General features: G+C 50.3%; 5 protein-coding genes and 4 long non-coding RNA genes across 12 annotated transcripts; 4 read left to right on the top strand and 5 right to left on the bottom strand.

The window, feature by feature from the left end:
• Positions 1-12,440: 12,440 nt before the first annotated feature.
• On the bottom strand, positions 12,441-22,441 carry CYGB (cytoglobin). The gene is made up of 4 exons (XM_079131915.1): positions 21,345-22,441; positions 16,534-16,765; positions 16,048-16,211; positions 12,441-13,673 (listed from the first exon to the last, which is right to left on the bottom strand). The coding sequence occupies exons 1-4, from the start codon at positions 21,485-21,487 to the stop codon at positions 13,640-13,642; spliced, it is 573 nt and encodes a 190-aa protein (XP_078988041.1). The 5' UTR covers positions 21,488-22,441; the 3' UTR covers positions 12,441-13,639.
• A 1,821-nt stretch (positions 22,442-24,262) lies between these two features.
• On the top strand, positions 24,263-28,696 carry LOC306656584 (uncharacterized protein). The gene is made up of 5 exons (XM_079131916.1): positions 24,263-24,280; positions 24,369-24,437; positions 26,364-26,440; positions 26,840-26,930; positions 27,865-28,696. The coding sequence occupies exons 4-5, from the start codon at positions 26,907-26,909 to the stop codon at positions 28,174-28,176; spliced, it is 336 nt and encodes a 111-aa protein (XP_078988042.1). The 5' UTR covers positions 24,263-24,280; positions 24,369-24,437; positions 26,364-26,440; positions 26,840-26,906; the 3' UTR covers positions 28,177-28,696.
• A 4,709-nt stretch (positions 28,697-33,405) lies between these two features.
• On the bottom strand, positions 33,406-37,424 carry LOC306656586. Its single transcript, XR_013762571.1, has 3 exons — positions 36,697-37,424; positions 36,244-36,310; positions 33,406-34,570 (listed from the first exon to the last, which is right to left on the bottom strand). It is a non-coding gene; the product is annotated as an uncharacterized lncRNA (long non-coding RNA).
• A 631-nt stretch (positions 37,425-38,055) lies between these two features.
• LOC306656585 lies at positions 38,056-41,106 on the top strand. Of its 3 annotated transcripts, none has more exons than XR_013762569.1 (4): positions 38,056-38,205; positions 38,831-39,022; positions 39,386-39,484; positions 40,931-41,095. It is a non-coding gene; the product is annotated as an uncharacterized lncRNA (long non-coding RNA). The 3 variants fall into 3 exon arrangements; XR_013762570.1 differs by having other exon boundaries at positions 38,831-39,035; XR_013762568.1 differs by having other exon boundaries at positions 38,831-39,484; positions 40,931-41,106.
• Positions 41,107-41,182: 76 nt separating this feature from the next.
• Positions 41,183-42,573, top strand: LOC306655622. The gene is made up of 2 exons (XR_013762305.1): positions 41,183-41,936; positions 42,378-42,573. It is a non-coding gene; the product is annotated as an uncharacterized lncRNA (long non-coding RNA).
• Positions 42,574-43,973: 1,400 nt separating this feature from the next.
• Positions 43,974-59,315, bottom strand: ST6GALNAC2 (ST6 N-acetylgalactosaminide alpha-2,6-sialyltransferase 2). The gene is made up of 9 exons (XM_079130241.1): positions 59,048-59,315; positions 55,541-55,601; positions 51,792-51,966; positions 51,003-51,171; positions 50,530-50,668; positions 48,819-48,922; positions 46,965-47,048; positions 45,569-45,668; positions 43,974-44,754 (listed from the first exon to the last, which is right to left on the bottom strand). The coding sequence occupies exons 1-9, from the start codon at positions 59,170-59,172 to the stop codon at positions 44,587-44,589; spliced, it is 1,125 nt and encodes a 374-aa protein (XP_078986367.1). The 5' UTR covers positions 59,173-59,315; the 3' UTR covers positions 43,974-44,586.
• Positions 47,049-48,810, bottom strand: LOC306655621 (testis-specific serine/proline-rich protein; the record flags this gene model as incomplete). The annotated part of the gene is made up of 1 exon (XM_079130242.1): positions 47,049-48,810. Exon 1 carries the CDS (start codon positions 47,901-47,903, stop codon positions 47,049-47,051), a length of 855 nt encoding a protein of 284 aa, XP_078986368.1. The 5' UTR covers positions 47,904-48,810.
• A 417-nt stretch (positions 59,316-59,732) lies between the features above and the next one.
• Positions 59,733-88,570, top strand: LOC306658194. 2 transcript variants are annotated; one of them, XR_013762984.1, is made up of 4 exons: positions 59,733-59,896; positions 63,730-63,819; positions 86,345-86,517; positions 87,880-88,570. It is a non-coding gene; the product is annotated as an uncharacterized lncRNA (long non-coding RNA). The 2 variants fall into 2 exon arrangements; XR_013762985.1 differs by lacking the exon at positions 87,880-88,570 and having other exon boundaries at positions 86,345-86,724.
• A 2,844-nt stretch (positions 88,571-91,414) lies between these two features.
• Positions 91,415-121,724, bottom strand: ST6GALNAC1 (ST6 N-acetylgalactosaminide alpha-2,6-sialyltransferase 1). The gene is made up of 9 exons (XM_079134919.1): positions 120,811-121,724; positions 95,023-95,725; positions 94,243-94,411; positions 93,971-94,142; positions 93,583-93,721; positions 93,229-93,332; positions 92,945-93,034; positions 92,749-92,848; positions 91,415-92,526 (listed from the first exon to the last, which is right to left on the bottom strand). Exons 1-9 carry the CDS (start codon positions 120,939-120,941, stop codon positions 92,341-92,343), a joined length of 1,794 nt encoding a protein of 597 aa, XP_078991045.1. The 5' UTR covers positions 120,942-121,724; the 3' UTR covers positions 91,415-92,340.
• Positions 121,725-125,409: the final 3,685 nt, after the last annotated feature.

Here is a 125,409-nt window from a genome sequence, read left to right as displayed (position 1 = left end):
GGCAGCAATCCCCAGAGGGCAGTGTGGCCTGGGGGAAAGGGCACTGGCTTTGGGGCGCACTCAGATGCTCAGGTATACCCAGCTCGCCATTAACTAGCTCAAGATATTAGGCAAGTTACCTAATCTTGGAGTGCCCAGGCCTCCCCAGAAAGACATGCCACCCAGAAACCACAGAGCAAAAGATCCACAGATGTGTGGGAATTGGTGGTACATGCCTGTAATCCCAGCAGCTTGGGAGGCTGAGGCAGGAGGATTGCAAGTTTGAGGCTAGCCTCAACAACTGAGCAAGGTCCTAAGCAACTCAGAGAGACTCTGTCTCTAAAATAAAAATTTAAAAGGGCTGGGGATGTGGCTCAGTGGTTAAGTGCCCCTGGGTTCAATCCCTGGTACAAAAACATAAATATAAAATAAAATAATAAAATAAATATCGACAGATGTGACAATGTAAAAACTACATACCTCTGTGCTACAAAAGGCATGCTAAACCAAGTTAAAAGCCAAGCAAGCGGGGCATGTAATCCCAGTGACTCGGGAGACTGAGGCAGGCAGATGTGAGTCCAGCCTAACAAAATCTCTCCTATAAACAAACAAACAAACAAACAAACAAACAAACAAACAAGGCAGCTGGGATGTACCTCAGTGGTAGAATGTCCTTGGTTTCAAACCCCAGTTTCAAAAAAAAAAAAAAAAAAAGAGCTGCCAATCCAGGGTGAGAGAGAAACTGAGGCCAATATCCAGAAACCAAAAGAGGTTCCACCATTAAAAAATTACAAAGTAAGCGGGTGCAGTGCTGCACACTTGTAATCCCAGTGGCTCCGGAGGCTCTGGAGGCTGAGGCAGCCAGCCTCAGCAAAAAGCAAGGCACTAAGCAACTCCGTGAGACCCTGTCTCTAAATAAAATACAAAAAAAGGGCTGGGGATGTGGCTCCATGGTCAAGTGCGCCTGAGTTCAATCCCTGGTACAAAAAATTTTAAAAATTACAAAGTAAGCTAAGTGCAGTGGTGCATGCCTTTAATCACAGCTACTTGGGGGGAAGGGGCTAAAAAAAGTGCCAAGTAATCTAGTAGAAATTTCTAGAAAGGATAAAAAGGTCAATGGACATATGAGAAGATGCCCCACCTCCCTGGTCATGAGAAAATGCAAATTAGATCCACGAGGACCCCTTGCATCCAAATGTAAATCTCTGTGTCCGAATAGCAGGGTCCCCCAGGAACTAGGACTCCGTGGCCCGGGCACCGCCCACACGGGGAACCTGGGTCTGCTGGCTTGTGGCAGAAAGCAAGGAGGTGTCAAAGATGAATGGGGCCAGGCCACAAGGACACGGGGATTAGCTGGAAGGAGCTCCCCCGCCGACTGGCAACAATTGCACATTAAAAAGAAAATTGATGGTAGGTGACTGAGATGCATTGGATCGTTGACAATTCGTGTGTATATTCCTGAGAAACCCAAACCGGAGAAATCCAGAGAGATTCTTGGGACCTCACTGAGGTGTTTTTAAAGCCAGAGTTTAATTTTATTCCCATTTTCCATGTCGTTCTCGTTTGTTTCTTATTTCTAGTTGACACACAATGATTGTACGTATTAGGCATTTATTAACTCAAGGTCATCCTTTGAGAATTGATGACTAGAGGAAAGAGTGAAGCATGTATCCTGCCTTTCTGTGGGAACTGTACTTCCACGTAACCAGATGGCCCCAGCTGATGAAGGAGAGCCTTTCAGAAGGGTGTCCCGCTGGATGACATTTTTACAGCCACATAACAAATCCCCAAAACTGAGTTGTTTAAAATAACACAGTTATTACCTCACATCTCTGGGTGTCCTGTGGCTCAGGGCCTCTCATGGGCTGTAACGGAAGTGTGAGCCCATCTCCAGGCTCTGCTGGGGACAGTCCACCTCCAGGTGCCTGCTGGCTGTTGTCCAGAGCCAGGCCCTGCTTCCTGGGCCCATCACCTGGGCAGCAGCACAGGGCCCTGTGCTTGGAAGGGCTCTACGCCTGGGTCAGTTCTCTGCTGTCACTGGCTTGAGATTCTTGAGAATCTCATCTTTGAAGTCGTGTTTGTAAATGACATCCAGCAGGACAGTGGAGTACAGGGTGAAAACCGAGACGCGTGCCTAGTGTCCCTGTCATTCCTGGCCACCCGTTCTCAGCAAGCCTTCAAGATGGCAGGAGGGCAATAGTTTGGCAGACCCACATCACATAGGGCTCAGGCAGGATTCAAGCCCTGTCCCAGGTGGGTGCGTTAAGGAAGCCAGAAGGTTGTAGAATCAAGAGGTGAAACAGGCCCAGCACAGTGCACCTGTGATCCCAGCTACCAGGAGGCAAAGGCAGGAGGATCCCAAGTCCACGGCCAGCCTGTGCAACTTATCGAGACCCTCAGCAACTTAGCAAGACCCTGTCTCAAAAAAAAAATTTTTTTTTTAAAGGACTGGGGATATAATTCAGTTGTAATGTACCTTTGGGTTCAATCCCCAGTACCAAAAATACTAAATTAGATTTGAAAAAGTGTTGGGGATATAGTTCAGCCTAGCATGCATGAAGACCTGGGTTCCATTCCCTGGGCTAAAAATAAATAAGTAAATAAAGTGAAATAACACCAGTTGAGTTGGTTTTGTGTAGTGAGTGTTTCCTTGTTCCATGAGTGTGGTGTGTGTGTGTGTGAGTGTGGTGTGTGTGTGTGTGTGTGTGTGTGTGTTTTGCAGTACTGGGGATTGAACCCAGGGGTGCTTACCACTGACTCACATCCCAGGCCCTTTTCACTTTTTATTTTGAGACAGAGTCTTGCTAAGTTGCTGAGGTTGGCCTGGAACTTGCCTTCCTCCTGCCTCAGCTGCCTGAGGTACTGGGATTACAGGTGTGCACCACCACACCTGCCTGGTAAGAACAGGACCCATTACAGATGTATGTGCAAGCCACAAAATACGTGCTGTGTAATTTTGCCGGTTCTGCATGTGAGTGCTTACATTTGTTTGGCAACACTGGCTTTGTACAACATAATCATGCTAATAATTTAATTCTCCTGTGTGTGATGCTGGGGATAAGGGCCTCACACATGCTAGGCGAGCACTCTACCATCCAACTACTTCCCCAGTTTGAGCATTTAACATTTTATTTGAAAATGACACTAATAGATAACATTAAGTAGGAAGTAGAAAACATCGTAAGTCAAGTGAGATCAAGAAATAAAGGAAAGGTGTGGGTTTCTACTTTAGGGCCTCTGCTGACATGGGTTCCCCTGGTTTTGAACCAGGGACGCCATGTTTTCCCTTGGACTGCTACCTGGAAACAGCAATCCCGGCAGATGCCCCCCTCAGCTCCCTGAGGCCTTTCCACGGGGGATTCACAGCGCAGCAGCCCCCCTTGGGGGAGAGCAAGGGAGGCCTGGCAGGGTGGAAGCCAGACTTGGTAACTCTCCTTTGCCCTGTTGCATGTGGGTACATGCGCTGGGTGGAAGAAGCCAGGCAGGAAGGCCACATCTGGCACGATCCCCTTGATGAGATGTCCAGAAGAGGCAGGTGCCCAGAGACAGAGTAGACTAGTGGTTTTCAGGGGCCGGAGGGGTCCGAGGGGATGGCACTGCCTAACTGGTATGGGGTTTCCCTTTGAGGCGATGAAGGTGCTCTGGGCTAGACCCCAGGGCCTTTTGCACGTTAGACAAGTGCTCTAAACTTCCTTCCAGATTAAAAAAAATACTAGTCCAGGATTCACCAGTGGAGTCCCAAGCCTGGTGGCAGGCAGAGAGGCAGATGCACAGGGATGTCATCCATCAGAAACACAGCCTTTTCCTTTCTTTTGTGGTCTCGTTTGACTTATGGTGTTTTCTACTTCCTACCTAATATCATTTATACATATCATTTATTTTCAAATAAAATGTCAAATCATCAGGCTGGGGAGGTAGGTCGTCCCGGGCTAGAGCACTGGCTGAGCCCGCGCCAGGCCCTGGGCTGGGCTCTGGGTTCTGGGCTGCGCACCACCGCGAGGGTACCAGGCGTCACTGAATCGTTTAAGATGGCTAATGTTATGTTGTGTCCGTTTAACGCATTCGAAGAAAAATCACCAGGTTCGTGTATGGGTTGAATCATGTCCCCCAAAGTCATACGCTGAAGTCCTGACTCGGGAACGACAAATGAGATTTTGTCTGGAGATAGGGTTGTTGCAGATATCATCAGTTAAGGAGAGGTCATTCTGGAGTAGAGTGGCCCCCCATCCAGTGACGATGTCCTGGGAAAATTTGGAGGCAGAGACGGAGGCACGCGGGAAGGCCACCAGGTAAAGATAGGGGTTCTGCTGCCACAAGCCAAGGCATGACCAGACTCTGGGAGAGGCCTGGGGCAGAGCCCTCTTGGGTGCCTCCAGAGGGACACAGCCCAGAGGCACTGACCCGAGGACTGTGGCCTCCAGACTGGGGCCAGGAATTTCTGAAGTCACCTGGTTTGCGGTACTTGGCGGCAGTAGCCCTAGCCAAGTAATACAGGCATGGATTCCAGGAGGCAGGCATCACTGGGGCCACCTTACCAGCTGTTGTGGCACCAATCAATACCTGTAGGAGGAGTGATAAACAGAGAGTCGTCACTTTGCATCACCGAGTCAGGCCATGAGCGTCATATGCGTCAAGATCATCACGTGGCCTGGGAAGTAGATGTACATTTGATGACAAAGCAAAGCCAGAAAGATGCCTTTCTGGGTCTGTGAGGGAGGATCAGACTGTCATCAGCCTGTTCCAGGGATCAACCTGGGTATTACTCATGGTGGGACACCAGGTCCTTTGTGTCCCCCATGGGTGGCCCTGGAAGGCATGTGGCTTCCCTTGTGCTGACTTCTGGTCACGGTTGTTTGAATGGACTCAGACTTTAGTTCTAGCCTCCAGTTTACAGCAGACTCCAGGGGTAAAGGAATAAGACAGGGGACCCTGACCAAGCAAGCAAGCAGACCCCAGCACTGGGAGTCCAGCCACACATGGGTGGGATGGAAGAGGACTGAACCTCCTGCAAGGAGACTGTGGCGACCTGCAGTCCTGGACTGCATCCTGGCTTAGATAAACTGGCTATAAAAACATTTTGAGGCAATTAGGGAAATGTTAATATGGATATGTGGTGATACCAAGGGATGCTGTTTACTTTTATTTTTTTGTTTTTTACAGACTGCATTTTGATTCATTGTACACAAATGGGGTACATCATTTCGTTTCTATGGTTGTGCACGAGGTAGATTCACACCATTTGTGTAATCATGCATGTACATGGGGTCATGACGGCTGTCTCATTCCACCATTTTTCATACCCCCCATTTCCCTCTATGTAATCTAAAGTTTACTATTTATTTTAATAACTGTGAAAATGTTATTTGAGCCATAGAGAAAAATAATTTCATCTTTTAAAAGATCTGTACACTAAAATTATTAAAAATTACGATAAACCTTCAATAGGTGAATGGATACACAAACTCTGGTCTATCCAGACAATGAAATAATTTTTTAGCAATAAAGAGAAAGGAGTTAGCAAGCCATGAAAAGATGAAGAGGAAATTTAAATGCATATTACTAGTGAAAGAAGACGGTCTGAAAAGGCTACTTTCTATATGATTCCAACGATGACATTCTGGAAAAGGCAAGATTATGTAGACAGTAAAAAGATCAGTGTTTGCCAGGGTGTGGAGAGACAGGGGGAGGGATGAATAGATGGCAGGCAGGTAATTTGGGGGACTGTAAAACTCTGTATACAGTACAGAGACATACAGCATACAGACATACAGCATTCAGCATTTATCAAATACATAGAGGAAAAAAAAAAAAAAAAAAAAAACCCATAGGAGCCAAGCATGGTGGTGCACATCTGTAATGCCAGCTATTCAGGAGGCTGAGGCAGGAGGATCACAAATTCAAGGCCAGCCTCAGCAATCTAGGGAGACCCCTATTGCAAGATAAAAAATAAAAAAGAACTAAGGATGTGGCTCGATGGTAGAGCACCCCTGAGTTCCATCCCCAGCACCACAGCAAAACAAAGCAGAGCCAGGGAGAGGTATGACAGACAGTGAACTCTGAGAGGAGCTTGAGGTTAACGATGATCCATGAGTCTTGTATCACAAATGGTGACAGATACGTGTGCTACTGCAAGACATTAGCAGGAGGGAAACCGGGGAATCAGAAGTCATTCACATGTATTTTATAAATCCAACACGGTCCTTAAAAGTCCCTTAAATGTTGTTTCTTGTTTGTTTTTTGGTACCAGGGATTGAGCCCAGGAGCACTCAATCACTGAGCCGCATTCCCAGCCCTTTTATATTTTACTTTGAGACAGGGCCTCACTAAGTTGCTAAGGCTGGCTTGGAACTCTCCATCCTCCTTCGTCAGCCTCCCAGGCTGCTGGGATCATATGCATGTGCCATTGTGCCTGGCTCCTTAATTGTTTGTGACGGATATCACAGGATGAATATCCTATGATGTCAAATTATACACTGTATCATTAACCACAGGTGGGTGATATTCCGTGTCATCAAGGACGTGGGTAAATAGACACTTTCCTGCACTATCGTGAGAGTGAGCAGCTAAGGTTGCCTTCAAGACATCTGTGCACTTTCTGTCAAAACCGAAAATGTCCTTGTGTTTCAGCTAAACAATCCACTTCTAGGACTTAGGGACACTAAAATGCTTATCACCACATTCTTAAAGAGTGAAAAATCTGCAACGTAAATGTCCATTGACAGGAACGTTTTAAGTAGAAACAGTCCTGTGCATAGGGCAGAGTACCAAACTACCAGGTAATGAAAGATGTGGCAAGCCAGGTGTGGGGACAGTACCTGTCGTCCCAGCTACTCTGGGAGCGGAGCAGGATTGGGCTGGGGGACAGCGTGGCAGACCCACACTCTCTGACTTGGAAAGCTCTCCAGCACATATGTGAAGTGAGACCTTGCGCCTGGAATGTGGTCCATTTAAATAAGAGAAGCATGCTGTGTGTTTGTGTGAGTAGACTCCGAACAGAGAAGGGACTGGGAAGACACACGCATTGGGGTGCTGGAACCCAGGGCCTTGTGGTTACTCTGTAAGGGCTCTGCCCCTGAGCACCACCCCAGCCCTTGTTATTCTGAGATGGTCTCACTAAGTTACCCTGGCTGGCCTTGAACTTGCGATCCTCCCTCAGCCTTCTGAGTAGCTGGGATTACTGGTGCACACCACTGCACCTGGCTAGGAAAAAGAAAAGAAAAGGTTAGTTGTTTTATATAACCAGATCGTAACTCCATGGGGCGGGCGCTGGGTCCAGCTCAGGCTCTCCACCACAGAAGAACATCCCCAGCCCCACGATTTTTGCTTTAAACAATGAACGATGAAAGTTCTGTCTTTGGACTTGAACAAGGTCAAGGCTACACACATACACCCTGGAGAGCATCTCCCTTCCACCCAACAGTCTGCTCCTCTCTTCTGGGCAGAAAGGGAGAGGAGGCAGGGCAGGGGGATGAGTTCTCGGGTCCCTGGCTGGGATTTGGGTCTATTTTTCCTGAGAATATGGTAAAACAGCAGCTGTGGTGGCTGGCGTTGCAGCTCAGGGCAGAGCGGCTTGCCGGGCATGTCTGAGGCCCCTGGGTTCCATCCCCAGTACCACGGGTTGCTCAGACCTGCTCACTGTGAGGGCTGTGAGCTGGGGTCCCATCACAGGACGCCCTGGCCCTCAGAAACTCAACGCTGCCCAAGAGGAAAGTGCTCAGGATTGGCTGCTCGCGCCTCAAGGCCATGGACGCCTCTTGGTGGTCATCGGTGCCCTGGATGGTCTGCCGCTTACCATAGTGAATTCGTTTTCTCCCCCAATTTCCTAGCCAGCCCACACCCGTGTCTGCTCAGGAAGCGAGCTGGATGCTCACGTCATGGAGGAGCATTGGCCAAGACTCCCGTGGGCCCTCCAGCCTGGATGGAGCCCAGCTCCCCCTTCCCAGGCACGCCCTGCTATGGTGAGATCGCTCGTCCCACCCCAAATCCACGTGCCTCGTCTCAGCCCAAGGTCCTGGTGTCAGGAGGTGCGGCCCTATGAATGGGATCCGTGTCCTTATAAAAGACTTCAGAGAGACCCCCCCACTTGCAGACCAGTTGGGGACACAGCAAGAAGGTGCGTCTCCCAACCAGGAAGCAGGCCCTCCAGACAGGGATCTGAGACTCCCCGTCTCCGCAACTGTGAGAAATGAGTTTCACTGTTCCTTAAGTCACAGCCTTTGGCAAATCCTTCCAGCTGCCCCGATGGATGGAGACCCTCCTCTGTGGTCTTGAGGGTCCCCCGTGGCCCCACACTCACCACTGCCCCCTGTGTCTCTCCCTCTGCCGGCGCAGGCTGGCGCCTCTCTCCTGGCCCTGTGCTGCATCGGCCTCACCCGGTCTCCACCCACCCTCCTGCGGCCTCCTCAGGTCCCCAGGCACTGCCTTGCCATCTGTCCTGGAGGCTCTGGATCGGCACTGCCACAGCTGGCCACGGCCAGCTTCCTGGCCCCCTCCTTCTCCCTCCCGCCCCTCCCTCCCCCCCACCTCAGGCCCTGGGGCCTCTTCCCTTCCCACACTTTCCCTTCCCACACTCTCTCCTCGGTGATCTCATCCAATCCCAAATTTAAATCCCAGCCCTGGACTCTGCCCTGCTCCCGGCGGGAGCATCCCTCTGCCTCCCGGACACCCTGTGTGTCCTGTGCCAGGGGCAGATCTTCCTACACCTGTTCTTGCAGGGTGTTTCCCTCAGACAGGGTGACTCTGTGCCACATCCCCAACCCCTGGAGCCCTCCTGCCTCCCACCCCCCACGTCCCATCCAACAGTGGATCATACTGGACCGACCTCAAGACTCGGTCTGAAACTGACTGCCTCCCAGCCTCTCGTGCTTCCAGGGTCCCCGCCGCGCCTCTGCCCTTTCCCTGCCTCTCTGTCCTCTGGCCACGAGCCCCAACATGGCCCAGTCAGATGGAGTTTCTCCTCTCAGACCTCCTGGAGGGGCAGAGGCCACATGGGCAGGACACCACACTTCTGGGGAGGTACTCATAGCATCTGAGGAGGGCACATGCCCAGAAAGGTTCGGAGAAGGTTCTAGCAAGGAGAGGCACCATTGCCATGTGTGGAGAGACCAGGGGAGGAGGGCTGCTGGAGGTGAGAAAGACCCAGAGCCCAGAGCTGGACAAAACCAAACGTGCGGAGGAGAGTGGCCGAGAGTCGGCTGTGTCAGCTCGGACCAGGGAAGGATGCTGGTGCCAGGCTGTGGGGCTTCTATAGCTGAGGTGCTCGGACTGTGTCACTGTGGCAGCCTGGAGCCACTGGAGACTCTTGAACAGGAACAGTGTCGGATGCAGCTGGCAGCTGGGTGGAGGAAGGCAGGGAGGCTATGCTGGGGTTAGGCCTGAAATAGCAAAGGCAACTGAGGGGAAGGGAAGGCAGTGGGCAGAGAACACCTGTGACCAAGAAGTTAAAACCAACAGGAAGCCATCTGGGATGGCGTCTCTGTCCTTTGCCAGGAAATATTGAAAGGAACCCTTGGTGCTGGGACTGTAGCAGTAGCCAGCTTATGCAGCACACGGTTGGAGCTGAGCTTGGTCCACCCGCAGATAACAAGAAAGGTCATATCAACAGCACCTTTCTGCTGAGGAGACAGAGCTGGTTTCTCAAAGGTGGAAGGAAAGGGAAGGCCAGGAGCCTACCTGGGAGGGGTGGAGACTCAGAGACTTCAGGTTATATGGGGTCAGCTGAGGGTCCAGAGCTTCTCTTCTAGTCTTGTTTGGTTTCCTGGGAAGCTGCTGGGGTTCTTCTTTCCAGCAAGTTTGAATCATGTGGTTTTTCCTGAGCCTCAGAAACCTGATTCCCTTTTTTCCAAGTCTGTCCTTGAAGGACGCCCCCTCACTTTGAGAGTCTGAAGAGGCCTCTGTTCCAGCTGCAAACAGCTCCTGCTCAGTGTATCCAGCCCTAACGAATTGCCAGAGCCCGAACTCTTACCCTGCTGTGATATATGCTTTCAGCAAAGGTATCCAGTGAAAATCTGAGAACTGTCGCCCTGTGGGGACAGAGGGGAGGCCCGCTTGAGGTGAAAATGGGGTGCTCTTCATCCCGGCTCCCTCAAACAGAACACACTAAGACGGCCCAGGAAATGGGACCCAACATTTAAGGGGGATAGTAGTCCAGAAAAACAATATTTGCATACACTATTTTTTAAAAAAATTGATATTAAACCAAACATATCCACGAGGAAGAAAAACTCACAATTTTAAACAAAGACAGGCTTTTGTTGTTGTTTTGAGGTGGGGTCCCTGTGCTGCCCAGGTTGGTCCTGGGCTCCAGAGCTCAGTCCTCCTGCCTTGGACTCTGGAGGAGCTGGGATTTCAGGTAAGCACCTCCACACACCTGTAATCTCAGTGGCTCTGGAGGCTGAGGCAGGAGGATGGCAAGTTCAAAGCCAGCCTCAGCAACTTAGTGAGGCCCTAAGAACTTAGTGAGAACCTGTTTCAAAATGAAAAATTGAAAGGTCTGGGGACATGGCTCCGCAGCTAAGCACCCTTGGGTTCAGTCCCTGGTACCAATAAATAAAGAAGCAACGTTTACTAACTTTTCCCACTTGGCTCAAACCGTGGAGTATGTTTCCGCAGGTGTGCGTGGGCTGGGCATTTTTCCTTCTGTGTCAGGCTCCTAGGGGGCTGTGGCCCCTTTGAAGTGAACAAGTGGGACCCCCAGAATGGGAAGTCGCTTCCTCGGTGAAGTTCCCTCTGCTGCCGGCAGGGGTCACTGTGGAGTTGTGCCGCCAGGGCCTCTGTTTCCGAGGCGCCGCACCCCGGGTCCTGACACCCCACGGCTGGCGGCTCACCACCGGGAGCTGATACAGTGGCTCAGCTCTTCGTCAGGAAGGCCAACTCTGAGGTAGATAACAGAACCACCCCCGTGTGGCCCCCTGCCTAGCTGGCAGCCCCCAGGTCACCTGGCCCAGGGTCCTCTTGCGAGGTGGAGAGAGGGAGACCCTTTCGCAAGGGCTGCATCCCAGGATGATGACCCGCTTCCCGCAGGTTTAGCCAACTGAAGTGAAAGGGGAAGGGTCTTCTCCCCAGAACCCCACCCACCTCTCAAATGCCTCCTCTCCTATGGTTGCATGGCCACCCGTGGCTCAGGCTCTGGCTTGGGCTGAGCACCCCAGGGGCCCCAAGGCTGGGGACTTGGAGGGTCTCGGGTGCTGCTTCTGCCTCTCTTCTGGGCCCTCAACCTCTTGATGTTGCCCTGGTCTGTCCACCTCTTTCCTCCCTTTCATCTCTGCCCCTCCTCTCAGGATCCCTGTCAGGGCCTAGTCCAACTGCCCTCTTCCCTCTGTTCTAGGCTTCTGGTTGGGCTGATGTCACCTTCCCTCCCAATCCCCTGACCCCAGCCTATGTGAAGTATTGTGTGTATCCTGCTCTCTTCCTGGTCCCTGCTTCACAAGGCAGGCTACTTGTTCTCTCCTCTTTTAAATCAGAGGTGACAGCGGCTCAGAAAGGTTGAGGCATTGTTTCACGTCACGCAGCACTAAGAGACTGAGTCTGAACCTGGAGCTCTGCCCCATCTTGCATGCTGCCTTCTGGAAAGGCCTGGCCCGGCTCGCCCTCCCGGCACCCTGCACCCTCTTTCGGTTCACATAGCTCACTCTTGGCCCATGTGCTAGTCTTGCTTTCTAAGAGTGATCTTTATTTATTCTTTGGATTTCCGTGCAGTACTCCTCTGTGCCAGGCCTGGGAGATGAAGTTCGTAGTCTGGGAGACAAGAGTTTTCCTGTGTGTCAGCTGAGTCCTCCCAGACAGCCCCAAGCCTTCCCAAGGGGCAGAAGCTGTTTCCTGCTTCTCCTGCAGCTCCCCCACCACCCGTGTGGTGACCTCTTCCTCCCTCTGGGGGAGTCGCTGCTGCTGACTGTGGTCTCCTTTGGGAGTGGGGGCTGGGCAGGCCTGATGCAGCAGGGTCTGGAGCTGAGAGCTGGGGAAGGGGGTTCCGGCTGATTCCAGCAGACTTCCTTTCTCAGACACCCAAGGGCTGATCCAGCCCAAGTCACAGGAGCAGGAGGGCCCTGCACTGAGCTCTCTGTGTGAAGCTGGGTTTGGTCTAGGTCAGGGTTCAATCCTTGCCTCTATTCCTGGAGCACTCAGACTAGCCGGGCCCTTCTGCTGGACATCTCTTCCATGCTTACCCCTTGGTCATCCTAACCCTTGCCAGATTTCCAGAACAAAATCTTAAGAGCCCCCTGATTTTTTGATCAGGACAGCCACCCTCCTGGCTCCCATGAGGCCCAGCTTCTAGTTTCCAGCCTCATGTTCCTGACTAAACAGATGAGAGGACCACAGCAGTCTTAAGTCCCCACTTGGAGAGGGTCACTCGGGCAGCTGAGGTTGAGCACAGGTGGGGGCATCCCAGCTCCTGGACCTGGAACGAGGGAGGGGAGACAGAGGCACAGGCAGGTGGCGGGACAGACGCGCGGATGCATGGGCACAGGAAGAACGGGTCCGTTTAATGTCACAGCTGGGTCTGCTTACAAACATCAGAAACTACAAAAGGAGGACAGGCAGTTACAGGATGACCGCATGAGGAGGGGGCGGGAGGGGACGCAGGCACAGTAGCCACAGCAGCAAAACATCTTCAGGACGCTATACGAGACTAAGGGGCACACATGGGGGGCCCCAGCCAGGCTGACGCGGATGGGGGATGGGACTGACTGGCAGCCATGAGCGGGGTGGGGACGGGGAGGGCCCTCAGCCCACAGAGCCCAAGGGGTAGACTGAGGTGCCCGTCCTGCTGCCCAGCAGCCTGGATGCCCAGGGCTGCCTCAGTGGCCAGCAGATGGGGCTGGCACGCCAGGTTTTTCACCGAGGTCCTCCCCTCGCCGTCATCCTGTCTGGGGCCCTGGTCTGCCCTTGCCCTAGTCCATTCTAGGGCACATGGGTGAACCCAATCCTCTGTGGAGGAGCGGGAGGGAGCCAGCTCCTTTTTGCCTGGAAGTGGGAAGCAGGAATCTGGGGAGCTGGTCAGAGAGTGGGTGGGGCTTTGCCACCAAGCCAGGTCACCCCAGCCCTGCCCATCCAGGCCCCATCCTCTGAGCTGCTGTGGGACACTTGTGCCAGGACACTCTGCTGTCTGCCCAGGGCCCTGTGCCACCAGAACCCTGCTGGTCCCACACACTGCGGGCAGAACCGAGGTTTCTGGGCCCGCGGGTACACGATAGATATGTGGGTGTGTGTATAGATATTTATATAGACTGTATATAGAATATATCTGTGTATACGGTGGACGTGTGCGCGATGCTTTAGATGGTGAGGTGGAGACCTGCATGCTGGTTGGCAGAACCAAACAGGGCTGCTTCATTCTCGGGGACTCACACCTGTCCCGCTTCCCGCCAGCTGCTCCGCTAGGTCCCTCTAATGGTGAGTAGAAAAGCTAGGAAGAGTGGGCCCCATCTGCAAGGCGGAGGGGTCCCGCCCGCTGCTGCCACTGCGCCAGGGTCAGCATCCAGGCAGCCAGCGCTGCCTCCTGGCAGCTCGGGGGACTGCGGCCACGGTGGAGGCCTCCTTCGGGAAGACAGTCGGGGTTCCTCCAGCTTCCTTGGCACCCAGAAATGGAGGGTCAAGGAGGGTCTTCAGAACTCGGCCTTCTGCTCAAGGTGCTGCCAGGGAGGGGGAGCTGGGAGGGGTCCTACGGCCCCGAGGAGGGCAGCGTGGTGGGTGGGCTGTGGACGAGATAGGAGATGGAGGTAAGAGGTTACAAGGGTCGGGGAGGGAGGCAGGGAACCCCAGGGGCTGGCTGGGGCGGCAAGGCTGGGTACTTCCTGTTGATAGGCACGACGCAGTGCAGTTGGAAGCAATCATCAGACCCAGGTGCTAGTCCCCCTTCTGCCATGATCTTGCTGGGTGACCTCGGAGACATCCAGCACCCCAAGGGCAGCCCAGGTCTTCTCTGAAATGTGACTGTCTGCCTTACTTGCTGACACGGGAATCGGGTGACAGCAACTGTGTAAAACGGTGTTTTACAAACTGCAAAGCACCACACATGAGCTCTTTTTCTGTTCCTTGTGAGATGTGGTGCCTTCTCTCCAGCCTGCCTCAGACCTCCCTTAGCCAGCCAGCCCTGTCCCCTGCACACACAGTCCTGCGCATCACCGGCTGCCACGTCCCCCACCCCACCGCCCCTCCGCCCACACGGAGGCACACACGCCCTGAAGCAGAGACAGTTCGATAAACAGTGGCGTCTGGCCCACCACTGCTGCCCTGATAAGAGAAGTTGGGCAGGGGCCTTCTAGAAGTCGGCTCTCACTCCATCCCACCCTCTGCATCCAGCTGGACCCTGGCAGTAGGTCGGGTCTACAGACTGGGGACCAGGATGACATGTCTTCTTGGGGGCCCACACCCATGCACCCAGGAGACGGGGGTGGGGGTTGAGGCTGGAAAGGGATGTGGGGACAACCCTGTGACGTGACAGCTGATGAGAACCCGAATGTGGGCGCCTCCGCCCAGGTGGGAGGCGGCTGGGCCCTGGCCAGTCCCCAGGGTGACCCGTCTCCACTCCGTCTGCAGCGAGCAGAAAGCGGGCAGATGAGGCAACTGTGGTGGTTTCTGAATGTTTGGGGTTTGGCGAGATCTGAGTCTCCGGGGTCCATCTGGGGCAGGGGAAGCAGGGCGCAGGCCATGTGTTTCTAATTCACTGGGACTCAACTGCCAGCTCTCTCTGCAGTCCCTCCAGGCCCCTGTAAAAAAGTGCTTTTCTCGAAAAGCAGGAAGTCTTGTCTCCTGGCTGTAAACAAACTCATCTTGGGCGGCAGAGCCTGCCTGGGGACACAAGTGGGAGGGAGAGTGTGCCCCTCCCTTGCCTCCTGTCCCACTGGCTCCTCCCTGGCCCCTGGGGGTGACATTCAGTGGAAAGGGAGGGAACCCAGCTCTTTGAGTGCCCTGCTCTGGCAGGTAAAAGTCTCCTGCTGCTTCTGGTCCACTGCAGGGTCTGGGGCAGGCCAGGGCCCAGCTGTGGACATCTGGAGTTGGCCTGGCTGCAGCTCACAGTTCCTGAGAGCTCCCTTCTCCTGGGGTGCTGCTGACCGGGGAGGGTTGAGGGGGGGAGCCGCACAAGCTCAGCCTGTTGGTCAGCAGCAGGAAGGGCAGCGGGCCTGGCCTCCCCACTGCCCTCAGGGGACGTCCCTCATGGAGCTAGCACAGGAGGACTGTGAGCAAGAGGTCCGGCAGGCTTGGGGGCTGCACAGAGCTGGGGAGGGGACACTGGCTTTTCCATGGGAAACTGCTGGGAATGTTTCTCCACAACGCGTGTCCTGAGCCGCTGGCTGACCCCTGCTTCCCATTCCCGCCTCCGCGCCTCTCTTTCCTTGCTACTCCAGCCCTGCCTCCGCCCTCCCATTCAGCTCCCAGAGTCAGCCACCCCTCAGGGGCCCAGGGAGGCCAGAGTGTTCCCAGCCGTCACATGGGGGCGAGCCCTCCCCTCTTGCTCCCAGTCAGCTGGAGTCACTGAGGCCGGCCACCCTCCTAGAGCCTAGAACTGGGAGCCGGCCTCTGGGTCAGCCTGGTTGTAAACATCCCCGGGTAGCGTGCGTGCAAGCGGCACCCGTAGGTCCCGCGTGGGCCTGGGCATGTGTGCGTGCACACCCGTCCTCGTGATCCTCCTGGCCCTGGCCCCGGTTGAGACAGAGGGCGGATGGGAACCTTGGTCAGCGTTAGATGAAAAAGCAGGCCCATGTGATTGGTACCCAGGGAGGACGTGGCCAGAGCTGGCCGGGCTGCCTCTGAGCCTGAGGAGCCGACCACCCCACTGGGGGGACTTTGGCGTCTCTTGGCTGGGGGAGCCGTGGCCTTGGGTGCTCCAAGGGCTCACTGGCTCTGGGGAAGAGGAAGGCTCTGCCCAGGGAGAATTCCCAGGCCTGGGTAGGTGCCGGCCTGCAGTCAGAGGGGCCCTGTCTTGAGGACCCTCTTCCACTGCGCCTATTCTTAAGTGAGCCGGCCTGCCCTGTGGTCAGCCCCAGGCCCCAGGAGAGGTGGGAGACCTAGGGGACAGAAGAGGACAGAGTAGGGAGCCTGCCCAGCCCACCCTCACCCCCTCCTCACGTGGTGGCGTTGGGGACCTGCTGTACCCAGCCCACTTCCTTGTAGGTAGCGGTCACGTGGCTGTAGATGAGGCCACGCAGCTTGGCCCAGGCTCTCTGCGTCTCAGGTGGGAAGTCATTGGCAAACTCCTCGGCGATGACCTCCAGAATGACCCCAGAGAGGATCTGGGGGCAAAGGGAGGAAGGGGAGTGAACACCTGGTGCCCGCCCTCCCGCACAACCCCTTCTGTCCCACGTTGGCCACGCGGATAGTTCCTGAACCCAAGGCCTGCCAGCTGTGGGAACTGGTCCCTCTCAAGACCAGGGCTGCCAGACTCTGCCCTCCACGCCACAGCTGCTCCAGGGGACCGGGCTGGGCCGCCCAGTGGTCATCTCCACTGCCCAGGGGAGCCCTCCCAGAGCCTGTGGGCTGCGGGTGGCTGTGGTCATGGGCTCGGCGGCTCTGGAGCAGAGCAGGTAGGCGGGGGCAGCACCGTCCAGGGCGTACCTTGAAGTACATGGGCTCCACCTTGTGCTTGAGGGCATGGGCTTTGCCCACGAGGGCCAGCACCGAGGACACCTTGTCGGGGTCGTGCAGGTTCTCCACCACAGTGTTGAGGGCCCCCATGACCCTGCAGGCGTGCTTCCGCAGCTGTGGGCTCCGCTCCATTTCCAGGGGCTCCTCCATATGTTTGAACTGGCTGAAGTACTGCTTGGCCGAGGGGAAGTTCACGAAGAACCTGGCAGGTGGGAGGACACGGGGCTGGAGCAGGGGCTGCCTCCCGCCCAGGACCCCCAGGTGGAGGCTGGGAGGCAGGCGCTGCTCGGCCCAGCAGTGCTCCTGCGGCAGGTCCAGCAGGCGCAGCTCTGCCCTGCTCTGGCAGCTTCCTCTCCCAGCCTCCACCTTCCTGGCTCCAACCCCACCCTCTCTTCAGGGCCTGCTCTGGTCCGGCCCAGAGGACGAAAATTCGGGTTCTGGAATCGCGGTCAGTTGTTCAACTTTTTTTTCAGATGGGGGTCTCACCATATTGCCCAGGCTGGCCTCCAACTCCAGCTTCAAGTGATCCTCCTGCCTCAACCTCCCGAGTAGCTGGGAACCCCCCAGCTTTAGCCTCTATACCCGGCTTGTTGTTCAGCCACCCTGAGCCTCAGATTCTTCATCCGTAAAATGGGCATTATTGTTCTACCTCGAGGCTTAAGGATGAAATGAGAAATGGCACGTCTTCGCCATGTCAGGGACAGGGGGCTCAGTAAACACTGGCCTTTGTTATGGCAAAGGTAGAGCTCTCTTATGAACCAAGTGAGGCCTGAAGGCCACTCAGCCAGCGAAGAGAAGACACACGGAGGCTCAGACCTCTCCTCCCAGCTCAGCCTCTTCCTTTCTTGCTACCTGCCTCCCTCCTCGGCCTGCAGGATTAACTGGCTATTGATTTTACCCACCTGATGTGGTTCTGAACTTACTTCCTGTCTGTGAATCTTAGCTCTCCAACGAGCCTGTGAACCTCATGGAGCAGACCCCAGGCCGTGCAAGCTCCAGCCCTTTCCCTCTCCAGTTTATCTGCAGTTGTCTAATCCCCCAACATAGTGCTTACAGGACTTTCACTAAGTCCTCTCCTGCTCAGAAACATTGAATGGCTCCCTTTTGCCTCCCAGACAAAGTTGGGACTCCTTCACTGGACACTTGAGGCTTCCTACAAACTGTCCCACTACCCTTCTCCAAACCTCTCTGTCCAGTCCGGCAGCCTTATTCGCCGTGGGTAAGGCAGTCCTCAGGTGACCAGCCTCCCTTTCCAGAGTGGAAGGCCTCCTCAACTCGCAGCCTCTCCCTGAGCTCCCCGGCCGGCCATGGCCACCACTTTCTCCTCACAGCCATTAGCGCCACTCAGGTGGCTTCCCTTGCCGCTGTCTCAGTCAGGCAGAAGTTGGGTCTCACACACCCTCTGATCCGTCGCCCAGGGCCAGGGTCCTGCAGCATGCAGAAGGACCATGACATTGGTACCACCTCTCCCGACAGGGGCTGGGCATCCTGTGAGACACATGCTGGGACCCAGGCAGAACTTGCCTGACTTAACAAACCCTCAGAAGGTGTGCAGGGTGTCCTGGACCTGTTTGGTCAGGTGTTTGTCCCTTGGTGTGCCCCCTTCGTGGCCAGGGAGAGCTAATACTTTGCCAGGCCAGCTGTCTGGTTAGGGGTCAAGTCTCAGATGAGAGCTGGGTCAGAGGCAGAGCAAGCATCTGCTTTTGGTGGGGGTGGTTCAGGTAGTGACCAGGACATGGCCCATGTAGAGACCAGGAGGGCCCCACTCCAGGCTGAACGTGACTTGGGAAAACCAACTCTGCAGAAGTTCTGAAGCGGTCCTGCTTGCTCCTTCACAGATAACATGGGGAGGCAAATGAGCAGAAGGGTCTGCAAATACATGTGTAAAGCCAGTCTGAACTTCAGTGAGCGTCTCAGACTGCAGGACCTCTGCACTGCAATAAAAATAATGATGTTTTTATTTGCCTGTCATTAGGATTTGCAAGGTATGTCCATCGACCATACTGTATTTAACTGCCACAACCAAGCAGGTGTTCCGTTCATTTCACTCTTGAGATAATAACAGGGAACATTTATTGAGCACTTACTGTATGAACTCAAAATCCTTGCGGTTCCCTCCTGAGGTCGGCAGTATTTTTATCCCTGTCTGATGGGGTAAGGATCGATGCCCAAGGTTGCTCAGTAAGATGGGCAGTGGCACCAGGAAGAAACCAGGTTTTTTGGGCTTCTGCAGAGTGCCCAGGGAGACTGCTGGGCAGGGGGCTCATGGCCTGGGACCAGGAGAATTTCCTGTGGAACATCAATTCTGTGTTGTGGTTTTGAGGAACAATGGTCCCCCAGAAGCAGGGCTATGGACCAGGAGAGTCTGGGGGCCACCAACTCTGCTCCTGCTTCCTGGCTTTACTTCCCAGCCTCTGCGTTTCCTCCTGACACTCCCCACCAGACTGGCCTGTGCTGCCAGGGAGAAGCCTCACAGCCAGCCTTGGGGAGTTTCTCAGCTACAGAGGCATCTGGGCTTCCAAGAGCCTGAAATAGGCTCCTCTGAGTGTGAGGGGGAAGGTGTCAGCGTTACAACCAGGAGGGAGGGTGGGTGTTCCCTCTGGTCTCCTCCCTGGCAGGGAGTGGAAGTGTGGTCTGCCTCAGGCCTTAGGTCAGCTCCTCCTCCACCACCAACTCTCCAGCTACCTCCTCAAGGAGGGGTGTGGAAGTGCCCTTCCTCTCCCTAAGCTGATGGGGCAGTGGGGCGCAGGTGGGGAGGTGAGAGTGCTGGCCAGAGGGTCAGCATCAGAGGCCTAACCGGGGCCTAGTCCTGTGGATTTGCGTGTTGTGTGTGGGAAGGTGGTCACGGGCCTGGGATCTGAGCAGGGGCCCCGGAGCCCTGAGAAGCAAATGGATCTTGTTCTTACCCGCTTTCTGCTCCTCCCCACTGGCCAGACCCTGGGGTGATGGCAACAGGAGGAAGACAAGGGCAGGAAGGCTGACAGGACTTGGAGCTGGTCAGGCGCAGCTTCAGTCAACACAGGGTGGGGTCAGGGAAAGTGTGGCTGGGGTATCAGCAGGTCAGATCTCACTGTCACCTCAGGCCTTCTCAGATTAATGGGGGCATCTGTCTGGGTCTTGAACATATTGGTAAACACCTCCCCCAGCTGGGCCTGTCCCCTGAGTGTGAGGAATGGACAACCAGAGGGAGCACAAAGAGAGATAAAACCATGCCAGGGCTCACAGGATCCAGAGCAAGGGCCTCTGGGCTCAGTTCCTCTTTCTGCCTGCCCCTCACTCCTGGGGAGTTCCCTCGCTGGTAAATGGCAGCAGCTGGAACAGAAAACCTCCATGGTCCTGTGGGCCCTGCCTGGTTTCCTCCTGGTGACCCATGTGAGCATCCAGATGCATCGGAGGCCCAGAGGGCTGTGTGTGCCAACACATGGCTGAGAGCAGCCCGCTGGCGATGCAGTCTGGCGCATCTGCGACTCGGCTCCCCACTGTGTGCTTGTGTGGGTGCTCGCACATGCCAATCTGCATCTCCGAGCGTCTGAGGCTTGGGGATCCCAAACCCCTCTTTAGGTTCCTGGGCCTGGGAGCAGCTGGAATAGCCCATTCCTCAGGAATCTCCCTTTAACTTCTCTGAAGTGCTTCTTGCTCTTTTCCTCCAAAATCTGTTCCTAAGTTGGAATCAGGGCGTATCAATGTGGAGCTGGGTAGCTCCCGGGCTTGAGGGAGGCAGAAGGGAGAGAAAGAAGGGGAGAAGGGGAGCCAGAGGCAGGGCCAGGACTGGGAGAGAGACGTGCAGCAGAGCTCTCCTTGCAGAGCGAGGTTTGGCCCCATCTTCACGTAACAAGGCTGTCCTGTTCTGTCCTAGATTTGACAGCTTCCCTCTGCCAAGGACAGGGGGCTGAGGACAAGAGTGGTCTGGGCCTCTCCGCCTGTACCCCAGGGACCCGCACGTGTGGGAAGAGTCTAGATTTGATCTGTAGCTATCATCAGTTTTTAGCTTGTGGGGCTAGGGGACATCAACTCTGTAGGAATGGTGTGTATGGACCCACGTGTGGGTGTGAGAATATAACGCCAGGCTGGGAGTGTGAGGGTCCTTCAGGGGCACTGGTGCCTGAATGAATTAACCCTGAGCCCCCAAACACTCCACGTCCTCCCTAGCTGTGGGGTTCCAGGGCGGGGCCCTGTCTCCTTCAGCTTCTCTCTTTCTGTACCAAACTCAGCAGGGGCTGTACTCTAGGGGACTGGTGGCTTCTCCACTCACCTGCGCCTCACCTGGAGCTCCCTGCTGGCCCTTCCCCTTGGGACAGGAAGCAGGCAGCTGGGAAAACTGAACCTCAGTCGCGGACTCCTGACCTCTACTCTCCAGCCCTGGGTGCTGTTCCTCCAAGGGCTGGGCTGCAGAGAGGGGTCTGCTCCTCTCTGAACCGCACTTGGCTGCGTCTCAGTTGCCCCGCTGTCCCTCTGAGGGGCTGGTAAATGCGTGTGCATACAGTTTCTGGGTGGCTGGGGTCGCCGGGGAGGAAGAGCGGTGGAGCCGGGAGTGTCGAGGCCAGGGAGAGGAGGGGGACTGATGTGCCCTCCGGCGTCTGGTTCCTAATTGCCGGAAGATCCCTGCCCGGGCTTGGATCGCCCCAGGGCGCCCCACGCTTCCCGCCCCCCACCGGCCCCAGCCCGGCCCCCATCGCAGCTGGGGAGGTGGCGCCGGAGCTCGGACCCAGTCGAGCCCGCCTCTGCCGGCGCCGCTGCCGCCCTCCCTGCCCTGGGCCCGGCCGGGCCGGGGCGACACCTACCTCACCAGGATGGCCACCCCCACGTCCTCACAGTTGGCATACAGCCGGGCCCACGTAGCCTGCACCGCCTTCCTTTCCGCCTCGGACAGCTCCTCGCTGCGCTCCCTGCGCTCAATCTCCATCTCGCCGGGCACTTTCTCCATGAGCAGCTCCCAGCCCAGCCCGGCTTCGCTCGGCGGCTGCAGGGCGCGGGGCGCCGGGCTCGGGAGCCGGGGCCGGCTGCGTGCGCGGCGGGCGGGCGAGCGAGGGGCAGAGCGCCGGAGGGAGGGAGCGTGTGTGCTGTGTGCGCCGGGTGTGTGTGTGCGCGCGTGTGTGCAGGGTATATGTGCGGGGGGCGGGGGCCGCGAGCGGGGGGCGGGGATGTGGTCTGCTGGAAAATGTTTAAAAAGACAAACCCGCCTCAAAGCCCCAGTCCTGTGTCGGTGAGCCAATTCTGGCAAGGTGAAGGCTGGGCGGGGTGCGGGCGACGCGGCTGGCGCCTGGCCGCCCACCCACCCGCAAGGCCACGGCGGTCCCCGCCGGTCCCCGCCGGGCGGGGCAAGAAGTAGGTGTGGCCGATGTGCTGAGGGGTCTCGGGAGGATGCGGCGGTCACGCGGCGCTGGGCGGCGCGGGCCGCCAGGGAGTGCGCCCCGGCGGTGCGGGACCGGGAACATCGTGCTCCGCTCCCACAGCGCGCGATGCCGGGACCTGTGCGTGTGGGCACTCTTCACGTGGCGGGGAACTGTCTCAAAGTCACACACTCGCAGGGACTTGCGGCGTGGCTGCCGGTCACGGGTCCGAGGGGGCGAACGCGAGCCCCATCGCCGGCACACGGGTTCAACTGGCTCCGCTGGCTCCTGAGTCGCCACTCGCTGAGTTTGGGACCCCTAGGCTCTGGCAGGTTTAGAACGGGGTCGTCTCCCCACCGACCTGCCGCCTCGGGGAACTTGAGCACATCTCCAGTCTTGGGTCCCAAAGGCCTGTGCCCCTCTTTCTTCTGGCTGACACCCCCTCTCCCTTGGTGCACGCACGTGGCTGAAAGAAGTCGGCCATCGGCTGATTAACGACACTGGCAGGCAAGAACCAGGCGCTGCCTTGAAATCTAGCTCTGGCGGTGTCGGAGTGAAGTCTGAGGAGGAGGCAGCCAGGTGTGGCAGAGAGGACCTGGGCTCGAAAAGTCTGGAGAAAGCCCAGGCCACCGAAGACATCGCAGGCATCACCAAGGTCCAGTTCTGAAGGCTGAGGAGACAAACCCTTCACCCTGTTGGACTGCTCAGGGAGATGTGAGATTGGGCCAGAGGTGGGGACTGTGCTCCTGAGACCCAGAATCCCTGTCCAGCGGTTGGCCAGTCTCCAGGTAGAACTGGAAGGCTGAGGCCACAGCCGGCTTGCAGCGTCTGCAGATGTCACAGTACATATGGAGTATCTCTGGTTCTCCTTAAGACTCCCTGCTTACCCTTACTCTGTTCAAATATTGGGTGTCCCACTGCCCAAGCACGGCCAGGGGATGGCTCTCCTCTTTAACGTTGATTCATGGCTTAATTTTTTAAAATCCAATTTCAAGATCCAGAACTAAGGCAAGCAGTGAGAACCTGGGGCCAGCCTGAGTCCTTCCTGGAGCCCAGGGTTCAGGTGCCTGATGGGACCTCTTTGCAGGAGTATGCTGACACTGCCCCCACCTCACCTCAGTCAAGGGAAGGAAAAGCCAATGCTTGGCGTGGTCTTGGAGGAGGAGAAGGAGAGGGGCGCGGAGGTCCTCACATCACTCAACTCATGTCCCAGCCCTGCCATGACTTGCTCCATGATGCACACACACCAAACTCCCCTGACAGTTCCCACAGCTAGTGTGGAGACTTTCCCAAGCAGCTGCCCAAAAGGGCCCCCTGGGATGAGGACAGAAGTTAAGAGGAGTCTTATTGATTTTCATCTCATCCTTCACAAATTCTATATCTGTCTTAAGGTGGAGGAATGTATTTGTACAGTAGCGTGTAATTTATAAGTTTATAATTTTTATCTAAATTATATAAGGTAGTTATATAAGATAGAATTTATAATTTATATCTTACATTCTGCCTTTTTCTGAGGAGGGTGTGTAATCAGAAAAGTTTGGAGAAGGTTATCTGGAAGGTGGAGCTGAGCCAGACCTTCCTTCTCTGCTCTGCCAGGTCTTTCTGGCTTCATTTGAATATTCTTCCCCTCTTTTCCTCTTCTCCTGGTGCCTCCTCTGTGCCCCACTTCAGCTCCTGCTGCGTTCGTGTGAGCAGGTGTGAGCAGCCGGGGCAGAGTCTTCTTAGTCCTTCCTTGAGCACCTGTGACTTCAGATTCCTCAGCTCCTCTCTAAAGCTTTCCCTGGTGCCTGCAATTCCCAGAGTGCTCCGTAGATACCTTTCATCTGCCTAAGTCACTGTGTTGCAGCCAGCTGCTTAACTGGACAGCATATCTGTCTAGACCATTAGCCCCTCGAGGGCAAGGCTCAGGTATATCAAATCTCCCTTCTGGATTGGTGTTCAGTGCCACTGCACACACCTTCCAGGAGGTGGACTTACCCTGTCATTGGAGGGGAGATCTTGGGTCCAGTGAGGTTAATCAGTCTTCACAAGGTCGGGGCTGCTGACCCCACTAATCAGCTTGATCCTCCTAATCCATCCCCAGCAGGAGCCTCAGGACAGGCGGCAGTGGCTTGTGAGAGCTGGCCAGGGCCTCTGTGGTCCCTCGCCTGTGGCCTTCTTCTGCAGCCTCCATCTGGGGGGATGGGGCAGCTGAACCATGTGCACCACCCTCTTCCTGCTCAGCACCTTGGCTATGCTCTGGCGCCGCCGATTTGCCAACCGAGTCCAACCGTGAGAAACCGATTGGGCTATGGGTTGGGGTGTGCATCGGGGTGGTGGGGGGTGGTTACTGGACTGGGCCACAGGCAAGCTGAAGGTGGGCAGGGGCTGAAGGTGACCTCCATCAGGTTGGGGAGGGGATCTGAGAGTCTCACACTCAGAGCAGGGGGCTGGGCACTGCATACAGCTCTTCCTGTCTGCTCTTCCCTCCCACAGAGACCCCAGCGGAGTGGATGGGACAGTTACGGGCAGCAGCAGGGACACAGACCTCCAGTCCTCGGGCAGGTGAAGCAGAAGGGAGTCAAGGGTGGAGGAAGGAGGGTGCTGCCCAAGGAGCTTTTGCTGTGTGTGCTGGGGCTGTGAGTGTGTGCGTGTGGGAGTCCCACTGTAATTCTGGCCTTGGCCCTGGTCACCCTGTTCCCTATTTCACCAGGTAGCAGTGGGAGCCCCAGCCCCCTCCTCTGGACCAAACTGCGGCTTTGCTTCTCTGAGTGCTAGTGCTAGTGGGGCAGTCCCCAGGAGCACCTTCCGTGGAAGGTGCGGGGAACCGGGGAGAGGGAGGAGGCAGAAGCAGCTCTGTGTAGCTTTGCAGCCGGGCCTTGCCCTTCCTCCCCCTCTGTCTCCCTCTGCCCCCACCCACCGGCCTCAGCAGCTCCACTGCCTGAACCTCCAGCAGGATTCGCTGTCCAGTCCCCAATAGAAGATGCAGGAGGAGCATGACATCATCAGCACTGAGTGCCATTGGTTGGGCAGCCCCTGCGGGCAGGACGCTGTCTCCAGTGGCCAGAAAGTTAACTCTTCCCTGGACTGAATCCATGTGACCTTTAGGGGGCCAGGTTGTGGGCACTTCTAGACTTTTCCTTCCCTGGATGACTAGTGTCTTTAGATGATAGGGGCTCCTGTGCTCAAGAAAACACTAAAAAAAAGGTCAACTATTATCTTACTTAATTTATCTATGTGTAAGAGATTCTTTATGTGTTTATGAACCCCCCTAGCATGGGAGACCACTCTGAAGAGTGACTTTCTTATTCTAGTAAAACTAAGGGGAAAAAAGATCCTAACAAGTGCTTGGGCTCCAGAGCCCACTGGTAGAGGGCGTCTTCACCCAGAGTATATCAGGCGACCTGCCAGGGGTCTTCCAGGTCTCTCTTTGGGCAGGGAACCTGTTGTCTCCTGTCATCTCAGTCATGGGATTCTCCCATATCTGGATAGTCAGAGGGCCCATGCGAGGCCCTGGGCACATATGGGAAATACAGCCATTTCCGTGACACCCTTCCGGGCTCCACAGCTAGCTGAGATCATAATAGTGTCTGGTCAATATTGCTAATTAAGTGGGCTGATATACATAGAGTAACCTGGCCTCACCTGAAGTAGGCACTTGGATGCTGACTGACCCTCTTACTGAGTTGGGGTGTGGAGTTGTCGGGCAGCCAGACTGTAAGTCCTGGTCCCCCTCTCACTACCTGAGAGACTTTGAATAAGTTATATAATCACTTCATTTCTTGAAAACTAGGGTTAGTACAGGGGCTGTGAAGTTCTTGGGAAGGCAGACTAACCACTCAATGAATGCTAGCTATTCTCTTGTTATTTTACACCCGATCAATGCTTTATTATTCCCTGGAGGTTTCTCACAGTCCCTCATTTAGAAGTCTCCATAATCCCTGAGGGTTGGCAGGACATTAAAAAAAAAAAAAAAAAAATCTCTTTAATGGTTGAGGAAAGTGAGGAACAGCAAAATTTGAATGACTTGCTCAAGATTGTCTATCTAATTTATAGCTGATTTGGACCATCAGGCCCCTGACTTCCAGGCAGTCTGTCTCTTCCACATGAAATGGGCCTGGACCTCCTGGCAGGCTAGGAAAGGCCAAATCTGGGGACCATCTGGCCAGGCTAGCCTGGAGTGTGTGTGACTCAGGCAGAAGGAAGCAGTTGCCTATTAACTCCTTGGGACCTAGTTACCTGGCAAAATCCGTCCGACATAAAAGAACTACCTGCCTATGATGGCTGCCACAGAGGGCTGGCCAGGGTTGGCACAGGGGTGAAGTCTCCCGTCTTCTAATTCCTTCTAATTCCACAGTCTTAACCCCCAAGTTGTTTTTTAGGTGCTGCTGTTCCTCAACGCTGGCCATGGGGGCAGGAGGAAAAGGGGAGCCAGGAACATAGGAAGTTCATCCCCTTCAATCCTCTGACTCAGTGCTTTCCTCTGTTCAGGGAGAAAGAACATCTGAAGTAAGCCCTCCCATCTTCAGGTGGGACTCTGCTCCAGGAACTGGGATCCTCTGGCCCAGGCAGGTAGGGAAGAGCAGGAAGCCCTGGAGGGCAGAGGGTAGGGCTGGGGACAAGGAAGAAGAAATATGTAAGGCTGGGCTGTGCTGCACAGCAGTCTGTTTCCGGCTCTCTGGTCCCCCAGGCAGGCTGAGCAGGAGGGTGGCTCCTTCATTCAGCTCCTGTCTGGAACCTGTTCCCTTCCAGGTCACGGGGCAGAGGTTGGTTTGAAGAGAACTGGCCATGGTTCTGACTTATTTTCTAGGGCTGGGGATGAGGTGGGAGTGGTGCTGGGAATTTAGGGCAGTGCTGGAGGGTTTCTAAGGGAGAGACAGTGCTCTGGGATGGCCATTCTGAAGTAATACAAGTCCTGTCTCTGAGCATCGCAGAAAGTGTAGATTGGTCTTGACTTTCTGTTTCAGCTCAAGTCCTGGTTTGGCCCCTAGCCGGGAAGGATGCTGTGGGGGCAGAAGCCGCTGCAAGCGGGAGATGGCAGAAACAGAGGTGGAGAAGGTAGGCTCGTCCCTTGGAGCCCCTGGGTGGGGCCTAGCTGTGGGCCTCCTGAGCAAGACCTGGCTGGGGTTGGCAGGAAGAATAGAGATGTCCTTGCTCTTGGCTTCCCTTCCCGCTGATTCCTGAGCCTCCTCTGAGAACTGTGGAGTCTGAAGAGCCTCAGAGAGAGGGGCTTGCTGGGGTCTACCAGGTTAATTCTAGGGCAGTCCATCAGCCCAGGCAAGAGGCAGGGACAAATGGAGATCCACTTTAGAATCAAGGGATGTCTGGTAGCTTGCATTCACACATCAAGGGCTTCTATTCATTTTCTAATTCAATCCTCACCTTAACCCATAGAGACTGTTTAATTTCTATCCATAAATGAGGAAACACACAGAGAGGTTTGCCTAACATTGCCTGGCTATTAAGCAGGGGACGTGACTCACCTCAAGGCTACAGAACCTAACCCAGTTTGCAGCTGCTTAGCCAAAGGTGGGTCCTGTTGGCCTGGCTGGCTGCTTCTGTTAGCTCTGGAGCTATTCTGCTCAACAGGCTTGTGGGCCAGGGCTCTGCTGGTGTCAGTCTGTCATGGTGGCACTTACTTCCCATGGCATTGTCCTCTTCCCCATCCCCAGAGCTTACCCTGTCATGGGCTGCTCTGCTGAAATGATCAATTAGCAAGGCTGGTTGGCTCCGTGGCATGTCTGCCTACAGCTGGATAGGAGCAGCCACAGCTTGTCCTCCGAGTGTGTCTTCTGTGTGTGCGCACACGTGTGTCCCAAACGGGCAGTAGCATGTGGGAAGGCAGAAAGCCTGGCACTTGTTTTCGTGGATGTGCTGACTGCTCAGTAATGTGCAGCCCCCTTTGCCCCCAGCTGCTCTGCCATTTCTGCCTCTTTACAGCCCTGCCTGATCCTGAGCAGAGATAAAAGCAGATTTCCGCTTCTGCTCCCAGATCCAGGCACAGTCCCTGCAGGCAGCTGCTCCCAACTGTTTCACAGCCGTTAATCTTCAAAAGCCCCCCGCCCCCCAAGCCCCATGCATGTGTCTCCTCCCCAGCCAGCCCCCCACAGCAGGCCCAGAAGCCAGGCCTGGCTGGCCCCTGCCCTTAACTTTCAGGAAGAGGAGGAGGAGCGGCGGCACCCCAGCCTCTGCTCCACATCTGAGGCAAAGGAAGAAGGGCAAGAGAGGTCGCGGCCCAGAGGGCAGCCACTCTGAGGTGCTGGAGGAGGAGGCCACAGCCTGCTGGGGGGCCTGGCTGGGGTGAGTGCGCAGAGGTTCCGTGGGAGCCTCTCAAAGTAGGGCAGGCAGGAGGCAGAGGAAGGTCACACCAGGGGAAGGAGCCTGCCAGAGCCAGAGTGCCTGTCTGACCGGGCCTTGAGCTCTGGGCCACCTGTCTCAGCTCCTGTCAGCCTGTCTTTCTCCTGGGAGGCATGAGTCTTCCTGGTGGCAGGACTGCCAGGCTGAGGGCCAGAGGGCGCCGCTCCCAGGGCCCCGTCTGTGTTCCGTGATCTCGTCTTCGCAGTCGTTCTCCAGTCTGTCTGCCATGTTCCTGTCACCTCGTTCCTTCCCTCTGCTCCCTGCCGTTTCCATGTTGCTTGCCTCTTTCCAGTGGTCTGAGGAATTGTCAGGCCAAGGTCACGGAGTAGCACCCGGCGGGCTCCAGGCCCAGACACACACCCACAGGGTGGCACCCCTTTGCAGCACCATCTATGAGCCTGTGCAGGAGATGGTGGCTCCCCCGAGGATCCATTCCAGATGAAGGGTGGGAAAGAGGAAGGGGCTGCTGGCAGCATGGGGAGGCGGCTGCCTGGGCTGGGGGGTTGCCTGGGCCCTGGCAGCTGGGGTGCCATGTGGGCTGGGAGGGAGGGGCTCTCTCCCCCAGGGAGCAGGCTGGCTTTGGTGGGAGCAGATTGTGTTTACACCTTCCCCGCACACCCAGCCCACGCTCGCCTCTTATTCCCGGGGCCTCTCCCGCCCCTGGCTGTCTGCACAATCTGCACGTTTGCAGCTCCTGCTGCAGAAAGTTGCCTCCCTCAGCCTAGAACTCCTGTACGGGAGACTCCCGGGACCCAGGCCCCACTCCTCAGGCCACTGGCTCTCATCATAGGGTGGGTGTAAAGTCTGGGTTGAGGCTGGACTTTTTAAATCCTGACCATGATGCTGTCCCCAAAGAGGCTGAGTCCCATTGCCTTGAAAAGAGCCTCTGCTTCCAAGTGGGAGTAGGAATGTTCAGGGATTGGTGGAGAGGGAACTCAGAGCAACTAGAGACAGCTGAGGTGGAGAGCCAAGGTGCTGGCCCTGACCAAGTGACAATAAAAGATCTAGGAGCAAGAAGTTCAGAGTCTGAGCCCCTGGGTTTGAGCCTTGACCCCATGGCTCCTCTGTAGCCTCGGGAAGGTTACAGCAAGACCCTGTGCCTCAGTTTCCTCATCTGTAAGATAGAGATAGTAGTACCTGCTTCTCAGAGTTGTTGTGAGGATTAATAAGACAATGTGTGTAAAGTGCTTAGCACACTTTCCCATGTGCGTGAGCTAGTGCGGTTATCTGTGAACTGTAAATCACTACATAATGGTAGATTCAGAGCCTCTGGGGTCCTCCCCTCCTCACCCCATGGTTCTCCTTCCCTGCCTCTCCACAGATGCAGTACTGGGCAATGGGCAAGTCTGAAACAAATTAGAGGAGGGGAGAGGGTGGGACTCTTGGGGTGGGCAGAGCACCCAGTAAGCCTGGACCAGAGAGGACCACTATGGCCTCTCTGTGCATCCAGAACTGTCTCAGTCTCTCTGGGGGCTCGGCCTGGATACCTCCCCCGACCTAGCTCTGCTTTCTGAATGAATCTCGGCTTCAGAGGAAGACAGGCGCTGGTCACCCTGATGCTTTTCCTTGCTCATCTGAATGCTAATCTCTCTGCTGGTGAGAGACTGAGTGACAGGGAAAAGGCTGCTCTGAGCTGCAGGGTGGCCAAGGGCAGCAGCCAGAGCAGGAGCAGGGAGGTGCTGCTGTCTGTGACTTCTGCGGCTGACACTCGGAGTTGCTGCAGGTCTCTCCTGGAGACTGGAACATGACCAGAGAACTAATGAGCTGTGTGGAGGAGCAAGGAAGTGGGCAGGGCAGTTGCAGCAGCTGCTGCTATCCCGTGTCACCCTGGGGTACAGATGTGGCTTTGGAGGCGTACCCACCTGTCCCAAATGTGTGATGTATGTCTGCGTGTGCGGAACAGCCCTGAGAAGGGCATGCAGCAGGGATCCTGGCCCAGGGCCAGATGGGCAAGGTTGGCGCCCGATTTGCCACAGGCATAGTGGTACAAGAGCAGGGGACCCCACTGGTCCCACAGGGACCCAGGGCCCTTCTGTAGGGCCTCACTGTTAGGAAAAAGCCCTAACCCCTGAGTTAGAGGAAAGTAACGCCTCTTTGTGAGCCACAAAACAGGGAGAATGGCAAAGTGGCTTACACTAAGGTTTACATTAAATAATGATAATGACACTAATGATACTATTAATAATGGCTAACATGTATCGAACACTTATCATGTACTAGGCACTGTGCCGAGTGCTTTTTTTACAAGCACCATCTCATTTATGAGGCAGGAACTGCTGTTATCCTCATTTTCCCAAAATGGAAAATGAAGTTCACAGAACTTGCTCAAGGTCACTTAGAGCTTGCAGTGAAGCCCGGACCTGTGCCTGGGAAATCTGATGCCACAGCCTGGGGCAGGGAGGACCCGAGTCTGGAGTTGGGCCGTGAGGAGATTCCTGTGTGACCTACCTTCAAGGGCAGGAGGGCTGGAGCCTGGACCTTCCTGGCCACGTCTTGGCAAGTGTGCTGGTGCTGCAGATTATTCCCACTGCTTTCTCTTGAGGGGTACAGCAGTCGCGGGCACACCAGACTCTGGGCCCTGCAAGGCGGGCCCCTGCCTGCCAGCTGAGAGGAGTGAAGAGAGCTGGCTGCAGGAGGAGGCAGTGGCCCCTGGCAGTGACTTAGGCCATCATTGACAGTGACTGCCGCTCTCTTGCCTCCTTCAGCCAGCAGCCAGGCTGGAGAGAAGGGAGCTTGAGGGAAAGTTGTTTTGATTTGTTTGTGTCTGTGGCAGGAGGGTGTGAGGCACAGAGATCAAGGAGGTGGCTTCACCAGAGACAAGCTGGAAACAAGTCTTTGTGCCAAGGACCTCAGACCCTCTCTGAGATACATGTGCCCCCTAGTGGGAATTAAGACAAGAGGGTGGATAAGAAAACAGCAACAAAACAAAACAAAAAAGATTTCCTGAGTCTCTTGAGCCTATGAGCCTGGTAGGAGGTGCCACGCCTACCCCGTGACCACATACACGGTATCATATCCAGAGGCAGGAACTCCTGAACTAAGCATTAAATGAAATGTATCCATTTACAAACTTGTTTACAAGCATGGATTGTGAGCCTACATTGCACAGTGTGTCAGGTATTGGGAGTGACACAGGAATGAAAGAGGCAGTCCCTGTCATGCCACCTAGACCAGAGGAAGATCCTAGCCTGGGAAGCCTAGCTCTGCCAGTTCAGCCCTCCTTCTCATGTGACGTGTTGACCCAGGTGGGCTGGTGCTGAAAGGCTGAGGACCGATGACCACCTCAGGAAGAGAACCATGTAGCGACATGAAGGGGATCGGACAGTTGATGGGGGCCCACAGATTTTCTCCATCCAGAGCAATAATAATGGACCACGTGCGGAGGTGCAGACTTGTCCATGTGACCAACAAATATGGAGTGCCTGTGTGCCAGGAACTTTGGATACGAGAACGAATCAAGACCTCCTGCCGCAAACAGCCCAGAAACTGGGCAAAATATAAGACACAGACACGCGAAAACAGGCAGCACCAAACAGTGAACCCATGACCACCTCAGCCCCTGCTCAAAGACAGCTCCCTGACTACGGCTCAGGGAGGGGAAACTCAAGTAGGGGAGGAGACCGCATCAGAGGTCAAGACGTGTGATATCCATGAGGACATGCACAGATCAATGGACCCCCCAAACAGAAGGACTGCATAGATCAATGGCACCCCAAAACACAAGAAACAACAGTGATTCAATGGAGACAGAAAGGTCTTCTCAATAGGATATAGAAAGCACTGCCCATAAAAGAAAAACCAATTAACTGGACTTTATCAATATTAAACTTCTGCTTAATTTAATTAAACTTAAAGACTGTGAGAAAATATTTGCCAAATATTTGCAAACACACTTGTATCCTGAATATATAAAGAACTTTTACAATTGATAATAGTAAGATGGCACAAATTTTTTAAATGGCAGAGGGAAGGTTTTAGTAGCCACTATATGAAAAAAATTTGGCCAATAAACACATTGAAAGATGCTCAGCATCATAAATCATTAAGAGAATGCAAATCAAAAACACAGTGGAGGCTGAACACAGGCCAGGATGTGGAGCAACTGTAATCCCATAATATCCTGGGGAATTAGTATGGTGGTTTCTTATACAGTAACCCAAGAGGAATGAAAACTCACATCCACCAACAGATCTTACAAAAACTTTCACAGCAGGGTTATTTATAGTAGCTAAAGAGTGGAAACAACCCAAATACCCCCCAACACGGAATGGATAAATTGAGGTATGTTAATAGAATGGAATAATACTCAGCAATAATGAGGAAATGAATGACGGATGTAAGCAACACGGGTAAATTGAGAAGCCAGACACAGAAGAGTACCTCTCATATGATTGTATTTATGGAATTCTAGGACAGGCAGAACTAATTGATAGTGACAGAAGGCAGAGCAGTGGCTGACTGGGGCCAGAGCTGTAAAAGGGTGGCAAATACGCTCTGCATCTTGATCGGGACTGTGGTTGCATGGATGCATGCTTCCTGGACTCTAACATACACGTTGAACAGATGCATTTCATTATGTGTACTTTATGCCTCGACAAAGATGACTTAGCTAAACACAAAACAAGAATGAAGAATTGATCCTTGTCTTGCCTACGGTCTACTAGAAATGCCAGACGTGAAAACAAATAACCATAAACAGCCAGGTCAGTGCTGGAGGAAGTACATCCCAATGGGAACTGCCCTGTGTTCAGTGCCAGCCTTGTGCAGGCCTGTGCTGGTGCTCTGGATGCACAGCCCTAAGGTTCGGATGATCATCCCCCTCACGCTACCCGTGAGAAAAGAGACTCAGACAGGTGAAGTCATGTGTCCGAGGTCACGCAGCTAGAATCAGCGAGCTGGCACTTTCCTCCAGGTTGGCCTGATTGCAGAACCTGTGCTCAACCACCTGCCATAAGAAAGGTATCACAAGGAAGCAGCTTGGGGATTGCTGCAGCATCACAGCCAAGACTACACAGAGGAGGAATTTAAGGATGGATGTACCAAGCAGAGAAGAGGATTAGGGGAAGGGAATTGCAAGGCAAAGGGAGCAAACATCCCCAGCAGCAAAGGTTATGCAACAGTTGTGAGAAGGCAGGGGTTTCCGGGAATGCAGAGACATCTCCAGAGAACAGCCGACGAGATCCAGAGTATTACATGCTCTTCCATTTTATTTTCACTTTTTAAAAATCAGTTTTTCAAGTAACAATTTTATTAGAGGCAGAGCAGACAAGTGAAATGAACACTACTTTTGAGCACAAAGAAATAATCCACAAATCCAAGTTTGTCTATTCTCAATAAATGGGGTACATGTTGTTATATTTCTCTTCCTCCAGAAAGTTAAAGCTACATTCAGGGATCCACAGTTTTTGCTGAGCAGGATTTGTGGCAATATTTCATGGTTCTCAGGGAAACAAATATCCTCCATGTTTTCATCATAGGCTTTCTAAGTGGATGAATTGAAATCACTGCAGTTAGGCAAAAATATTCCATTGTCATAGCATGATTTTTTTTTTTTTTTTTTAGGAAAAACAGCATGGTGGTTGTTAGCTTTCCATTACTATAACAAAATACCTGAGATAGTTAACTTATAAAGAGAAAAGTGACTGGGGATTAGTGCAGTGGCAGGACACTGACCTTGCATTTGCAAGGCCCTGGGGTCACTCCCCAGGCAACACACACACACACAATTTTATTTTGGTTCATGGTTCTGGAAGGTCCAGTCCAAGATCAGGGGCACCTTTGCTTTGGAATTCTAGGACAGGCAAAACATATTGATGAGGCAGTGCATTATGGAGGGAGTGCAAGGTGAAGCAACTGTGTGAGCAGGAAGCAAAGAGCAAGGGGGAAGAGGCTGGGGTTCCACAATTGCTTTCATGAGCAGGCCCCCAATGACTTAAGGACCTCCCACTAGGTCCTACATCCTAAGGTCCCACCACCTTCCAACAGAGCCGCCTCAGGACCCAGCCTTAACATATGGACCTTTGGAGGACGTTCAGCATCCAAGCCATAGCAGTGGTTGAGACCATCAGCTTTTGATTGGATTGTCTGTATTCAGATTGCAATGCTTTCACTTAAAAATTCCTTTAACTGTTTTGCACTTTGGCTTCCTCAGCTGCAAAACAGTGCAGGGGGTCGGTAACGACAAGCTGTACTAGACTCAAATAAGACAGCATATGAAAGGTGTTACTGCAGGCCTGGCAGAGTAAACGCCTCGTGTACATGAGCTGCTGCTGCTTCAGGAAGCCAGCTTGCACACGTCACATCGTTTTCTGTATTTTGTCATGATCCACTCTTCCTGGGAACTATTATATACATAAAGAAGATATGGGAAATCTCAGTAGCATTTAGGATGATTTTGACTCTAACAGACATCAAAACTTAAAATGACTTAAATAAGGAGATTTCTTTTTAAAATCTCACATTCAGCACTTCACCAAAACTAAGATTTAATTGCTCAGAAGACATAACCCAGAAGTATTAAAATGTAAAAATGTGTATCTGAATCAAAACAAGAGGTCTGAAGGTCAGGGCTCAGGGACTGTCTGTTTCAGCAGTTCAATGGCATCTTTCCCCTCTGCCTTCACAGGCCTTTGACTCTTGCTTTGAAGAAACCTCTGGATGCAAGGTGGCTGCGGCCATCTACAAACATCACACCTTCATTATGTCCCAAAGCCAGAAGAGAAACTATTGTTTTTAAAAGCAGTACTTTCCCAAACTTGGCCAGAATTGCACTGCAGACAAGATGGAGGAGGAACAGCTCCCAGAATGGCCTGTGACAGTGCCTGCATCCAGGTGCACTTCCTATGAAATTGCTGGTGCAACCGCTCCAAGTGTAAGCAGCCATCTGTTTGGGATTCCACCTACACTCTGTGTTCTTATTAATAAAATTAAAGATCCCTTTCCTGATTAAGAAGTCAACCTCGATGTGGCAAAGACTGTTTTCTACTATTGTGGGTTTCAGATACCACATCTTAAATCCCATCACAGCACAGCAGGCCAGCTGACTAGAATTTCCCTTTGCACTCAAGAGCCTCAGCAGCACTGGGGACTCCTGCTCTGTTCAGTTTGTGATCCTTTTCTGTCATTTGTCACTAAACTCTCTCTTTCCATGCCAATAAATATAGATCTGCACTAGTCTTGTATAATGGCTATATAACAATTCCACTGACTAAAACTCAAATGTACCAGATCTCACCAGCAGAGTGCAAATGAGATCACAGTAGCATTAACACTCCAGGCCCAGCAGCTCTGCCTTGGCTGCTCATTCAGGGATTCGGATGCTGTCTTTGAAGTTTCTCCAGTAATTTCTGCACTGCCTATGCAGTTGCGCCTCACACATGCTCAGGCACCAGGGCTCTTGTATTTTGCTCCAGCCTCTAAGCTACTGCCTGTGCCGCCCCCACTGGTTTTGAGCCTGCCGCTGTTCCACTAAGCACAACCGTGCTCCGCAGGAGAAGCTGTGCCCTCAGGTGTGAAAGCTACACACTGACCTTTGGCAGAGTGGAGCACTTTCAAGACCTTGCTGCACACTGGGTGGCAACTAGCCTGGGGACAAAGACAGTCCTTTCAGAACCCAGAGCCTCAGAGTCCTTCACAAACTAGCTCCCATAGTCTCATTCTCACGCTTTGTGCCACCAAGTGGCTTAAAACAGTGGAGCAGGTGCTCAGCATTCTCCTTTCAACATTTTTGATTTGTCCCCAACCGTTTTTTTTTTTTTTTTTTTTTTTTTTTGGTGCTGGGGATTGAACCCAGGGCCTTGTGCTTACAAGGCAAGCACTCTATTGACTGAGCTATCTTCCCAGCCCCAACCATTCTTACAAACACAAATTATTCTTCTCTTCCCCCTGTGGTCCCCCCCCCACCCCCCCAACTCATTCATGCTGCAGAACAAGTTAGTGGTAAAAGCATGAACTCCAGAGGCTGGGAACAAATCCTGATTCTGCCAGTTACTAAAGTGAATTTTGGGCATGTTACCTCGTTTCTGAATGCTTTTGTTTCTTCATCTGTACAACGGGATAGTGATGAGTACTTCACAGTGCAGCTATAAGGATTAAATGAGTTAATATACATAAAGACCTTCATGTAGTGAACGCATCCAGTAAACACTATGAAGTATCATTTACCATTACTGCCTGTAGCAGGTCACTTGCCCACTAGTTTCACAGTTTTTGGCAAAAAGAATGCCCTCAGCAAGTCTCAAATGAAAGGAACTTAGTTTACAGGGAGAGAACACTTTTTTCCTTTCAATAATAAACAAAATAATTTGTCTTCAAGGGTAATATGGAGAAACCCAAAGGCTAAAATTTTTGCTGGATGAATTAATAATCATTGCTTGTTAGTATGAGCAAGGGCTACTGAACACTCTATTCAGTATTGTGAGGAAATTAAAAAGAAAAAAAATGATTAGCCATGTGAGATAGCACACACCTGTAATTCCAGGGATTCGGGAGACTTGAGACAGGAGGATTACAAGTTCCAGGTCAGCCTCAGCAATTTTTTTTTTTTTTTTTTTGTGCTGGGGATTGAACCCAGGGTGTTGTGCTTGCGAAGCAAGCAACCTACCATCTTAGTATATCCCCATTCCTGGCCTCAGCAATTTAAGGAGACCCTCAGCAACCTAGTAAGACACTGTTCAAAATAAACAAGGAGGAAAAGGATGTGGAAGGGAAGGAAGAGGACGACAATGATGACTCGGGATGTAGCACCCCTGGGTTCAATTCCTGCCCACTCCCCACGCCAAAAAAATGAAAAAAAAGAGAAAAAAAGAAAACGAAAAAAAAAAAATTATGATACTTCTCCCGCCCCTGAAAAACTTAGAATCAAATTAACGGAGGTAGACAAATAAATATTGTAATTTGAAAATAAAGACCTGAAACATATTACCACATACAGAACAAAATAGTCAAGGCTAAACGCTTCAGAGATCATTGCTAACAGGTCCATAAGAATGTGGAGAGAGAACTGCATGACGATCTCTGCAAATTTAAACTCCTTTCCAGAGGCATAAATTCTGGCCCTAACTCTAGGGCTCGGTCTGCCCTACTCAAAAATGAAACCCGGCCTGAGCTCAGGCACGGAGGGGCATGCCTGGCATCCCCACGACTCCGGAGGCTGGGGCAGAAGGATCGCTAGTTCGAGGGCAGCCTGGGCAACTTGGCAAGACCCTGTGCCAAAAATAAGAAAAAAAAAAGGGGGCTGAGGATGTGGCTCAATGGCAGAGGCCCTGGGTTCAATCCCCAGCACAGAGAGGGGGTGGGGGGGACACGGAGTCAGAGCGATTGACCGAAAAATGACACTCAGATCAGGGGGCGCTCCTGCTCTTTTCATAGCTCAACTTGAAGCTCCGTGTCGCCCCCGGCAGCGTCCAGGCCACACGCGGGCCGCGCCCGCGCCCGCGCCCGCGTCCTCCGCGGCGCTCGGAGCAGCCTCGGCCGGCCCGCGCCCTCGGGCGCCCCCCGCCGCCGGCTGAAGGTCTCCCCGGACCTCCCTCCGCGCCACCGACCCGCCCGCCACCCCAAACGACCCTCTGCGCCCCAGACACAGTCGCGGCGCCAGGAGAAACGCGGTGCGGCCGGGCCTCGGCTTGCTCCTCCGTCCTGACCCTCGAACTTCCCGCGCCTCCCGTCTCGGGCCGGGGCCGCCTGCGCACTGCGAAGCTCAGCGACCTCCACCCCCGCCACCTGACCGCCGGCAGCCACCGCCCCCGAGCCCGCGCCCTCTGCTGCCCCTGGCGGCCGCCCCGGTCTCACCGCGGCTCCGTCCGCGACGCGACAACATTTCCCATCAGCCCCTCTCGCGAGAGCTCCGGCGAGACCGCCGGGGAGAGGCGCGCGCAGGCGCAGTCTCGCGCTCTTTCCGCGGTCAGCCGCGTGTCTGGAAGGCCTGGTGGCTCGGGTGGGCTCCGCTCAGTTGAGCAGCCCCGGACTTCAGCTGATGGTAAGGTCGCGGAGGTGGGGGAGTGGGGCTTTCCTCGACACGGGGGTGGCGCGCAGAGGCGAGGTGACGCCGAGGGTTGAGGTTCTGCACGAGAAGAACGCTTTCCAAACGGCGAGAAATTGTGCAGGAAGAGAGCCGAAACCTGTTTTTGGCGTCGAAGGGCGCCTCCTGGGAGAGGGAGGTCCTTGCAGTCTGCGCGACCCCGTGCGCCCACCGTGGTGCTGAGCGTGCACGCCCGGAGGCCCCGGGTCTGACTCCCCTGTCCGCCCGTGGCACTGCTGAATTCAGCATCGGGGGTGGGGACGCGTGAAAGCACCCCTTCCACTTGGAGTGCCTTGAGGGCGACCCAGGCGGTCGTTTTTATTTAACGACCTCAGATGGTAGTGAAAGGAATTGTAGACTTTGGAAACCTGGTTTTATTATTTTTTCCTCCCAGTACCGGGGATTGAACCCAGGGGCATTCTGTCATTGAGTTACAGTATCCTCGTCCTTTTTATTCATTTTTTTTTAAAATTAATAGATGGGGTCTCGCCAAGTCGCCGACGCCGGGATTACGGGCGTGCACTATCACATCCAGCTGGAAATCGGTAGTTTTGACAACAAAACTTTGTTTTCATGTCTGAAGGGCTTTCTGGCATTTGCAGAGATGAGAAGCAGAGGTGCAGATGGCAGTTTAAAAGTAACGGATGGAACCCCAAAATGAGTAAAGATGGATGCAAGCAGGTCTGGGTGGTTACCAGGAAGGAGAAAGCAGAGATGGTGTAGTGTCCGGTCACATCCACCTCATGCGCTGTGCGGAAGTTAACTTGAACTGTGAGTGCACTTTGACAGTCAAGTCCATTAACAGTACAAATGGGGAGGGTCTGTGCTAGTGTAATTTGAGGCCACTAGGTGTCACTGTTTGAAGTCAACATGGATGCCATTGTATATGGGGATGAAACAGACGTGGAAAGTAAGATTTGGAGGGCTGGGGTTGTGGCAGATAAGTTTTGGTTGCTGGGATTTGGGAGTTTGTTACTGGTTGAGCTGAGGAGGATTTAAAGTTATCCCTGACTGAAGTGACATCTTTTGTGAAGAGTTCTGACTTAACTGAGCTCAACTTTTTGGACACATTTTGGAAACAAATGCCTGAAGGTAGTTGCTATTTGAATGAATTATGACATACTCATTTTTCTTTTAGATCGAAGGTATTGGCTATGGACTTAGAAGAAAGTCCTGTGAAACCCATCATCTTAAAGTATTGCACTTAAGGATCTTTGTGATGAAATTTCTGTAAATGGTAAGATGTTAACTCTGGTAGAACTGCACAGGTAATGGTCCCCTTTAAGTATTGGTCTTTTAGGTTTGGGGATGTGGGAGTCTTCCAGGATTGTGGTTGGCCAGATAAGGGAAATACTATGAAATTCTTTCTGCTTGATTCTTTGCTTAGCATACTCAAAAATGGTATTTATAATAACAATCCTTATGAGGTAGATTCCCTCCCACCCCCCATACACATAGTCTGCTGCTGAGTAAATAAATTGAGGCTTAGGGACCTCTGTCCACAGTTAACATAACTATATTTCTTGAGTTAGGTTGTATCATTGCTCCTCAGCTGAGGATGGAGGATGCTCCTGGTATCTGGTGGATGCTGCTAACTATCCTACAAAACACAGGACAGCGCCTGTGAGAACTTTTCCACCCAAAATGTCAGTAGAGTTGAGGTTGAGAAACCCTTGGAAACTTTTAGATTAGCTAGAGGTCTGGGTTTCAGTCTCGTCTTGATACCAAATAACAGCACCAGGGCTCTTCATTTGCAAAACAGCGTTAGTGGGTTTCAAACTTGGTTATATGTCAGAACCATCCACAAAGTGTTAGAATGTACACATTTCTGGACCCCACTGCAGCCATGGATGAGAATGACTCTAGAGGGTGTTCCAAGAATCACGTGTAGCCAGTCCCAGGGCAGGTGTGTAGGAACAGTTAGGTGCTCTGATCTGCTTTGAGCTCGAGGATTTTATTACAGCAAGATTATAGTGATGGCTATTTTTAAATAGCCTGTGGGGCAGATGTCTAATCCTCTATCTCAAAAAACTGAAAGCCACATGCTTGCTCTGCAGGAATGTTTCATGCATTCAGATGGATAGAGAAATGACCTTGTGTGGTATTGTCATCTCCTGGCAGCAGGTGCTGTTTATGCAGCTGGCCTTCAATAGACTAGCTAAACCCATGAGTGATCTGCACCTACTCAGGCATTTTACTGACATCCTAGAAAGACAATGGAATTTTGCCTCTTATTCAGCTATCAGGCACTCTGCTGAGGTGACCTCGTGTCTTTTTAAAAGGGCAGGAATTGTCAGTGAGCCAGGTCTGGGGCATTGGCTGCATCCAGACACTAGATGTTAAAAACTTTTGCCATGGAAGGAAAACATTCTAATAAAGTAGACGAGGTTGATGGACAGTTCTCATGAAGGAAGTAAAGCAGGACTTAATAAGAAATCATTGACCTGCTCTGGCAGGCGGTGCTGTGGGCTAGCAGATTGGTGAGCTGAGTGCATGATGATGTCAAGTTATCCCTGTCTGAAGGCAAGGAAAGGCCTTTCTGTGTGGAATGTGGATATCTGAAACTCAGCTTTGCAAGTTTGCCTTATGAGAAGTTCATGATTTTAAAGAGAACTACTTGAGAATCACTCTTTATATCTTCTTTAGTAGGTTTTTTTTTGTTGTTTTTTCTCTTCCTCACCAGGTGCAGTCTCAGCCTCAGTTTCTGAACTTGGGAAAGGATCCTCTAGCAGCCACATTGTGGCAGCCACCGTGGACCTGAACCCCAAGTGGAATGTCTCTCGTGTAAGCAGAGAAGTCCTTCTGGACAGGCTTGGGTGAGGGTTAGCTCTTTTTGTTCCCCCTGCCCTGGACTTAAGGAGGTGCTGAGCAGCAGGGAGGCCTACTGAGTGAGGCAACTGTAAACTGCTTCGCCAGAAGGCAAGCGGACAACTCCTCTCCTGCTGTGCACTTGTTTCTATCTTATGTGTCCCTCAGAAGCCCCACAAGCCAATGATGGCTAGTTATCCCTGTCTGAAAATCTCAACTGAGGGAAAAGAACCTATTCTGAGGCTTAGGGGTGTGGCTGCCTGTTCCAGAAGTAGTTCAGGCTTTATAAGGATCAAATGAGTGGACTCCGCAGGGAGCTGTGTGCCTTGCTGAGATTCCAGTCTAGCGATCATCCCTTCAGACCTGAAGACTAAAGTTCTGCTGCCCTATTAACATCTGTCCCCTTCAGTGATGGCTCTGAAGGCACAGGCTCTGAGAGATGACAGAAATGGACAAGCAGCCAGTGCTTACTGTGGAAGGAGAATGCCTACCACATATTTCAAGGAAATGAATGTGCCCTTTGAAACTGAAACAGGAATGTAAAATATATGCCAGCTTGTGGCAGTGAGAATGCTTTTACTGACCTTGCCTCTGGCAGTGTCCTGACATTTAGAAAAGAAGGGTGCCACGGCCCGGCAGAGCTGTTGGTTTCCAGGGCTCTGTCAACAGCACCACGGAGCCCCTCTTTCTATCTGAATGGCATTGCTGGCACTGGGCCACTGCTTGGGCAGCAGAGGTTGGCACATGAACAGGAAAGAAGCAAAGTGGTATTGTGGGCATGATATCTCTTTGTTTCTATTTAAATGCCAGGCTTGAAGTGGACACAGATTGCCTTTCTTTTCTGATGAAATTGGGAGGTGTGTGTGGAGTCTACACATAAGGTCACATTTTTGTTTAATTACCAGGGAAGTTGCAATTGGGGTGAAATTTAACCAACCTGATAACTGGCCCCAGTAGCTTAGAGCCTGCAAGTTAAACAAAGTGAAAGGGTAGGTCCGCAGGGGGGGAAGATTTACATCGTTATCTGCTTCTGAGTGGACTTGACAAACCTCAGGTAAACCTTGAGGTTCTTGTCCAGAGGGAGTTGGATATAAATATCCCTGCTGCTTAGTGGGAGTCTTTTCTGGCCACTCCCCTTAAGACACTGGCTCCTTACCAGCCTGCACTGAAACTTTGATAGTCCTTGAGCTCTCCCAGTGCACATACACCTGTGCATAATGGTTAGAATAGTCCTCTTAGACTGCTTACCTTTTGCTTCTAAATTAATGTTTGGTTGGGACTTTCTTAGTTGGCCGTTTACTTGAAATTTTTCTGTTTTACAGGTTATCTCCCAGTGCTGCCCAGTGGGATATGCACAGCCCTGCTTCTGCTAATGCCTATGAATTAATCTCCCCCAAACAGAATCATTTAAGAATTCTTCGTGTACAACCAGAGAAACAATAGTTGTACCCCATTTGTGTACAATGAATCAAAATTAAAAAAATAAAAGAATTCTTTGGGTTTCATCCTCAGAAATAACCAAGGAATTTGAGTGACTGAGTGAGATCATGTCTACTTTTGGCAGCTAGTGAAGTTGGGGTATAACTTGAAGCATTTGAACTTCAGTTTAGGAGGTCTGGGTGTAATCTTATGTGTAGATGAGACTGCAGTGATTGTAAGCTGAAATTGTTAGTGTGTATACATTGTAGGACGCTAAGGGAAAACAGATGGTTGGCCTCAAAAGACTTTTCTCAGTGGGTTTCCAGAGAAGTCTGTTTCCAGTTTAAAATTTGAAGCACAATTGAAGGTTTTTTTGTTTTGAATTGATTCACTAGCAATGTGGATTTCAGATTGAGACCCAAAGTTAAGAACATTATTTGTTCTATGACTTGAGAACTTTCTTAGGAGTTTCACAGAATAATACTGAACCTCAGTTACCCAGAATTTAATCTGAATATTTTCTTATTTACCTGCTGAAGTGATTGATTCTCTACCCCATGAATGTATTGCCACCCACATACATGGCTTTCTTTTACCTTGAGTCTAATGAAGCATTGATAAAGGTACTACTGGCACTTAGAGAGTTGGTGGGCATGGGGAAAGAACTATGACTCTTGGGTGTCAGGGCAGTGCAGGGCTACCAAGGCAATCAGATTAATGTTAGTGATCATCACTAGGTCATGGACTGTGATTGTCAGGTTATCTTATATATCCCCCATTTGACTTCTTCCAAACCAAGTATTCTATCAAAGGAACATACTGCTCTCCTGGAGATTGAAAGACTTTATTGTCAAGGTAAGGCCAAGTAGGAGGCTTTGTCCTGATGCCAGTAACTGTTTCCCTCTAGTCTAATTCCTGGGCTCCAAGCAGTGGGATGTTATGGTTTCTCCATGTAGCTGCCTTAGAAACTAAAGCCCACCTGTCCATTGTGTTGATCAGATATCTGGGTTTCTGAAGTGCTGTTGTATAGGACTGAGTTCCTCATCCCTCTTGAGAGTGAACAAAATCAACCTTCCAAAACCACAGGATCAGAGGCCAGTTCCTGGCCTTGGTGGATTGGCCAGTGTAGGCTGCGGCCCCCTTGGGAAGTTGCCAATGGTGGCAACATAGCTCTTGCCCCCTGTGGAGTGCAGCCTATTAAGTGATCCAAAGCCACTAGTCTCGATCCAGTACTGGCTTGGCTAGGGGCTCTAAGGGTAACTCAATTGGGTGAGACTTAAAATCACTTAAAAGCCCATAAAATCATGAAGCTGCCTATCAGCTACATAGGTTCAAATTTATTGAAGCCATGATGTGTGGATGAGGTTTCGTTACCCAGTAATGTCATCCTGTTGGTGACAAGACCCTTGGTGGCAGGCAGGCTTCTGTGCAGTTGATTCCCATTGGGCACCAATACCTCCTGTTCTTGGACCCTGACGGTGAACTCCATGCAGAACACCCAGCACAAGATAAAATGGTCATTCATCATTTATGCAGTTAATCTGGTCGAAAGTCACATTCCACCTTTTGCTCTTCCACTTTATGAGGGAGCAGAAGAAACGTGTTCTCAAGAGATGTCCTTAGTTGGCTTTGGTGTTTGGGGTTGACATGCCAGTGGGAGCAGGTTGGGACGGGATCGTGCACTTGCCTGCACGGCTGGCTTGATCTTGGTTACTGATGGGTCCTGAGTGGTGTCATTGACCTAAGTCTTATCACCTCGTCTTGAGTTGCTTAGCCAAAGTGCCTGCCCCTTGCTGGTGAGGGTCACTGTCTCACGTTGGGAGTGTTATCTTTAGTTTTGGAACAAGTCCAGCAAAGCAGTCTGCTCTCCCTTGCTAAAGTGGGGATATCTGTCTCAGACCCAGAGGGGAAGTTTTTTTGATGGTAAGAAAGGGTACCCTGCTTTTAACACGTTTTGATGACAATTATGAGCCCACCTCAGTACCCTCTTGCGGGAAGGAGAGGGTCAAGGGGAGTGAAGCCCCTCTCAAAGGTTGAAAAGAAAAAGGCTTTTGGTCACTTGGGGACCAGGGCCAAAATTCTGCAAGAAGCAAAAGGCTTTGTGCTTTGGGGTCAGCGCTGGTACAACCAGAGGATACCAGCCTTGTGCAGGTCCCTCCACAGGACGGCTTCCAGGGGCAGATCGTGGTTTGCATAGAAAATCAATGGCTTCTTTTTTCGTTCGAAATAGTGGTCAGAATATTTCCAGTAGTTCCTTGTGATGAATCCATAGGCACTGACCTGGACAACATAGTCACTGAGTTAGTGTTTATTGGGGTTGTGTCCCCACACAGGTTCCTGTGTGCAGATGCAGGTAAACACAGCTCACCTGGGCAGTTTTCTCCACATTCTCTCATCCCAGGCTTATGGCCTCAAGATAAGTTACCCCACTGAACAGGCAGAGAAGCAAAGACACCTAAACATTCCCCACCAAGTAATGAGGGCGAAGCTGGGCTTGAAAATTGGGTGTGACTCTAAAGCCATGATCAAGTTCAAGCTGATTCAGGACCTAATAGTGACTGCAGTCAAGAGCCTCCTGTGTTAAAATAGGGAAAATGTGGGGCCAGGGTGGAGTTTGGCCTCTGGTCTTTGTACTGGCTTTACCAGGGGTCTCCTTGAAAACTGCTCAGCCTCTCTGCCTCGCAGTTCACAGAGCAACATCCCATCAGGAACATCTGCTCTGTGACTTCAGTGTATTTATGTGTGGGACAGTAAACCTGCTTGCTTGCCCCACACCAGCTCCAGGATGTCCTCACAAGAGGGCATCCTGGTTGGGAAGATTTTGCTTTCAGAAGAGCAGCATGACTCAGAGTGAAGGAGGCAGGTGAGGGGCAGGTGGCTACAGGAGTCAAGGCAGGACTGGCCTAGGCCCATCCTGGACAGGACGCTGGGGAGCGGTGTGCTGACAGTGCCACCCCCACGCTGGGGAATCCTGTCCCCGTGGGGGGCTAGAGACCCCGTCAAGGGTGCAGGCCCTAGGGAAGGACTAGCACAAGTCACACTGGGTTCTCATTCTCGTGCTGGGCCGCCACAGGCTCCTGAAAAGTCACCTTACCTGGTCACAAGTATGCAAAGCTGTCAGCAGCATGAGGGCCCCAGTACTGGGCATATATAGGTCTCCAAAGTCTGTGTTAATCAATTTTGATTTCAAAAACCTGCAAACCAAAAGGTAATAAAGCCCAAGAAGCGTTGGACTGTTGCCTGTCGGCTTCCTGGCTCACCGTTACCCTGCACAGCTACCCATCCAAACACCTTAGGAAACTGAAAACGTGGCCCTTCTGCCCCAGTCAGTTCCCTATTTGGGGGAAAAGCCAAGCAAACATCTAAATGCAAGATCTTTGGCTAAAATAAGACACCCGTGGTGGGTTTTGGGAGGAGGAGGAGGAAATCCAGGCGAGATCCTGCCGCCTTTCTCCACTGGGCAACACCTTGTTTCCACTCCTGGGCTGCGAGGGAACCACAAAGCCCTGGGCGTCGGCGGCCTCCTCCTCCTGCTTGAGATCTTTCTCTACCCCACATCTTGATCACGGGAAATGAGTGAGGTGGGAGCTCAGACCCTGGGTAGGACTCGCTGGTGTGATGGTGCCCAGACTGTCTGATTCCCCTGCAGAATGGGCATATAGCTGTGGCGTGGTATCCGTGGGGCTCCCCAGATGCCCCTCTCCCTCTGTCCTGGGACGTTTGCACTGGTCTACAGCAGGGTTTCTCAACTGTGGCACCATTCACATTAATAGCCCCCACCCCTACTGGGATTGAACCCAGGGGTGCTTAAATCATTGAGCGCCCCCCCCCCCCCATGCTTTTATTTTGAGAAGGCCTCACTGAGTTGCTAAGGCTGGCTTTGAACTTGTGATCCTCCTGCTTCAGCCACCCTCAGCCTTCTGAGACGCTGGGATTACAGGCAGGGCACCAGCACGCCTGGCTGGGTGTTCTTTACTGCAGGGACCATCCTGCACACTTCCTGTTCAGCAGCAGCCCTGGCCTCTACCTCCTAATGGTACTCACCTGACCACCACTGAGAGACAAAAATGTCTTCGGACAGAATCAAGTACTCGCCCTACCCCACCCTCCACTGAGAACCACCGTAAGTAGGAGGGAGTGAAGGAAGAAGTGAGATCCGGCCATTTGTTCCCCAGGTTCCTCCCGTGGTGGCTTTCAGCTGGCTGGGTTTGAGGCTAGAGGCGATGGCAGTCTGTTTCTAATACCCACTACCTCGCACACCTGGCTCCCCGGCAGACAGCCTATGCCTTTATGAGGGTCCCTGGGAAATAAACTTGCTCGGGTTATCCTGAGTTTTCTGTCCCTTTCCTGTTGACCGACTGCTCCATCAAGGGAGCGAGCGAAGTCGTAAGTGGAATAACGAGGTGCTGGGGAGGCACCCGGCCTGGACCCGCAGGTGTGGGCCAGGGAGGCAGGGAGGCCGGTGTTCCCGCCCGCCCCCTCCGCCGTACCTCTTTGTCAGGTAGCTGATGAACTCTGGATGCAGCAGCTTGAATTTACTGGCAGAGGCTTCCGGTCCAAAATAGGTGTGAGGCCTAGGACCCACGATAGAAGTGGACAGAGCGTCCGGAACCGTCGAAGTTCAAGGGGGAGAGCGAGGGGAAGAGGGTGGTGCTGGGGAGCCGGCGGTGGGTGCGGTAGGGCCGCGGCTGCGAGTAGTTGCGCGAGAAGGGCGTGTAGAAGGTGGCGGGCAGCACCGAGGGCACCACGTGCGGCTTCCCGCTCAGCAGCACCTCGGTGGGCGGGGAGTAGGAGAGCGAGCAGGGCGGGGTGAAGAGCGCGGGCGGCGTGGGGTAGGTGCAGCTGGTCTGCGGCTGGTGCGGGGGCGGCGGCAGCAGCGGCAGGTAGAAGGAGTCGGGCAGGGGCGGCGGCTCCCGGGCCTTGGAGCAGGGGAAGGTGCAGGGGAAGCACTGGTTTTGGGGGAGCGGCGATGTCGGCGGCTGGAAGAAGGGGGGCTCCTTCAGGAAGCGGGGCACGTAGGGAGCGATGTAGGACGGGATGTTCCGGATGGGCCCGATGTAGGAGGCCGAGGGGACCGGGCTCTGGAAGGGGGACTTGGCCAGCGGCACGGCGGGGGTCAGGGAAGGGTTTCTAGAGAGAGATTTTAAACCAGACTGGGAGGGAGATTTGGAGGCTGGTGGAGTCCGGGCCACATGCTGGATGTGAGGACTGGGAGTCAGGGAGGAAGTCCGGGAAGAGGGCTGAGAGGTGGTTGGGGTGGCAGGGTGAGACGGGGGGCGGGAGGACCCCCGGGTGGGGGAGGCGGGCGGGACTGAGCCTCCAGAGAGGGGGTAGGGCTGCTGATTGGAAGGGAGGACAGTGTGGTTGGAACGGGACTGGGAGGGGGATTGGGTTGGGGATGGATTGGGGGTGTGGGAGGGGGAGCTCATTGGTGTTGGGGAGGCTTATGTCCACCTGATGTCTCTGAGGCAGCCCCCCAGAGAGCCCAGTCCTGCTTGTGTCACAGAGCCCATCCTGGTGACCAATAGCAACAGGGGGAGCAATTGTTGGGTAACACAGGGGGTGGGGGAGGGCTTGGACACAGGACGGGGCCAGATGGCAGCCTGGTCTTTGTGCTCTGACCGGTAAAGGCCACTCAAAACCTGCTCTTTGGGGTGTGGGTAAAAAGTCCAGGGGCACGGAGTTAGGGGACTGCTCATATCTGCTACCTGGCAGCACAGGTTATGAGCAACTAATCTCAAGGAGAAGACACTGGGCAGTGGAGGGAGCAGGTGTAGACCAGGGCCAGGACGTGGCTCATAAGAGCCCTGGCACAGGAAGGCGGGAGAGGGAAGACAGCACTCCTGGGTTGCCAACTCTCAGGACTCTGGGCCTGAGGAGCCTGTGCTCTGGGCTCTTGGGCAGGGCCCTGGGGAGGATGCCCACCCACCAGGATGGCCCCCCACTTAGTTTTCAGAACAGTGTTCTCAACAGGTCATCAGATCCAGCTGAGGAAAGGTCTCTGCCACTTTGGCCTGTGTGTCCCTGAGCAACTGACAGCTGGCTGGGCTGGTGATGGATACCATGGCCTTAAGCAAGGAGCCAGGCCTGCTGTCCCCATTCAGAGAAACTGCCCCTGAAGCCAGCAGGAGGCCAGTAGGTCACCTGGGCTTCCTGGGGCTAGATAGCAGTTCCTCAGCACTGAATCAGGTTGAATGTCTGCGGATTGTTGAGTTCTTGGGATTTCCCTGTTGCCCTTCACCCAGGGACCGGCTCCACTGTGGGTCCCGGAAACACGGAGAGGCCACTCAGCATTATCCGTCCCCTGCACCACAGCCTCACACCACTACCACATAGCCACTCACCTGTCCCCTTTATCAGGGCCCTCGGGGACAGACACACCCAGAATGGCTGATCTTAGCATCAGGTAGTCACGGATGCTTGAGGGGATGAAGATGTAGCGCAGGTCCTGTTAGGGCAACGGGGATAAGGCTAATTCAGCTCCTGCTCAGAGTCTTGCCACCTGAGCTGACTGAGGAGTTTCCTAACATGCCTTTATTCTCACTCTGAGATACGGCAGTTGTCTCAATGTATGTTCACAGATTCTTTGATACCCTTCCCTACAAAGGTGAAGCCTAATTGTTGTCCCCCAACCCCCCCCCCCCTTTTTTTCAGTACCACTGAGCTCTTCCAGCTCATTGTTAAATTTTATTTCGAGACAATCTCCCTGAGTTGCCCATGCTGGCTCAAATGTGCTATCCTCCTGCCTCAGCCTCCAGGTGGCTGGGGTGTGGCTTTGGAGACTAGGTCATAAAAGGTACTGTGGCTCCTTGCTCTCTCAGGTGACTCACTCTGGGTGAAATGTGCTATGTCCTGAGAACTCCTGAGTGGCTTATAGAGGGGTGCAAGTTGCAAGGACCTTTGAGGGAACCATCCTGGTTCCAGCCCCAGTCAAGTCTTCAGATGGCAACAACCCATTGCCTAAGAGACTGAACCAGAACCACTCCGATAAGCCACTCCTAGATTCCCCACCCATTGAAATAGCGAGATAATAAATGTTTGTCATTTAGGGTTTTGGTGTGATTTGTTATGCAACAATGGATAACTCATGCAGGTACTGTAGCCACACCAGAGATCAACCCCATTTTTCTATTGTAAGCAATAAAGGTTCTACTGGGGACTCAGTGCACACATACTATGGGTAGGACCCTCCTGAATGCTCTAGTCAGAGAAAGAAGCTTCTGGAAACCAGGCCCTGCAGTCCCTTTCCTGGGATCCACATGTGGCACCCAGATTGATTGAGGCAGGAAGCATGAAGTCAGGGCAACTGAGTGTGGCTGAGAGAATTTGGAGGCTGTAACCAGCTGTGACCTGTGACCTAGGGCATGTTTTCAGTTTCTTTGAACCTCAGTTTCCTACACAGAGCTATTTTTGAGAATTCAAGTGGTCACATGTCATTCTTTTGGTGGGCCCTAGTGGGAAATGGAAACAACCCTAGTCCTGTGGTCCAAGGGGCCTACATTTCGATAATTCTAGCTGTGTGACCTTGGACATGTTCTTGAGATTCTGCAGAATCTGAGCTTTGCCATCTGGAAATAGGTACGATGATCCCACCCAGGGCTGCAATGAATACTGTGTCTATGCCCTTTGCTGTCCTGGGCACCAAAGAAATGTTTGATAGATGGCCATGACAGGCTGATCTCCCTAGAGGACATGAGGCAGTCTGGGTTTGAATCCTGGCCTACTGCCCACTTACGGAATAAAAGGAAATCAAGTTTTAGTCTTCTCACTAGTAAAGTGAGGCAGTGTAAAAGTTGACAAGGTATCTGTCAACTGCCTAGCACATCACCAGCATTCAGTAAATGTTAGCCTGAGCCAGCTGCCTAAAGGAACAGGGGTCTCTGACCAGATCTGCCTTGACCTTTAATGGCTACACCCTGGGCAGCCAAGATCCTGGCACTACTTCTCTATCCACTGGACTGGGGTCGGAAAGCCCTATGGCACACCCCAGCAACAGGTCCCCAGGAACATGGCACCCCCTGTCACCCACAATGCCATGCCCATTGGAGGCCTCACCTGTCCTTGTGGCACTGAGGTGAAGCCCAGATTCCAGTAGGCAATGAGGGAGTTCTTCATGGTGTTCACAGTGAAACCATAGAAGGAAGTCTTGGTGCCCACATCTTGCTCAAAGCCTTTGATCACTGCTCCATTGAGTCTGGCCAGAATGCAGGACATCAGTGTCACTGTAGTCACACCATGCCATCTGCTTTCCTTCCATCACAGTTCTGCCTCGCCTACACCATACCTCTGTGTAGACCATCCCTCTGCCCACAGCAGCACCTGCGTGCAGAGGCCCCGGGGCAGGCAAATCTGGCCTGCTGGCCCTTGCTCCCAGGTTCTCTTGCATTGCACACCCATGCTCTGTCTTCAGGTCTGCCGAATCTTTGTGCCTGTCTACCCATCATGACGGCTGAGCTGTCTCAGTGGGTGCTACCTTGGTTCTCCACCCAGCTCTGCTGTTCCAGCCCCCCTGGCCCCTGCCCTCATACCTGAACACGTAGTCATGGGCGTCAATTTCCAGACCCTGACGGGACCCGTTCAGAATGCCTCCATTACCCACCACAGCACATCGAATGCAGTCTGGGGACAACCTCTCAGCAGGAGCAAACAGCTTTTCATTCTCTGAGCTGTTCAGAAGGCTCAGGGTAGAGGCAATGGCTGTGGGTGAGGACAAGGGGAAACCATGGGGAGGACTGTTGCCAGGGACATGGGGGCCTTTCCAGACCCCCTCTGGCCTTGCTCCCTAGAGCACTGAACCCAGCACCTCCCAAGGAGCACAGAGGGTGGGTGGAGAATGGGGGTCAGTGAGAGAGGGAACGAAGAGAAGGGTGGTAGGGTAGGGCGCTCTGCTGAACTTGAATGGATTCTTAAGGCTGTGTGCATTCCCAGAACAGAGAATCTGAACATGGGGTTGGGGCAGATTTGACGTGGAGAGGCTCTGGGCCTGAAGGGTAGTGGTTTCTGAGCAGCAACCATAAGTGGGACTGATACGGCCTTTTGGCCTCTGTCCTCAGCCTCTGTTGGACCCAAACACTTTCATGCCTGGGAGACCACAGGCGAAAGCTGCCAGGCAAGGGACCCCAGCCCTCTCCCTGAGCCCTGGGTGCTTGGCTCAAAGAGGGAGATGAGGTTGGTGTGATATAGCTGGGCATCTCCGAGGAGACCCCAGATCACTGAGGCTGTGGGGGCAGTGGGGCCTGGTCTGCCCGAGGGCCAGCAGCAGGAAGAAGGGACTAACTGAGGGAAAAGGCAGGGAAAAGGCAGTGGGTAGCAGGTACTTTGTTGTGAGAGTCCCTGCCAGCCATAGGGGCCTTTCTGCTGGCTCAGGTTGTCCCAGAGGTCTGGGGTGAAGAGGCCCCCCCACAGCAGCACTGGAGTGGAGAGATCGAACAGTCTCCGGAAGCGGTGGTGCCTCAGAATGGCCAGGTCAAGCGGGTGTGGGCAGGGCCGGCTCTGTGGGTGAGAAGATAAGAAGGCTGAGCCCCATTAGGAAGGGGCCTGGGTGGGTGGATGGCCTCCAGGAGAGCTGGAGGGATGAGCTGCCCTTCCCTCCAGACTGCGTCCACTCAGATCTGCTAATTGAAATGGTCTCTGCTCCAGCTGCCCGGTGGGGGTCAGAGAATTTCTGGATTTAGCCTGCCAGCCCTTCCTCTCCCAGACATCACATCTCCATGCTCTGCTGGGTCTGGCCTCATACTCCTTCACCTCTCACCTGGGCAAACTTCCAGCACTTTCTGGTAAATGGGTATGACCTGCCCCTTCAGTGGAGGAGGTAAGGCCTGGACTTTGGAAACCATTAGCCTGGTCCAGATCCTAGCTCTGGTAGTACTCCCTGTAGGATTCTTATGTGAAAGGGAAGATTTATAATCACCTTTCTTCCCACTGGTGTCTGTGTTCAACTCATGTACACCCCACCCACATTCATGTCCACCTAGAACTTTAGAATGTGACCTTATTTGGAAATAGGTATTTATTTATTTATTTTTGTGGTGCTGGGGATTGAACCGAGGGCCTTCTCTGCTTGCAAGGCAGACACTCTACCAACTGAGCTATATCCTCAGCCCGGAAATAGGTAATTAAGTTGTAATTAAAGATGAGGCCATAAATTGGCTGGGGATGTAGCTCTGTGGTAGAGTGTTTGTCTAACATGCTTTAGGCCGAGTTCTATCCCCAGTACCATCCCCACTCCCTCCAAAAACAAAAACAAAAAACAAAAACCTGAGGCCATATGTAGTTAGTTGGGCTCTAAATCCAACAGTGAGCCCCCTTGTAGGAGGCCCTGTGAACACACATGAATGGCACGTGATGACAGAGGGAGAGTGGAAGGTGCAGCTACTGGGGCCACCAGAGCTGGGAGAGCCCAGGGAGACTTCCTTGGAGCCTTCAGAGGAGCAGGGCCCTACTGACACTTGGATTTTGGATTTCTGGCCTCCAGAACTATTGGAGAATCAATTTCTCTTGTGTTAAACCACCCAGTCTGTTGTCATGTGTCCCAGCAGTCACAGGAAATGAACATAACACCTCTACACTCGGGACTAAGGGAGAGTGAGGACGCTTGTCCACAGCATCAGGATCTCAGGAGCTGTGGCCTGGCTGGGCTGCTGTTACCCCTGAATGCGGCTCCCTGGTGGAAGGACCGGGCAGGAGGTAACTGCGCAGTCATTGCTGGTGGATAGCTGGAGGGTGCGTGTGTGCTTTCTGTGTATCCCTATGTGGTCTGGTTCATTCGGGTGTGATTTTCTACAATCACCCTAGTTAGTGTTCTCACTAACAAAATTACTCAAGCAAATGCGAAATTTGCATGGTGCTTAAACTATTGCTAACATAGCAATCCAATCTTTTTTTTTTTTTTTTTTTTTGGTACCAGGGATTGAACCCAGCAGTGCTTCACCACTGAGCCACATCCCCAGCTCTTTTTATTTTATTTTTAAATTTTGAGACAGGGTCTTGCTAAGTTGCTTAGGGCTTTGCTAAAGTGCTGAAGCTGGCCTCTAACTTGCAATCCTCCTCAGCCTCCCAAGCCGCTGGGATTACATGTGTGTACTACCACAAGGCTAATATATCAATCTTGTTGGCACAGATTCACATTTTCAAAGAGGCAGTATAGCAGAACTGACTATAATAATTTAATTTGTCATAGAAGTATTTTGGGGGCCCCTCTTTTTTGTAGTATTGGGGATTGAACCCGGGGTGCTCTGTCTTGAGCTACATCAGCCTCACCACATCCCTGCTTTTATGAGACAAGGTCTCACCAAGTTGCCCAGGTTAGACTCAGACTTTTAGTTCTCCTGCCTCAGTGTTCCAAGCTGCAGGGACGCACCTGGTTACACAGGGGCCCTCTTTACAGCCCCAGGAGAAGTCTTCAGGTATCTACCTCAGCAAACCCTGGAAAGGTTCCACTTGGGCAGCTGGCTTGCTTTTATCCCAAGGACATGGTGGCAAGGCTCCTTAGCTCTGGCCACCAGGAAGCTCCGAGTCAGATACTGACCTGTCTCTTCCACCTTGTGGCATTGTCTTCTTTTCCTGCCTTTACTTTTCCTTTGTGCTTTTCCTCATTTTATTCTATTTTGTTTTTGTCTCATGTATGGATTCAGATTGACATGACTGCAGCCATCTTGGTATGGAACTGCCATTATTGCCTCTGAATAACCCTGGCTGGTTTTTCCTGCATAATTTCCCAGCAGACCCTAAAAGATAATAACATGGGAATTGTATGTGGAACTTTATAACTTGGAACCTGGATCCAGGGATGCAATTGACTATTTGAAATTATCTTAAGATAAACCAGGTCCATTCCAGCTGGATAAAGTCACTTTTGTCCTAACACATAAATACACCTGTCTTTCTAGACCCAATTTCAGGGTCATGTGCAGGTCTTGCTGCTGCACAGGATCATGCCCTGATAAATGCCATTCTTTGAAATCCTGGATCTGTCTGCCTCTTTTTGGTTTCATGGCCCCTTGGGGTCCTCAAACAGTAGGACACATTTGTTCTGGAACACCTTGTTATATGTGTCCAGAAACCACCTCAAAGCTTTTGTTTTAAACCAGGTAATTCCAGGTAGAAAGGACTTTGGAAAACTTAAAGATGGCCTGGTTCAAGCACTCGTGCAATGCTTAAGGTCTCGTCAGCCTGCTGACCACATGTGCATTGGCCTCTGTTCTTAATGCAACCCCTGCCCCCGACCAAGTCACCTGCCTACGGCCACTTGTTCTGTCTCTGAACATCTTGGCTGTCACTGAGCTCTTGTATGAAGTGAAGTCTCTCTACCTGTGACCTCAATCAGTTTCCCAGACACTGAAAACAGCTCTTAATCTAGAACTACATAGATAGAAACTACCACACCCAGCCCTGGTGGCAGGAGAGGCTACATCCCACAGTAGAACAGGGCCAGTTTCTGGGGTCAGATCAGGATGCAGTTCCAGTACCACCTCTTACCCCCTGAGGGATCCTGAGCAAGCCACCTAACTTCTCTGTGCCACAGTTTGCTCACCTGGAGGAGTTAGCTTCCAGGGTACTGTGAGGCTTAAGTCAGAGGAGGCAGGTAACATGCCAAGCCACACATGGGGGCCCTCGGTCAATGGTGGCCATTTCCTAGGGCTATGGAGCAGCCCCCTGCCCAAGTTCTCAGATCCTCTGGCCAAGCATGGAACATCTTCTCAGAGCTTAGAGTTGACTCCATGGTGAGCAGTTTAAACGTGACTTAGAGTAACTAGGTATTTCCAGGATCAGAGTGTAAAATCTGCCTGACATTTTATGATGAAATTTTAAGATTCCTAAGAACTCTTCATCTGGCTACACCTCAGGGGTGCTTATTTATCCACCCTTTTCTCCTGCTGGGGTATAGGAAACCCTAGTGTTCAGGTTGAAGACTCCCCGTTGGGTGGATGCCCAGCTTTATGCTGATGGAGCTCCAGAGAATCAGGCCCAGTAATCTCCTGAGAATGTTCTGGTTTGTTCTCTTTTCCCCTCCTCCCTGATAACCTGAGAATGCTTAAAACTGCCACAGGGTGGATGGTCACTGTACCTTTGTGCTTCCAGAATTCCATGTCTTGGACTGAAAGAATGCCCGGTGAGGCGGGATGTCCCTGCAGGAGAGGCAGGAGTAAAGCAGAGGTCCAGGTCAGCCCTGGCATCAGGTCCTACCTACCCCTTGGGAGCTTCTAGATGGATTCCTGACAAAGTGTCAGGGTCTGAAAGGTACCCATTCTCTTCATCCTTCTCCCACACTCCTGTTCTTGCCCATGGCACTCTCTTTAGGCACACAAGTCCTGTCACTTGATTGTGTTCTGCCCAGCTACATAAACCCAGAAATTAGTTCCCTCAGTGAATGGCAAAAATGTGGGGTTTGTAGGAACAGTGAGATGGTGGTTAAAATATGAAAATATAAAATAGGAAAGACTGACGGCCTCCAGAATTGTCACCATCTGAGGGGTTCCCTGCCACAGCCTGGGAGGCGGGCATTAGATCTGAGACCATGGGATCCCCTGAGCCTCCTGAGCACAGTCATGGTGAAGCGCCCGGCTTGGGATCCTGACTCCGGGGTTGTATCCTGTTCTAACACTTGCAGCTGTACAATTTCAGGGTTACTGGACCTCTTGGAACCCCAGTCTCTGTATCTGTGCAACAGGGATGATCATATTGAGTTCGTCTGATTGTTGGGTCCAAAGGAAGTCTAGGTTATCACATGTGAAAAGTGCCTTCTAAATGCCTGCTGTTGTTTCCTAAAGGAGGAAGACAGAGGACCTTGTGCCAGCCTCTCTCTTAGCGTCCCTTCCGGAGGGAGGTAAGGAGTTGATGGTACTCCCAATTCCCAGGTATTAGGTTGTCCCATTAGTAGGGCAGAGGGAATACTGGAAGGAAGGAATAGGGTCCATCACAGGCCCATTCAAAAGGATGATCATGCGACTCCCCACCCCCAGTACCCAGCAGCCAGAAAGGAGTAGGTGGCAGTTTGCAAGTGGAAAAAAGAAAGTCCTCTAATCAGTGCTGAGACAGATGACCACTCTGGAGTCTGGGATCTGCCTCCCTTTGGTTTCCCAGGTTTCCTGAAAGATCCTAGAGGGACAGCCCAGAAAGAGCAGAGATGATTCCTTCCCTCTATCATCCCTTTTCCCCTGGGACTGCTCCCTTGTTCACCCACGTGAACAGGGTGAGTTCAGTGTGACTGCCTCTGAGGACAAGCCAGGATGCCGTGCTCAGCCTAGGCGGCCTGGGGAGCCCAGTCTCTGGATTCCCATCTGACTGATTACACCCACATTCCAGGTGATTCCAATGTGCATCCAGGCTTGAGAACCAGGTGGAGATACTGCTGCACAGGGCAGACTTGAGACAGGTGGGAGAGAGTTGTTGGGGTGGGGTGTTGGGGACAGTGGGGACCCTCTGCCTCATTCAGTTTTGTTGCCCTGAACTCTTCCAGCCTCTGTTCTACCTCCTCCCTCTCAGGAATCCAAGTGCTTCCAGTTGCCTGCTTGGAGTGCCTGGAAGGGCGTGGGGAAGGAGGTGAACCACTCATGCTCCTCTGGGAAGTTTTAGCAGCTTAGGGAGAAATAAGGTCAATGTAGCCTGATTTTTTTTTTTTTTTTTTTTTTTTTTTTTTCCAGTACGGGGTATTGAACCCAGGGGTGTTTAACCACTGAGCCACATCCCCAGCCCTTTTTGTTTTTGAGATAGGGTCTTGCTGAGTTACTGAGGCTGGCTTTAATTTGTGATCCTCCTGCCTCAGCCTCTTGAGCTGCTAGGATTAGGGGCAAGTGCCACTGCTCCTGACTCAATGTAGCCTGTTTTTCATAAAAGTAAGTTTACTCAACTTAGATCATATTCTTACTAATCTGGGGCCCTAAAATGTCCTCTCTTTTGCAAAATAATGTTGACAATAGATGGAAACTGGAAGTCCTATGTAGATCCTCACCCCCTCCTTCATTAAAAAAAAAAAAAAAAAAATTAAAAACAGGTCTAGAATCCTGAATGGATTCCCAGGCTGGATTCCTCTCAAATGTTCACTAAGAACTCTCTCATCTTCAGAGAACCTGTCCCAGCCAATCTACCAGACTGTTCCCGTAGTAGCCAGGCAAGTCCCTTTGAAGTCCAAGTTGGGGAAGGTCACACAGCCTACTGGCTGTTCCCTCTCATCTTTCTTCCCTCCTGGGCTAAAACATCCACCACCTCCATGAGAATGAGCCCTGACCAACCCCCTGGGATTTGTTACAGCGCAAACATCACCAAGAAACAAAGAATGGGCAGGTGCTTGAGTCATACTAGATTTTGAAAAGAAGAAAGTTTTTTTTTTTTGTTTTGTTTTTTTTTTTTTTTTTTTGGAGTGTTTTGGCAGTGCTGGGAATTGGGCTCAGTGGAACTTTGCCACCAGGCCTTTTTATTTTTTATTTTGAGGCAGGGTGTCACTAAGTTGCCCAGGATGGCCTCGAACTTGTGATCCTCCTGCCTCAGCTTCTGGAGTCTTGGGATTACAAGCCTGTACCACTGTTCTTGGCAAGAAGAAAGATCTTAAAAGAAAAACTTAAAAAGGGCTTTATTGAAGTATAATGGAGGTACAATAAACCTCATATTTAACAATATATTGGCACTTTTAAAGGATTTTGGTAACCTCACACCCTTCCAAGAGGGCTGAACTCAATCATCTACAAGTGTGCTTCATGTTATTTGGCCGCTTGGATGTGTCCTTTGACCTTATCCCCGGGAAGCAGATATTAATTTTGTTTTCATCAAACTGCCTGCAGCGAGGTTTGCTGAGGCGCGAAAGCGCTAGGAGGCTGCGAGGCCTCTACATGAGGCCCCGGCGCACTTTGGCCTCCCAAACCCAGACTCCAGTGCGGCTTGGTCTGCCCGCCAGAAGTAAAACTAAATCCTTTAGAGTCTTCTTCAGTAACTGGAAACCTCACCTGCCAATGGCAGCCTCTCAGGTTGCTCCTCCTGGGGCGCGGAGGAGAGGAAGGCGCCAGGGAGAGCAGGAGGGGGCCGAGCGCAGGGGCGGCCAGGTCCGGGAGCTCAGAGGCACCCAGAAGCGGCCCCTGTTCCCGGGGTCCCTGGCCCAGAGATACACAGCAGCGCCAACGGGCGGGGCGGAGACCAGGGGGTTGGAAACGGCGACGGGTCACCGCCTGCCTAAGGATCGTGGCAAAGGTGGAAAGCGGGAGGCTTGCGTTCCCGCCCCAAAGCGGAGTCTGAAAATGGGCGACGTTTCGGAGAGTCGCCGACCCAGAAGAAACTCCTCTTTCTCAGGTGGTCCAGCCAAATTTCGACATAAAAAGTGTTTTAAATCGGGCACAGGGGAATCAACCCAGAAAGTTGGGACCGCCCGCGCGTGCCTTTCGGACCCGGGCAGAGGCCGCGAGGTCCAGGCGGCGCGAGGTTAGCACTGGGTGGAGGCTCTGGGACAAAGGGACGCGGCGGAGTCCCCGCCGTGAGCCACCCGGAGCGGCAGACGCAGAGGGCGGGTGGAGGCTGCGGGCGGCCGAGAGCCCCGAGCGGGGCGCCCTCCCCGCTCCCTGCGCCGCGGGGCAGCCGGCAGCCCTACCTGGCTGGGGACCGGGAGCCCGGGAACCGCTCCGCCGGCGAGGAGTACAGGGCGAGGAGGATCCCCGCGCAGGCGGCGGCGAGCAGGAGCAGCAGCCAGAAGGGCTGGCCGCGCGGGGGCCTCATGCGGCCGCAGCTGGCGGGCGCCGAGTCCTCTGCCCTCCGCGCTCGGGCCCGCCGCTGTCCGGTGCCGAGGGGAGAGGCCGCGGTGGGCCGGGCCGGACTCGCGGAGGCGACTGCCCCGCCTCTCCCCGCCCTGCCCACCCCGCGCGGCCGCCGCGCCTCCCCGCCCCGAAGCTCCCCTGTTCCAGGGCCAGGCCGCCGGAGGTCTCCGCACCCTCGGGGACTGGGCCGCGGTGCTGGTCCCGGGAGGCTGGAGTGTAGCCACCGGCGCTGAGTCGCGCGCTCCCCTCCAGGGCTGCCCTCTGCCTCTGGGACTGCGACTAGGGACACCCCGGCCGCTGTGCTCCAGCCAGCGCCCTCACCGCGGACCCAGCTAGCGGGGTCACACAGGGCCCTTTCTCCTCCTGGGCACCAGCCGGAGCGCCTTGTGCCGTGGGCAGTTGGGGTGCGGGGAGACGTCGCCCCCTGTCGCTTGGCTGCGCACTGCGCGCTTGGGGGACCCCGGCTCTGGCTCCCGGCTTCTTGATGCCAGAGGCGATTGGACGGCAGCCAGGAACCTCCTGCTGGCCTCCCTTTGGTAGGACCATCAGACCTGTGTCGGTTTGGAACCTGGCGCCTCATGTCCTTGCAGAACTACAAGGAGGATCTAGTTCCCCAAAGCAGCTGGAGAGGGGTTGGGGAGATTGGAGAAGAAAACCCTCACAGGGCTGGGAGTGGAGGGGGCGAGGTAGGCAGCGGTGGTGGAGGTGTGTCGGGGTGGTGAATCTGTCATCCTCTTATTTGGTGACTATCCAGAGAAGTCAGGCCCCTCAGCACACTGTGTTCCTTTTACAAAAGGAAGCCAAGCTGGAGAGCTGGGCGCATGGAGGTCCGGCTGCTCTCCAGCACCACCAGGAAGGACAATTTGAGCTCCGAGGCAGAGCCCTCCCTGCTAGTGATTAGTAGGTCAGGTGGTGGATTCTGCAGTGGACATTGTCCTTAGAACTCAGAATCCTGTAAAATGCTCCAGACAACCCAACTGCTGGGAGTCAGCAAGGGTGAGCAGGACCTGCACCCTCCTCTGACTGTCTTCTAGGCTTCTCCCATGAGAGAAAATCTGGGTGCAGAAAGTGGTATCTGCCCATTTGCAAAGCTTCCAGAAACGCCTCCTGGGGCCTGTGGTCCAGAATGAGTCTGAGTACCTTGTCTGGTGTGGGCCAGTCAGGACATTGGTGGGCACACAGACGCAGCCAGCCTTTTCTCTTATCCTAAGGCTGCTGAGCAGGGTGAGGCACTTCTTGCTACCCTGCTGAGGGGCACTACTTGGAATTCATGGATTTGGGTCTTTCAATTCAATTTCCATGGTCCTCATGTGTCAAAATCCCTGTTGGTATTACTCATATCTCCATTGAGGCTTGCTCCCGTTTCCTCTGTGGTTAGTAAGAACTCAGACCTCTCGCTCTTCTCCCTCGCAGCAAGAGGCTTTCCTCCTACTTCAGAGAGAAAAAGGGAATCACTAGCTGTTGCTTCAGCTTTCCGTCTTCAAGCCCACAAACTCAGCCTGGATTTTCCTGCCTTAAGGAAGGGTAGTGCTTTCCTCCTGTGTGGGAGTTGATGCCTCGTCCGTGTCAGTGACAACCCCCAACGGCAGTACCCCTCGGACCAAAGCCTCCGAATCCATCCGCCCGGCTTTTTCACTTCTGTGGTCTTCGGCCTCACCAGGCCTCCCCCGCCTCCCAATCAGTTCCTTAGGGAGGAGATTAGGGCCTTTCTGTTTTGTAGATTGCTTCTTTCCCCAGACACAACCTTTGAACTGGGATTTGTGCTTTTCTCCGACCAACACTCCTGTTTTAGGATTGGGACAATAGGTGGAAAGCAAAGGGGAGTTCTCAGCTGTTCTCTCCTGGGGTGGAGCCATGACCTTATAATGGTATCCTCTGTGATCTCGTGCCCCAGATGGAGTCTCCATTCCATGAGCAGGGGCTGGGCGGAAGAAGAGAGTCCTCACCTCTTGGCCCCCCTTGCCCTTGACTTGCCTCCGCAACAGGTAACCGGGGGCAGTATGAGAAATGCTGATGTCCTGTCCCTCCCAGAAAGAAAGTCCTCTAACCGGGAGCTGGGCAGAGGGGAGAGGAGGCCTCTTGTCCTTGATTGTACCAACCTGGAGCAGAGCTTGCGTCTCACAGAATTGGGAGCAGGGAAAGAGGGCAATTCAGGGTTGGTATTTGGTTCACATACCACAGACTCTTATCAAAGTTTAGATTTTCTTGCACACGTGCTTCTTTCTTTGCTGTGTACCCATAGGATCATTTTCAGATTCTTTAAATGGTCCTTTTCATCCTGACAGCCAAGAAGCAGAGAGATGGGAAGGGGCCATAGGGAAGCTGCCACTTCCAGGAACCCCCTACGACCCCCCTCCTTCAGCCATGCCCCAACTGCCTGTGGTTACCACCCAGTTAACACGTTAAAACTAGGATGGACAGATTAGGTTATGCTCTCATAATCCAATCATCTCACCTCCGAATATTCCTGTATTAACACAGGAACTTTTCGGGAACCCCTCAGATCCAAACCATAGTAGCGAATCTAAGGAATTGTTGACTTTTTTTAAGGTGAGGTAATAGCATTTTAATTATTCTTTAAAAGAGTTCTTATCTGTTAGAAATACATATGGATGCCTGACACAGTGGTGCACACTTGTAATCCCTGCTACTCAGGAGGCTAAGGCAGGAGGATCACAGGTTGGAGGCCAGCCTGGGCAGTTTAGCAAGACCTGTCTCATAATAAAAAATAAAAAGGGATGGGAATGTAGCTCAGAGCACCCCTGAGTTCAATCCCCAGTATCTCTCTCTCACACACACCCTGAAAAATTTACAGATGGAATCATACGATATGTGAGATTTGTTAAAAACAATCCAGTCTGGGGCTAGAGGTATATATCAGTGGTAGAGCACTTGCCTAGTATGCATAAGGCCATGGGTTCCATCCCCAGAACTGAAACAAAACAAAACAAAAATCTGGACTCTGAGTCCAGTGTGCTTGGAGGGTACAGATGAAACAAGATTGGCTCTGGGTGGATCCTTGTTGTGTGTTCACAACTGATTCACGGAGCTCATTGTTCTCTCAACTTTTGTGTACATTTGAAAATTTCCATAAGGTGTAATTTTATATTTTTTCTACATCTAAAATATACTTTATTAGAATTTTAGAAATATAGGATTAACATTAACTTGAGTTCGAATGTTTAAAAGTTAGGCACAGTGGCACATAGGAGCTACTTGGGAGGCTGATGCAGGAGAATCACCAGTTTAAGGCCATCCTGGGGAACTTGGCAAGACCCTATTTAAAAAAAAAAAAAAAAAAAACTTTAAACAATGTATACACGGTACTTTTCACTTGAGATGGAGTGTGTGTTGTGGTTTTGCAAAACCAAGAGATTGGTCTGGGGACGTAGTTCAGTGGTAAAGCACTTGCCTAGCATAACCGAGGACCTGGATTCAATTCCCAGCAACCCCTGCCCCTAGCTGCATATGAGCAAAAGACAAAAAGCCCAGAAAGTTCAAAACTTCAAGTACTCTATGTTCTGAAACAATCACGTGTAAGCAGCTCTGCACAAACACATTGTCACTAAAATCAATTTATTTCTCAGTATCTGAAATGGCATGAATTTCAATCAAGTCCCCAATCAAAAATTTATTGCAAGTTCTAATTGTGTATCAGCGGCTTTTGTCATTTCAATCAAAATCATTTTTAGATGATTAATGATTTTATGAACAAAAAGCGATGATGAAAATTGCTCCCATTGCATGTCAGGAATTTATAAAAAGGCGAATTTAAGTACTGAATTGAAGTTGAGTAGAAACTGAGTTTGCAAGACAAAGTACAGTTGATGGCGCATTTTGAATATGAGTCAGGATGTTCAGAATCAGTCAGAAAGTGGATTAGCACTTGTGATCCACACAATTAAAGCCTAACATCTTTCAGGGTTTAAAAAGTTCCTTTTATGCTTTTTTTTTTTTTTTTAACCTATTAATGGGAAGATTTTTTTCAACTTCTGAAAATGGCAACTTAAAAAATGTTATTTTGCTGTAAATGGAAATTTATTTTGACAATAGATAATTGATTTGCCTGTTTGTATTGCACCCAGCAATAGTCAAAATTTGCATAAATTATAATTGGTCTTGATAACAATAGGAAACAAAAAATGTTAAAAGGATGAAACAAAACTTTTGCCATTAATCTCAATTGTGCTGCTGTACTATTGCATATATCATTAACTATTTCAAAATAAATCAGTAATCTATCCTTTTTTTTTTAACTTATTCTTTTTCTATCTATGATGTTACATTACAATTACTCATAGTGATTTTTTTCATTAGTTTAAAATCCAGGTTGAGTACATTTGTCACCTGGATCTCTCTACCCCAATTCCCAGAGCCAGGAGCCCACTTGGATGGCGATTGTCTTCAAACTCACCGCGCTGCCTTCCAGCTTGTCTTTTCAAATTCACGTTCGTTCTCCTCAGCTAGTGTGATTCGCACAAAATGCAGGTCTGAGCTCTCTCTTCCGCTTCTCTTTCAGCGTTCCATCGCACTGACGGCAGTTTCTCAGTTTTGAGCACAGAGAAATGGAGAAGCCCCATCCGAGAGTTTGAGAAACTCCGTGTTAGCCGTAAGTCACAGTTTTCCATTGTCAAAGATCGCTAAACAAACAGAAATACAAACGTGGGCGCTGAAACTGTTACAGTGCTGGAGACTTCTGGGAAACAGACAACTCCAAGACCCTCCTTCAAACCCTGATCCTTGTGATCAAGTCAGAAAGATTTCAGATGTGCCCCTCAGAGTAACGGGCAGGAGTTCATTAGAGGGATGGGAAAGGGGAAAGGGGGGCACTCTCGAGGGAGAGAGTGGGTCCTCTCAGAGAGGAGAGAGACAGAATGCCTCTCCTGTCCTCAGGTTTTATTGGGGGTTCCAGGAAAGTTTCCAGAGAGTCCCACCCAGGCCCACCTCTTGACTTTTTTTTTTTTTGCGGTATGGGGAATCGAATTCAGGGCCTTGTGTTTGCGAGGCAAGCACTCTACCAGCTGAGCTATCTCCCCAGCCCCCACCTCTTGACTTTTGACGGACAGCAGGGTGACATCAGACTTTCAAGTCTGCATTTGCATAACAACCCTTAGGTCACTCTGACCCATGCTGACCAGTTCTAATTGGAACCTGTTCTTACAGATTTTATGGTTAGGGGGAATTATCCTTATCGCCCTGAGTTCTGGGATCTGATCTGTGTAAGGTCACAAAAGACCCCTTCTTCTTATTATTGGCATTTTGGGGCTTGAGTTTCTCCTGCAGATAACGGGTAGTAACAGCCTTTCAACTTAAGCCAGGCAGGGCTGCAGGTAAACTGCTTTTTAAAAGAGAATGCATGTGAGAGTCAGCGCAGTGGGAGCGTTTTACAGAATCATTCTCTTAGCCTCATGTTCCCACCACTCATGTCTGTCTGTCCCCTGCCAAAACCATGTGACAAGTATACATCACTATACTTCTTGACCAAGAAGATTGCATTGTTTTGGATAAACACACAGGCGTCCTAGCTGGATCATATGGTAGTTGTGCTTTTAGCTTTCGAGGAAGCTCCATGCTGATTTCCATGGTGGCTGTCCTAGTGTCCATCTCTACCAACAGTGCAGGAGTGTTCCTTTTCTCCCTGAATCCTCGCAAACATTTATTGTTATTTGTATTCTGAATGCTTGCCACTCTAACTGGAGTGAGGTGGAATTTCACTGTCGTTTTGATTCGCATTACCCTTGAGATGTTGAATGCTTTTTTTTTTTTTTAATACAAGTATTGGTCCTTGCTACTTCTTTTGGAAGAGTCTGTTTAGTTCATTTACTCATTTCATTGATTGGTTATTTGCTTCTTTTCCTGGTGAGTTTTTTGGGTTCTTTGTGTATTGTGAATCAGCGTGTTTCAGAGATACAGGCCTACCCACGTTTGCTGCGGTACGATTTCCAATCACAAGCGATGGCATCAGCCCAGGAGCCCACTGAAGGAGGAATGGATAAAGAAAACGTGGTGTATACGTACGCTTTTGTACTTTATTCAGCCACAAAGACAAACAAACGTACTTCATTTTCAGGAAGTAGATGGAAACTATAATTTTGAGCAAAATAAGTCAGACTCAGAGAGTAAAGTGTCATATGTTTTCTCTCACATATGGAAACGGAGGCAACAAAAACCATAGGGGACTCCATGAAATTAGAAGGGTGACCAGTAGAATAGATAAGGGTTGGGGAGGGCCCAGTGTAGGGCATAGAAAATGAAATTGATCACATGATGTTTTTATATCTGCACAGATACACCAGAATGAAACCCACCATCTTATTAACATGTACTGATACAGAAAGGCTTAGATGAAACATTTAAAGGAACATGAAAATAAAACAACTGACTGATCCCTCTTAGATCTTGATGTAACAAGGACAGGTTAAATTCATTCCTGAAATTCCACTAAAATGGTAATATACAGATTTTTAAAAACACAAGCCAAGCTATTTGGAGGGTATGCACCTGTAATGCCAGCTAGTCAGGAGGCTGAGGCAGAGAATTGCACGTTTTAGGCCAGCCTCGACAACTTTTATTTTTGAAACCCTGTTTCAGAAATAAAAAGGATTAGGGATGTAACTCAGTGGTAAACACCCTGGGGTTCGATTCCCAGTATGGGGGTAAGGGAAACACAAGCCAGGAAGCTTGGAGAAGACAGGATTGTAGACCACAACAACATGTTCTGGAAATTAAAACAGAAGGATAAGAGGCAACTGATTTAACACCTTCAGATCGCTGGATACTGAACTATTAGTGAAGAGCAAAGCCATACCCATTCCTGCTGTAGAAGTTTCAAAATGGTTACAAACTGTTGACATCCCGCACCTCTGGAAATAGGAGGAAGGGGTGGAGATTGGGAGAAATCTATTTGACAAGATTCCTTTTTTCCCACTAGACTTCCCCTCCCAACCCTAGTGTCTTAGTCTGTTTTCTGTTGCTATAAAAAATACCTGAGGCTTGATAACTCAAAGAGGTTTAGCTCATGGTTCTGGAGATTCAAGAGCAAGTTGCCGAGACCTGTTTGGCTCCAGCGAGGCCTTGTGGTGGGTGGCATCACAATGGGGGGCATGAGTGGGAGAGATTAGTGGTGAGCCAGGAAGCAAGGGAGGTGCCAGACTCATGTTATAATAACCCACTGTCTCAGGAGCAAGACCTGCGTTGATCCCGTCACGGGGGTGGTGCCCCCAGGATCAAGTCATCACTAGGCCATGCCTTTTTTGTTTTTCAGTTGTCAATGGACCTTTATTTTACTTATTTATTTTTTATTTTTATGGGTTCTAAGAATGGAACCCAGGGCCTCACACATGCCAGGAAAAACTCTGCCACTGAGCCACAGACCCAGCCCCTAGGCCATGCCTCTTAAAGATTCACTCTTCCTAATACCATAAAGTCGGGGACCCAGCTGCCAGTACACGAACCCCAGGAGGCAAACCATATCCAGGCTGTAGCACCTGGCAAAAGACCGAAGGTGTTTTCCTCTTGATCTGGAGGACAGCTGGAGATGTGGAATGTGAATGGAGTCAGACATCTCAGGGGAGATACTGAAAGTTTCCAGAAAGGAAGACAAATGTGAGAAATGGATGGAGAAGAGTAGAAGTGAATAAGAGAAACTAGAGGACACATCGAGGAGGCCTGATGCCCAAATAATAGAAGTTCCAGAAAGAGAGAGAGAGGGTATAATTCACCGATGGAAAAAAAATACTGGTACTTGAACTCAGGGGTGTTTTTTCACAGAGCTACAACCCCAGCCCTTTTTAGTTTTTATTTTGAGACAGGGTCTCACTAAGTTGCTTTGGACCTTGCTGAGTTACTGAGGCTGGTCTCAAACATGTGATCCTCTTGCCTCAGGCTCCAGAGTCACTGGGGTTCCAGGCATGCACCACTATGCCTGGCTCTACCCTTAGACTTGTGATCCTCCCACCCCAATCTCCTGAGTTATTGGGATTACAGGTGTGCACCACCATGCTTGGCCATGAAAATAATTTTTTTTTTTTTTGCAGTGCTGGGGATCGAACCCAGGGCCTTGTGCATGCAAGGCAAGCACTCTACAGACTGAGCTATCTCTCCAGCCCGAAAATAATTTTTTAATAATTTTTGGTAGACTTGAAAGATAGGCATTTCTTGAGTGAATGGGTTCCCAATACCCGGAAAAGATTCTACAACATACTAGGGAGAAATAATTAGGATACATGATAAGGATTCAAGAATGACTTTGGGTTTTTCAAAGTAGAGGTTAGAAAACAATGGAACAAAGCCTTGGAAATAATGAAAAAACTTTCCGACCTAGAATTCTATATCTAGCCAAACTATCAATGCAATAGCAGAACAGACTTTTTCAGAATTAATGTCGCGAAAACTTTTCCTTGCTCATACTTCTTTTCAAAAGGAAGTTACTAGAGGACTTGCTTAAACAAAGTGAGGATGTAAAGTAGGGAGAAGACATGGGGGTCCAGAAAGGAGATACAACACAAAAGCATCAATGGCCAGGATGACAAAAGAATGGACCAGGCAACGAGGACAAGCCTAGAGAAGGTCAGAAGCTCAGGGACAAATTTCTTCTTAAAAATAATGAAACTCATAAAATCCTCAGTGTGAATGAACGTTTTGAGTGGATATTTAGACAACTGAAATGAAATTACCGATGACTCCATAGAAAGCAAAGCAAATTCCCCAACACAGCAAGTTTCAATGTCAATGGGAGCAAAGTTGCACAAGAAAGGCCATTTTAGTTAACTACACGGTCCCATTGTGGATAGCATTTACATAAGTATAATAATGTGAACACTGATTTCTAGACTGACCAAAATCACCCGAGAAAGCTCCGAGGTAGGAGATGTGGGTATGTGGTGGGCGAGCGGCAGGCAGGGTGGGGAGCTACATCCGCGTCTTCCATGTGAAACAGCAGTATTTGTGCCTAAAATCTTAAAAGGTAAAAAGTACCCAGTGGAGGCATGTAATTTAGAAGTTTCAGTAAATACCAAAAGGCTCAGTTGGAAGATTTGAAAGTGGTCGACTTTAGGGAAAGGGAATAGGAGAAGGAAAATGGTTGGTAACTACTAATTTTGAAAAACAAAATTCTCACAGGGAGCTCGCAATCTGAGCTTTGTCCTCAGGCCCAGGCCCTAAAGAACACGTCCACGTTCTGATGTCTCTCCTTCAAGGCCACCGATGCTTTGGACCTTGCCTACTGCCCTTGAAATATTTTCTATGACGGCGTCACCTGCCTCCTTGGAGGTCCACATGTGTGTGCTGGCTTCACGCCCATGTCCCTGCTTCTGCCTCACTTTTTGCCTGTCTTGCCGTTTCTTCTCACTGCTCTTTACTTGCCCCTTTGTAACTAGTTTTTTGAGTTTCCTGCTAGTTGCCTTATTTTTAGCAGTCCATTTTGACTATCTATACTGTTTTTGAGAATGTCTCTTTGTATAGCTTTTTAAGTGGCTGCCCTCGATATAATTTTTCTCAAGGTATTGCATTGTACATTTGGAACCCATTAAAGTACACTGCTTCCCACAGTTTGAGTGAATGAATATGAACCTCAACTCTATTTAGTTTCCTTTACCTTCCTCCATTTATGATGCAATCGTCTTAAATGTTTTCTTTACGTATATTTAGAACCAACTGCAACAATGCGATAATTTTTCCCATAACCACCAACATGATTTAGAAAACTTAAGGAGAGAATGATAGTCTCTTATATTTACATATATTTTGACTCTATCCATTGTTCTTTCTTCATTCCTGATGTCCCGGGTTTCCTTCCTTCATCATGTCCTTTCATTTTGGAAAAGTTTCTTCAGTGATTCTTTTTAATTTTTTTAAATTTATTTTTATTGTAAAGAAATGGGATACATGTTGTTTCAGTTGGTACATGGAGTAACAGCATACCATTTGTGTAATCATAAATTTACATAGGGTAATGATGTTTGATTCATTCTGTTATTTTTTCCTTCTCCCCCACTCCTCCCACCCCTCTTTTCCCTCTATACAGTCCCCCCTTCCTCCATTCTTGCCTCCTCCCATCCCCCATTATGTGTCATCATCCGCTTATCAGTGAGATCATTCGTCCTTTGAATTTTTGAGATTGGCTTATCTCACTTAACATGATATTCTCCAATTTCATCCATTTGCCTGCAAATGCCATAATTTTATTATTCTTTATAGCTGAGTAATATTCCATTGTATATATACCAGTTTCTTTATCCATTCATCAATTGAAGGACATCTAGGTTGGTTCCACAGTCTCTTCAGTGATTCTTTAGGATAGTTCTGTCAAGGACATTTCATTTTATTCATCTTGTCTGGATGCTGTTCCTTCGTTCAGTCTACCCTGGTGCCAATGCACTGCCTCAACTATTGTAGCTGGAGAAACATCTGCAAATCTGGTAGCGTTAAGGCCCCAGCTCTGTGGTGTTTCTCCAGTACTGCCTCAGCTATTCTTGGCCTTTAGTATTTTCACATACATTTTAGCATCAGCTTGTTGATTTCTACACCACTTGTTGGGCTTTTATTAAGATCCCATTAAATCCGTAGGTGAATTTGGGGAGATGTGACACTTAAATTATAAGGAATTGTGTAATTCATGAACATCGTATATAATTCCGTGTATTTGTGTTCTTTAATTTCTCAATGATGTTTTATAGTTTTCCGTGTAGAATTGTGCACATTTTTTCTTGGACTTACTCCTAGATGTCAGGGCCTTTTTGATGTCATTGTAAACAGTGTTGTTCTAAAATTTCATATCTTAAACCAGGTATGGCAGGACATGCCTGCAGTCCCATCTACTGGGGGGCTGAAGCGAGAAGACCCCTTGGGTTTACGAGTTTGAGACTGAGACAGGAGGATCTGTAGGTTCTTTGTCTCACAGATTTGAAGAGTGAGATCCATGGACACGAAGGGTGAGAGCAAAGTGACAGGATTTATTAACAGAAAGAACACAGAGCTCCCGCAGGGTCCCAAGGAGGGTTGTCGACAGGTGGCTGTATCTAGGGTTGTGGTAAGTTCGGAGGGGAGTTAGGTGACCTCGAAGACCACAGGTTAGAGATTCTAAAAGTGCATCTTTGAGTCCAGTCACACCAGGGCATCTGCTGTTAAGGTGCCCCCTGTCCAATCAGGTTGCTGTATGGGGCTTTCAGCCACTTCCCGTGAGGATGAGGGAAGGGTTAACTGCTGGAGGATGGCATGCCAGCTGTAAATCAATTAATTACCCACAAACCTGTCTAATCAATAGACACACAAGAGCCAATACTCTTTTCAAATGGGAGGGTTTGTGATGGATGAGGCCAGACCAGGAGTAGCCCTCTACTCCCTTATTTTATAGTCACAGGATATAAAGGGGACCAAGTGTGGGAGGGGCTTCCTTGTGATGGACAGGAGGGGGTGGAGTCAGGGCAGCCACTTGCTCAGGGAAGCGATCATAGAACCAGACAGGGAACGGCTCCCACACAGCCCACCTACTCCCCAGCGATCTGGAACAGTCCTGCGTGGCTGCCAGTTCCTGGCAGTCAGGCCTCAGTGTCTCACGTCTGATTCTGCTAGATATGGATGGCTTCCCACATTGCTGATCACGCCTCACTTCACCTCAGGGACTGGCTCAGGGTTCCAAGTGCACTGCCTCAGGCTCCAGTGGACTCACAGGTCACAGGCCTCTAGTCCGGGTGTAAACTTCTGAGGCGGGCAGCGTTCTTAACTGTCTGCCTGAGACATTTCAGTCTCCTGCTCTGAAGACCAGCCTGGGCAACAGAGTGAGATCTCAAATCAAAAAACCACTCCTTACCTGTTAGTTGCGGACATATAGAAACATAATGATTTGTGTAGTGGATTTGGTGTCTAGAGATCTTGCTAAATGCACTTATCAACTCTAATAGTTTACCATACACAAGACCCTGGGTTGGATCCCTAGTACTGCCCAGGGTCTTGCTATGATACCCAGGCTGACCTTGAACTTCTGGGCTCAAGCAATCCTTTTGCTTCAGTTTCCCAAGTAGCTGGGGCTACAGATGTGTGCTACCATAGCCTGCTAAAGTATTATAATAGTTTATAGATTAATTTGGATTTTCCATAAGTACAATCATGCATTAAGATAACAATGACTTTCCAGTCCTTTCTCATTTTATGTCTTTTTCCCCTGCCTTCTTGCAGTGGCTAGGGTGTCCAATTTAATGTTGAACAGTAGTAGTAATAGCTGTTATCTTTGTCTTTTACCCCCTCTTTGGAGATTGTTTTTAATATTCTATTATTCTGAGAGACATTTGTTGCTGCCTTTATTTTTTATAGTTGTTTTATTGGACAAAGAGGCTCCTTTCTATTCTTAGTTTGCTAAAAATTTTAAAAATCATGACTAGGGCTGGGTGTGGTGGTGTGTGTCTCTAATTTCAGCTCCTGGGGAGACTGAGGCAGGAGGATCAGAAGTTCAAGTCCAGCCTGGGTAACTTAGTGAGACCTAGTCTCCAAATTAAAAATTAAAAGGATATGGATATCCTGGACATGTAGCTCAGTGGTAGATCATTCCTGGGTTCAGTCCTCCATCCTGAAGAAAAAATCATGACTGCATATTGAATTTTGTCACATGCATTTTCTGTAATTAATTGAGATAAGCATATTAATTTTTCTTTCTCTTGTATTAATGTGGATTATATTAATGACTTTTTGTCATCTCATATTTTTGAATCGAGGAAAAATTCACATATTCAGTGAAACATACACGTTAGTAGGCAGGTCATGTATTCTTTTTTTTTTTTTTTTAAAGTTCACAGACTTTTATTTTTTTTTACTTTTATTATGCCATGAATTCATAGGGAACAGGTTCAGCAGCTCAGGCTCCTTTCCATTTGTTCTCACAAAATATGCTTCTTTGGGTGGAGCAGGATGGCGCAGCAGCTGAACTCAGGTACCTTTCTCTTTGGCTTCCTTCTTTTTCTGATCATTTTCCTTCACACATGTCAGGAAGCTATCTTGGCTCTTGGAGTGCAATAGGCACGTTAATTCTCTTGGCAAGAATCTTGCCCTTAACTTGCTTATTCACAACAATGCCAACAGCATGCCGGGTAACATTGTAGACTCTCCCAGTTTTGCCATGGTAATATTTATGGGGCATTTGCTTTTGAAAAGTACCCATTCCCTTAATGTCTATGATAGCATCCTTCTTGTAGATTTTGTAGAAAATTTGTAAATGTATGTTAGAGATGCAAAAAAAAATGTAGATAAGTCTATTATTTTTACCAATAGTCTATTTGCTACTAGTAGTCTATTATTTACTACTATAAATGTATGTAAATCTATTATAAAGAATTAAAATTTAGCAAAATGTATACACACAAACACATGTGCATGGGGCCTTTTGCGGCTGAGATGTAAACAAAAGTGAAGAAATATAAACAAATAATACTAAAACATAACTGCAAGAAATTAGCAAATACCGTATTAGAATAGTGATGTCACAGTCTCCTGCTGTTGCTGTGGTTATGCTCTCAAGTGTTGCAAATATCTGCTTAAAACACCATGTGAGCCTGACCAGGTGGCACATGCTGGTAATCCCAGCAGTTCTGAAGGTGGAGGCAGGAGGATTGCAAGTTCAAAGCCAGCTTCAGCAACTTAGTGAGGCCCTGTCTATAAATAAATAAATAAACAAATAAATTAATAAATAGGACCTGGGATGTGACTCAGTGGTTATATACCCTGGGTTCAATCTCGGGCAACAAAAGAAAAGAAAAGAAAACAAAACAAAACAAATCATGTGAGGCTAATCATCTCCACACCAGCAATTCATTGCTCCAGTAAATTGCAAACTGCACTGAAGAGTAACTTCTTGCACATTTTTCACTGCATATAATGCACATAACAAACAGATGATGTGTTTGTAGACTGTTTATGTTAGTGGTAAGGCTTTTGGTCAACAGCAGGCTATGCATAGTTCCGTTTGTGGCCTAATGGCTCCAGCATTCTGAGAATCTTGTTGAATTCAAATTTGTCAATGTGCTGCTTGTTGTTCAACACAAAGTAATGCACTAGAAAATTCTTGCATGGGTTGTATATGATTTTATGTTCATCTGTCTGAATGGAAGATATAATGCAAACCATCCCAGAAGGGTAGGGGTGGGGGCAGAGTACCTTCTTCTTTCTGGTTTTCTTTTTCACACTTACTGGCCATTACTATATTTGCATTTAGTTGAACATGACTGTGACATAAATATAGGTCCATTGGCAGAAAGTGGCCCATGTTAAGAAAATAAGATTATTGCTAAAAGTGTCCATTACATTTCAAATTAACAAATCTGAAACCAACATTCTTAATACAAAAACAAGTCTATTGGGCTAATGCAAAGTGAAAAAATTCCCAAAATTCATATTTAAAAGCAGATATCTGGTGGCAGTGACAGAAGGGTGTCATCCCGAATGGACATCTTCTGTGACCATGTCTTGGATGTCGCTGGCTGCCTAGTCATGTGGCATTATTTGGATCTAACTTTATACCTTATAAGAGTGCTGTCTGAAAACTGGACTCACAAAAAGAGAACATAATTGAAATTGTGTGCCTGTGAGGGTTTTGGGGGTGCTAGGCCGTGACCTCAGCTGGAACCCCCACTTCATCTCCTCCACCTGAGCTCTCCTGGAGAAGGCCCACGTGCTTACCTTTCTCCCAGAAAGCAAGACCAGGCACGCTCTCCTCTTGACTACTTGCCCCTAGTGCCAATCCCCTGCCTCAGCAACAAACAAGTCCTTACCTGCTGCTTTCCCCAGGGAGCCCAGGATCTCAGAGGTCTTGCCAAGCTCTGCCCACTGGCTTCCCTGAGACAGTGGTGGAGAGGGTTGCAGTGACTGCTTCAGCCACCATCACCCCAGAATCCCTTAGCTTGGCCTCCTTGGATGAGGAAAGGAAGGAAGGAGGGATGCCAAGGAAGAGGACACCCCCCACGCCTCCCAGGCGACCCTCGAAGGCAGCAGAGTGCTGAAGCCCGGGCTTAACCCTACTGTTTTCCGTGTGAGCTGAGCCAAGTGGCTCCAGCTCTCCGTGGCTCAGTTTCCTCTTGGGACATGGGAATGATAACAGTACCGTCTTTGGAAGGACTGCTATGCCCATTAAACATGCCTGTGACCATTCTGGAAACACAGGAAGCACTCTGCGAATGTTGGCTGTTGTGGCCTTGGGAAGACTGGAAAAGCATGGCTTGGGGTCAGACACTGAATCTGGAGAAAGATGGGGCTCTTTCTGGTGAAGGCCTGTATCTGCCTGCACTGCCAGGCAAACCCAGGGTCACTAGTGTTGGGTTGCTGACCAAACTGACTACAAGAAGTCTTCCTAGCCTGGAAGCCCGCCCCTCGCAATGCAGCTTTGTCCTCCTCCCAACAAGAGGAGGCTGCTTCCCTTTACTCACCCTTGACTCTGGACTGGCCTTATGACTTTCTCTGGCCAACAGAACGTGACAGAGATCATGTTGCATGCGTTCCAAGCTTGGCCTCCAGTGGTCCTGCAGTTTCTGCTAACACTCTGGCACCCTGTCAAGAGGCTTTGTCTAGCCTCCAGGAGGAGGGATCACATGAAGGAGATGGAGGCACCCAGCAGAGAGCTGGCAGGAACTATCAGATGGAAGAGTGAGGCCATCTGGATAATCCGGCTCCACTTCAGCCACTAGATCCCTGCAGCTGCACTGGAAGCCCGAAGCCAGAGCAGAAGGAAGCTGATCTTGTTCAAATGGCTGATCCATAAAATCATGAGAAAATACATGACTTTTTTTTTTTTTTTTAATCCTTTAGATTCTAGAGGACCTGGAGGAAGGCAGCTTTGTGGGTAACTCGGTTGTTCTTGAGCCCTGTCTCTAGGCTGTAGTTGCTACCTGTACTTGGGTAGTCCTAGAGAAAGTGGCACTTCCTTCCTGAGCGTCAACGGACACCTCATGGTGTGCTGAGTGTTCATCCTTTAACGACAGATGCGGAAACTGTTATTTCTCTTTTCTGTTTGGTCCTGGGATTGAATCTGAGGGCAATTTGTCACTGAATTACATGCCTAGACCTTTATATTTTGAGACAGGGTCTCGCTGTGTTGCTTAGGGCCTCACTAAGTTGCTGAGCTGGCCTTGAACTTGGGATCCTCCTGCTTCAGCCTCCTGAGCTGCTGGGATTACAGGCGTGCGCCACCGTGCCTGGCAAGACTGCTATTTCTTAGATCACTTCTGGAGAGTCTCAAGACACCTGACCAGACTGCTGAGGAAATGGGAAGCTGGAAGTGGGACAGAGAGTACCAGCCACGGAAGGGACACCAAGCTGAAGACCTGGAACTGTCGCCCACTGACGAGAAGGATGGAGGGACCAGATGCAGACTTTAACCAGACAATAGCAAAGGTCCTTTCAAGGAGAGTCTATTCAACATTTAAAAATCAGTATTCTGGGTCCAAATAAAGGCCCAAGGTTTTTCAGGTTTGAAAATTCATCAGACAACTTGGAAAAAGAGAGTGATCTCCTTTGAAATCTCAATAATTGGAATACAGGGGAAAAAATTGAAAAACCGTAAATTATAAAGCAGAGAGTGGACCAGGAGGACAGAGTTCAAGGTGAAAAGGGGTACAGGAGAAAACCGGTGCATTAACAGTCCCACGGTAAAGACTGTTCTGCTCCGACAAAAGACTCACAGAAACCTAGGTAGGACAACCTGTGCAAAGAGAAGGGCCAATTCCAGCAAGACTCCCGAATTCCAAGGAGAAAAAGGAAACAAAAGCTTTCAGTAGCAAGAGCAGGTTCCTTCGAAGGGATAGGGAATTCACTAACTAGAGGTTGGAAGGCAACAGGCAGGGGAAAGGTTCCTATTGTTGACCAAGAATGAAATTAATCTGGTGGAGAACAAAGAAAATTTATTTGGGGGGTAATTAGAATTGTAACCTGGGAAAATGTACATTCAAGCAGTCTCAAAAATGTGCTGAGGTTTTACCAAATGTTGGCTCTATTCATAGATTTAAACCACAAGGTGTTGGAAACTATGTCACCTGTTAGGAATTATCACGGGTGCTGGCAAAGGTTAAGCAGTCTTGGAGGAAGGGTTGGGTGCATTCTCAGTCTCTGGTCGTTTGGAGGAAGGGGTCTGTTGTTTGGAAGGTTAGTAGAGGTGAATGGTCAACTCCGGGTGGGCATGTCTGCAGCTCAGTCCAGCAGTTCTGCTGTGGTCCTGTCTGAGATCCGATGAACAGTGGCCCCCGACGCCATTCTAAGTGTGGTGAACCAATGCTACTCCATTTTGACTTTTCCTTGACATTGCCCATCTTTGATTAAAATCTTTCCACTGGAAAGCAACCTAAGAATTAGAGGGCTGGGGATATAGCTCAGTTGGTAGAGTGCCTGCCTCGCAAGCACAAGGCCCTGGGTTCAATCCTCAGTACCGCAAAAAAAAAAAAAAAAAAAAAAAAAAAAAAAAAAAATAGAGATTCCATGTCTCCAGGGAGGAGCTGTCCCAGGGAATCATGTTCCTCATCAGGAGGGGCATTTGGCAGCTGTGGTCATGAACAAGTTTGGGAGGTATAGACCAAATTCAGGCCACCAGAAAGCAATTGAAAATCCAATCTCAGGCAGGTCAAAGGTGAGTGTTTCTGAAGTGAGCAGAGTCTGGTGGGGCTGTGGCTTGGGGAATCTTTTCTAGGTAACCACAAGTTTGGTTTTAGTCATAATTCCAAGACATTAAGATCCAAGAAAAGACAAGCAATTTCAACAAGGCAAGATCGGAATGGCAACCCAGGAGAGAACTTGAAACCTGACCACAGGGGTCTCTAGGGCTTGAGGTGTAACTGGTAAAAGGTGTGTGGCGGAGGGTTTAGGTCAGAGCAGTGTCAATTAGAATCCAACTCGGACCTAGTGAAATCAGGTCCCCGGCTATCAGGTCCCTCAAGGCACCTCAAGAACGCGGGGAAGCAGCCTCTTTTGTTTCCTGAGTTGAAAGTCCTGTCAGCTTTGTGAATTTGAGGCCATGCGTTTAGGTAGAAAACAAGGGTCAGAGAAACCCACCACTCTTCGCCACAGTGAATTCAGTCTCCAGTGAATTTCTATCCTGTCTGGTTTCTCAGTTGGAGGAACCCACCAAGTTATTTCTTTTCTTTCCTTCTTGATTTCTTTCCTGGGGATTGAACCCAGGGTTGCTTAACCATGGAGCCACATCCCCAGCCCTTTTTTATTTATTTTTTATTTTGAGACTGGGTCTCACTAAGTTGCTTAGGTCCTTGCTAAGTGGCAGAGGCAGGCCTTAAACTTGAGCTCCTCCTACCTCAGCCTCCAGAGCCACTGGGAGTATAGGTTAGTGCCACCATACCCAGCCCATCAGTTTTCTTCATTAGAGTTTTTGAAAGTTTTTACCCTGTTCACACTTGCTGGAAATCTATACTTGTCAGAGTTCATGCCATCCCTTCCATGAATTTCCTTGAAGACACCGCACTTTAGGATTACAGTTCCTTGCAAAATCTTCCAGAAAGTCACAAGAATAAAGACAAGACTTAAAATAGCCCTTATGTATGATTATGTCAAAATACATCCTGCAATGTGTATAATCAGAAAAGTGAGAGATTACACTCCATTTATGTATATCTATTAAAATGTATAAATGCATTCTACTGTCATGTACGATTAATTAGAACAAATAAAAATTAATTAAAAAATACACTCTTCTGGGGCTGGGGAGATAACTCAGTTGGTAGAGTGCTTGCCTTGTAAGCACAAGGCCCTGGGTTCGATCCCCAGCACCCCTCCCCCCCAAAAAAAAATACACTCTTCTGTCATGTATAACTAAAAAGAACAAATTTTAAAAAAAAGTAGCCTGGTTAAAGATGACCACTTATGTTGACAAAGAAATGTGGTTATTTCTATAGTGTACGATAATTTGACATTAGAATTATGTCTGATAAGAGACATACTGAGATACCAGGTTTCTAGGAATCCCACATAATTTTGGAACGTATATTAAAAATGAATTTATATAATTATGTCTAATATGTGTTTTTAGAACTTCCAGGGAGCTTTCTGAAAATCTGCAAGCTTTAATTTTAGAGTTTGACTTTAAGTTTGTCAGGTATACCAAAGGTCTCAAACATTTAAATAGAATCCTTAGGAAATAAAATTGATGACAAAAATCTTGTTTAAGCAAAACCTCACAATTTCCAATTAAGAACAGATCGATGTTTCAAGGAAACCCTGCCATTGGCAAATATTCGCACAGGCACTTACAAACTCACAAATTCCCCCGGAGGTGACACGTGCCTCTGCACCCAGCCAAGAATGGTGATTCATGAAATTGCTCTGGTTGTCCAAGTACGTCTATTGGAAACCCACTCTTTTCCCATGCCAGACACTGTTCTGGCCAAGCATTTCTTTTGGACCCAAGTTGTACCACTCGGCACGGGTCTTCTGACACCCTCCAAGCAGCCCCTGCTGGATAGGAGCAGCGCAGCTGTGGGAGGAACTCCCCTCCCTGCCCTGGATTTGCTGTGCCCAGAGTTCATTGGCGTCCAGTCCTGCGCCACCAAGCCTGGTACCTGCATGAAGTGGAAGGGCACGCAGGGGCACGTTTCCTCAGTCTGCAAGCTCAGCACAGCGGCGCCTGGTGTGCTTACTGTGTTGTCATATGGAGGAAGCTGGAAGGGGCAGGGGAGCGAAGGCCAGGCCAGCCTCTGGTTCCCGGTTCTCATGAGGCTTCTCTGTGCTGCTGGTCTTTGTGCCCACTCAGGATGTGGTACCCAGAGAACGTCACGTTTTCCTTTAAACTGATTTGCAAACACTTTTGTTTCAGAACAATTGTAAATCCTCAAGATTGGTAAGGTTTGGTACTTTTCTTGCCCAGTGCACAAGGCATTTGAGTTTGACGCCTCCTTTATATTCCAGGCAGCAGGATGCTGCTATAGAAGACTGCGGAGAGAGCGGGAACACACCACCATCCCTCCAAGCCAGGTCAGACCTTCCGTTCCTCATGCAAACATCTCCTCCTCCCCCCTCCTCTTTTTGGTACTAGGAATTGAACCCAGGGGCGCTTAACCACTTAGTCACATCCCCAGCCTTTCTTATTTTTTACTTTGAGATAGGGTCTCACTAAGTTGCTGAGGCTGGTCTCAAATTTGCAGTCCTCCTGCCTCAGCCTCCTGAGTTGCTGGGTCTATAGGCATGTGCCCAACTATTCTAGTGCACTCTTTCTCTCTGGTGGGGGGCACAAATTAAGAACAGACAGATCACCACTGTGAAGTCCAAATTTGAGAGTCTTTATTAGCCAGCCAGCTGACTCTCTCACACAACACCCAAAATGGCTATTGGGAGGACAGCCCTGAGCATAAAGTTGAAGGTGTTTTTATACCATAAGTAAAGCATGTCGATACATTGATCATAAGTGGCTGTTGCTATGAATCAAAACTACAACTGACATCATGAGATCTAAAATCATAAGCAGAAGGAGAAGTGGGTCAAAACGACTTTAGTCAGGTATAAGTTAAAGAATGGTTACTAACATCTAGACAATCATTCTCTGACAGGGTGCATTGTCCAAGAAAACTAGGGACCAAAAAGAGAACAATTTTACATTATATAAGAATTCCCATTTTGTGTGGCTGGACATGTCATGCTCAGCAACGGTGGATGGGTACAGAGGCCGGGTGTTCCCATGGGAGAAGCTTTTCCTGCATGACATGGAGTCTTAGGGTAAAATGGAGTCTGTTTGGTCATTGCCCAGATAGCCTGGCCCATAACATCTCTTTTTTTTTTTTTCGTTTAAAATTTTTTCCTAACGTGCTCTTGACCCAGATACAACTTTTGTTTCCTCCTTCTCTCATTTCATAAACTTGAAAAAAAAATCTCCAAACAATTCCTCTAAATGAGGATCAAAGCCAGCAAGAGTAGAAACTGCTGATCCAGAAACGACAGAGTGGAACAGAGGGAGACGGAGCGTAGAGATGGGAGCCGTGCCCGAGCTAGACTTCAACCTTCGAAGTCTTCAGAGCAGCCGGGTCAGGTAGGCCCAGGAATGTGAGGAGGGAGGAAGAGCTGTAATTAATTGTAAACCAGTTAGTAGCTCTGCGAGTACCCGAGTACCCGCTTCGGTGACTCCTGAAAGAAGGGAGAGAGGGAGGAAGGGCGAGAGAGAAAGGGAGGGAGAGAGGGGCGAAGGAAGGAAACGATGCTGCAGTCGTTAATGGACAGACCGTGGTCCAGCCTTGGTCAGACACTGTTCCTGGCCCAGGCTTTGAATCCCTAGAGTTCACTCCTGGTGGGAAGAGAGTGGAGTTGGAGGCCTTACAGTTTGGAAACCTGAACTTGCTGTTATGTTATGGGTCTTCATCTGAGCTAGAGTAAGCCAGGAAAAAGTGTGCGAGCGATTTATTATGACCATTTCTGCTACAGTTTGGATCTTCAGCGTTCCCCAAGGGCCATGTGGCAAAGGTTTGTTCTCCAGCTCGGTACTGTCGGGAGGTGGTGGAAACTTTAAGAGGTGGAGCCTATTGGGAGGTCTTTAGGTCATTGGGGGTGTGCCTCAATGGAGTTTGTGGGACCCCAGTCTCTTCCTCTATCTCTCTCTTGCTTTCCAGCCAAGTGGTGAGTGGTTTTTCTCTCCCATATGCTCCTGTCAAGATGTGCCATCATAGACTGAAAGCAAAAGGACCATCAATAATGAACTGAAACCTCTAAAACTGTGAACCAAAATAAGCCTTTTTTCTTTATAATTTGATTATCTAAGGTACTCGTTATAGTAACGGGAAGCTGACCAACACGGCTTCTCATTGAACTGATCATGTCTTCTTATCAGAATTTTATTTTGAATTTGTAGGAAGACTAGGCTTCCAAGAAAGCCAGTCTAAAATTTATTTCCGGTGCAGACTTTTTACAGCAAGAAAGGATGACTGGATGATATCATAAGACCACATATAAGAAAGGAGCGACTGGCTAGGTGTCAGGCTTACAGAATTCTGAGTCAGCTGTCTGGATTAAAAGCTGTCTCTTAAGTGCTCCTTCCCCAAAGGTAGAGCCTGAGTGGGGATTTGGAGGCACGTGGTTTATGGAGGGAAACCTCCGGAGACCCCCGTAAGGCAGAGAGGGAAGGGACCTCGAGAAGAGCAATTGCCCCAACTTCATCCAGAGGCAGGCTGTGCGTCCCTCAGTGACACATCAGCTTCCCAGGAGAGGGGGCAGGGGAACGTGTCCCAAGAGTGTCTGCATAGGGCTCCCGCCAGCCAGGGGGACTCCGCCAGAGGTCACAGGTGTCGACCACTAGCCTAGACAAGGTGGCGCGGCTGATGAAGGGGGCGTGGGTAAATTTCCTGCCACAGTCTGTTACTCACGTCACACTGGAGTTCTGTTTCGGGAGATTACTCACCTGTAACATCAGCAACGCTGAAGAGACTTCATCTTTCTGACTCAAGACGTTTACCTTCCTCAGAAGCACGTGCTTCCCGCAGGCCTCCCCTTCCCGCCCAGGGCCCTTTGGACAGTGTCCTAGAGGGCAGCTGCGATTGCTCCACGTTCTCCCCCACTTAGGCCACCGGCTCCTCTCTGGCCATGGCTTCTGGTAAACCTCTGAAGCCCAAGTAACAAAGATGACTGTCGCTGATCAGTGCTACGTGAGAATGTTAAGAAACGTTTCATTTTTTCCCCCTAAAATGTAAGCTCATCTTGTAGATGCGTGTGGTGATGTGTGGTGGGTGTAGGTTCCCTTCTTCCGTCCTTATGAGGCTGGATCTGATGGAGTAAAGGACCTTGATTTTCCGGGAGGATAGATAACATTTTGTTACGCTGTTGAACGGTGTTCTTCACATTCCCATGCTCACCACGCTGCCGTCCCTTGCTGTATGTATTCTGGTAGCTCCGTCCCTCCATAACTAAAGTGCTCCGCAGACTCTTGTGTCTGCCTTCCCTGGGATTGTGAGCTTTAGCAGGACAGGGGGCGCTCGCCCTCTTCCCGTTGCCCAGCACCGCCCAGCGTGGCACACAGCAGGCACTGAATGAAATACCTGATAAACGAGTGAGTACAAGAGCAGAAGGGAGAGCGGTCTTCAGGGCAGTGCCAGGCGGAACCATGTGTGGCCGCAAATTCTTGTTGGCTCAGAACCTGTGACTGTGGCCTTATTTGGAAACAGGGTTGTTGCAGGTGGAATCAAATTTAAATCAGGTCATCATCGATTCATCTGGGCCCTAATCTAGTAAATGGAGTCCTTATAGCATGAGAGAAATGGGGAAACATGCGAACACACACGCACACGTGCACGAGGCAGATGGAGATGGTGGAGGCAGCCATTGGAGTTACCTCCACAAGACAAGGAAGGCCAAGGATTGCCGGAAGCCACTAAGGACTAGGAGAGAGGCCTGGCTCAAATCCTCCAGAAGGGCTTTAAAAAAAAGCCCGGGGGTCGGGACAGGCAGGTGCACTGAAGCGTGGTCAGGGTTCAGCTTCTGCGCAGACCTCCAAGGCCTGGAAGGAGCTCCCAGGCTGCAGCACCCGCTTCTCAGTGGACACGCCGGCCCCCTCCCCCTCAATCCCAGGGAGCCTTGTCGCTGTCCCCGAAGCTGGAAGCTCGAAGCTCCTGCTGCACTTCCTGACACTCAGTGGTCGGTGATGGGAGAGGACCTGGAGGCTGGGGTTTTCCGATCTAGACAGATTTTATACTGGAACCGGTTGAATCACCGAGTCCTTGTCGTAATTTCCCGTTCTGTGTAACTGGGGTTATGCTCCAGGGCGTTTGGGGGAGGGCGGCTTTACCAACACCTGTGGGCCCGACAGACGCCGGGATTGTCCCCGGTGCCAGGTGCTCTCGTTCACACAAGTAGAGAGCTGGCAGGGACGTGCCGGGCGTGGGCCTGGAGCATCTCACAGGATCCCCAGAGGTTTCTGTGCCTGCCCTGGCTCCTGGTTGTCCTACCTGGCAAGTTGGTGGCTGTCAGTCACATCATGGTCTCTGTAGGGCGGAGATGAAGACTTTGTGAGAAACAAAAATGTTGACTTAATTTTCTCACTCTTGTGTATTTCCCCGCACACAAAACAACCTTGATTGCTTCCAGGGCGCAATCGATGCACAGGTGGTAGAAGAATATGAATTGGAAAACCCAGAAGAGACTTAGGGTTTTTGTTTGTTTCTTTGTTTGGGCTGGGAGTGTGCCTGACTGGTTTTTTGTTTTGTTTTTTGTTTTGTTTCTTGTTTCTTTTTGGTACCAGGTATTGAACCCAGAAGCACTTAATCACGGAGCCACATCCCCAGCCCTTTTTTATTTGTAGAGACAGGGTCTTGCTGAGTTGCTGGAGCTGGCTTTGAACTCAAGCTGGCTGTGGCTTTAAAAAGCCTTCCAAATGTTACATTTCCCCCAGGAAAGCGGTTTCTGTCTACTGGGATGGAACTCAACATATCTGCTGTAAAGGAGGAAAAGTCATTTCCCCCTCAGTCCCCGTAAGTTCTTAGGAGACGCCCCCTGTGACAAAAGACAGACTAAAAGAAAAACCAACAGTCTTTCCTGTGTCGGGGGAGACACCAGGAATCGCAGTCCCGGAGGTGGCTTTGGGTTCCCGCTTCTGCAGCATCTTCCGCAAAGAGCACTGGGTTTTTGGAGCTGTGCTGAGACAGGGAAAGAGCTCCGAGTCTCCCGGGGGCCACGGGGAAGGCAACTCCCGGCAGGCGAGGGCCGCCAGCCGCAGCCGTGGGAGCCCTGCCGGCCCAGCCTCCCGCTGGTGCGGCTCCAGTGTCCTGTCCGAGCTCTTGGTGGCCAGCCTGTTCTCCCCGTGGGGGGCAGGGCAGGGCACCTTCTGACTTTGCAAATTTGTGTCCTGCTTTCAGTCAAACAGAGGGAGGGTGGAGCTTTTATTCAACTCCTTCTTAATTGCCTTCAGCCCAGCAATCTTTCTGTTTGGGTGGCACATTTCGAACCCCACACTGTATTTTTTGGGGTGCATCAGCTTCTAGCTGCCTTTGCCATTGTCACAGCCCATGCTGGTCTGTACCAGTGTTTGGAAGGCAGCACGGGACTCCAGGCTGCTTTGGCTGAAACCACTGACTCTTCACTTGGGCCTTCCGTTGCTCAGTGGGTAGCTGAAAATAGGGTAAAGACTTGAAATTTCTGCCTTCGCTTTGCATCTGTCTCCTTTATTACCTGAAACTTTGGGTCAGATTCCTGCTCAGCTCTGCACAAAGGCAGGTTAATCACTTAAGGAGTGTCTGTAATACAATACAATAAAAACTGGTAATACAAGGTTATTAGCCCTACATTTACCTACACTACCTTCAAGCTTAGGGACACCAAAAGTAACCAGGGTATTTTCATGATTTACAGGGATACTCAGCTGTCTCTTCTAGACCCCTGGAAAGCCACCGGGAAGTCCCCAGGCACTTCCCTAAACCTGTAGTCACCTTAGCTTCCAGCAGAGCCTCACAGACAGATCACCCCGAGGTGAGACCACATGCTTAAGTGGGAGCAGTTACCCCCGACAGGAGCCGAGGCTGCCCCCCTGAGCAGGTGCCATCTCAAACAATCGCGACTTTTCCAGAGCCACCTCACAGAAGCAGAGCTACTCTGGTGATCCACCAGACCCCAGTGTGACCAGGACAGCTGAATTCTGCAGACATCTCTCCCACCCCCGCCCCAGCCCTCCCTCTATTTAAACTTAATGTTCATGGTCGGTGCCCCCAAAGACAGGGCTGAGGATGCCTGGCCCCTGTCTTCCCAGTGGAGCTATAGATTAAATTCCCTTCCCTGTGTCACCTCTTCTGACTGGTTGGGACCCCCCAGAATCAGGGCTGTGGTCTAGAACTCTGGTGCCAGGAGTATGAAACGATGAGACCTGGAGTCTTGACATGTGGCCGTTCTCTCCAGTGATGTGACCAAACCCTCTGATAAAGGGTGTGTGGGGGACGTGTCCACAGTTTCGGTTACTAACTTTCTGGGGCAAGGCTCCTGGGGGAGAAACTGTGGGCTGCCTCCCCACCCAGAGGAAGACGCATGTGGTTACTGGATTTGGGGAAGGATGGAATGAGGTGAAATGTAAGTGAAGCAGTTCTCGGACAGTCTCAAAGCAAGACTGCAGCAAAGGCCTGGACTGAAAATCAGACTCAAGGTCCTGTTTATTTGACAAATACATAGAGAAGGTTGTGTTTGAAAACTGGCTATCTGAAGCTCTGTTCAAGTTGGAAACGGGCTGTTTCTCTGACAAGAGACCCATGCACATCCTCCAGGCAGGATGGTTCCATTCTTGCTAATGTGACTTCCAACAGCAGCATTTTTTTTTTTTTTTTTGGTACGGAGGATTGGACCCAGGGGCACTCAACGGCTGAGCCACATCCCCAGCCCTATTGTGTATTTTATTTAGAAACAGGATCTCACTGAGTTGCTTCACACCTTGCTTTGGCTGAGGCTGGCTTTGAACTCATGATCTTCCTGTCTTAGGCTCCCAAGCCGCTGGGATTACAGGCGTGCACTACTGCCCCCGGCAAGACTGTGGTGAACGAGGCTCCCTAGTTCTACCCCTGATGCTAGTGAACTGACCACATTTTTTTTCCCCTCCTTCCTTTCCTTTTGGTAATGGGGATTGAAACCAGGGGCACTTTACCACTGCGCTACATCCCCAGCCTTTTTTATTTCTCACTAAGTCGCTTAAGATCTTGCTAAGTTGCTGAGGTTCGCTTCCAACTTGTGATCCTCCTGCCTCAGTTTCCTGAGTTGCTGGGATCAGGTGTGCAGCACTGTGCCTGTCTTTTTTCTTTTCTTTCTTTTTCCTTTTCTCTTCTCCCCCTTTCTTTCCTTCCTTCCAGAACTGGAGATGGACCCCAGGGGTCCTGTATTACTGAGCTACAGCCTCAGCCTTATTATTTGTTTGCTTGTTTGTTTCTGCAGTTCTGGGGATTGAACCCAGTAGTGATCTGTTACTGAGCTACATCCCCAGGCCTTTTAATTTATTATTTTGAGGCAGGATCTCACTAAATTGCCAGTTTGGCCTTGAACTTGCATTCCTCCCACCTCAGTCTCCTGGGTCACTGGAATTACAGGCACCAGCCTCTGCCCCCGGTTCATCAGTGTCTTACAGCTGGTCTGTTCAAATTAGGATCTGATGCAGATTAACATTGCATTTGAGTCTCTTTTAATATATGCCAAGTTTATCTTTCTCTTTTTATTTGTAGGAGGATTCCACTTATTTGTAGAAATAAAACACGCTGAATCATTTCTCACATTTTGGACTGGACTCGCTGAGTTTCAACACTCCCCTGGTATGGTCTGTGCTGCTAAGCTCTCCTTACTGTACAGCGACTGAGAAGCTTGATCAGTTCTAGTTTGGATCTTATGTGAGCAAGAGGTAAAGCCAGATAGTACTCATCATTCCACAAGGTCCATAATACCTGGTTGTCTTTCACTTTGGTGTTAAACTTGCCCCTTCGGTTCAGGTCTGGTCAGCCTGACTCATCCTTTGTTAGATTACCTGTCCCGTTTCACCTAATGTTTTTTTAAACAGGTTTTTAAAGGCTTTGTGTTGTGATAAAAGCTACCTGTCATTAAAATTACACTTAACTGTTTTAACTAGACAATTCAGCAGCATTAAGTACATTCACAAGGCTGTGGAACATCACCACTATCCATGCCAAGCGTGGTCACCACCCCGCAGGAACTCTGTGTCCATTCCCGTAACTCTGCATTCCCTCCTACTCCTGTCCCTGGTGACTCTGTATTACTTCCTGTCTCTGCATTTTCCTATTCTAGGTCGTTTTTAGCAGTTTTTAATGTTCACTGTCTAGATCCATTTTCCTACTAGGGACAGACAGCAAAACGGGTTCTTGTTGTGGTGGTGGTTTTTGTTTTTGATCTTTGTTTTTTCAAAGTTTCATCTTTAGTTTTTGGAATTGTAACTGATGTGTTCCAACACACTGTGGTCATTATAATTCTTGATGCTCAAATTCTCTTTCCTGTATTTGGCACTAAGAGCCGGCCCTTGAAGTTGGCCTCTGACCTTTTGACACAGTCTTGGTTGTTGTTGTTGTTGTTGTTGTTGTTGTTGTTGTTTTAATGATGCCCTTGGTTTCTAGTGTAATAGGAAAGTTCAGACTCATCTTTTACTTTTTTCTGCCCCAGATCTGGAACCAGCCTTTGCCCCAAGGAATCTTGTTTCCCCTTTATGGGAAATGAGTCTTACAAACCATAATTTGGGTGCTATGGTGCTCATTGTTACTAGAGGGGCCACACTTTTGGGACCCTCTTCTACACAAATTTTTATGAAGAGAAAAATATATTGTTACTTCCAATTCAAATGAAAGATTATAGAATTTTAACCAAACTTTATATTTTTTCTTTTATGCTGAAAATCTTGCAAGGCTTGTCTGCCCACCAGTCTCCACTTCCCTGCCTCCTTACAGATTTGAGGCTTTGAGTTCCACTGAGCTCATTTTGAAGCCCTCCCCAGGGGCCCTCAGCTAGCCAAATTCAGGGGTCAACTCTCAGTCTTCCGCTTTGCTTAACCCCTCAGCTTCTTTGGACTCCGTATATTGCTCTCCCCTTCTTGAAAGTTTTTCTATATTTAACTTCTAGGAAGTTACATTCTTTTGACTTTTTAAATTTTTTCTATCTCACTGACAACCTTTGTTTAAATTTTCCTATGAGATAAATATGTTTTTTCTTCTGCATTCCTTTACTACGTTGAATTCTTTTTCTGTTTGTTTGTTTACAGTCCTGGGAATTGAAGCTGGGGTTTTGCACATGCCAGGCAAGCACTCTACCACTGAGCCACATCCCCAGCACAGTATGTTGAATCCTAATGCCTGATTTGATAGGCAAGCTCAAGATTCCGATGGCAAATTTCCTGTATTTTTTTCCACATTGCTGGATTTGACTTGCTAATATTTATCTACTAGCGTTAGCATTTGTTAATGGCAGCTTGAATCTAAGTTTGATATTTGTCAAATACTGATTTTCAGCTTCTTTTTTCCATCTATAATTATTTGTTGGTGTTCTATAAGAAAAAGCTTTTCTTCTTTATATTATAAATATGAGGGAAACTTCACTACTGTCATCATTTATTCTCGTTTTCAAATCATTTTGTTTTTAACCAGTGGGAATTCCTTCAGATTGGCTTTCCTGTTCCTTTGGTAGATCCTATTCTTTAAGCACTTCTGAAGTTTCTGGAACAGTACATATCCCAGGTTCCTTTGCACCTTCCCTACCCCAGCACTAGAATCAGCCATTTCTCCAAAGGTCCTGCTTCCTTGTAGTAGAGAATGGTGTTTAGGAACCCAAGAGCTGGTGTTCAGTGTGCTTGTTGTTATTGAGATGTCATTGCCCCCAGACTACCAGTTGCTAACCCTGGGGAATATGTCCCTGTGTGTCTACTTGCAGGTATACACAAATAAAGAGCCCACACACATAATGCTATCAAAAATCCCAAGTGCAGACTGATCTCTGGTTCTCCTCCAACGCCGCAAGGTTCATTGCCCTCTTCCAAACTGTGGCTTTCTTTTCTCACAATCTGTAATTAAATCCATTGTCCTTAACATATTTATTTATCCACTTAATCCTACAACACATTGAGAGGGATTTCATCATGTTTGTGAAAAACAAACCTACCTACCAGCTAGAGGTCAGTGTTTGCTGTTCTTTTTGTCTTTATTTTGAGGATATATAGTTGAAATACAGTGATGCTCTTTCTGTGTGGTTATGAATGACATTTAAATATGGTTAGGCTCATTTTTTCCTCTCTGTACGTCGTTTTCAGGTCTTCTGCCCCCTTATGGAGATTTCCTTGTTGGATCAGGGCCATTTACAGAACACAGGCAAAGCTGGGAGGAGAGGATGCTCACTAGTGGGGTCCTCCCCCCTTCCCCTGCCTTCTTAGTCTGGTTTCTCTTCCTTGGGTAACCAGCCTAACTAGGTTTTGGTGTATCTTGTCTTTGTGTTTCTTTTTCCAAGACAACCAGACACCTGCATATTTTCTTCTTTCAAGTACAAGTTTAAAATCCCAAATGCTCCAGGGCTCCAAAGTCTGAACTTTGTGAGCGCCAACATGATGCCACAAGGAAAAAAATGCCACACCTGACCTCATGTGGCAAGTCCCAGTCAAAACACGAAACATATAGGCCTGCGAAACATATAGGGCGTTGATCTCATGTTTCGACTTGGGTCTCTTTCACAAGATATCTCATTTATGTGTATGCCGATACTCCAAAGTCCAAATAAATCCCAAATCGGAAACATTTCTGATTCTAAGAACTTTGGAAAAGGGACACTCATCCTGTGCTTTAAAAATCTTGTTGTTTTTGCTTTTTTTCCTTTTTAACTTAATGATATATCCAGCTATCATGCTGGTCAGTTATATGAACTGCCCATCTTTTTTCCAGCTGCACAGTACTCCACTGTTCCCATGTGCCATTCTTCATAGTTACCTCTCCCATGTTTTAGACATTTGGGTAGCTTCCAATATTTTCCAATCCCAAAGCATTACTGCAGTGAATAATCTTGTGCATTGTGTTAGTCAGCTTTTTGATGCTGTGACAAATACATAAGAAAAACAACTTAAAGAGGATGAATTTATTTATATGTTTATGTATTTATTTATTGGTAGTGGGGATTGAACCCAGGGGCACTTAACCACTGAGCCACACCCCCAGCCCTTTTTATTTTTATTTTATTTTTTTGAGACAGGGTCCTGCTGAGTTGTTTAGTTCCTCACTAAGTTGCTGAGTCTGGCTTTGAACTTGTGATCCTCCTGCCTCAGCCTCTCTGCTGCTGGGATTACAAGTGTGCACCACCATGCTGGGCAAGAAAGATTCATTTAGACTTACAGTTTCAGCCCGGCATGGTGGCACATGGCTGTAACCCCAGCAGCTTGGGAGGCTGAGGCAGGAGGATGGAGAATTCAAGCCAGCCTCAGCAATTTAGTGAGGACCTAAACAACTCAGTGAGACCCTGTCTCTAAAAATAAAAAAGTGGTGGGGGGTGGTGCTGGGGGTGTGGCTCACTGGTTAAGTGCACCTGGGTTCAATTCCTGGCACTAAAAAGAGACTCACAGTTTCAAAGGTTTCAGGTTTCAGTCCATGGTCACCGGCTTCATCATGGCAGAAGGGCATGGTAGAGGACAGGGGCTCAGCCCAAGGCAGCCACAACACAGAGGGTGAGGAAGGGGTCAGGGGACAAGATCAACCCTTCCAGGGCAGCTCCTGGTGATCTGCTTTCCCCATCTAGGTCTCACACTAACAGTGAAGGGTTCGTAGTGTGTTCTAATAGCTGGTAGTAAGACTCCTCTGGTAGCTTTTCTTTTTCAGGTATCACTAGCTATTCTTCTGTATTTATCCTTCTGTACGATTTTTAGTGCCAGTTTAGGCTCTAGAAAAAATATTTTGACATTTTTATTGGAATTGCATTCCATTCATAAATTAACTTGGAGAAAACTGACAAATGTGTCACATTGAGTCATCTTTTCCAAGAACTAAAGATGACTGTTTAAATCTGCTTTTGTGTCTTTCAGGAGTTTTTCCATATTTCCCTCATACAGATTTTGAACATTTCCTACCAGATTTATGACTAAGTATTTTCTCTTCTTTGATGCACCTGGTGCGCTGCGGCGGTGCGCGGCCTCGTGCTTCTGCCTGCGGGTCCCGCCCCTCGGCGCAGGCGGTCTTTGGCGGGGTCCACGTGGAGTCCCTGCTGCGGCAGTGCGACGGGTCCCTCTTCCAAACGCATCCTCGCTCCTCAGGCCCTGCCTAGATCGGCTCTGTCCCACCCGAGCCACAGCGGCGGTGCCCAGGGGTGTGCGACGTGACACCTCCTCCTACCTGCGGGGGAGCGGGAGCGAAGGAGCAGAGGCCCGCGCCGCCGGGGACTGCAGGGGACCGGGTGCCCCGCTGCTGCCTCCTACCGCCCCGAGCTGCCACTGCACCCGGTTTGAGCAAAGCAAGTCCCCGCCCCGTTGGTGCTGAGCATGAAGTCAAAGGAAAGTCTTCCTCCTTTCCCTCCTCCTCCTCCTCTTCTTCCTCCCCCTTCTTCTCTTCCTCTTCCTCCGCCTCCCTTTAACCAGCACCCTTCTTTTGGGGATCTCTAGAATTTCTTTGAGCTCCAGAGTCCAAATCCTTGAGACAGGGTTCAAAGGATAAGGTGAACCGAAATGTCTCTGACTTCGCTCAATTCTCATCCTGGGGTTTGAGCCAGAAAGCAGGTTGGTGGGAGGACAGAAGGATGAAGGGGAAGGGAAATGAACTCTCTGTTGTGTTGGGCTTTTAAAAATAATCCTTTAAAATTTTTAATTCATTTCAAAAATCCATGAATATCATAAAAGTCTTTCTAAAGATTAGAAAACTCCAGAATGAAGTTCTAACCTAATGAACTTTAGAGGAACTGTTAAAGGGTGAATTTTTAAAGGTTAAGATCATAATTCTCACACAAATGGAAAATGAACATGTCAAAGACTTCATTTACTCATTAATTAACGAAGGAGCCAATAAGATGTAAAAACTGGTTCAAAGGCCAATCCAAGGATCAGACACACATTTGGGTAAGCAGGAATGCAAAAATGAATTTGCCAATAGGTGCAAAACTGGAGAGTATCCATGAGGTAACAATTGCACCTTCATCGTGCAAAATTTAATTGCATCTCCATGGAGATGAATCATTTGTGTTTCTATCAGTTTCCTACAACACAGAGTTGTCAAACAGAGAAGGGAAAGTACAGAACTTTCAAGAATCAGATAACCCTTGGAAAGGGCCTCTAGACAATCTCTTGTTCAATTAAGTGATGCCCCCAAGTTTCACATCTGCCGAGTAGAAGATCTGAATTCAAACCCAATCTATGCGTCTCTGTGAGTTCAGGCTCTTTCCTCTGGCCAAGTAGCTCTTGGGCAGTGAAGAGTGTTTTTCAGCAATGGGTGGTATTGACCATTTACTATCCCATTTAGTTAAAAAATCCTAGGCCTCAGGAATTTCCACTGGAACCTGCAGCAGCTTTCTGAAGGACTGCAAAACCTCCACCAATCGTTTGTGATGAGGGACTTTTCTCCTCTGTGGTGGTGTTCTTGGAAATCTTGAAGGGCTTGGAGCCAGGTCCAATCCTGGTCCAAGCCCTGAGGAATGGCAGGAGGCTCACAAGACTTCTGCCCGCTGGGCCCTGGCGTGGGTGAAGAGCCTGCTGGGGCCCAGGCTCGGGTCAGTTCTCTGCTGTTTGGGGACGCTGGTACAGCCAGATGATACCTTCGTCATGTAGGCGCTTCCAGACAGCTCTCTCTAACTTGAAGTCGTGATTTATGTAAAAGATCACTCGTTTCCATGATTTGTCATAGTAGTGATCAGAGAAACGCTCGTGGCCCTCGGTGATAAAGCCATAGGCACTCACCTAGGTAAAGGGTGGAGGAGAAATAGGGCCTGTGTGGCTGTCTCCCAGGCTGCTTCTCACGGGCTCTCTGTGGGGGGCTTTTTCCTGGTTCTCCGCCCAGGGGTCTGGGTGCAGGTCACTTGGATGCACATGTACACTCATGTCCACTGCCCTTCCTGGACAGAGCAGGCCTAGGAGTAGCCCCAGAGCTGTTCTCCAGTTATTCCTGAAGTCCAGCCTTACCTTGTCACAGAGGTGAAGGGCAGTGAGCAGCAGGAGGGCCCCGGTGGTGGGGCGATATATTCTCCAGTGAGAAGTGTCCAGGGTCTTTGACCTCAGAAACCTGTAAAATACCCCAGATCCCCAACTGTCAGGAGCTTGCATGGATGAGAGGCCCCTTCACCGACTTTGTGCCATCACCTGGGCTTTCTACTGTCACCTGTTCTTCATGTATCGGAGAAAGTCTGGATGCAGCAGCAGGTATCTGTCCAACTGCAAGGCATCCCGAAAAGCTTCCTGGGGCCTGCGCCTGTGGTCAGGGATGGTTGTTCAGGCTCAGTTCTCTGACTGGCTTGGTGGGGGCCAAGTCAGGGTCATGGTCATGACTGGTACCCATCTCCAGGTGGCAGCCAAGGCTGTGCCCACTTGCCCACCTCTTTGTTGCCATTCACCTCAAGGTTCAGCCTGGGTGGGGTGAAGAGGCAGGAGCAGGGAAGTGGGTACCTGAACCAGAAGAGGTTCTTTCTCTGCAGGGTCTGGTTCAGGAGCATGGTTTCCAGCCACTCATAGTCCCGGGTGCCCTCTAGGAAGTGCAGGTAGCGAACGTCCTAGGAGCAAGGACAGGAAGTGGTCCCAGGGTACTGTTTGAGGACAAGGGCTGGGGCAGCCTGGCTCTCATACCAGAGTGCCCACTTGCTTCCCTCTGGCCTGGTGTGGGTGTCTTCTTTGCCCTGGTCCTTCATGTGAGTAGAACCAGTACCAACCACAGTCTGTCCAGACCTGAGACGCTCATCTCCCCTTCTCACCCACGTGTCCCCCATCCAGAGTCTGTGGCCAGGTCCCTTCCTCTCTGCTCACCTTCCCTAGAGGCACATGCTGGAAGCCCCGATTGCCCAGTATAAGAAGGGACTGGGTCAGGGAGAAGGCGGTAAAGCCATAGAAGGATGTGCGGGTACCCACATCCTGTTCATAGCCTTTAATGACAGCGCCACTCAGTCTGTATGGAAAGATAAAATCAAAGGGAACTTGTGAGCAGAGAAGGGAAGTGTATGAAGGTAGGTGTGGGAGGACAGGGACCCAGCAGAGGGAGGCCTGGGGGAGGCAGGGCTTACGTCCTGACCTTCTCTGGGGAGCCCGGAAACCCCATCTTATCCAGACAGAGGCAAGGGACACCCTCTCAGGGCCCTCGGAACTGCCCACACCTGTAGGAGAGGGCTGGCGAGGGGAGCTGGGGTGGACACCTTACCGGAACACATAGTCATGGCCGTCTATCTCCCGGCCTGCGTGGGAGTTGTTCAGGATGCCCCCGTTGCCCACCACGGCGCAAGTGATGCATCGGGAGCTCCCGACGGGGAGGCTGGCCAGGAGAAGCTGCTGCTGGGGCACCGGAGGGAAGCGGGTCACCACCTTCTGCACCACTGGAACGGCGGGCGGGCATTCAGAGTCTGGAGGAGGCGGGGAGCTCCGCCACCCTTCCTCCCAGGCTGCGGGCCCCAGCCTCCCCCGGGAAGGACTCACAGGAGTAGTTGAGCTCCATGAAGCCGAAGGGCGGGCCGAAGTGCTCCAGCCGGTCCCACTCACTCTGGTTAAAGTGAGCCGAGTCCAGGAAGAGAGTGAGGTTGGGCAGAAAGAGGTTCTGCAGCCACGGCGACTTGGAGGCTCTGGCCTTCACCGAGTCAGGGCAGGTCTGTGAGCAGGACACGCGGAGGTCAGCAAGCAGGGGCTGGGCTGGCCTCACGGCGTGGAAGGCACTGCCTCTGTCCCCACTTCCAGTCCTTGGGTCTGCTGACCTTCCCTCTCCGTTGTCTGGGCCCACTGTGGCCCCAGGGGCTCCCAGGGAATGGGCCTTCTCTGCCCTCAAGGCTGAGGCACCTTTGTGAGTGGGAGAGGGATCGCGGAGCCCGTGTCCAGGGTGCTGTTGGGGCCAGGGCTCAACTCTGTGTGCAAGCAGGCACCTCTGAATGCTGCCCCTCCGTGCCAGGGCGTGGCAGGACAGTGGTGGGTGCGGCTGGAGGGGCGTGAAGGCTTTAGGGTCAGCTTGGCAGGGCAGACCAGGCAGAGGGCGAGAAACCCTGCGTCAAGCCCCAGAGAGTTGCTCTCCCCCGAGGGTGACCCTCGAGCAGCCGCGGGGCCCTCCGGGAGGGCCCTCTGGCTCACACCTGCGGTGCCGCGGGAGCAGGATCCGGGCCTGCCTTCCCTCCTCCCCCGTGTTGGCTGCCCCCAGAGGGAAGAGCAGAGTAGGTGGAGAGCAGTGGAGGCTGGCGGCGAGGCGGGTGCTGCCCTGGGGGTGGAGCTCACCGTCTGCAGGCTCCCTCTGTCCAGGCTGTATTTTTCCTCAAAATCCCACCGAGGCTCAGACTTGAAGTTGGCGGCCTTCAGCCTTTGGCTTCTTTGCATGGTGGGGCTTGGGACGGGGGCTCGCGGGGCGGCCGGGGTGGTGGTCTCCTTGGGCTGGACAGCTGCTGCCGTCCTCGCCCGTGGTCCTGTGGTCGCTCTCGGTCCTGTGGTCGCTCTCGGTCCTGTGGTCGCTCTCGGTCTCGCCCTCGTGGGTGCTGCTGCCGCCGTGGTCAGCATTTCCTCCCTGTGGCCTGGACTGAGCCTCTGGGCTGCAGTTGCCACTTTGGTCGGATGCTTCACTGTCCTTACCGTTGTCACCTTCCCCTTCTGGTCCTCTCTTCTTCCAGTTGTCTTCTCTACTTGACTTTGCAGTGCTAGTGCCTCTTTCCTGGCAGAGGCCACATCCTTGTCCTGACCTCTTGGTGGCAGTGTGTCCACCTTGGCTCTCTCTTCTTGGCTCTTCCATGAGGTTGTGTTTGCTGTGCTGGGCGCCTGGCCGGCCTCTGCCCTCCTGCTCTGGGCAGCTCTGCCGGTTATGGTCCTGGGGGGGGTGTCTGGGGTGCTGTCTTCCTGCGCTTCCTCTGCCTGGGGGCTTGTCCCCTGTCCCCTGGTCTTTTGTAGCAACTCCTGAGAACTTTCTTCAGTGCTTTTTATAAACTGGTACCTATGGAAGAGAGAACTTTTGAGGAAGGCTGGAGATGGTAAAAATAGTTCAGAAGCAAGACTAGTAATTACTCTTGTGTCTCAGGCAGACTTCAAACTAGTCTCCACAGGAGATGAAGGGGACGGTGTGGCCATCTACAGAAACCACACTGCACCCTTCGGCAGAACACCTGGAGACTTACCTCTGGCCACGAGAGAGAGACCTTGGCAACAAGAGGCGTTTGCTGTGCCAGCCTGGACACTGAGACCGGACGTGTGTCCCTGTGCCGCACCCCAAATCCCTGTGCCTACACCTGAGCCCCAGCAAACACTGCCATTCCGGACTGTGAGTTGCATTGAGTCCTGTCACCTAATATTTGTGTCATTCGATTCAAATCTTTTTAAACACACGAAGCACAGGTAACTAAGTTACATAACATCACCCACAAGGAAGTGGGAGAGGCACGTGCATGTAAGGAACAGAGCCACCGGCCTTACGTCTTTTTCCTTTCTCTGGTGGTGCTGGGGTGGAACCCAGGGCCTCATGCATGCCAGGGGAGCACTGAGCCACACCCCCGACCCCAACCCCAACCTCAACCTTAACTTTGAAAGGTTTGCCTTACAGATTGACTTCAAGTACTACTTAAAAAGAAACTCTTGCTTGTTGACATCATTAGGGAAAAATGTATTCTCAACACATATTTGTCAAAAGCCCACTCTTCATACTGCGTCTCACTTTAGATTTTGGCGATTACAGATGGAAGGCCTTTCCCAGCCAAGAGCAAGAGAAAGCCTGGTCAGAGCCCGGCAGGTGAGCAAGACACACCTGCCTGGGGCTGTGGGAGCTGAGAGTGTGCAGGGAGGCTGCCCCGAGGGAGATCCCGTCCCTGGAGCATGGAACTGCTGCTGGCCCACTGGTCACAGGGCAGAGTGGGGGCAGGGATATCCCACTCAGGCGGCAGGGCTGGAGAGCCATTGGCCTGCCGTGTGGAATCGTGGACCTGGAATTGGCCCTTTGTCCCCTTGTGCAGGAGGGGCCATTGAAGACTTTCAGATGGGAGGAGGGGAGGGGGCTGAAGGGGGACAGTGGCTGCGGGGCGCAGTCTGAGTTCCATTCTGAAGGCTGCTTCTGGCCGTTAGAAGGCGGCTCCTCCGGGAGGCCCGGTCTGACTCCTGGCACGCAAGAGTTTTGCTTCCAGGGATGGTGTTTCCTTTTTCTTTTTTGACTTTTTTGACGTGAGACTGGTGTCAGGTGTTTTGGGAGAAACCTGGGTCTCTGACTTGATTCCTGGTGGGGTCCCTGCGCTACCCGGGTGTTTGTAAGGGTTCCTGGGAGTCTCGGGAAGCACCTTCCCCTCCAGGGATCCTGGCCACGACCCAGGATGATTTCCCTGTCCTCAACTCCTGCTGCCGGTACTCTGGGCCTCCCTGCTCATCTTGGTCACAAGGATCCCAAGCTCCCTTTTCCTGTGTCTGAGCTATGTTTTGTTAACAGACTTACCAAGGCTACCTGAAGGAGAAAAAGGAGGCACATGAAGTGTGCGGGCCCCCCAGGCCTGAGCGAGACTCTGAACTCTTGGTTTATTATCTCACGAGACTGGAGAAATCGTCCTACCTTCCTTGACTCTTGATTTTCCTACCTGTGAAATGGGCTGCTGGGCAAACGCTTTGGGGAGCATGGGACGGACGGCACGTGAAGGTGCCTGCTGCGGCTCAACCAAGACGAGTTCCCGCCCTTCTCCCCCTCGTCCAGGTTCACGGTTGGAGGTTCCTAGTGGGTCCCGTTTAGCATGCACGGCTGGGGTTGGCTTGCCTGGCCTCCGGCTCCTCTGGTGGCTGCTTGACTCCCCCACCCTGTTCAACAGTTATGCATTCATTGTTGGATTCGGCAGATATTTACCGAGCTCTGCACAAGCTACTGGGGACTCAGCGATGAGCTCAGCCCGACACATCCTCCCCCCACGGAGCCTGGGATGTAAAGGGGATGACGGGTAGTCACGCAAATAAACGTCAAGTTGTAACCAGGAGATGTGCTGGGAGAGCCGGGCGGGAGTGGTGCAGGGACGTGGCCGGACCTCAGCCCTGCTTCCTGCCATGTGTCGATGCCGACAGTGAGCAGGTGTCGATTCTGGCACGTCCGGGGTGCATTTTGTTCAGGGCAGGGCCATCTCTCAATACACTCAATCTGTCTTTTATTTTCTTACAAACTGAAGAGGCAGATATCACCCTGGCAGCCCTCACCCCAGGCTGTTACGGTGCCACATCATGCCACATCGGGGCTTCTGAAAGGCCTTCCGAGTCCAAAAGGAAGTGGATTTAAACAAAAGCACGACAGAGTATGAAATATGTACATAGGACCTATGAAAGAACATCTCACTCAGTAAGCAATTACTAAATGTCTATTCCGTGCAATGCGTTGGGAATACAAATTAAATAAGGCATGGGCTTTGGACCCATGAAATGTACAGTCCTTGTTATCAGAGGCAGAGGACAAAGGCCAGCTTTCATTTCTGGAGACACACAGGGCTGGTTCCAGATAAGAGGTGAAGCAAGCAGATTACCTGTGCTACCCTTTCCCCCTGGAGGCCTCCCTCCAGCGCGGGGTGGAGGCCCGCCTGGACTCCCTGCCTTTCTCAGCTAGCAGGAAATGCCTTTGCATTTCTGGTGTTCCAGGGGGTCAGTCTCTGTCCTGATTTTGAAACTGAGCAGGGGCCTAAATTCCCTTAAGGGTGTATTCCAAGGGCCAGCCGTGGTGTCTGGGCTCATCTGCCAGGGCTCCTTCCTCCCCGGAACATCTGCACTTTGAATATGCCCTATGCAGAAGGTGCTTCTTCCTTTTTGTGTGGCCCAGAGGAGCGACTGAAATGGTAGGTAGTTCAGACCAGAAAGAAGAGAGGCCTGGGGTCAGGGTGTGGGAGGTAGCACATCCCGAAAAGGCCAATAGCCTTCACGTCCTGATTCTTTTTTATTTCTCGTTTTCAACTAAGAAAATAAAAAGGGAAACTTATTCCAAGGGTAAGTGTCTCGAGGAACCAAAAGCAAGCTGTGGTTGCTCCTCAGGAGGTCTGGAACCCAGACTCTGCCTCCAATGAGACTTTGACTCTGTTCCCACCTCTGCTCCCTCTGAATTTATGCTCTCTTTTTTTTTTTTTTTAATTTATTTATTTTTTTAGTGGTGCTGGGGACTGAATCCAGAGCCTTAGTGCTTTCAAGCCAAGCACTTTGCTAACCGAGCTATATCCCCAGCCCAGAATTTGTGCTCTTTGTCTCTTTGTCAGTGCAGATTAACCTCCTCTCTTCCGCCCGCAGGATGGAGGGATGTGGCCATCTTGTGACCTCTGATCTGGGGGCTCTTGACTCTCTTTGCTTCCACATTTTCAATCTTGGTAGAAGGATGGGCCCACTTGGGTTCCATTTCCATCCCTGCCCAGTCGTCCGGGTCACACAGTATGTGACATCCTGGGGCCCACCCTGTGCACAGTAGTGGATATGGAGAAAGAAAGATCCCCAAGATAATGAGGCCTGAGAAAAAGAGGTAAAAATGAAGGCCCTGCACTGCCAGCCTCCAGCACCCAGGACAGATTCTCCCAGGTGCCAGTTGCAGACAGGGAGGAGGCGTCTTATCACCCTGAACGGAGACAGTCTCTGGGAGGCCCTCCTCTCCTCCCAAGTAGGTCCTCTTCAGACCCTGTCCACAGACTTGACCAAAAGGCTCACTTCCCTGAGGGTCCAAGCAAACTGCCAGATGTCCATAGACCACCCCGCAAAATGACCTGTATAAACCCAGGCCCTGTCTTTGTTTGGGGGCTCATTTTCCACCAGGAAACTGAGTTCCATGGCGCCATTTCACCGCTGCAGCCCCGTTTCTGTGTGACACTCCGTTTGTGAATGAAAGAGCTGATGCTGGAGTTTGTACTCATCCGGGTCTCTGTCCTTTCTGTGCTAACATTTTTGATTCCAAGAGCGAGGTAACATTCCCTACTTCCCCACAACCCATTCCCTTCCCCGGTAATCAGTTAAACAGCGAATGAGGCCCGGAGGCTGGAGGCTGACTGTGACCTGCAGGCACCTCCAAGGCTCTCTGAAAGCTGGGAGGACCTGCAGCCCCTGCTCCCAGGAGCCACGGATGAGTCTCCAAAGGGACTGTCTTCCCTTTCCCTGTTGAACATAGGCTGGTCCCGCCCTTTGCTGTCCACTTCACGCGGGGGACATTTGGTGGGAGTGAGAGACACAGGGCCCAGAACAGCTGAGTCCAGATGGCCAGGGCAACTCTCTGGTGCTGTATGAAGCTGTTGGGTCTGAAATCTAACTTCGAGCCCTCAGGGGTACCAGATGTCAACCGCTGAGTGGGAGAAGCTTGGTGCGTGAGGCAGGAGGAAGCTCGAACGCAGCTGGAGGCATCTGGCTGGGCGACTCCCTAGCGTTGTGCGAAGGCTTGAGTCCCAGACCTGACTCCGGCAGCCCTCAGGGGTATGGACATCAACCGCCCACTGACCGTTGTGGCTTAATGGCGTGTGAACAGTGAAGGGACTTATGTCACATCCTTTGTTGGCATTCAGAGACTGACTTCTGCTCCCTCCCCCATCTTCCCTTCCTCTCCACACCCAGCAAACTCCTCAAATCGGGGAACTATTTGCCATTTTGCTTCTGCATCTACCATGGGCCTTCTCGTCCCTTTGGAGAGGGAAGACCCCATTTATTACCCGGGGACCCAGTCCCTCGCTCTTTGCTGCTGGACAGAGACGCCGCCGTTAGGCATCCCGGGACCCAGCCCCTTACCACTGGGATTGAGGGAAAGACGTTTCCCCAGTCCTTCGTGGGCAAGTCCAGTGCAGGACTGGCACATCAGGTGGCATAAAGAGCACAGGGGACACCTTGCTCTCCACTGTCACTTCTGTTGAGTCTCTCCAAAGATGGGACCTACCCAATCAATTCCCAGAGACACCCCCTTGGGCTGTCTCTCCACCAATTTTAAACCCCCTATTCCTGTACTGACCTCCAAACAACACACCTCATTAAGCCCAGTACCCAGATCTGGTCATGATACAGATTGAATAGTCAGCATATGTGGCCCAAATTTGGAACTCTCCATAAAGAGGTTCTACAAACTCTGCAAAAATATCTAACCTGAAATGGTAAGTACTTGGAACTCCCTTATCCCCAGACCTTTATCCTCCTCCACTCAGACCCCTCCCATATCAGCCTCCAACTACCTTACGTTAGGATTGCGACAAATCTACAGTCCCTTCCTCATTCAGAGCCCTGGAGATGGCTGATGACCCCCCTCCGTACAGATCCCAGGGTCCCATAGCCTCCTCTGAGGTCCCAGGCTCTCTTCCTCAAAGCCCCATCACTGCCCGTCTGGTTCCCCTTCCCAGAGTCCTGCGGCTCCCCCATCAGGCCCCCTTCACCAACTCTACACGCTCCTTCCCTGTGCCTTCTCCCCTTACACCATCAGAAACCCTCCCAGCAAAAGAAGGGACCATCCAAGTTCATACCCCCTTCTCCATGACAGATATGTCCCAAAGAGAAGACAAATGAGGCTCATTTTCTGAGGACCCTGTCAAATATAAGAAGGACTTTACCCGTCTGACTCAGGTGTACCACCTCACCTGGGCAGATGTACGTTATATACCAAAGTCTACCCTGACCAACGACCAATGATGGACATGTCTGATCTGACAAGCTGCCAGAGACCATGTCCATCTTTTCCATGACTAAAACCCCAAATCTACCTGGCACCCCTCAGCTGAACCTGATTGGACACACCAACCTCAAGACCCAGGAGTTATCAGGTTACAGCGTAAGGTCACTTGTCTCCTTGAGGGAATGTCAAAAAATTCCCACACCCAAGTAAACTGGGAAAAGATAAGAGAAATCACCCAGGGACCTGATGAAAATCCTACCATTTTTTTGGCCCGACTTACTGAGTCAGTCGCCAAATATACAAATTTGGATGTCAACGACCCTGGTGGCAGTCACTTTTTACATTTTAATTTTATCAGTGGGTCTACACCTGACATGGCAAGAAACTGAGGCACCTCGAGAGAGGTTTCAATTCTCCTCAACAGTTACTTTTAGATACAGCTTTGAAGGTTTTTAACAACCAGGAAGATGAGGCCAAAGAGGAAAAAGAGAGGCATCTTAAAGCTAAATATCAGTTCTTCGCCTCCGCAATTCAGGGCCCCCAGAGAGCCCCCACGGCTCATGCCTTGACCCGACCTTTTAATACTCCCAGAGCTTGTGATCCCAGCGGACACATCAAAACACACCAGAGGCCCTGCTACCGACGCGGGCAAAATGGAAATTAGGCAAAACATTGCCCTAACCCGAGGTGACCCCTGCCAACTCTGTCCTTAGTGTGGACAATGGCGACACTGGAGGGTGGAGCATCCCCAAGGAAGGACACCCCAGGCACAGCCTCCTGATTCCCAACTGCCTTGCACGGAACTATTGGAATGACGGGGCCCAGCCTCCATTGCCCCTGCCACCCCAAGGGGCACATCCGAGGAGCCCAGGGTCACAGGGATGGTGGGTGGCCATGTGGTTTCATTTATGGTCGACAGTGGGGCAGTTCTTATTGACAGAATGCCATGGACAAACTTTTAGATCAAAGACCCTGATTATGGGGTTTCAGGACCCCTATCCATCCCCTGCAGACACCTCCCCTTTTTGCACATTTGGATCTGTCTCATTGTCCCTTTCCTTTTTAGTAGCACCAAATCGCCCAGGCCCCTTATTGGGTAAAGATCTTCCATTATCATTCCCCCTTTAAAGTCCGCTCCCACCTTTTGGGTTCATTCTAGTCAGAACCAGGTCTCCGTGCTCCCTGAGTTCCCAGATAGTTCTTTGCTCGCTGGAATTAACCCCATAGTCTGGGACGCTTCTCAACCTAAAATAGCAAGACGTCATTCCCCCATTCACACCCAGCTAAGGGACCCCACTCACTGAGTGACCCTTCCTCGAAATCCTCTGACCCCCTGGACCCATCATCTCCCATTTACTGCAGGCCAGACCCCTCGTACCAATCCAGTCGTCTCATAAGTCCGCCATTCTTGGAGTAAAGAAATCCAATGGCCAGTTTTGGCCAGTCCAGGACCTCAAGAAGATCAGTGAGGCCATTGTGCCCACATTCTGGTGGTGCCCCGCCCCTGCACTCTTATCTCGTATTCCAGCCCCCACGACACACTTCTCAGTCTTAGACCTGAAGGCGCCTCCTTTACTATCCCCTCCCTCCAGCCTTGCGCCCACTCTTTGCTTGTACCTGGACAGACCCCGACGCTGACTACTCGCAATAGCCCGCTTGGACTGTTCTTCCCCAGGGTTTTCCAGACAGCCCCCACCATTTTGGTCAGCCCTTCAACGTGACCTAGCCACCCTAGAGTTATCCCCTAGCCACCTAACACAGCACGCCGATGACCTCTTGCTCTTAGCCCTTCTCTAGAATATTCCGCTCGTCACACTAGCACCCTACTTAACTCCCTGGCCTCCTGGAGATACTGGGTTTCTCAGTCTAAGGCCCAACTCTGCTCTCCCAGGTACAATATTTAGGCATCCTATTGACCCCCATCTCCTGTACTATCCTCCCAGGAAAGCTCCAAGTTTTGAAGGACATTCCCCTACCATCCACCAAAAGGGACATGGAATCCCTCTTAAGCCTTTTCAACTATTTTCGTATCTGGATATCAAAATTTTCTCTTATAGCCAAACCTCTTTATGAGGCCTCCGAAGGGAATCCTTCGATGCCCTTCCGTCTCCCGTTCCTTTCCCTCCTACCATTTCTTCCCTTCAGGATTCGCTCCTAAAATCTTCAACCCTATCCAAGCAATTAGACTTGGTGTACCAAGGTCGGCCTCAATGCCTTGAGCTTTTAGCAACTGCAACTCTCCTGATCCCCGAGGCGCAGAGTTCACATTGCATCGACCCGTTACCAGTCTTCCCACACACTCCTGCTCAGATCTCCTGAGTCAACGCTCATTTTTATCCCTTCCCCAACTAGAGTCCAACTATTACATGCACAGCTCCTGGATCTCCTAAACCCAGCAAGAATCCTCACTAAACCCAGCCACTCTGCTCCCAACGAAACATCCCTCTGCCCCTGTAATTTCTCACTCTTGCTCCGAATTCTGGACTTTTTGACAAGCCCATTTTCTCACATAACAGATCAGCCATTACCTGACTCCCCTGATTGATTATAGATGGAAGCTCCCCCAAACAGTCCCAGGTTTGCAGATTCTGCTATAATTCAAGGAAAAGCTACTGCAAATTCTCCTTTGGTCCTTACCCAAATATTAGAATTATTTCCTTTACCCCCGGGAAATAACATCACAGCAAGCTGAATTAGTGGCCTTCACCTGAGCCCTATCATTAGCCAGGGATAAATCATTTAATATTTTTACAGATTCCAAATACACTTATAATATCATTCACTTCAACATCTTAATTTGGAGGGAGAGGGATTCCTAACTCAGGCAGGAACCCCATCCTCAGTGCTAGTTACATAAAAGATCTGCTTGAGGCTGCGCTTCTACCTCACAAGGTGGCAGTCCTACCTTGTAGGGGGCATCCGACTAGAAAGGATCACATTTCCCTGGCCATTCAGGAGGCGGACAGGCTTGCTAAGGAAGTTGCTCAATCTGGCTACCACCCCAAACAGGCTTATACGCCATACCTTTAAAAGGTTAATTTCCCACTGAGGAAACTAAGGCCCTCTTGTCCTATCCACCAGACACTTGTTCCCTCCAATAGTCTTATTCTTTAAACATGTCCCCTTAGATTTACAGTATCTCCACCAAACTTCCGGCTCATGCACAACGTGTCTTAGGGTTAACCCCAACTCTAATGTGAGGACACCCCACTCCCTGCACACCGGGCGAGAGCCACTCTCCCTGCCGAGGGCTGGCAGCTCGCCTCACCTGCGTGCCTTCTGTGAAGAGAAGTGGACACTCCTGGTCTCGGTGGACACTTCTACCGGATGGGCTGACGCTTCCCCGGCAACCTGACTCGCCTGGGAGATAATTGGCACGTTGGCTTCCCTGCCTGTCTCCAGTCTGATAATGGCCCTGAGTTTACTTCCTCCGTCACCCAGGAACTAGCTGAGTTCTAACATAAAATGAACTTTCACATTCCCCTCACCCCGGTCCTCAGGGAGGCTGAGAGGACCAGCAGGACCTTAAGGCGATCTCGGCTAAGTCATCCTCAGACCGGACCGAGCGTCAACCCTGGCCCTTCTCCCAATCCGAGCTCTAGGCGAGGAGCCTCTCCTGACCCGGCCTTTTGAACTCAGGCATGGCGCCCCTCCTTCCCCACTACCATTCAACCCAGTGTCCCTGCTGACATCTTAACGCCCCTGCTAGCTCACCTTCCCTTCGGGCTGCTCTCTGGAACTATGCTCACCCACATCGCCCCCTGCCCCAACCTTCAGAGGCCCCTCTGTCTCGTTCCGTAGGGGGCTCAGCCTACCTCTCCCCTCCTCACCCGCAGCCTCCTTACAGGGAAAGTGGGAAGGCCCATTCGAGGCCATTCTAACTCCCCCGCATCCCCGCAGCCATTAGCCGGCCACCCTCCCTGGGTTCACATCAGCAGTTTAACCCTTGCCCCCACTGATGCCTCTTACCACTTGGGTCCTAGAGGCCCCACCGACGGCGTGAGCCATCGCCCAGGTGTTCCTGAGGAAGCTGCACAGCCTCCCCTGGAGACCCCCGTGCCGCCTCTCAGACCTCCTGCCCCCTTTCCTTAACTTTACCCAGAGGTGAATTAAATCGATCCCATTACCCGCTACGCCTTTCTCCTCGGGCACTACATCCTACTCCGGATCTCTGGCTCGCGGGAACTCTCTCGGATCTGGCCCCCATCCACGTCTCTCTTCCTTCTGTTTTCTATATCTCATTCCCCAGGGTCCTGTATTCACTGCTGGGTCCGCCAGCAATTTTCATTTAGTTACTCAGGATCGTCTTCCCGGCCTCCACTTTGCGTTTCTTGCACTAATTCATATTGGGGCCATGCTGAGTTTCAAACCTGGGTTCATCACATCCCGGAAGGAGGGAAACAAGGGGCCCAAACTTAACTAATCTCACTGGTAAAGGTTCCCCTGATGAGCAGGAGACTAATGTTAATTATTCACGAAAAAGACCCCCATGCCTTTACCATGGCCACAGGGACCCCCCACATAACCCGTCGAAATGGACTAAGTGTGTCGCGCCTCACCCATGAAATCTCTCCGTCGCAGGAAAACAAGTTGTAGAATGGGGTCACGTGGGGTATTAGTGGATGCTCAGTCTAAAACGTGGGAGGGACATATGATCACAGGAGCGATTTAACTCGAGTACATAAAAATGACATAGAAGCCCCCATCACCCAGTATTGGTATAAAGGGCAATTATCACCCTCCCACCCTGAGAATGGATTTGGGGCCAATTCAGGATTCCATATGGAAACACGGTTTAACGCAGGAACCTCTTTGAGTCTGGAATGGCGAGATTTACCGGTGAGATTAGTTAAGTTTGGTGCCCTTGTTTCTATCCTTCCAGGATGCGATGAACCCAGGTTTGAAACTCAGCGTAGCCTCAATATGAATTAGTGCAAGAAACGCAAAGTGGAGGCCGGGAAGACGATCCTGAGTAACTAAACAAAAATTGCTGGTGGACCTAATCTTAATTTGGGAAATTGAAAACTGTTGTCCACCTTAACTCTTTTATAAGAATTCTACCTCACAGCATGTGGTTTAAATCCCTATGTTTTATTATCTGGGCTCATTCAAATAAGATATAATGCCGCACAAAATATACACCATGTCACATGTAGAAGTTGCATATTGCAACACTGTAATAATTGGACCCCATGGCAGGACCCAAAACAAATGGTCACAATTCTTAAGAGACCAGCAGCTCCCTGGCTCTCTGTAAAGCTAAGAGAGCCATGGCAGAAAACGCCCTCCGTAGTGTTCATGCAGGAGCTGTGGAGACCTTTAAAGTACTTCACTAAATGGTTTATCGAGTTGTTAATAGTGGGTATTGTTGGTTTGGCTGGACTCATTGCCTCTGCCTCTACAGCAGCAGTGGCCTTTCACCAAGAACTTCAAACAACACATTACCTTCAATGATTCATAAGAATTATACTGATAGAAGCTCAAGTCACAATAGCGAAACTAAGGAACCAAACTAGATGTCCTCTGATAGATGAGTGGATAAAGAAAATGTGGCACATATACACGATGGAATATTACTCAGCCTTGAAGAATGAAATTATGGCATTTGCAGGTAAACGGATGGAACTGGAGAATATCATGCTATGTGAAATAAACCAATCCCAAAAAAACCAAAGGTCAAATGTTTTCTCTCATAAGCAGATGCTGATCCATAGTGGGGGTGAGTGGGTAGGAAAGAATGAAGGAACTTTGGATTGTACAGAGGGGAGCGAGGTGAGGGTATGGGTTGGGGTGGGAGGGGAAGGACAGTAGATTGTGAGACAGACAGACATTATTACCCTATATACATGTATGAAAAGAATTTTTTAAAAAGTATATTTATCACTGTCAAAAAAAGTTAATGAAAATAAATAAATAAGTAAAAGTTAAAAAAAAAAGACTCATACTGAAACTTGGCTAAATCTAAGTGAAGTTCAGCAATTAGAAGATTCTGTTACATGGCTAGGAGAACAAGTACAAGATTTGCGATGGACTCAGAGGCTCCAATGTCATTAAAATATTACTCACTTTTGCATTACTAAGATTCCATACAATGACACTGAGGTCCAATGGCACAGTGTACGTAATCACTTAATGGGACTTGATCCTTTTCATAATGCCTCTTTAGAAGTATTAAAATTACAGTCTCAGGTTCTGGACATGGCTAGTGCCCAACCACCTACTTTTGATAATGAAGAAATCTGGAGCAGTTTTGCTGAAGGGATATCTTCCCTTAACCCTTTTAAGTACTTTTCCACACATATTAGCTGGGTTACTAGCCTTAACAATACTGTTAATTGTGTCTCTGGTCTTATTATATGTAATTAGACGAGCAGGATGGAAACGATTAAACATCAGGAAAGGATAGTCCCAAGATTAATCACGCTTGCTATGCTCCAAGGGAACCGTGCCCATGAACTCACAGGAAGAACACCCCAAATCTGATTGGGCCTCGACTAAAATTAACAAAGTCCTCACTTTGGTTACACGCTGAGATCATTTTTCTCAACACTGACAGATTACTTAACCTTCCACGCTAGACTTATACCCTTAACATTAGTGAGCTCATCAGTCTTTATTCTATATGCTACAATTGTTTCCCCTAACCTAACAAAGGAGTCAACCTTCACATGTTACTATAATATTTTTCTTCTCCCTGTTTTTAGTTATTTAAGGAAGTGGTCAGCTCAGCCGCAGTTGCCAGAAAACATCCCAGGCTGACCGTCCCTCCTTCCACGGCTCACCACCTGAGCTCCAGCAGCAGCATAGAGTTGACCTGGCGGATGACCCCAGGCCTTCTCTCTCACCTCCTCTGCCGGCCCCCGTGATCATTGCCAGAACTCTGAAGGGAAGCCCTTTCCCTGCTTCGCCCCCTCCCAGCTTGAAGAAGCCAGAGAGCCGTCACCCTATTTCCCCTTTCCTTTCAAATTCTGGAAGAATGGGTATGGAAAATAAGAAATCCCCAAGATAATGAGGCCTGAGAAAAAGAGGTAAAAATGAAGGCGCTGCACTGCCAGCCTCCAGCGCCCAGGACAGATGTCTCCCAGGCGCCAGCTGCAGACAGGGAGGAGGTGACTTATCACCCTGGATGGAGACAGTCTCTGGGAGGCCCTCCTCTCCTCCCAAGTAGGTCCTCTTCAGACCCTGTCCACTGATTTGACCCAAAAGGCCCACCTCCCTGAGGGTCCAAGCAAACTGCCAGATGTCTATAGACCACCCCGCAAAATGACCTGTATAAACCCAGGCCCTGTCTTTGTTCCGGGGCTCGTTTTCCAGGAAATTGAGTTCCATGACGCCCGGTTCCCGTTCGTGGATAAAGGAGCTGATGCGTGGAGGTCACACTTGCCCCGATCTCTCTTCTTTTTGTGCTAACACACAGGAGGAGAGCAGTTTCAAGAGGAAGAGGGGGTTATTGGCTGGGCAGACACCCCCAAAGTATCCATCATGAAAGAATACGGCTCAGGGTGCCCTGGGAGACTGAGCTGGTCAGGCCTGGGTCCTGGGTGACTCACTCCTGGCTGATTGAGTGGGAGGGGTCGAGAGCGGCCAGGATGGAGCTGAGACTCGCCCCACGGTCTGGGTTCTGATGGCTCAGCGTGAGCTCCAGCCTGTGTGGGCCGCCTGGCAAACACGGCCCAGCCGTTCACTTGGTTTATCAGACGGCCCTGCTAACCAGCCGGGGTGGGTTCCCCACAACCTCAACAGCCTCCTCCTCCCCTGTGGGCGTTGGGGGTTGTTCTTCCCGTGGTGAACAGCATTTCCTCCCGTCTTGAACACTTTCATGGATGCCACTGTCTGGCCAGGAGGCACCTAACAGGCAGAGCTGGGGAGAGGACGAGGCGGGTGGCCTTCTGCACTGCGCACCGCAGACCGTGCAGCACGGACAGCTGACCATCTGCGTCCTGGTCACACGGCCCCTGAAGAGTTAAGGCACCCCTCTCTGGAATCCTGTCTGGAGACAGGAGTGGCCCAGGGACGCCCAGAAAGACACTTCTGCCTACAAATGCTCCAATTGCTTGAAAACTCATTGAAGTTGTACAGGAAGTCACAGCGGTGATCCAGGGAGTGACAAAATTATGTAATTAAGTTTCAATTCTCAATAATTAAATACACCTATGATTGTTAGGTTTGTAGGTGTTTATACAAGCACTTCCTCATTCTTATGCACGGACTTACTGAATGCTTAAACTGTGTGCAGAAACTGAGTGTCCTGTTTCATTCCTTCAGATCCTGAGTGGTCCACAGCTCACGCCCCTTGGGCAGGGCTGCGGACGGGACAGCATGTTTCCTTCCATTAAGGGCCTCTAGTCCAGAAAGACAGGAAAAGTCATTACGGACCACATAATTAAGCAAAAAGCAATTTAATTTCATAATTCTGATCTACTTGGGGGTTAAAGAAAAAATATTGCATTTAAACATGCATGAGGGTCACTCAGCTCTATTGGATAAAAGTAACACATAGAAGGATGTTTAGCTGGCAATCTCCTTTCTATTGGTAGAAACATCACCAAGGGGAACCTGGAGGCAAAGAAATGGTGGCAGGTTCAAAGTTCATTCACGCCTGACGTCATAAAGCAATTCGGCAAGAAAGCACTATCTTCCCAAGACCAGGGGACTATAGATAAGGCAGGGACCTGATCTGAGGCTGTGCAGAGGCTGTCTGAACTGAAATTTGAGAACAAGACTCCATGTCAGTGGCCACCTGTAACGCCAGTAGGAGTGGATCATTTTATGGAGCACAGGAAAGAGGTCAAAAGGCTCTTGTGATTTCCGAAGCAGTTTTGCACCTGGATCCCCCTGCTATGGCGTGGAGACTGAAAGGGACCTGGGTCCTGTGCCCAGCTGTCTGTTGTCGTGAGTGGCTAGTCACACAGATTGGTGCTGCTCACATGCCTACGTCCCAGCCTCTCTTGGGGGTTCTGGTCATCAGCTTTGCCTCTCTGTTCCTCCACGTGATTCCAACTTTAGCCATTTCTCTTGAAAGGGGAGCACACAGACTTGGCTGCTCCCAGGTCCCCTGACTCCTGCTATCCAGTCCTCTGCCTGGGGCTGCTCCTGTCCCCACTCGCTTAGCTGGACCTGTGGTTCCAGGACTCCCATGGTGTCCACGCAGATCTTCCAGTCCCCCCTCTGGAATTTGATGAGCTCTTTGGGGTCTCCTTTCCTATCTGAAATCAAAACAGCTATTCTGCTTTGCCTTTCCAACTGGCAGGTGTATTTTCCCTGGAAAATCCTGAAAAGTTTTAAATGATTTAAAGGTTTTGAATGATTTTAAAGTGAGCTGCTTCAGTGACTAAAAGCTGTAGGATCGCCTAAATTACCTCGCAGGTTGAGACGCATGCTGGAAATCCGTGTTTTGTTATTCTGAGTGTTCTTTTCCAGGTCAAAGCTCATTTGTTTGGAGAGATACTGAGGGATAATGTATTAGGGGAAGAAAAGAGGAAACATTCAGGGGTAACTTTTGTTTGCTTTGAAACCTTCCAATCCAGAAGGGGTCATACTAAAGGGCAGAGGAGGAAGAAAACAGAAAAAATCCAGGGGAAAAATGAGGAAGCAATTCCCAAGCACACCCTGCTCAGATCTCTCCAGAGCCCGCTGAGATGCCTGCCTCCTCACTGGACTCACTGGGCCAGAATGACAGTGAGCTGCTTTGGGGGGGTGTCCTCTCTCCCTAAGACACACACGTCCCGTCCACAGGCGGGACACAGGGCTCACCCCCGACTCCCAGGCATGAGTATTGATGTGATAGTTGAGGAGACCAGGGAAGATCCTGAGGAGGGTGGTGGTGGGCAGGACCCAGCTAACCAGGGAGGAGATGTTTTAAACAGCAATGGCAGGTATGGGTCGAGAATCACAGACACAGGGTCTGCAGTCTCCGGGCTGGGAAAGCTGGCTCTCTTTATCTCTTAGTACAACAGCCAACTGAGTGGATCAAAGGTGCTGGGGAAGAAGCATTTGCCTGCCGTGCCTCAGGCCCTGGGATCCGTCCCCAGCAAAGGAAAAAATAAAGAGGGAAAGATCAAAGACCTAAAGGCAAAACCTGGAACCATGGAACTATTGGACGAAACCAGGGGAAAGGTTTCAAGACATTGTTCTGGGCAATTAATTATTTGGCTAAGACTCCAAAAGTACAGGGGACAAAGGCGAGAACAAACAAGTAGCATTACGTCCGACTTAATAGGCTTCTGCACAGCCAAGGAAACCATCCACGGAGTGTGCAGAGGTGCAGAAGGGGAGGAAACACTTGCAAACTATCCATCTGACCAGGGATTAATAGCCCCAGAATACAAGGCCCTCAAACAGCAGCAAAATGTGAACCATCCCTTAAAAACTGCAAGCGACCTGAAGAGACATTTCTCAAAAGAAGGTGCACAAACAGCCAAGTATGTGAAAAAAGGCTGAATGTCTCTGATCGTGAGGAACGCAGACTGAACAGCAATGGGTGGTCTCAGCCCAGCTGGAAAGGCCATAATAAAAAAGGCAAGAGATAACAAATAGTGGCAGAGTGGGAGAAAGGGCAATTCTGACATCCCAGTCAACAGTGCGTGTGAGTTCCCCGTTACAGAAAACGGTATGGAAAACTGTGTGCTCCTCAAAGACCTACAAACACGAGTCCTACAGGATCCAGTCCAAGGAAATGAGAGGCGCGTTACCAGAGAGATGCCCGCCCTCCCACGTTTGTGGCAGCTGCATTGACAAGAGCCAAGACGTGGCATCGGCCATGTGGCCGGCCACTGGAGGATGAGCAGAGAGAACAGGTGGTGTGTATGAACCACGGAATGGTGGCCGGCCAGGAACGAGGTCCTGTTGGTGGTGGTAACATGGATGGAACTGGAGGGTGTCGTGCTCAGTGGAATAAGCCAGGCACAGAATATAGCACATGTTCTCACCGCCGTGGAAGCCTCAGGAGGTGATTTCATAGACAGCAGCATAGAGCTCAGTGGCGGGGAGGGAGCAGAGCCAGGAGGGGAGGCGGGCACCGGAACTCCTCTAGATGAGGAGTGAGTTCCAGCTCCACAGCACGGGGCGACCAGCTGACAATGACGTGTATTTTACAGAGCTGGAAAGAGCTGCTTGACGGTTCCAACATGAAGACGTGATACATACCCTGACTGGTCAGGCACCTGGGGCGAGTCACAGAACACTTCGAGCCTCTATTTCTTCAGGCATTAAACAAAACCCTTAATACCTGTCTCATAAAACTTACGAGCCGTTGTAGAGCAGGCACTTCATTTTCCTTTCTCTCTCTCTTTTTTTTCCTGCATCCGCATTTTTTATTGGTGCACTATGGTCATACGTAACGGTGTGATTTGTCGTTACGTATTCATGCGTGCACACGAGATAACAATATAATTTGGTGAAGGACACTTTAAAAATCACTAGGTCATACCACGCTAGCCTTGTCAAACTGGGACAGTTGTCAATGCTGGAATGACACAGTGACAGATGCCCAGTCAGCTTCCCTTTGGGTTGCTATGTCCAGAGAGGACCCTTGAAGGGAGGACCAACTCCAAGGCTCAGGGCGAATCATATTTCATTGACGCACTTCACTACTTCCAGTGGAGAGTCAGAAGACAGCAGGCCAGCCGTGTTATTCAGAAACACAAGGTCAGTGCCAAGAGACAGCAGGGGAGCTGAGCAGCCGCCTTGGGGATCAGGGCCCTGGAGTGGGCGGCACCGACGGCTGCTCTGTGGCCCTGGTGGACTTTACGACTGAGCCCGTTTCCTCAACACACATTACAAATCGAGGAGAACCCCAGAGACTCTGAGAGCCCCATGCACTGCTTATCTGACGCATGTTTTATTAAATGCCTGGCCATGACATGGTGGGCATAGAACATCCGCTAGGGACTGAAGATGAAAAGGCTGCGGTCGCCTGTCTGAGCAGCTCACCGTCTCACAGGGAAGCAGTGTGAATATCCACAGCTGCAGCAAGGTGTCACGCATGGCGACCTTGGTCCCAGGCGCGGGGACGGTGGGGACAACTCAGGAAGACGGTTCCCCCCCGGCAGACGATGGCAACGTGGATGTGATCCCTAAACAGACCCTTGTCCTCTGGAGTCTTCCGACATGAGAAAGGAGATGTGTGCTCACTGCAGAAATGCAGAAAGTGGCTGCAGCCCGAGAGCAGCCCTCTGCTACAGTCCCATCCCCTGGAAGAACACGCCGCTAGCCCCTCGGGTGTGAGCAGCCAGGTCCCTCTCCTGTCTGGTTGTCTAGTATTCTGGAATGTCATTTAACTATTTTCCTCCCAGAACCCCTTCACCTCCCCCAGCAGTTAAGAGTCTGTTCCATGTTCACAATTTGATGAAATACATAAAATACCTTAGAGAAGTTAGGAGGGAGGAAGACTTAACTACTGCCTACTGCCATTGTCCCTTCCTTGGAAAGACCTGCTCTGGTGGGGGGTGGGAAGGGAGAGAAGAGAAAGCGGAGGCAGGAGAGAGATCTGTGGTCACCAGGTCAGAGACCACCGGCCCCTATGGCAGTGGGTCTGACACTAACCCAGAAAGGAAACGGCTGCATGCAGAGGCTAGGGAGATGGGACCACAGACAGCCTAAGCCGGGTGGACGGGGGAGAGCCAGGGACAGGGGCAGTGCTGCTCAGCAGCAGCTCCATCAGGGGCTAAGAGTCTGCTGCCCTTCCATGCTTGGCACTGCACTGGGTCCTAGAACCCCTGGCAGCATCCCAGGATGGGGCGGAGGAGGAAGAACAGCCAAGGTTAAGTTCTGCAGCCTGGAGGACCAGAGGTCCAGAATCAGAAATCAGGAGGTTAGAGAAAGTAAGGTGATGTTTCTTATTCCAAAACAAAATAAAATGGAAAGCAGACTCCATAGATGTGGTTTTAAAGCTTCCTCTTAATCATCATCTCTAACATGTATACCAGACTTCTGAGGCCAGGCAGCAGAGGGTGGCTTTAGACCATATCTGCACGTCAGCCAGCAAAACAGACCCTGGGAACAACACCTTCACAGTCTGATGCCCTTGGCTTTGTCTTAAGAAGGTATGAGAGGTGGCCAGTAACCACGGTCTGAAGTCACAGAGTCACTTTACGTCTTTCCTCGTCACTCCTTCCGCCATCCTGCCTGTGGCCAAGTTCAGCCAATCTGATACTCTCATTTCTTTCTTCCTGTCCGTATGGTCCCTGCTCAGGTATCCTGAACCACTGCAGTGGCCTCTGACCCCCTTCCCATCCCCCAGCATCTAGCCACAGAGTAACCCGCAGAGAGCATAGAATTAAGCATGTGACCCCATACTCTAAAGGTTCTGATAGCTGTAGGATAAAGTCTATGAATACTTTGGCCTGTTATTTAAGGGCATGGATTCATTCTTTCATCAACAAGCATTTATTTATGCTCCTATGCTGTGTTCAGGACATGCTCTAAATACTGAAGGAACAGACAAATGAGAGGCTACCCACAAGAAATTCATGCTCTGGCAGGAAAGCCAAACAAAACTCTGGGTTTGCTGAATCTAAGGAGCTGGAGGGCAGAGCTGGTGTCAGCTCAGAGCTGAGAGGCTGGACTGCAGTCAGCTTGCCTGGGCCTGCCCTTGTGACCAGACTGTCCTGGGCACGTTATTTTATCCATAATGGGGGGGTGTGTGTGATGATGTTTCTACCCAAAAAGCCTAATATGCAACAGCCATCGTGACTCTCTGAGACCAGGGCCTGGCACACTGCAAGTGCCACTCCAGAGCCAGTTGATCAGCTCCGTCAACGCCCTCCTGAGCATTCTGGGCCATGGCTCACCCTGTACCCTCCATTTGCATCGTTCCTGATGGCTGAGATGTCACACACTCATTAGGCTTTGTGCAAGTGCGACCTTCTCCGTGATGTTCTCATGCCGACTCCCCAGGACCTGGTCTTCTGGGTCTGCTTCCTAGCACGTGTCCTTTGTGACTTTACTGCAGATATTTACACTAAGAGAATCACCTGCATCCTGCTGACCTTCCTTCTCTCTCTCTCTCTCTTTCATTAGACTTTGCATCTCTTGAGAGTCAACCCACAAATGAGATAGTGGAAGAATGGCATTTGGGGCCAAAGTCTCCTAAATTCAAAAGTCTGTTTTGCTATTTCCTGGTTGGGTGGAATCAGCCTTAACCTTTCTGAGCCTCATATTTGACAACTTTGAGAAAGAATAAATATGCTGATCTCAGTTCTCTGCCAAGGAGTACATAGATGAATCCTGGTAGAGATGGCTCTGGAAATGTCTCCAGTTCTGAAATGTTATTGATGTGTCATAAAACTGGGTCACCACCTTGATTTCGACCCTCAAAAATTAAGGTAAGCTTTCTACAATTCTCTTTTATATCTGATTTTTTTTTTTTGAGGTTCTGGGAATTGGATCCAGGGACACTCTACCACTGAGCCACATCCCCATCCATTTTTAAAAAAGTTTTATTTTGAGACAGGACCTCACTAAGGTTGGCCTTGAACTTGGATCCTTCTGCCTCAGCCTCCTGAATAGCTGGGATCACAGGTATGTGCCACTGTGCCTAAATTATGTCTGATTTTACTGTTACCCTGTTCCCAGAAGCACTGTGGGATCAAAACCGAGAAAGGTGGACCATGGCCAGTCTCTAAAGTGCAAAGCTTGTGGTCACTTTTGCCTCTCCTACTCTTCTTCTTGTTCCTTTGAAACATCTCTTGTTGGCCCCTGTCTTCCTGCTTTCTGCCTGCGGATTCCCTTCACCTTGAAATTCCGTGGCTAGTCTCTTCCTGCAGGACTGTCAGGGTCATTTGCATGGGAACGCTTTCTGTACCCACCCTTAGTCACCACTGTTGGTCAGGCCAAAATGGCACCTGCTTCCGCTTCCAGCCCATCCAGTGCACCTCTGACAGACTAGTCGCCATCACACACCAGTCTCACGGGGCCACTGCTGTCTACATGCCTGTGCAGCAAGCCTCTGGCCCTGCCCTGCTGCAGGGCCTCTGCTGCCCACGGCCACCCCCTTCCCTGCTCCGAGGTCAGTTTGCCTGTCACTTGGCAAGGCCAGGGGACTTGTTTGTAGGATCTTCCTCACCCGCACGCCTTTTCCTAGTCTCATCTGAGCCCTGCCTGTCTCAAGTGCCACATCTTCTGAGAAGCCTTCAACAGAGAATTTCCAGGGAGAGTCTCTTCCGGAAACCTCTGTGTGGCACTTGCTCCTCTCTGAACCGTTTGGAAACGTAATTACATAAACAGTTTATTGAGTGGTATAACGCATGTCCCTTTTCCTATTCCTTAATGTCTTGGGCAGACTCCAAAATGTTATAGTCACTTGATGCTGAAAATTCAGTTGCAGGAAGCTGAGGGTATAGCTCAGTGGCAGCGCACTTGCCTAGTAAGTGCAGGACCTGGGTTCACAGTACCAAAACAAAACAACCAACTGAAAAACCCAAGACAGTCTAAGAAAAATTGCAATATAATCCTCCCCTCCCCTCCCCTCCTCTCCCCTCCCCTCCCCTCCCCTTCCCTCCCCGCTTCCCCTCTAATCTAGTCCAGAGCTCCAGTTGTCTGTGTTGTTCAAAGCTCCTCTCCTGTTCCCGCTCTCAGCCTAACCAGAGCTACAACCCTCTCAGCTGGGTGGGAATGGGGAGACGGAGGAGATGAGATGAGGAGTTTGGGGAGGTACAGGAGGAAGGGAGGGAGCAGCAAGATCATGTCAGGCAGGACACTGCCCCTCTTCCTTTCCTTCCTTTTGCGGTGTTGGCTGGAATGGAGCCCAGCCCCCGAGCTGTGGCCCCGCTGCCCCTTGGTCAAGGCCCAGCTCTTCTGTCAGTGCCCACCTGCCGGCGTGTGTTGGGGAGGTGTCTGCTCACCCTGAGGCTCCGCCAGCCTCTGTCTGATGGCAGGGACCCTCGTGACCCATCTCACTAAGGTGGCTTCTCTGTGGAAGGTTCTCCTGTGCACCAGGGTTCCTCCAGGAGGGTCCTTCCTGGACCTGACCCCGGGGCCCCGGCAGCATTCAGTGTCCCCACACTTTTCTAGGGTGAGCATTTCATTACTTGGCTCCAGCAAGTAACTGGACAGTTCCAAGGCTCGGCTCCCCCGACCTCTGCACCACGCGTGCCACAGGAGTGGCTGTCTTCTTCCTCACACGTCACACTACAGACAGTCACACTGGCCTTCAGCCTTTGGAAACCTCTAGACCAGAAACAGGTACCAGGCAACTTAACCTCTGCCCTTTAACTCCTGGGGAAGAAGGTCAGACACCCTGTCACCTCCTGGTGACATTCATCTGCAGGCCAGTGTCACCCTGGAGCGCTCTCTGGGCGGGCCGGGATCCTCCAGCATCTCTCCCCCCTTGCTATCTTACTTAAGCTTGATCGATTTGGATTTTGCTGATTGCAATCAAAAGAACCCTGAAGAATGCTCATGTTCATGCTGTATGCAAAAAGAATTCTTCAGGGTTCACTTATTAAACTTAAAGAAGAAAAGTGCAGGAATGTTAGTAGAAAATTCAAAAGAAAACTTGTATAATTTTGGGGCAGGACTCACCTTCCTAAAAATTGCACAAAAAGCCCAATGACCATAAAGGAAAAGATAGACAAATTTTATCTACATAAATATTACATCAGGCCTATGCCCAAAGGACTTAAAATCAGTACACTACAGAGATACAGCCACATCAATGTTCATAGCTGCTCAATTCACAATAGCCAGACTGTGGAACCAACCTAGATGTCCTTCAATTGATGAATGGATAAAGAAACTGTGGTGTATATATATGCAATGGAATATTACTCAGCTATAAAGAAGAATAAAATTATGGCATTTGCAGGCAAATGGATGAAATTAGAGAATATCATGTTAAGTGAGATAAGCCAATCTCAAAAATCCAAAAGAGGAACGATCTCACTGATAAGGGGATGATGACACGTAATGGGAGGTGGGAGGGGGGCAAGAATGGAGGAAGGGGGGACTGTATAGAGGGAAAAGAGAGGTGGGAGTGGTGGGGGGAAGGAAAAAAATAATGGAATGAATCAAACATCATTACTCTATGTAAATGTATGAATATGCAAATGGTATGCTGTTACTCCATGTACAAATGGAAACAACATGTATCCCATTTGTTTACAATAAAAATTAAAAAAAATTAAAAAAAATATTACTTCGGGGCGGGGGTTGTGGCTCGGTGGTAGAGCACTCGCCTACCGTGTGTGAGGCACCCCATAAACATAAATAAATAAAGGTGTTGTGTCCTACAACTAAAAACAAAAATAAATAAGTAAATATTATGTCTTTTTTTAAAAAATTTATCTTATTTTAAAATTTTTTTTTAGTTGTAAATGGACACAGTGCCTTCATTTTATTTATTGATTTTTATGTGGTGCTGAGGATCAAACCCAGTGCCTCACACGTGCTAGGCAATTGCTCTACCACTGAGCCACAACCCCAGCTCTAATATTACTTGTGTATGAGATATGAAATCACAAACACTGTAATAAATATTGAGCAATAGGAAATATTTGAAGCATTGTAACATATAAGTCAGAAAAGAGTTAATATCCCCCATACATGGGAATCTCTTACAAATAAGAAAAAGAAAAAATTCAATTTAAAAAAAAAGAGCAAAAGATACAAGCAGGGCATTCATAGAGAAAAACAAATGGTTCTGTCACTCGGGAGGCTGAGGCGGGAGGATGGCAAGTTCAAAGCCAGCCTCAGCAACTTAGTGAGGCCCTGTCTCTGAAAAGAGAAAGGGCTGGAGACGTGTGCCCAGTGGTAAAGCACCTCTGGGTTCAATCGCCGGTAACGAAGAGAGGAAAGGAAAACACAAATGGTTAATAACTTTAAGAAGAGCCTCAGCTTCCCTAGTAAACTGAGAAATGAAAATTAAAAAGAAAAACACAGGGCGGAGGGTGGGGGGGAGAATGCTTTGCCGTCTCCATTAACATTTCATGTGGCTGTGACCATGGTCTTGAACCCCACCGCAAGAAATCCACCTGCAGAAATGCCACGTAGATGTACCAAGGGAGGTGAGGAAAAATGGGTGACGGCCCAAGTGCCCACCCCCAGGTCCAGTACCCGGTGCCAATCAACAGGGATCGGCTAAGGAACACTATCAGCTCTGCAAAATGCTGTGGAGCTGTGAAAAAGAAGGGCGTGGGGGTGGGGCTGGGGGCCTAGCTCAGAGGCAGGTGCTTGCCTGGCATGCAAGAGACGCAGGAGGCCCTGGGTGCCCCCGCCCAGCACACAAAATAATAATGATGATGATGATAATAAATAGCAGTCTACGTATCAACAACATGGAAAAATGTCTGCAACGTAGTGTGATTTAAAAACTGTCCAGTAGCCAGGCCTCGAATGCCTGTAATCAGGAGGCCGAGATCCTAAGTGGGAGGCCAGCCCGGGCCACTTAGCCAGATCCTGTCTCACAATCAAGAGGACTGGGGAAGTGCTCAGTGGTAGAGCACCTGGGTTTAGTCATCAGTACTGGGAAAAAAAAAAAAATTGTCCTGTGGCACAGAAAGTATGATGGGATATATAGGTGCAGGTCTTGCATAGCATGAAGGAAACACACCAGATACAGGGTCAGAAGACCGGGGTTTAAATCCCGGTGCTGAGACACGCTAGCAGTGTTATTTCAGGTGACTCAGCTTGGCTCTCTGTGTCTCAGCATCCTCATAATAATGAGAATTAGTTCACGTACATAAAGCATTTAGAATAGGGCCTGGCACACAGTGCTGCTGCGGAAGTGTAAGCTATAATCATGATTCCAAGGTATTCGCAGGGATCAGAGTGGCGTGAGATGGGGAGACCTTCGCTCCCTGCTTCATTTCTCTGTTTATCTTTTAACTCTATGAGAACATCTGTTATTTTAAAATTTTAAGACTAGTGAAACCAAAAGAAAAAAAAGTTGTTTTTTTTTTTTTGTTTTTTTTCCACTTGAGTCTGGAAAGAAAAGGACCTTCATTGCTGGAGGTGTGTTTATTTTCTAAAAAAAATGGCTTGGTCTTTTTGGAGGATGAACTTGGGGCAGAGAATGGAAGCTGCCTACCTAAGTGGGAGGTCTCGGTTTCTCTGACGAACCTCCCAGGGCGGTACGATTTTGAACAGATGGAACACCTGGAACAAATCTGTCACTCTGGGACGTGGAGAACAGCCTGTAAGAGCCAGCGCTGAAGCTGCTGGCATTACAAGTCTCGAGGGGAAACTGTCCCACTCTCTACCTGTGCTCTCTGCTGGCCGGTTCATTAGGTCTCAGTTCCTGCCTCCATTTCTGCCCCGTGGGAGTCTGGGGGTGTCCCTGGTACCTTGGTTGCCACCATGCCACGTGTCCCCATGTTTTCCCCTTGGTCTTCCCTCCGAGTGGTTCTTGATGACATTTCTGATCTGACATCTACACAAGTGGCTCCCAGATCACAAGGCTTCCTGGGGCTACGACTTTCGGTTCCCCCTCATGAAATAGGAAGTTGGAAGGGTGCACCTCTTACCTGGAAGGCTTCGTGCTAGGCTCCTTAATGAAGGAAGGCAGGGTGAAGAGGAAGAAGATGAGCACAGCCAGAAGCAAGGGCCACAGGACACCTTGACCCAGGCGACTGAGTCTCCGTGGGCAGGACCTCATGCTGCTGAGTTGGGCCCTAGAGGAAATTCCTCCATATCCTGGGGTTTGATGCAGGCAGCAGATAGGCTCCCTGCCCAGGCCTCGGATCAGGGAGTGAGCACCCTTTCTATCCACAGTGAGCCACTCGGGTAAATGCGGAGGCTATCAGTCTCTGCCAGGGAAAGGAGGAACCGCCTTCATGCTTTATGAAGGCTTATAGGCTGGCGTGGCTTGAAGGAAGAGAAACTCCTTTTGTTCAAACAAGTCCACCTTCCTCTTCTGTCTCTGAAGCCAATTTCTGAATGTAGTACTTTATGAGAAATATACCTACATTAGAAGCAAGCTCACTTTTATCAAGTTCCTTGATCTTCTTGCCTCATCCACAAATGGGAAACGCAAAGGCCTCTGCTTCAGGGCATCAGGACACCGTGACGTCTCCACATGCAGTGCCTTGTTTGTGGTAGGCACTGGACTCTCGGTCAGCGTGGCCTTTTCACCTTCCCTCCTGCTCTGAAACCGCATCCCTAACAGCAGTGTGGGTGTGCTCTCCACCAGGCACCGAGAGAGGCAGCGCCAGCCCCAGGGCAACTGCACTGTATGAGGGGGGATGGAGGGACCACCTCTGCCAGCCAGTAGTGGCCCAGGATCTGAGTGAGCTGCTAGCTCCAGGTCCTCATGGGATGACCCAGAGACTGCATTCCCAGCCTTCTGAGAAATCGTTCACACCGCCTTGATTCTAGAAAAAAATAAAAATAAAATAGAAAGAAAGAAAAAGAAAAAAGTCACATTACTCTTGAGGGAAAATTACAACCAGGGCAGTGGGGTGGAAATCCAGAGTGCACTTCCTGGTCCTCGGGTTCCAGCCCGATGCCGCATAGCGTGTGCCGGGGCGGAATGTGAGATTCAGGGAAATCTACGTTTAAGGGGAACTGATTCTAGGCACCATTGTCATCTTACGTTGGTAAGATCTACTTTTCTCTCCTTTTTAAACTAGAACTTTTTACTTTAGTCTTCGTTATAAACCATCCAGAGGGCGTGTGAGAACTAACATGCAGATAAGAGCTGTCAAAGGTTGTTGGCAATCAAAGATAAAGCGTAAAGATGATTGTCACAAAAAAGAGACTTGGAGGTGTGTTCAAGATTTCCTTCTGCTCGTCAGAGAGGCAGGTGCAATGGCCAGGAGAGAATGCAGAAGCTCAATTTAGAGTAGGAATCATTACAAGGAATTGCAATTTGGGGCAAAACTGGTTTTTCCACGGGGAGGAGGGAAATCACAGCAGGAGAGTCTGTGTGTGTCTATCAACTCCCCACTATTTTGAGTTGTAAAATCCCTGGAAGGCCAGGGGGAAGCAGCTCCCCTGGAGGGGTGCCCTCCTCCTGCAAGTGTGCCCTGGCGTCATTCCAGGGCTGGACTTCTTGAAAAGCGCCAGCCATTGGATCCTCTCTGCTCCAAGGTACCTAGATGGCTGGAGGAGGGTGGGGTGAAACGAAGGCATTTCGGCTTTTGGAAAGTTGAACGCCCCGCGGTGAAGCTGGCGGCGGAGAGGAGGAAACTCCCTTTTTCTCTGCCCTTCTCGGTTCTTGGCAGGGACCCTGTCTCGGTGGCCTACGACTCCAGCTTATGCAGCATTTTCAACTCAAATGGAAAGAAGGTGCTGGGGAGAGGCAGGTAGTGGGGAGGGGGCAGCAAAAGCAGAGTGCAGCCCTAGCTCTCCCACCTTCCCTTATAAATGCCACTTTCCCTCGAAAAGCATGACTTCAGCTCTGCTTTTAGACCTTTCCCTTGGCCTGCTGTTTCTCAAAACAATCAGCAGGAAAAAAAAAAAAAAAAAAAAAAAAAAAAAACCCTGATGCCAAAGAGGCGTAATTCAGGGCCGCATATTTTGGTATGTTACAGCAGGGGGCTGTGCTCAGTGTCCCCCCTAGCGTACCCCCTCTTCTCTAATTCTGTACTCGGTACCAGGTCCACTTCTAACTTCTTAGCAGCCTGAGTGACATACACTTCATGGACTGTATAGCTCACTCACTTAGGTTTCCCAGGTCAGTGGATATTAGTGTGTGCAACTGTCACCTCGGACTAATTTTAAACGTTTTCATCATCGCTAGCAGAAACGAGGTGCAGAGGCAGCTCAATCTCCGATGGGGTTATTTCCCAATGAACCTGTCAGAAGTTGAAAGGATCATGTCAAAATGCATTTCATAGGAAGGAGAGTAGACTGGAACAGACATTATTACCCCACGTACATAAAAGACTGCATGACCGATGTGACCCTGCAATATGTATAATCAGAAAAACGAGAGATTACACTCCCATTTACGTATGGCCTATTGAAAAGCATAAATGCAGTCTACTGTCATGTACGACAAATTAGAACAAATAAAAAAATTAATCTAAAAATGCATTTCATATGTATGTCAAAGTAAAATCACAACTCTGCTTTAAAGGAAATAAGAAAACAGTTTATTCTGAGCCAAAGGAGAGTGACCATGGCCCAGGAACATGGATTCAAGTTACCCTGAAGGACCGTTCCATTGTGGAAGAAATTACCGGAACTCAGGGAAGTCGTAAATCTACACATCTGGCTACACTGCTGTGGGCGTAAGGCAGGCAGGCTCAACAGAGCTGGGAAATCACTTGGGCAGCGTGGAGGTCTTGCCATGTCTTAGCTTTCGTGTGGGTGGAGGCTGGAGGTCCCCTGAGCTTAGCAATACGTTCCAAGAAATTTGCCATCAGTCCTGAGAACTTTCGGTAAGACACCAGGATTAACGTGCATGGCCACCAAAGGGAGTGGGAGAGCCCAGGTGATGTGGCTCTTGATCCAGTGTCATGGAACCCAGCCTCAGGGACTCATCCCAAAGAAGAACCAAAGTCCAGCAGACAGGTGTTGTGGAGGAAGACTTCATTCAGTGGCGGAAGAATGGAGAAGAGGGAGCCGTGCCCCCAGATCAGCTGCGCAGCTGCAGACGCTGAGGGCTTGCGGATGTGGCACAAGAACAGTGAGGGAGAGGCTCATAAAGGGGAGGAATGCTCATGTCCTTTCTGGGAACGGATGGCGATCTTCCAGGAACTCGGGCGCCACCTCTTATCATTTCTTTTATGTTCTGGCTGTTTCCTGTCATGGTGACTGGTGGGTGTCTTTAGCCTTGAAATGGGGTGGGCATCAGAGATAACGGGCGTCTAGGTCAAGTGAACCCCGTGTCACCTCAAACGATCGGCACGTCTGCGAGCAGTTCTGAGTGGAAGCTGACACCCAGGCCCAGGCAGCCAGGCCTCCAGCAAGACCTGGGGGGCTCAGGCTTTGCCATGGTCAGTGCCGGCGGGTGTGGGGTGCACCTTGCCCCCTTGGCAAGGGACAGACAGTGTGAGGGCAGATGCCAGGCCTTTCTATCCCATCCAGGAACCCATCCCAAGAGTCAGTGTCAGCCAAAATGGCCTTCAGGACCCCAGTCAGTCACCTGGCCACTGCCGTCCTCAGGGCCCACACACCTACGTGGGAGGGGAGGTCTGCAGCGGAGCTGCTGGGAGGCTAAGAACCTCAAAAGGAGCTGGTTTTAGTTAAGAGAAGTGAGACCGGAGGGTGTGTCTAGGTTTTTTCCCAGTAACAACCCCTCTTTGCTCACCTTGCTATCTTGAGGGATTTGGGGTCTAAGAGGCAGCATTCGGTGGCCATCTCAGACCCCACTGGTGTTAGTTCCCTCGTCAGGGGGATTCTTAGCCCATAAATGTCTGTCCTGGGGATAAGCAGACGTAGAGGTCAGACCATCATCCAGGCAAAGTTCATCAGCTCGAGAGCAGTCACACTGGCAAAAGAGCCCCCCATTCTTCCCCTTCCCTCCTCTTTCTTGGGGTGCTGACAGGCAGAGGTCCATCTTCTGTAACTTTTTCAAGCTGAGTTGGGTGTTAAGGGGTCTGGTAGAGGAGTGGAATTTTCCCTGGATAACCTTCAGTAGGCTCAAATGTCAGTCTGTTGATCTGTATGTCCGTTCTCGTGGCTGTTCCACACCGTCTTGATTCCTTTATTTCCACGTTTGGGGTGGTATGAGTCTTCTACCTTTATTTGTTTTCAACAGTGCTTTAGTTATTTGGGGTTCTGAATTATTTCCTTACGCATAGTTTTCTTACATGGATGAACAAATTTCCTGAAATTTACATATGAATAGTTTACAGTGATTGCTTCTTTTTTGTCAAATGTATTTTTACATATCTATTCTTTCTGATGTTATTGTAAAGGAATGGAGTTGTTTTCTTGATTTCACATTGGAATGTTTGTTGTTGGTGTGTAGAAAAACATTTTTTGTATATTGATCTTATATTCTGTATCCCTGCTGATCCGCTTATTGTTTTTAGTAGTTTTGAGAGAATTCTTTGACATTTTCTATAGTCAAGATTATTTCATTTGAGAACAGTTTTATTTCTTCATTTCCAATCTTTTTCTTTTTTTTTTTTTGAAGCATAAATGACTTTATTATTCTCTATTACCTCAGTTGC

Source organism: Sciurus vulgaris, assembly GCF_902686455.1.
Source record: "Sciurus vulgaris genome assembly, chromosome: 3".
NCBI classification, from domain to species: Eukaryota; Metazoa; Chordata; class Mammalia; order Rodentia; family Sciuridae; genus Sciurus; species Sciurus vulgaris.
This window is presented reverse-complemented; position numbering and strand designations above follow the sequence as displayed.

Excerpts from the sequence above, each read along its gene's own strand:
- CYGB (XM_079131915.1), bottom strand. The coding sequence starts at position 21,487 with ATGGAGAAAGTGCCCGGCGAGATGGAGATTGAGCGCAGGGAGCGCAGC. Across the intron at positions 16,766-21,344 it reads GGGGTGGCCATCCTGGTGAG|GTTCTTCGTGAACTTCCCCT; the intron begins GTAGGTGTCGCC and ends CCCACCTGCCAG. Across the intron at positions 13,674-16,047 it reads CAGGTCCCCAACGCCACCAC|CCCACCCACCACGCTGCCCT; the intron begins GTGAGGAGGGGG and ends TCTCGTCCACAG.
- LOC306656584 (XM_079131916.1), top strand. The coding sequence starts at position 26,907 with ATGGCAGAAACAGAGGTGGAGAAG. Across the intron at positions 26,931-27,864 it reads CAGAAACAGAGGTGGAGAAG|ATCCAGGCACAGTCCCTGCA; the intron begins GTAGGCTCGTCC and ends TTCTGCTCCCAG.
- ST6GALNAC1 (XM_079134919.1), bottom strand. The coding sequence starts at position 120,941 with ATGAGGTCCTGCCCACGGAGACTCAGTCGCCTGGGTCAAGGTGTCCTG. Across the intron at positions 93,722-93,970 it reads GGCCATGACTATGTGTTCCG|ACTGAGTGGCGCTGTCATTA; the intron begins GTAAGGTGTCCA and ends CTTTCCATACAG. Across the intron at positions 92,527-92,748 it reads CCCTTCACCTCTGTGACAAG|GTGAGTGCCTATGGCTTTAT; the intron begins GTAAGGCTGGAC and ends CCCTTTACCTAG.
- ST6GALNAC2 (XM_079130241.1), bottom strand. The coding sequence starts at position 59,172 with ATGAGGCCCCCGCGCGGCCAGCCCTTCTGGCTGCTGCTCCTGCTCGCC. Across the intron at positions 51,967-55,540 it reads GGAATTCTGGAAGCACAAAG|AGCCGGCCCTGCCCACACCC; the intron begins GTACAGTGACCA and ends TCTCACCCACAG. Across the intron at positions 50,669-51,002 it reads GCCCATGACTACGTGTTCAG|ACTCAATGGAGCAGTGATCA; the intron begins GTATGAGGGCAG and ends CATTCTGGCCAG.